General features: G+C 34.8%; 19 protein-coding genes and 2 long non-coding RNA genes across 27 annotated transcripts; 12 read left to right on the top strand and 9 right to left on the bottom strand.

Moving 5' to 3' along the window:
• The first annotated feature begins 13,621 nt into the window (after positions 1 to 13,621).
• LOC18054863 (glutaredoxin-C6) lies at positions 13,622 to 14,226 on the top strand. The gene has a single exon (XM_006450800.2). It carries the CDS (start codon positions 13,754 to 13,756, stop codon positions 14,177 to 14,179), a length of 426 nt encoding a protein of 141 aa, XP_006450863.1. The 5' UTR covers positions 13,622 to 13,753; the 3' UTR covers positions 14,180 to 14,226.
• Positions 14,227 to 17,227: 3,001 nt separating this feature from the next.
• LOC18054862 (probable ADP,ATP carrier protein At5g56450) lies at positions 17,228 to 20,301 on the bottom strand. The gene is made up of 2 exons (XM_006450799.2): positions 19,725 to 20,301; positions 17,228 to 18,035 (listed from the first exon to the last, which is right to left on the bottom strand). The coding sequence occupies exons 1-2, from the start codon at positions 20,052 to 20,054 to the stop codon at positions 17,400 to 17,402; spliced, it is 966 nt and encodes a 321-aa protein (XP_006450862.1). The 5' UTR covers positions 20,055 to 20,301; the 3' UTR covers positions 17,228 to 17,399.
• Positions 20,302 to 21,087: 786 nt separating this feature from the next.
• LOC18054861 (beta-fructofuranosidase, insoluble isoenzyme CWINV1) lies at positions 21,088 to 24,120 on the bottom strand. Its single transcript, XM_006450798.2, has 7 exons — positions 23,542 to 24,120; positions 23,399 to 23,407; positions 22,451 to 23,310; positions 22,162 to 22,320; positions 21,812 to 22,050; positions 21,625 to 21,715; positions 21,088 to 21,542 (listed from the first exon to the last, which is right to left on the bottom strand). The coding sequence occupies exons 1-7, from the start codon at positions 23,744 to 23,746 to the stop codon at positions 21,342 to 21,344; spliced, it is 1,764 nt and encodes a 587-aa protein (XP_006450861.1). The 5' UTR covers positions 23,747 to 24,120; the 3' UTR covers positions 21,088 to 21,341.
• A 7,044-nt stretch (positions 24,121 to 31,164) lies between these two features.
• Positions 31,165 to 33,808, top strand: LOC18054860 (protein indeterminate-domain 7). Of its 2 annotated transcripts, XM_024178410.1 has the most exons (4): positions 31,166 to 31,747; positions 31,823 to 32,219; positions 32,609 to 33,213; positions 33,291 to 33,442. In XM_024178410.1, the coding sequence occupies exons 1-4, from the start codon at positions 31,558 to 31,560 to the stop codon at positions 33,350 to 33,352; spliced, it is 1,254 nt and encodes a 417-aa protein (XP_024034178.1). In that variant the 5' UTR covers positions 31,166 to 31,557; the 3' UTR covers positions 33,353 to 33,442. The 2 variants fall into 2 exon arrangements, with proteins under 2 accessions (XP_006450859.1, XP_024034178.1); XM_006450796.2 differs by having other exon boundaries at positions 31,165 to 31,747; positions 32,609 to 33,808.
• A 4,224-nt stretch (positions 33,809 to 38,032) lies between these two features.
• LOC18054859 (ATP-dependent zinc metalloprotease FTSH 4, mitochondrial) lies at positions 38,033 to 43,817 on the top strand. Its single transcript, XM_006450795.2, has 7 exons — positions 38,033 to 38,345; positions 39,306 to 39,393; positions 39,743 to 40,006; positions 40,226 to 40,462; positions 40,567 to 40,691; positions 41,876 to 42,352; positions 42,686 to 43,817. The coding sequence occupies exons 1-7, from the start codon at positions 38,319 to 38,321 to the stop codon at positions 43,613 to 43,615; spliced, it is 2,148 nt and encodes a 715-aa protein (XP_006450858.1). The 5' UTR covers positions 38,033 to 38,318; the 3' UTR covers positions 43,616 to 43,817.
• Positions 43,818 to 56,683: 12,866 nt separating this feature from the next.
• On the top strand, positions 56,684 to 60,653 carry LOC112095439 (G-type lectin S-receptor-like serine/threonine-protein kinase LECRK2). Its single transcript, XM_024177367.1, has 2 exons — positions 56,684 to 57,087; positions 60,500 to 60,653. Exons 1-2 carry the CDS (start codon positions 56,684 to 56,686, stop codon positions 60,651 to 60,653), a joined length of 558 nt encoding a protein of 185 aa, XP_024033135.1.
• Positions 60,654 to 62,068: 1,415 nt separating this feature from the next.
• On the top strand, positions 62,069 to 66,487 carry LOC112095826. 2 transcript variants are annotated; one of them, XR_002903980.1, is made up of 7 exons: positions 62,069 to 62,727; positions 62,894 to 63,002; positions 63,533 to 63,613; positions 63,709 to 63,785; positions 64,485 to 64,584; positions 64,675 to 65,988; positions 66,073 to 66,487. It is a non-coding gene; the product is annotated as an uncharacterized LOC112095826 (long non-coding RNA). The 2 variants fall into 2 exon arrangements; XR_002903981.1 differs by lacking the exon at positions 62,894 to 63,002.
• Positions 66,488 to 66,625: 138 nt separating this feature from the next.
• Positions 66,626 to 68,071, top strand: LOC18054858 (MDIS1-interacting receptor like kinase 2). The gene is made up of 3 exons (XM_024178259.1): positions 66,626 to 66,767; positions 66,854 to 67,491; positions 67,614 to 68,071. The coding sequence occupies exons 1-3, from the start codon at positions 66,718 to 66,720 to the stop codon at positions 67,988 to 67,990; spliced, it is 1,065 nt and encodes a 354-aa protein (XP_024034027.1). The 5' UTR covers positions 66,626 to 66,717; the 3' UTR covers positions 67,991 to 68,071.
• Positions 68,072 to 76,487: 8,416 nt separating this feature from the next.
• LOC18054857 lies at positions 76,488 to 80,532 on the top strand. 2 transcript variants are annotated; one of them, XM_024192357.1, is made up of 8 exons: positions 76,488 to 76,669; positions 76,852 to 76,970; positions 77,206 to 77,288; positions 77,839 to 77,853; positions 78,093 to 78,214; positions 78,622 to 78,786; positions 79,050 to 79,143; positions 80,121 to 80,532. In XM_024192357.1, the coding sequence occupies exons 1-8, from the start codon at positions 76,615 to 76,617 to the stop codon at positions 80,350 to 80,352; spliced, it is 885 nt and encodes a 294-aa protein (XP_024048125.1). In that variant the 5' UTR covers positions 76,488 to 76,614; the 3' UTR covers positions 80,353 to 80,532. The 2 variants fall into 2 exon arrangements, with proteins under 2 accessions (XP_024048125.1, XP_006450856.1); XM_006450793.2 differs by lacking the exon at positions 77,839 to 77,853.
• Positions 80,533 to 80,618: 86 nt separating this feature from the next.
• On the bottom strand, positions 80,619 to 83,511 carry LOC18054856 (UDP-sulfoquinovose synthase, chloroplastic). Of its 4 annotated transcripts, XM_024192354.1 has the most exons (4): positions 83,264 to 83,511; positions 83,135 to 83,183; positions 81,748 to 82,829; positions 80,619 to 81,518 (listed from the first exon to the last, which is right to left on the bottom strand). In XM_024192354.1, the coding sequence occupies exons 3-4, from the start codon at positions 82,783 to 82,785 to the stop codon at positions 81,117 to 81,119; spliced, it is 1,440 nt and encodes a 479-aa protein (XP_024048122.1). In that variant the 5' UTR covers positions 82,786 to 82,829; positions 83,135 to 83,183; positions 83,264 to 83,511; the 3' UTR covers positions 80,619 to 81,116. The 4 variants fall into 4 exon arrangements, with proteins under 4 accessions (XP_024048122.1, XP_024048121.1, XP_024048124.1 ...); XM_024192353.1 differs by lacking the exon at positions 83,135 to 83,183; XM_024192356.1 differs by lacking the exon at positions 83,264 to 83,511 and having other exon boundaries at positions 81,748 to 82,847; positions 83,135 to 83,246.
• Positions 83,512 to 83,604: 93 nt separating this feature from the next.
• LOC18054855 (translation machinery-associated protein 22) lies at positions 83,605 to 86,731 on the bottom strand. The gene is made up of 7 exons (XM_006450790.2): positions 86,327 to 86,731; positions 86,126 to 86,212; positions 85,960 to 86,024; positions 84,898 to 84,979; positions 84,724 to 84,791; positions 84,552 to 84,635; positions 83,605 to 83,919 (listed from the first exon to the last, which is right to left on the bottom strand). The coding sequence occupies exons 1-7, from the start codon at positions 86,472 to 86,474 to the stop codon at positions 83,863 to 83,865; spliced, it is 591 nt and encodes a 196-aa protein (XP_006450853.1). The 5' UTR covers positions 86,475 to 86,731; the 3' UTR covers positions 83,605 to 83,862.
• A 1,695-nt stretch (positions 86,732 to 88,426) lies between these two features.
• Positions 88,427 to 90,771, top strand: LOC18054854 (acyl-lipid (9-3)-desaturase). Its single transcript, XM_006450789.2, has one exon. It carries the CDS (start codon positions 88,754 to 88,756, stop codon positions 90,095 to 90,097), a length of 1,344 nt encoding a protein of 447 aa, XP_006450852.1. The 5' UTR covers positions 88,427 to 88,753; the 3' UTR covers positions 90,098 to 90,771.
• Positions 90,772 to 91,269: 498 nt separating this feature from the next.
• LOC18054853 (probable leucine-rich repeat receptor-like protein kinase At1g68400) lies at positions 91,270 to 93,496 on the bottom strand. Its single transcript, XM_006450788.2, has 2 exons — positions 92,150 to 93,496; positions 91,270 to 92,069 (listed from the first exon to the last, which is right to left on the bottom strand). Exons 1-2 carry the CDS (start codon positions 93,405 to 93,407, stop codon positions 91,405 to 91,407), a joined length of 1,923 nt encoding a protein of 640 aa, XP_006450851.1. The 5' UTR covers positions 93,408 to 93,496; the 3' UTR covers positions 91,270 to 91,404.
• Positions 93,497 to 99,434: 5,938 nt separating this feature from the next.
• LOC18054852 (NDR1/HIN1-like protein 13) lies at positions 99,435 to 100,738 on the bottom strand. Its single transcript, XM_006450787.2, has one exon. The coding sequence runs from the start codon at positions 100,469 to 100,471 to the stop codon at positions 99,695 to 99,697; it is 777 nt and encodes a 258-aa protein (XP_006450850.1). The 5' UTR covers positions 100,472 to 100,738; the 3' UTR covers positions 99,435 to 99,694.
• Positions 100,739 to 104,724: 3,986 nt separating this feature from the next.
• Positions 104,725 to 107,575, bottom strand: LOC18054851. Its single transcript, XM_006450785.2, has 7 exons — positions 107,282 to 107,575; positions 107,093 to 107,192; positions 106,825 to 106,945; positions 106,351 to 106,472; positions 106,116 to 106,237; positions 105,238 to 105,397; positions 104,725 to 105,030 (listed from the first exon to the last, which is right to left on the bottom strand). The coding sequence occupies exons 1-7, from the start codon at positions 107,433 to 107,435 to the stop codon at positions 104,994 to 104,996; spliced, it is 816 nt and encodes a 271-aa protein (XP_006450848.1). The 5' UTR covers positions 107,436 to 107,575; the 3' UTR covers positions 104,725 to 104,993.
• Positions 107,576 to 112,625: 5,050 nt separating this feature from the next.
• Positions 112,626 to 113,933, bottom strand: LOC18054850 (adenylate cyclase, terminal-differentiation specific). The gene has a single exon (XM_006450784.2). The coding sequence runs from the start codon at positions 113,790 to 113,792 to the stop codon at positions 112,782 to 112,784; it is 1,011 nt and encodes a 336-aa protein (XP_006450847.1). The 5' UTR covers positions 113,793 to 113,933; the 3' UTR covers positions 112,626 to 112,781.
• Positions 113,934 to 116,442: 2,509 nt separating this feature from the next.
• LOC18054848 (zinc transporter 4, chloroplastic) lies at positions 116,443 to 119,252 on the top strand. The gene is made up of 4 exons (XM_006450783.2): positions 116,443 to 116,788; positions 116,903 to 116,960; positions 117,041 to 117,771; positions 118,530 to 119,252. The coding sequence occupies exons 1-4, from the start codon at positions 116,774 to 116,776 to the stop codon at positions 118,983 to 118,985; spliced, it is 1,260 nt and encodes a 419-aa protein (XP_006450846.1). The 5' UTR covers positions 116,443 to 116,773; the 3' UTR covers positions 118,986 to 119,252.
• Positions 119,253 to 119,916: 664 nt separating this feature from the next.
• On the bottom strand, positions 119,917 to 120,853 carry LOC112095504. The gene is made up of 2 exons (XR_002903877.1): positions 120,513 to 120,853; positions 119,917 to 120,011 (listed from the first exon to the last, which is right to left on the bottom strand). It is a non-coding gene; the product is annotated as an uncharacterized LOC112095504 (long non-coding RNA).
• A 7,734-nt stretch (positions 120,854 to 128,587) lies between these two features.
• On the top strand, positions 128,588 to 133,931 carry LOC18054847 (probable beta-1,3-galactosyltransferase 12). Its single transcript, XM_024177366.1, has 8 exons — positions 128,588 to 128,647; positions 128,852 to 128,981; positions 129,251 to 129,350; positions 129,466 to 129,579; positions 129,930 to 130,072; positions 131,632 to 131,676; positions 131,754 to 131,974; positions 133,317 to 133,931. Exons 1-7 carry the CDS (start codon positions 128,588 to 128,590, stop codon positions 131,765 to 131,767), a joined length of 606 nt encoding a protein of 201 aa, XP_024033134.1. The 3' UTR covers positions 131,768 to 131,974; positions 133,317 to 133,931.
• On the top strand, positions 131,821 to 133,773 carry LOC18055488 (zinc transporter 4, chloroplastic). Its single transcript, XM_024177365.1, has 4 exons — positions 131,821 to 132,003; positions 132,533 to 132,640; positions 133,317 to 133,386; positions 133,532 to 133,773. The coding sequence occupies exons 1-4, from the start codon at positions 131,821 to 131,823 to the stop codon at positions 133,771 to 133,773; spliced, it is 603 nt and encodes a 200-aa protein (XP_024033133.1).
• A 648-nt stretch (positions 133,932 to 134,579) lies between the features above and the next one.
• On the top strand, positions 134,580 to 135,743 carry LOC112095437. Its single transcript, XM_024177364.1, has one exon. The coding sequence runs from the start codon at positions 134,580 to 134,582 to the stop codon at positions 135,741 to 135,743; it is 1,164 nt and encodes a 387-aa protein (XP_024033132.1).
• The last annotated feature ends 4,127 nt before the right edge of the window (positions 135,744 to 139,870 follow it).

The following is a 139,870-nucleotide window of genomic DNA, read 5'->3' as shown; positions in this document are numbered from 1 at the left end:
TACGTACTCTAATAATTAAAGATAAAAATATTGTTGTATTTTTTTCTTTTTTAAGAATTCAACATGACTTCCTTCTATTTGCGCACTGTGCTTCTTTCAATGGAGTCGTCAAGTCCAGTGTTGCACTTGCCCTAATTATTCTAAATAGTCGCCTGCCTAAAGCTTCTTCTTATCTGGTTTTTGATTGTTTGGTCGCCTGCTTTGGCGATTATTGATCACTTGCAGGGTAAATTTTATATGATCACCTCATGAATTGACTATCTTTAAATTACCCTCTTACATTTGAAAATATTAAATTACCTCAATATTTTGTCAAAAGATAAGGAAAAAAATAAAGGTGAGTTGATTTTGTTTTCCTAACAAAAATGAGGGTAGATTGAAATTTTAAAAAAAATAAGAGGTGTGAGTTGAAAATAATCAACTCATAAGAGTAGTCGTCTAAAATTAACTCCTTACATTTTTAGTATTGTGTTGAGTTGGTTGCTACTGTCAGCAATGAAAGGATATTGATTGTTCAAATTTACGCTTTTATTCTTTGAATGTTTGTATTTGAATATGATTCAAATAGTTAGGATATCCGGTTTTTGATTGTTTGGTCGCCTGCTTTGGCGATTATTGATCACTTGCAGGGTAAATTTTATATGATTACCTCATGAATTGACTATCTTTGCATCACTCTCTTACATTTGAAAAATATTAAATTACCTCAATATTTTGTCAAAAGATAAGGAAAAAAATGAAGGTGAGTTGATTTTTTTTTTCCTAACAAAAATGAGGGTAAATTGAAGTTTTTAAAAAAAATAAGAGGTGTGAGTTGAAGATAATCAACTCATAAGAGGAGTAGTCTAAAATTAACTCCTTACATTTTTAGTATTATGTTGAGTTGGTTGCTACTGTCAACAACGAAAGGATATTGATTGTTCAAATTTACGCTTTTATTCTTTGAATGTTTGTATCTGAATATGATTCAAATAGTTTGGATATTATGTCATAAGTGGATGAATTTGTTAGGTACTTGATTGAGGAAATTTGCGAGTAAACTTTTGAATTTTATTACATTTAAATGCTTTTTTTTGGGGGGGGGGATAAAAGCTGTTTAAAAGAAAATAATAAATAAGGATTATAAATAATTGAAATTAATTAAAAAGTAGATGCTGATGAGAGAATTTGAAGGAGTGAAACATTACATTTCAAATTTCAACATAAATATTTTATGTTGGACTATTGGCACTGCTTTCTTAGTACACCTTATTTATTTGAGATGGCTTGTAACGTGGGTAATCAAGTATTTTTCAGGTCCATCTCACCCATGACTTTATTGATGATGAAATTATGACTTTCACTTAAATATACGTACTGGTGTTATATGTATATATATATATATATATATTTTACAATTGCAACTTATTTATTTGATTTGTGTTAAATAACCTAGTAGATATTATATCTTGTACTTAGTAATAATAGATTTCGAAACATTTACTTTAAAAAAATTATCACATTACAAACTTAAAGGAGAGTTAAAAAGTGATTTTTAAATGAAATATGCAACTCAAGTGAAATTGTTTCAAACTTTAAGGTTGGTCACAGTTGTTTTATAATTATTTTTCATAATTATTAACAAACTAGTTATAATTATTTTTTCTTTAATATAAATATTGTATATCACTTATTAAATCTAATTTTAAAGAATTAAATTATTGATGTTGTAAAATTACGGTATCATAGAGGAACCCCAACCAAAATATTTGTGGCCGAGGTGAGTACAAGAAAGGAAAAGCTTTGTTCCATAGTGCAGCTATTAGCACCCCTTTTGATCTCTTACAAAACCCTTTTTCTAAATCCACCTCCTCAAATAATTTTTAAAATATTTATTACTTTTTAATACACATATCCTAATTACATAAATATCCTTATTTACTATTTTTTTCCTCTCTCCTCTCAATTTTCCTTTTAGAACTTAATACAATTTCTTGATTCACCCTATCATTAACTTCTAAACAATGGGCAAATATATAATACTTCATTTGTAGTCTTGACTCTTATGTTTCTTGATTCACCCTATCATTAACTTCTAAACAATGGGCAAATATATAATACTTCGTTTGTAGTCTTGACTCTTGCATAAGAAAGTAAATCGGCAGAGAAAATAGTTTTAACCATGTGCGTATATATTATTTGCCGGAAGATAAAATATATTAAATTGTACTTGGATCATTCATCATCCCTAAATATTTTTGGAACAAAGTTGTTCATTGTCAATTTAGTAGAAAATTTGTTGGTCATTTCAAAGAAATAAGAAGTTGCTAAAGTAAAAGGTACTTAAATTGAAAACAGAGTTAGCAACATGGGGTGTCTGTAAAGAGCTTTAAATAAATAAAACTATGCGTCTCATTATGTAATTTTAAAGTACGTTCAAAATTGTAAACGCGAGAGATGGGTTTTATGAGGAACTTGGGGGGGTGCCAATAGCGCCACTTTTGTTTCCAAAGTGCACATCAGATTCAGTGGATATGTTCGGTTAAAATCTTCAACTCAGCCCAAGTTCCAGCTACGAAATGGAAAATCTAATGTGTCTACACGGATGGCCCAACGCTAACGGCCACACTATAGTCGAGGAGTAGTGTTCCCCCGTTCCGGAACTTAAATCAATTTAAGGATAAATTAAATTTTAATTAAACTATATTTTCTTCTTATTCAGACCATCTAAGCGACAACGATTTTATTGCCAATAATAAATTTAAATTAAACATATTTTTTTTATAAACATATTTTAAATATTAGTTTAAAAGAAAATAGATGTAGAAATGAATAAAATTGCTTGTTGATTTTAAAACAAAAAGAAAAAAGCAACGAAAATGCTTTTTGATGATTGAAGAGTTTGCAGAAAAAATAAATTACACGACTTTGTTTGGACTAAAAATAAATGTAAACCGAGAATAAAAGATAGATAGTTTAATTAGACTTAATTTGTCCTTAGATACAACATCTATGAGAGTATGGTTTTATCAGAACATAAAAGGGGTGTTAAAAGAAGCAGTCCAAAATTAAACATCAACTTCTTCTTTTTTCCAAGAGTTGGGTTGTACCATGCGAGGATTTCTTTGGAGTTTTTTTGGTATAACATTAAAGGATTTCAGCTCATATTAACTATGATGACTGTGACTTGTGATTTATTTATTTATTTTTTAATTTAGCGTCCACTAAAAATTGAAAAAAAAAATAAAAAAAAAGAATGAAACAAAAGGTGAGCTGGGTATAATTAATTTGCAAGATCAATTTTCTTTTCTTGCATAAATTTTTAAAGGCGGGTAAAAAGTTATAGTAATATTAGGTTTTTTTTTTTTTTTTTTTTCTTGCATAAATGATTCCAAAGTAGAAATTGGGGAGAGTATCTTGCTTACACTAACCGAGGATCGAAAAAGCACCTGATTCACTCCACTTCGACTCCTTAAACTCAATAGTCGTCAATAGCCAGAAAATGTCAAAAAAGGGCTGTTGCGTAGCATGCATGACGATGAGTTAAAAGAGTGACGGACAGATGGATCCATTAATTTATAGAAATGAGATCAATCCAAACGAATGAAACAAGGCTAATAAGATTAGATCACTAAAGCTTCACACATCACAAATAGCACATGCACATGTACCAAACCCCGAATTATTATTATTATTATTGTTCCACGCATGAATTGAATCAGTCTCTTTCGCTTCAAATCAAAGCTGACATACGAAACTTCCACTCTCAATGAAATCAACAAACGATCGTCATTCTTTAATATTACTATGTTTATACAGGGGCAGAGCTGAGAAATCGATTCACGAAGGGCAACATAATAATAAAATCAAATTATTTTGATAGAGATAAGCATCACATATATGATTATCTGGAGGAATTATGTGATGTGATTTCTGATTTCACAGAGAATTAATAGAACATCTATGCGTATTTAAGGGAAAATTAATTTTAGTAGGGTCGGAATCAATTGCAAATATGTGTGTGTTTATATATATATATATGGGAGCCGATTAGATGTGTGCAATCTTTTATATATGAAAGGAATTTATATCTATCGCATGTTGGCAATTAAAAATAAAAAATTAACAACTCAATTAATTTTCGGAAGTATTGTTCATGATTACTGTTTATCCGCATAAAAAATATTAATTTTCTAAAAACATAATAAATCATAGAAAATAAATGACATAGATTTTTACGTGGTTCGGATTAATCAATCCTACATCCATGAGGCCACGTCCCAATGAAAAGCAATTCACTAAGTTGAAATGTTACAACTTATGGATTTACCAACCTTTGATTGAATCTGCTTCTCTTGAATAATTGCTACCCCTCTTGATCCACAATCCTCAAGTCATTTCGCAAAGTAATCGATAGCAATTCTTCAATTATTCAATGTCTAGTGATCTAAGATCCACATAAACTCTCCACATAGATGAAAAAAGATAAATAAAAAAATCAACATAACATTATGCGCCAAATCTAGATTCCCTAGGGAGGAGGCCGAATTTTGCTTCTCTTCTTTATGCTTTGTGTTGTGTATGCCTTCAATTGTGAAAATACCTCTCTATATATAGGCACTAGGGTTTCACCAAAACAACAAGTCTTAGATTCTTTTCAAATAAGAGTTTATTTCCTCTTATAATTCCCATGAATCTGAATAGGAATAAATATGATCTTTTTGTCTTGCTTGTCTCCCAAGAAACATCTTGAGCATTTAATAAACTTCCTGTTTGAACCAACTTCTTGCTCTAAATAGATCTCATGAGCCAATTAGACATCTAATTAAATTAGGAAACAAATATTCCTAATAAATTGGAATCTCACTAAATTAAGGAATTAATAAATTAATCCTTATTACAAGATATGCAATAAATAAAATTTCAATTTAACTAGACTTGCCATAAAATGCCAACTTTATAAAAAATAGACTTAACAATATGTATATATAGTTATTCTCTATTGAGGGTATTCTCATTTTAATAAAGTAAGAGTGCACACAAAAATTTTAAAAAATACAAATTCTAATACATTAAACACTTTTTTTTTTTGTCTGTTAGTGTTATTTTCATTTTGTTAAAATGAGGATGTCCTTATTAGAGAATTGTTATTGTTCTTCTTCTTCTTATTATTGTATAGCTAATACCTCTTTCAGTGGGGAAGCTTTTATTTTAATAAAATGAGAAACAATTCGAAATTATAAGAAAAAAAACCAACGACTTTCAATCTCCTAAAAAATAAAAAAAAATGTATGAAAATTATATTTTTCTTACCATAAAATTTGGTTCTTGTTATTATAATAAAATGAGTGCGTCCATAGTTTTAAACAGTGGCAAAGGATTTGATGCCGCTGACAGTGTTTGTATCATCATTGTGATTTTATGCTCATCATTTCATGATTTGGAAAAGTCTCTGTTTCTAATTACAATTAGGGTACAGTTATGTTGGAACCGCTCTAACGTGGAGCTTGTCTTCATAATTACACGATTAAAGTTATAATATAATTTTTTTTATTTATCACTCTGCATATATGGCTGTGATTTGTACTCTATCTTGGAGCAGTTCCGAGACAGCCATTGCCTTACAATTAACAAATCAAATCACATCGTTGAAGTTTAATCTCAGCAATATATTTACTTTAGTTATAAATTAAACAATGGCAATGAATTTGATGCCGCTAAGAGTGTTTGTATCATCATTGTAATTTTTTGGAAAGGAAAAGTCTTTTCAAAAAGGAAATTATTGGAGACTCCTTTTGCCCGTTGTCAAGTACATTAGGGAGCTTTATTTAAAGTTCCTAGCTATGCATGCCTAGTCCCATATGAATTTTCTCCGAATGCAGCCCACCAAGATGACGTATATTTGTTGTCCATTATGTATTTGACATTATTTTGGGTCCCTTCCATTGAATGCCAACAATTTTTCCTCTTTCTTTCTCTTTTGTACTAGAGGAATTCATTAATAATGGGATATTAAGTTGTGCGCGTGAGAACTTTTTAAAGGAGATTTTACTTTTTATTTGGAGAGCTACACTAATAATAAATATTTTAAAAAGTACTTTGAAATTATCTTTTTTATGTGTTATACATATTGAAAAGTAATTTCTCTTTTTTCAAATATTATTATGTTATTTTTTATATCATTGTCATTAAAGAGAGAGAAGTATTATGACTATATTATTGAAAAAAAATATTATTTTTTTAGAGTGGTGCTGCACATCCTAAATTTTAAATTATTCCAAATGATATAGCATTCATTAATTAGTTGTTGAAATAATACAATTAATTCACTTCAATCTTGTAATTCAATTAGTTGATGAGACATCCCGAACTTTTTTATTCCAAATAATGTGTTGTTAATTGAGTGGTTAATAATCTTTTACAAGATCCGATTAAATTAATTATATTATCTCTAGGGATGGCAATGGGGAGGGGAGGGGACCAATCTCCCCGTACCCATCCCCGATATTTTGCATATGTCCCCGTCTCCTCCCCGTCCCCGTCAGAATTGCTTGAGAGAATCCTCATCCCCTCCCCGAATAATAACAGGGGATCCCCGAGGGTCCCTGGTCCTCGAATAACTAATAGTCTAATACATTTTTTTATTTTTGATTTTAAATTAATCATATTAAAATAAACTCATACCGCTATTGTAAGCTCGTAACCAATTTTGACAGCACATTAAGGCCTCCAATGTACTTGGATGAAGTTTGTTATGGTATGGGCTCACAACTCTACTACTAGTGTTAAAAGCTGATTCAGAAGCAACTATTGTAATTGGAATTGCCAAAACATCTCTAGCAATTCGAGCTAATGTAGGATACCTATTAGCATTTGTCTTCCACCAACTCAAAATATTAAAATCTTCCATCCGATGTATAACTTTCTCATCCAAATATGAATCTAATTCATCTGCAACAACTGCACAATCTCCATTGTTTACATAATCATCAAAACCTGTCATCCATTTGGTTGCTTTCTTATAAGAATCCCCTGTAGATCTAGTAGAAGAACTACTACAAGTATAATCAAAGCAATAAACAGTTGGTGAAAACTTCAATTAATACTCTTCAACTAATTCCCGGCAAAGGGTGACCATTTTTCCAACATACAACTATTTTGATATTTATTATTTTTAACAATATTTATAATTTTGTTATTTATTTATTAGTAATTTTAAAAATAAAAATTAAAATTAAAATGGAGAAATGGGTAGGGGATGGGGATTCCACCTCATCCCCGTCCCCTCCCCGAATAAAAAGTTGGGTAAAAAATTTTCCCCGTCCCCTCCCCGAAAAAAAAATTGGGTATAAAATTATCCTCGTATCCTCCCCGAATGGGGAAAATCCCCAAAGGTACCCGTCCCCGTGGGGATTTTTGCCATCCCTAATTATCTCACCAACCAAGTGATAAAAGACACATCATTTGATATTAAAAAAAATAGGATGTGCTCTTTTTTTTAATAAAGAGGACATTTAATTATTGTGAAAGAATAATTTGATTAAAATAATATAATTTTTTTTAAAATTTTAAGAGTCTTTTAGGATAGTGTTTATTTTTTTTAGTCTTTCATTTATAAGTAAAGAAATAAAGAAGTATTTGGAAAATAAAATTAGACGGTTTTGGTAATGCTTTAACAACTAGCACAATCTTGAAGATATGACCAAATCCAAAAGATTGTCACCGATGTATATCCTCAACTACATTTATACTTTATAATTATTCGAACTCACTTCACTGCAAGCACGCAACGTATTGATGCACATTGCGCCTTATAAAGCTTTTTTTTTTTTTTTTTGAGAAGGAAATAAACGATTTCATTAAATCAAAGATGATAACACAAATTCGACTTCTACTGGAATTGGTTCCAGCCACATAACAGTTTCATTGTTCCTTAGAGCTAACTTAGCTAAGGAAGGGCATGAATATTACATGATCTAGAAGTGTGATAGCAGCTGATATTCTGAAAATCCTTGTTAAGACTTTGAATTTCTGAAATCACCCACATAATCTCTGTCCTACTGCGCTTTATAAAGCTTTAACATAGTATAATACAAGTCTATAAAAAGGTCATAAATAATTTTGAAATCTAATCAGTTTAATGATCGATAACAAAATTCAATCTTCAAGAAGTATATACAATTTTCTCCAGAACAATTAATTAAAAAAAAAAAAAAAACTTGATTTATTTTTCCATTCTTGGAGAAGAAAACTCGTCTCCACACGCAATCAATGCAGCAGCCAGTAATCACTTCTCAATATCTCTTACAACGACTTGTCTCATTTTTGTGTGGCTTAAATTTCACCCAGACACACTATTTGATTGTCACATCGTATCTCCCGTACCATACAGGGCCATCACTGCTTGCACAAGCAACACATCATCACGCTGCCACGTGTACGGTCGGTAAGCAATTTAATTATAATGACCGTTGGATACTACGTACGTTGATGATGCAGGAAAGAGGATTCCCCTCCACTTCGAAAGGAAGGATACTGCATCACATTTACGAGCCGACAGAGATTCAGATCATGACATCAGTAGGGCCCAATTATGTCATCTGGCTGTCACGCCAGGTTACGTCACCCATGCGTCATTAACTTATTGTCAACGAGGTTGATTAATAAAATAAAAGCCAGCGGCGCCGACAACGGGTTGAGTGGAAACTTGCATAAAAACATGGGGCTGCATCCTAACGTGCGCGCCCATAGAGGATCGAGCCATCAAACCGTGCGGTGCCCACTATTAAAGAGTTAGCAATAAGGATAGGATCCATTTAAGACAGAAGTGAATCCGGATACGGAAACGGGTACGGGTACAACCAGGTAAGGACAACTAATAGAGTAATAGACAACTAATATCTAGTTTCTGGAAGGTACGGACATGTGGTTCCTCACGTGCGGATGATTGTTTCTTAACGAATCGCGTAAGGAGAGCAAGAATCAGTAATCACTCTGAAGCCACGCTCGAATGGAGCGCGTGGACTGAAGCATGATTTTTACTTATCCCCTGAGAGATTTTGCTTTTGTTAAATCAAGAGGAGCAAAATTTTATTAATCATGCGATGCAGCAAGATAATCTATGTCCCACGCGCGTCAGAAGATGTAATTTTATATTTGGGTGATGCACTGCTAGCTGATTTAGTCAACTTTAGTGTTGTTTCGAAGTGTGTTTAAAATTCTTGTTAGTCAAAGTTAGTGGCAGCTGCAATCAGGTACGAAGGGCCCGTGAAGAGTATCATAAGCTCAACTTTCCGGTCCACCATAACCATGGAAACTGAGCCAGCTCCTCAAATGTGATAACTGATCAGTTCAGAAATTATTCCGGACGGACCAGAATGGGAAAAATAACAAAAGATGCAAACTCGACTCTGGATTAGACGATAATTGAAGCTGGAGAAATAATAAATTCATCTGTAACTCTTGACAGAATCGCCGTCCTTTATGGTTCTTGTTTATTAAGTATTCGAAAGCTTTTGTCTGTGACCATGCAATAATTGTATGCAGGCTCTGAGAACACAATAAAAGACTACAAAACAAATATGTACTACAAGTGATGCTCGGTCATCTGCCATTGCTGTTTTTCTGCCGGTCCTTTGTACGGCATCTTCTGATTCAGCCCTTTATTTTGATTTTCCCTTGAACAGACAGCATAAAGTAGGTGTTGCAGAGGTGTAGGGATAGCCGCAGTGGCAATTAACCTTTGCCGTTAAGAACAGCTCGGCTAATGGCTGATGGCTGATGCTTAGCGTGACGACAATTTTCGATTTGATTTGGAGAATTGACCTTTTGCATGGTGACCACGAGTACCACTTCCACAAGCCATACATGAAGATCTCTGGTTCACGCTTCCATTTACTTCGTGATCATCAATCATCAATATATATATATATATATATATATATTTGCACACACACACACGCACATAGATAATATATCACAAACCACTCCCTTTGCTTTTGAATCTGTTCATCCAATCATTTATAAGCTTTCGGTTACGAAGATAAAGTCAAAAGGAGGCCACCTTTGTCATTTCACACTAACGTTTCCGGTAGTTTTTAGTTGACACGGATCTAAGTAAAGGTAATATTGAAGTTCCTTTTTTAAAAAAATATTAAAGTAAACACATAAAAAGACATAAAAAAGACTCTTTCTTTTTTTTAAAGTTTTATAATGTCAGAATGAATAAAGTTCAAATTATTTTTTATCTGAGGAACAATCACCTAAAAAAATTGAATATGAATGATCATCAAAATAAAAGTATTTAAAAATTATTCGACCAATCCCAAAGAACACTTAATTTAAAATATATTGAAGCTCTTATTTCGAGTAAACTTTATCATCAATAAGCTAGAAGATTATACAATCAAGTCATTATAGCCCAATGATGAAATTGTGTCTTAAACAATTAAGGGGAATTAGTTTGAGCCTCCATTTTGTTCCGTAACTCATTTTTCAACCAATTATTACGGGGACTAGGTATATCTCCCTTTGTATAAGTATACAAGTCTCACCTCCTATTGGTGCAAGTTTTTTAGAGATACACTTTATAGATTTTTGGACTATACTTTAAATGTATTCATACTACTAATAGATTATAGATTGTAATATATTTTTGAAATGTAATAGCTTAAAACAAAAGGAACTAAATTAAAATGTTTGAAACGTATAAACACTCATTCATGTATGATTTGCAAATAATAATATATAACTAAGCTAGAATGATTACAATTCTATATTGCAATACAACAATTTATATATATTTGCAGCTTTTTTTGGAAAAACATATACTTTTTCGAAGTTTCCATACGGAATTTCAAATTTTATTTAGATCCCTTAATGCATGACATAAATAATACACTACTCTAAATTTTTAAGGTATCAAGAACGAAAGATTATAAATTTTCATTCAAGAGTTCAGGGCGTTGTATTAAGTAATAATGGCACTTCTATTGATATACCGTTCATGATTAGTGGTGCCAATTTTGCAAAAAATGGAAGTCGGGGGGTCAAGCGGACGGGAGAATGACTAAAAATGGGCAGGAGGAGCAGGACATTGGAATTTAGTGGGACGAGAACAATGGTGATGATGCAATCCCTCCTTATCACACAACGCAAAGCATTACACATGGCAGACACCATATTTACCACCACCAACGGTGCTCCTTTAAGGACTCTCCAAACCCCAAATTTATGATCGTAGGGACCACCTCCGAACAAAGCCCCCCACATATCACCATCACAACACATACTGTTATCACACGTGGTCGACTACGATTGGGCACCCTCATCAGACTCCAAAAGCCTGTAGGGGCCCAGTCATTTATCTCCGCAACCCCACTACCTCCATGCCTGAAGGAAAGTAAAGGAAACGGCCACGTGTCCACTAGGAACGTCACGGTGACGAGGAAAGTGTAATATCATTCGATGATTACGTCATGGACGTGGGGCCCGCGTACCTATGGCCTACTGTTCCACGTCAGATGACTTTCTTTTTTTACTGCACTTTACTTTAGTATTCTGGATACGTCATGGTTCAATATTACGGTTCCACGTCGAATCAATATGACGTCACCGCCATTTACTAATTTCACCCCCCATGTGACAGCCCCACCCCATTTTCTTCGCCAAATATCCAGTATTTCGGAACTACCGTATTATGTGACAACAATATTTGACGCTTACAGCAGCGCTAGCTGCACGTGCACTCCACTCTCCAATCATTCGCTCTCTTGTTTCCATTTTTACCCCTTTTTTTTTGTAAGATCAAGGTAAAGATCAATTTTTTTTCACCTTTAACCTTATCTCTTGACAATTCAAAGAAATTATGCGAAAATTATTCCATCGAGTTTTCTGGAGCCGACCATTTCTATCATTTTCATAAGAAAATTAAAAAAAATAATAGTATTTTTCAATAATATTTTGAGTTTGTAAATTTAAAGAAATTTTGAGTATACGCCAACGATATTATTATACTTTAAATACATTAAAACACAGGTTTGATTGCATCAACTGTGATTTTGCTTAATTTTTAAACTACAATAACAAATCACTTAGCAAATGTTCACTTTATTGATTTATACATTTGAGAGTCACCAATTTTATTTTTATGTATATTTGAAATGCTAATGACAATAATAAGTAAATATTTTCACATTTACATAAAATTTTTAGTGTGATTAAAACATATATTATTATTTTCAATCTATATAGTTAAAATCACTCGTGGAATGTATTGTTATCAATTAGTATTCGCTCAAGAACGATCATAATTATATAAGAATAATAATATATTTTCCTCAATTTTGTTCATTCATCCTTTAATAGTGAAATGGACTAATAAATAATTATTTTAAGTTACAAGAAAGTTATGCAAACTTGTCTATTAAACATGAGAAATTAGTTGATAGTAGAAGTTTATGATCTTGTTTGGGAATGAGGTGTTGTACCTTTTAAGCTAAAGTTATTGTGGAAAAAGAAAAGGTATAACTATGACACAAAATTAAGGGTAAAAACTCATTTAGTCCCTGTATTTTAAGATTAGTGTCCATTTAGTCCCCGTATTTTTAAAAATACCTCGAAACATATCTGCCGTTAAAGTATTGATACTCCTACCGTTACTTTTTATTTCTTTTGGCTTACTTTTACAATATTACCCTTTTATAATAATTTTTTTTTTGTTTGGACATTAATAAAAAGAAAATAATTAAATTACCAATTTAACCCTAAAAATAAAAATAAAAAATTATATTAATTTTTAATTGTCAAAAATTGTATGTAAACTATCAAGTGTGCAGATGGTGCTTGCAAAAAAATAATATAAAATTTTTATTATTTTTTAAGGTTAAATTGGTAATTTAATTATTTTATTTTTATTAATGTCCAAACAAAAAAATTATTATAAAATGATAATATTATAAAAGTATGCCAAAAGAAATAAAAAATAATGATAGGGGTATCAATACTTTAACGGCAGGGATGTTTTGAGGTATTTTTAAAAATACGGGGACTAAATGGACGCTAATCTTAAAATACAGGGACTAAATAGGCTTTTACTCCAAAATTAATTATATGTAGTCCAAAATTATTTACTCCAAAAAATAATGATAGGGGTATCAATACTTTAACGGCAGGGATGTTTTGAGGTATTTTTAAAAATACGAGGACTAAATGGACGCTAATCTTAAAATACAGGGACTAAATAGGCTTTTACTCCAAAATTAATTATATGTAGTCGAAATTATTAAAGATATAATAGATTTTTTATCTTATAAGTAAAAAATTATATCAACATATCTTATAAGATATAACAGGTAGTATTTACTAAATACTTTAATACTGTAGCTTCTAAGATAGAGCGATCTAACCTCTAGTCCAGACACACTGTATATGATGGATATCTAAGAAGAAAAAAATATATATTATATATAGTGAGAGTGAGTTAAAAGAAAAAGAAAAAGGGGCTGCAAAGAATATTCTGTCATGTCAAAAGCACGTAAGAAACAGTCGAGTGAAAGGCGAGTGTGCTTCCAGAATTCCCCCAGAGAGCGATGATGTGAAAAAATGTAACACTGTACTTTGTGATGTAAGCAACCCCACCACCACTCCTCAACCTTGCTCTCTTTGTATAAAACTCCCACAAAAATAAAACACCCAAAACTCAACTTTGCTTCCGTTGACATCACACACACACAGCTTCCCCCAAGAATCTGTTTCTACTTTCTATAGAGAGGAGATGCAAGGCCTAAGGCGTTACCCAAACGACGTCGTCCACCTCGACCTCACCCCTCCCTCGTCAACCACTAACTTGTCCATCGACGGTGAAGAATCCTCGGAGGCAAGAATCCAACGCCTGATATCCGAGCACCCGGTGATAATATTCAGCCGGTCGTCTTGCTGCATGTGCCACGTCATGAAAACGCTCTTCGCCACCATCGGGGTGCACCCTACCGTCATCGAGCTCGATGATCACGAGATCTCAGCCCTCCCTCTTGTTGACCATGATGAGAGCGCTCACGCCGACTCCCCTCGTAATCCGGCGCCGGCGCCCGCAGTCTTCATCGGCGGCACGTGCGTCGGTGGCCTCGAGTCCCTCGTCGCCCTCCACATCGGCGGCCACCTCGTGCCCAAGCTTGTAGAAATTGGCGCTCTCTGGGTATGATAATTATTAGTTACTTTATTATTATTATTACTATAATATATCAAAATAATAATAATAATAAATCTATTATTACTACTATTATTATTAGTAGAATTAGAAAGGCACCCAATTCTGATTCTTATATATGTTATGTTAATTACTTAGTTTGGGTTCTTAATTACTCAAGTGTTCATTTAGGTCTCTCTTTTCTTATTGTAAGTGAACATAAACTTAGGAGATCAAAGGGAAAACAAAAAAAAAAAAAAAGTAATCTTCTTTCTCTTTGTATGATTGAGTATTGTGCGTATATAAAGTGATGAGTTTGGATTTTTAAAATAGCTAATACCAGCAGTAGTTTTGATGTTAAAATTCTCCCCTTCTCTGGGTTTGATCTATGTTGTTAGTTCAATCAATAATGGGGTGGGACCTACGGGTGGGGGACAATGATTGAGCAATCAGAGCCGTTGAAATTATTCTAGATAAAGAATGGTTAAGAATGTGATCTAAGTACCGGGGTTTAAGGAGGAGATCACTTTGCTGCTGACAATGACGAGGCAAAGTGGCAGTATCAGATGTATTGTTCTGGCAAAATTCTTCCAATTATTATTGAATCAAAATCTTCTTTTAGTACACCCCCTTCACCTTTTTTTTTTTCATTTTTATTTTCTGCATATTGTGAAAAGCAAGTAATTCAATTTACCATCTGAATTTTTTTTTTCAAGAATTTTCAGACAATTTATCAGTATTTTGTGGTATTTCATGGTTTGACTAGGCTAGCAATACCATATAGTTGATTTGGTGTTGCGTGGCCATGGGTTGCCTTCAATTTTTCGTTGTGAAAACCACATATTTTTTTTGCTTTTTTATAGGGTCACTGAGAATGAGATGCCATGATTTTTTAAAATTTAATGTTAAAATCATTTAACGTACCAACAAAGTATTGGCTTCACTGGCAATAGAGTCCCCTTAAGTGGCTTGACTGGGTTTGCTCCCCAGTTCGAGTCGTAGGAAAGTCGCCTTTGTTGGGAGAACCTGTGCCTTCCGGTTCGAGCGGGGAATTCTAGTCTGGGTTGTGGTACGGGCTTAAAAGTGCTTCCTATAGTTGGGGCCCTCCCCATTATACCTCGTGTTTAAAATAAAAAAAAAATCATTTAAATTTTGTTCGGAAAAATAATAAAAGAATAATAAATTTATTTATTTTTATAAGATTCATTTAAAAAAACTACTTTAGATCCCAGTTCAAAGGCTGCAACAAGAACAAGGATGATTGAATTTAGCTTTAAAATACTTTAAAGACAATTATTAATAATTAAATTAAATTTATTTTGTATACTTTCGCACAAATTGATGTGGAGATCTACTTGGAAATCTCTCAGCCAAAATTTTGAAAAAAAAAGAAAGGGTGCTCACCAAAATGATATATAATTAATTAAACTAAGCATTAAAATCACAAAATTCTTATTATAAGTGAAGCCGACGAAGAAAATGGGCTAAAAACAAAACCTTGGAAGGCAAAGAGAAGCTGAAATTGCCATTTGTCATCATGCAATCAGACAATATTTAGAGCTGCGTCACGCCTCGCCTCATCCTTGTAATATATTAATTTGTTCCTCTCAAGTAATGTGCAGCTGCATCACAATTATCATGTGAATCCTATAAACAATTGAATAATATCACCGTCATATATATATATGACGGTGCCGTTAAACGATCCCAACTGAGGAAAACAAGGTGGGGAGGAGGTAAGGGATGATCAAGTTTAGGGAGATCAAAAGAAGATTATTAGGATTTACGAGGCCGCTTCAAATTTGGGTGGGACCCCAGTTCCTTTGGGTTTGGAGATATTGGTGGTGTGATGGCGGTAACATCAACAAGCCACAGCCACGGCCACAGCGAGTGCGTCCTCACTTTCAACTCTTTCTTTTAATATTGAATCACGCGTGGCAAGCATGCAATGGTCTTGATTTATGATATTTAATCAACACCACTGATGGACCCCCCCCATTTGGAATCTTTTACTGCCATAGCGTAAGCAGAATCTGCCTGTTGATTCTCTCCATTAACACACTTAAGTTGGAAGAAAATTATAAGGGGGAATTGAATAATTTTTTTAGGGTATTTAATTATGAAAAAGGAAGAAATAGGGAGGGAGTTGGGAAACCCCCACTGATGGCAGGGATTTGAGATGCACTTTTTTTTGTATTAATAAAACTGATGAAGCAGACTCTAAAGTTCCAAAACCATCCTCAACTTACTTTATCGGTGAGTGAATCTGTCTTATTTTATTTTTCTTTCTCTTCTTGTTTTCACTTTTCATTGTTTGCTTTAGCTTTTTTATGCCACCGGGGGATCCCACCCCAACTTTGCTTGTGTGTATGCATGTGTTTGTATTTTTGTTGCCCCAACATATACCTAATTTATCATAATAATTTTATTAACTTTGGGTTGAATTGAAAGTTGAAAACCCACTGATTTTGGCTTTCCCCAGAATCCAGAACAGGGTCATCATTTTGCTGACTAGATTATATGTTTTGCCATTTCAGTCCATTACATCATGGCGTTAAGCTTACATCACTTTCTAAAAGAAAAAGAGAAGAATTGAATTATTATTAAAGTGTACAGCTGCTTCAAAATTCTTTTCTTTTTTTTTTAAAGGAAAAAAAAAAACAAAATAAAATATGATATGTTGCTTTGCCCGCACTGGGCTGCAGCACGGACAATGGGAGTGGGAACTTCACGAGTTCAAGAGCCCACTACCCTCCTGACCTGACTCCACCACTTCCTTTCTATTAATTCAACCCATGTTTTCCCACTAATAATTTGTTTTTGTTATTATATTATATAAGATTTTGTCATCAATAATGTTTAGCACACCGCACTGAAATCCAATCTTGCTACTCAACCAACAAGAATAAAGGCAAATTTTTACAGACATAATCATTGTATTAAAGTAACTACCCGAATTAATCCACAATAATTAAAAAAAAAAAAAAACAGGTATGGTTTTGACAAAAAGGGTTTTTTTTTTCATAAGATGGCAAGTAAATTTTTTTCAAATAACATTCCCACTCTTTTTATTTGTTGGCCAAAAAAATCATCTAGTTTGCATGTTACGTGTTAAGTGTATCAGTCTCATTTGCACTTTACAAAATTTTCCACCTGTAATTCTCGAACTCTAAACCTATATAATCCTTCTGTTGAAGTGTTACGGTGATAAAACTGCCAAAAAAATTAGTTCCTTCTACAATCTACCCCAATTCATGAACTTCTTGACCTCATCATACAAAACCAAAATTGCAGCCGCGCCAGTACTCCGAAACATGTTTGAAACTGCTCCACGGTAAAACGAAGTCACCCCCTCTTTCCTATAGATGGTCCGCCAGCATTCCAGTGTGTTATGGTACATTGGTTGTTCCAAGCCAGATTGCATCATCATCCTCCTACGAACTGTATCCAATGGATACGACAACAACCCAGCAGATGTCGTGACTGCCTGAGCCACTACCCAACGTTTCCACAATGCCAATTCAGGTTTAGACTCTTCCGACAGTACCTCCTTCATTGTATCAAAGCCCCCAAAATATAGGCCACGGTGAACAACCATCCCCTGTAGAGAGGCAGGAAGTCCTCTATAAACTCCTCGAATACCATCTTTCTTGAATATGGTTGTCAGAAAATGGCAGAAGCCTCGGAATTGACGAGCATCAGTTCTTCCAACATCCGCAGCAAGACGGGTGTGGGCGATATCAAGTGGGTAGATTAAGATCAACGTTGTACAACCAGCTGCAGCCCCAGCAACAAAGTTGGCAGATGTACCAGACATGAAACTAGTACCATCTTGATAGTTGCCATTCCTTAAGATGTTTCGATAAAGATCCTGCAAATGGAACATTGACCATGAATATACATTATCCAGACTTAAAAGAAAACGATAACAGATGACATTCCTTGATTACTTGGTACCTTCCTTCAATTTGAAATACGGTCAGCATGACAAAATCAGTTTCCTAAGTCATGTCTTGCAGTTGAATACCATATGGGTACCAGGTTACCTACTAGGTAGAATAACATTAACTCATCTTTCCATTATAGGATACATATAATCTCAGATAATAACTTAAATGTTACAAAATTAAAGGTCATACTCTGATTACTGGAAGTTGATAACGATTCTTCCAATTAATATAATGTCACCAATTTACTACAACTCCACTACTATTTACCTGGAAACTGAAATCCACGATTTAATTCGTTAAAAATACAATAATTTTCTTGACTGTAGGATTAGAAAAGAACTAAGAACCTGCTACTCATGAAAATATTAAATAAGCATGTAGACAAAGTCGAGCAAGAGCCCAAAACATAAAAATTCAGTACTACATTTGTATGCATCCTCTGTTACTGATTTTACAATGAGAGTAACTCTCTAATCCTGTCATCATCCTCTGGTACTGATTTTACAATAAGAGTAACTCTCAAATCCTGCCATCATCCTCATGACAAAAATCAGTTTCCTATCATCCTCCGTTGAAGTTGTAATTGCAAGTAATAGTATTGCTTCATCTAAGCCTTTCTTGTTAATATTTTACAATAAGAGTAACACTCTAATCCTGCCATCATCCCCAATATCTTCAAGAATATCATACCTTACTTCCAGCAGAAATATCAGAGTATCCTAATTCCTGCCACAAACTTTCATTTGCTAAGTAATTATTCATCAACTCCGCACAACTATCTTTCTCTGTCTCTCGGACAATACCATTCAGCACAACCCAAAAAAAGTGAAAAAAAAAAAAAAAACTCCAATGTATCCCAAATATATTTATGATGGATGATTAATGTCGTTACTTTTAAGATAGCTAACAACAAACTAATAAAAAAAATTATAAGCCAGTATGTTTGGGACTGAGGGTGAAGAAGTATGGAATAATTTAGAAAACCAATTGAGGCCAAAGAAACTCCTGTCCACATCCAAAGATTGCTAAGAAATATTTCTAAAAAATGTAGGTTTTAAACTATATTTCTGTTGAAATAAGCAGAAACTATCATAATCCGTGTCAAAGCAAAACTTATCTATTTCTCAATAGCCAAAGCAGCAAATAAGCCTGGCCATGGAAGCAAGACCTCCATTTTAACTCAAGAAGTAGATATATGTATGTATCATATCATTCAATGATCCTATGTAATAAGGCACCTTTAGATAAGCGAGAGTTCAGCAAAGATAACAGATTCAATATGAATGAATACACATTGAGTAAGAATAAATCTTTGTCACATGAAAACTAATAACAACTGCATATTTATGTTACTAAGAATCTTTCCAAAACTCAAGAATAAGTGACTCATCATCTATAAATCGTTATGACATGAAATGCTCAAAACTTGCCAACCAACTTCCACATTCGAACATTTCATCAATCAGTTCATATGCAAAACATAAATTTCCCAAGAATCCAATTTCTTAACAAACCCATCTCCAAGGATCTACCCAAATGAAAAGAACCGCTGAAGCAAATCAATTTAACTTAAAAAAAAAAAAGAACGTAAAAATGTGAAATCTTGATACCTTAAGAGAGAAGTTAAGCGCAACAGAAGGGTAATAACGAAGAACACTACTGCCATTGCCTCGCCAAAGAGATAAAATCCCTTCTTCTCTAACAGTACGGGCAATACAATCAAGCATGCCCTTGAATCTTCTCCGTCCACTCCCAACAATAGCCAAATTGCTCTCTTGGGTCTGCAACAGAAGCTTCGCCCTCTCGATTGGCGCCACAATCGTGTGCACAAAACCCCCCATCACAGCTCCCGCCATCAGATCACGCTGAAAGTTGGTGACCCATTTGTACGACCTCGACCCGCTTGTTAATCTTGCTGGCCCATCGTCATCTTTGCTCATTCTCTGAATAAAAAATATTTTCTCTCGTTGTGCCAGTTAAGAACAAAAACAGCAATTGGGTTCTGCTTTATAGTTATTAATTAGACTACCGCACTAATTAATATTTGGGAACATACTGTTGGTTATTGGTGCACCAAAAATGTAAAAAATCTGAATTTAATAATAATATAAAAAAAAATATGTGTGCTTGATTTTGGGATTGACTCTTCTCTTGCGATTGGTAATTTCATTCAGTTTCTTTTTCTTGTATCTCAATGGCCTGTTTGAAGAAAAATAACGGAGTTCGATGAACGCCGTTCCCTTCCAGAATTGTTCATGATCCAATCCGATACTTAGCTGACGTGTATTTTTGCATTTACTTTTAATATTCATCTTTCTTCTATCCTTTGGTTTTATGCCACGTGTGATCTTCGGGAATTAGAATTTATTTATTTATTTTACTGTTATAATTTGTAAAGAGGAGCTTCGACTGGTTCCCTGGGCTTTTAAATGGCCCAAGCAAAAGGCTGTCAATTAAGTTTTGAATGGCCCAATCCGCGACGGAACAAAGGACAAAATCTGAGAAATAGAGTATATGTGCTTGCTTTTGTTGCAATAATCCAATTACTTGCAATTACGACTTCACGTACACCATTCATTTACATTGTGAGCTATTGGTATGAACACATAAATGGATTCAACCCAATTTTAGATATCTTTATAACAGAACCTTTATCGCTTTCAAGCACTTTTTAAGTAATATTCTTTGCAGAAACAAATACAAGTGCTTTGACGGAATTTACAAGTTCCGAGATTGCCTTACAAGCTTCATCAAAGTAGAGGCTAATAAAATAAGTGCTTCCCAGTTTGGTGCGCATTCAAAATACAACTTTAGTCCTAATAAACCAAGGAATCATAGCAAAAATAGAGCTTTGTTAGTTGGATTAGTACCCTGGCAGCACAAAGCATGTATCCTTATGCCAGATGTCTCCATTAGATGTTTAATTTCTGGTTAATAGCTCTATGTTAATTAAATACTCATAACGAGCGCCCTTCCAAAAGTAATCAAGTGTCTAAGGTAATTGAAATTGAAACCACCTCTTGATCATCTTGCTTCCTCAGGGTGTATGAAGTGCATTAGCATACAATTATCAAATGATTTATTTATCTGTTTACTCTGAGAAAGCAACACCAATGACATCCAACAAAGAATCTCTGAAGACTCTGCCAATTTCTCTGGCTACAAGTGTGAATTTTATTTGCAACAATGCCGAAAGTTGTCCACTTACTAATGGACATATATATCTGCTATAATTTAAAACTTTCTTCTTCACTGAGGCGGGCTTGATTCATGTTCCAGGCATTCAAACTTGATATAACAACACTCTGAGTGCCATTATTAAATGCAAAAAGGTGGGCTTCATTTTCAACAGCTACCTTTGGATAAACTCTTGTTGTGATACAAGTTTTTCCTCTTGCTGCGAAACTCTCAACAATGGAGTGGTCTACCTGCAATAGTTAAAAAGCCAATTACATTAGAGCCAGAGAGAAGACGAACCAGGAGAACATGTGATCAGTTTAGTAAACATACCAAACTCCTTAATGAAACTTTTCCATGGTGAGGATCAATATCTACAAAAGCTCCATATGTGGTTTTATCAAGATCTTCCTTTAGAGAAGACCTGTCAGCAGTATGTGTAAAGTTTTGAACATCAAGCTCAAATTACATAAAAATGATATAAAACAATGGCTTGTCGCATTTAAGATAAGAAATGGACCTGCTATGATCACTGCACATGAGTACTACATATTTGTTTTGGCCCTTGAAAATTCGGAAGAAAATTGCCGTTTTTTCAGTCAAGTCCTCTGTGGCCAAAATTAGCAAACCGAAAGGTCCGAATCTGCCTTGGATTGATGCATTTTTATCATTGCATAGTTGTTGTGGATCAACCCAAGCAGGGTCAAAGAGCTCAGCCTCTTCCAATTCAGGCAATTCAAAATCAATTTCAACATCAACCTTTACAGAGTAAAAATATCATGAAAATGCTAAAACACTTTTGGTTGGTTAAGCAATCACAGAAGCGTAAATAGGAGATATGTATAACAAAATGCAGTGAAAGCTGTTTACCTGTGAAGCAGTGATGCCTGAAACTTCAACTATGGACCCACTTCCAAGTTCCTTATCATGGATACTGACTTGCTTGCCTCGTAGTGTTTCAATTTCTTCAACGGGCCACTGGACTAATTGTTTTCCACTTTTATCAAGCCAAATAGCTCTGGGAACCGTCTGCACAGCAGAGTACAGATACCATTAATGTTCATCAAGCTTTGAACTAGTAGCTTAATAGCTCTTATAAATTTTCGAGTCACCTCGCTATAAAAACTGTAAATTATATTTCAAGTTTAACTTAAATTACCTGGACGCCAGACCATCCTTTGTCTATATCATCTTGTGTACTATCAGACTCATTTGCCCAAGCCCACAATACCCTTCTGTTCTTGGCACTGTCAAAGAATGTTTTGGAAGCATAAAACTTCCCATAATCGTACCTCAAATCGTTACTGTTTCCATGGAAGTCAGTGTCGGGAGAAAATATATCCATTTGAGGATCATAAGTTCCTAGGACATAGTAATCATGTTTATCGGAAAATAAACTTGTCTTTAACACATGCTTCACACCCGGATTCAGAACCGAAGTGTCAACCCCAATTGTGCCATTAATAGACACAGGAAAAAAATCCGGACACTCCCACATCCCAGTCTCTTGCACTGAATAAAGAGGGTGGTCCAATTTGGTCCAGTGAATGAAATCCCAACTCCAATAGACAAATGCCATTCCTTCATTATCAATCTGACCTCCAACAACCACTCTCCATCTTCCATCAGGGGCTTGCCATGCAGTTGTAGGGTCTCTAAACATGTCATCCTTAACACCATTTGGTGGAGTCATCACGGGATTCCCAGAAAATTTGACCCAATCTTTGAGTAATGGATCAGATAGATTCTCGGGCATTGCTAAGTTCTGAACTTGTTGACCACTAGCATCAATTCCAGTGTAGAGGATGAAAGGCTTATCCCCTGGAAGGATTGTAACAGAACCAGACCAGCAACTGTTGATGTCGTATGGGCCCGATGGACAAAGAGCATGACTGAGATGAATCCAATTGATGAGATCATATGATACAGAATGTGCCCATATCATTTTATCACCAAACAGGGGTCCCAGTGGATTGTACTGATAGAACAAATGATAAACTCCCTTGTAATGCATTGGCCCTGAATTTGATCCAAAAAAAGCATGAGCTTATTGGATGTATGGAATAAAAGGGTCACGTGTAGGAGTAAATGTAATGCATAAACTTACCATTAGGATCTGCACGGTCAAGCCACCAATTTGCACATTCCACCACGACCATCATAAATAAAAATTGGATTAGTAACGAAGACAGAATAAGAAAATGAGGATGATTAAGAGGGAAATAAAATAAATCACTAAAGATTCATTACCATTGATCCAATTTTGGGGTGGCCGGAAGTGATAAGAAGTTAAGTAAGGCTGGTTTGCTGGAGCCGAAACCTGGAGAGACTGCAACTTCTGATTTGTCCCGTAACAAGCTTCGGATTGATGTGCTCCGTTGGCAATTAGCAGAAAACAACATAACAAAACCATTAAAGCTGGAGATGTCATCGTGTTGCTTACAAGGAATGCCATGAGAAACCGAAGTGGGCCTCTGTGGAGCGATCATTGACCAGTATACAACTCTTGGTCAGTAGCTTATACAAGAAAAACTGCAAGTAAAAAAGAATCTTGTCATTTTGGAGGATCTGTATAGGTGCCAACTAGCGCAAAAGTGTACTGATTAGCCAACTGATCGATGCTCCAACTCAAGTCAACTGAAGAAGCAGCTGAGTTATCAAATTTTATATTAATTTGTTTGGTTAAAAATGAATCGTATTGGCAGTAGATTTGCACTAAAATGCTGTCAAGCGGCAGGTGGCAAGCGGCAGGTGGGTGCCTCGTGATATGCCAAGCGTCGTTTCTAAGTCCCCATTTGTCGTTGTTTAACATGGGCTTAACCCTCTCTTGCCAAGTAAAGAAACCTCCCAATTGCCAACCAAACGTGGTGAAGAATTCATTATTTTTTTTATGGGTCCTGCTATGGTGGAGTTCCTCCACCGTGCTTAATATCCACACAATCGGTTTTTATTATTTATCATTTTGATCCTCTAATAATATAGTTATTAAGCAGTGCTCTATGGTGAAGTAACTTTATCATAACCACTACCTTTATATATATATATATTTCCTGGCACACCATGTCCTAGAAATCAAACTTGTAAACATACATTCTTACCATTAATAGCTTTTTTTTATTTACATAATTCCCAAAAGGAAATTGAATTTCCGGTTCACCGTCGCAAATTTTGTATCTTGTGAAGTAAAAAACAACGTTAGGTACACAGTTTTAGTTGCAAGGCTAGTTTTACTGAAACATAAAATTTTCTCAATTTTAGTTACTGATTTTACAAAGATTTAACAGAAAACATATGAGCCCATACAGTTTCTATTCGATGGATTCAGTAACCGAGTTGCTTCTTGATATGTAGAGACTTAAAAATTTGATGAGTCTTCTGTGAAAGGAAAAAAAAATGAGAACAAAATTATCTCATTATTATTCATTGTAAATAAAGTAATCAGTATTTCAACTATATATGGCCCAACGGGAATGGGCCATGAGGAATTTCTCTCATTTTAAGAGGGTACAAAGACATTTTTATACTTGATTTCTTATTTGGAAGGGACAAATATAATTTAATATCCAGTATCTCAAATGGGAAGGAGATTTGGTAAAACCCCCATTTTTATTTTTAACTTGTAATTTTTATTTTATTTCTTCTAAAATTTTTAATAAACATATTTACCATTTAAATTGTAACAATGTAGATGTAAATAACAAGTACCATAATATTTATAAAAGAAAAATTATAAATAAAAGCCAATACAAACACTTAAAGATTGACAATGATAATTTTGTTGATGATTCATATACCATATGACTTTTATAGATGTGTTCAACCTTGAAACTCTACTTTTGCTTAATTTCATACACTATCTTGTAATTTTGATAACATTGATTTAGTTAGATGGAAATGATTTTAATTACTTTAATTTATTTTGATGTTTTTTGTGTTGGGAATATGATTTTATATTTTTACTTAATATGATAATGTTAAGTTTCAACAATAAAAGTATCAATTATGTGGAAATTGGGTATCCTGAGGAACCTTTAATTATTCAAAGATTCTCATTCTCTCTCCTTAAGCAATTTTGAACTGGATGGAGAGGGTATGAAAATATAAATAAGGTATTCCCCTCCCCTTCTCCATTGTAATCCAAAATTTCAACCGTTAAACTCTTCCCATGAAAGCAAGCCCTTGTTGACTAGCTTAATTACAACTAAAAAAAAAAAAAGTTGCGTATGCATATAAAGTGTTTATCATTTTCATTAAAAAAAAAGTTTTTTTTTTACCATAAGATATGATATAACCGTAAGATATGAAAAAAAAAAATTGTAATCTCAACATTGCGATTAATGATTATTGGGTCCACAAACTAATAAAATATAGGAGTGGTGATATTTAACTGTTTGGATTACCTTATTATCCTTTATTTCCCAATTCACATTAAACCCTTAGTTAACCCCACTTGAGGAACCTTAACCCATAAGGGAATACCTTGTGAAACGAGTTAGTGGATAACCAATTATTATAAAATAATAATAATAAGAAACTTAGTTTAGAACACTAAATCCTAAATCGCATACTTACTGTTTGATGCACATGTATCGGGTTTTTTTTTTTGTTTTAGATTAAAAACGAAGGAGCTAGTAGTTAATTATTGGCTAAAGAGACTCACTTTGGTGAGTATATATCACGATTGAATGCACATGGTTGACAATGTACACTGCATACGGATTAGATGTATGGACAAACATGCATTGATATTTAATGTAAATGCATTATAATTGATGTTAAGCATGCATTGATATTTAATGTAAGAGCATGCATTATAATTAATATTAAGAATGCATTGATATTCAATGTAAAAACATCCAATAGAATTAATGTAAAGCATGCATTAAAATTAATAGAAATGAGGAAATGAAGCCTATAAATAGTAAGCTTCGTCATTTTTGAAAATATTCCCAAAGAACAAATTCCAAGAAAACATTTTTATTATTCTGCCAAAAACAATTTATGAGAAAACATTTTCAATGTTCTACCAAAAACATTTTTGAGAAAATATTTTCAATGTTCTTCCAAAAATATTTATGAGAAAATATTTTCAAAATTCTTTCAAAAAACATTTCCAAATTCATTTCAAGAAACATTTCCTAAAATTGTTTCCAAACATATTTTCATATTCATTTTTCAAAAATATTCAATTTTCTCACATTTTTCCTAATTTTACCTTTATGGCTATAACAATCCTTGAAAATTAATATTAAACTACTGATTCTCCATTATTCAACTACTGATTCTCTATTATTCATTAGTATATTCCACTCCCACATCACAATTCACAACAAGTATCATTATTGTTTAGTCTAAATCTGTTACTTAACAAAATAATAGCCATAATCAAAGTTGTAGCATGAGTTTATTTAGGCTATATTTAGGGCCATATTAATGTCTGAATATGCTTTTGGACTTTACTCTCCAAATCTCATAATAGAATCAGACAGATCGAAGACTGCTAAGTCCAAAATTTCAATCAACCCCAACTTTATTTCAATCGAGAAAAAGCATATTCTTGCGATAGTGGCCTAGTGAAATTTCTGTTCCAACCACAAGAAAGTTTTCAACATTTAAGAGAATTTTGAGATATTGTTCGTTATAGTGAGTACAACACAACCTGGGAAGCGTAGTGAAATTTCTATTATAAAATGAAGACAAAGCAAGTACTTTTCTTCGTTTTTGCTATAATACAAAACTCAAATCAAAGCCTTATTTATGACTAAAGTTTGAGTGTTATAGTGTTGGCTAAGGATAAAACTGATAATCAAGGTAAATTAGGGATTATATGAGAAGTCGGAGCTAGTGAAATAAATTGAAAAGATCAATCATCATCATCATTCTTAAATAGCTTGATCCCAAACATCTCACCGAAAATGAATGTGTGGGGTGGGGGAAGCAATAGCTATCAAATCTCAATAAGATGAAAATTTAAACGAATAGATTGATTGATGTCAATATGATTTTTATGATGACTATTTAAAAAATTATGGTAAGTAGCTATAGGATATAATTGTACAGATAATTAAAAGTTTAAAAAATGCATGCATGACAAAAGATTATTAAAAGAATGGGAGTATTCACGTGAATACTCATACTTTTATAAAATTTTATAGTACAAAAACACTCGCAATGGCAATTACCATTAACTACTTTTTAATATAAATAAATAAGTATAATTACCCTTGACACTCATTCAATTAAACGTAACTATAATACTTATAGCAAATTGAAAAACTGTAGTTGCAGGGGCTGAGTGTATTTAGTAAAGAATAAAGATAAATTTTACTCTAAACAAGAATGTATAAGCATTATAAAAGGACAAAATAATTCAAAGATCAACAAATATCTATTTTAATATTTTCGATAAAAGTAAATGTGTAAAAATCTAAAGGTACAATATTGTAAGTGACTAGACTATTTACCATAATAATTAGTATATATTATTACAATATAGTAAATACTAATTAGTTTAGGGACATTTTTCAACTTCTATGGTAAAATATACTGGTTGAATTGAATTAAAAATTTTCAACCCAACCCAATCCGCAAACAACCCATATATTTTATGGAATTTTCAATTAGTTTAGGGACGTTCCGGATTGAGACTTTAACAACCAAACCTATCATTAGGATCTGGATTGTGGCACAAATTTGCACAATCCGTGTAATGGATTGCTAACTTATAATTGGCTAATCTGGGCATTAGCAGCTATGTCACAAAATCTAGGAAACGTATCTAACGTTGAATTGTGACGTTGTCATGTAGCCGTGAAAATAAATTTGGTTACTGTGTTATCTATTGCATGTTTGGGAATTGGGATTGCGGTAGGTTCTTAAATAAATGATTATTTTTATCAAACATAGTTGGTTAATTGTTCTTTTAGATCCAAATTCACTGTTAAAAATAAGTGGTTATCAATCATAATCTGGGGACCCCATAATCCTGAATAAGCATTTAATCATCATCACCCATTTGGAATCTATCTGATTCAACGATTAAAATGAAGCAATATTCTAAAATCTCGAATATAATTAACTTGTGCATCAGATCTTATGGCTTCAGCTTGAGAAAATTAATTCGACATCCATGAGTGGCTTCACCATTGGAGCTGTGATTACAATACCCAGACCTGCCAATTTCCTAGATTTTGTGACAAAGGAAATTTAAGCCCCCTAGATAAGAGAATTTGACAAAATTAGATGAACAACATACTAATTACTCTCGTCGAAAGTTAGGAAACAAGTTATTACTTGCCCAAATGTCCAACACACGATGACTTAATTAATTTCTTAAGTGATAAAATATAACTATATAAACTTACGTTAACTCTCAAATCATCAATTAATTTTTAATATTAATTTGGCACACATATTCATCCCCCCATAAAATAGTCATCTGGGTTGGTTTTAAACAATGTCTACGGCCACAGCCCACGGGCCCATGGACATGTATCTTTAAAGTAGTGTTCGTTGTTCCTAGCTCCTACCAAAGCTCAAGCAAACAATAATGAAAATGTGACACATGATGATCTCAATTATTTTGTTAATCAAATCCACAGGAAAATCATGGAGCAAATCTTTGGCAACAGCAACCATAATAATTCAGCCCTTTTTCATTGATTATTTAATTTGTTCTAAGCTGATAAAAAAACACATGGACTCTTGTCCTTCATAATAATAAAATAATTAAAAGTAAGGGAATGATGAGCTGTGAGCATATAATGGGTGCAAACAAAACTCTGTTAGTTAAGATATAAAAATGTAATGTATAATATCAAGGGACAGAGTAATTGAATTTTGAACATGACATTTATCATTACATCCCTTTTGGTAGAATGAAGACAAAACCTACTGAAAACATTGAACAAGCATAAAGACAGTGTATCTCCAAGTCTCATTATTTGTAGCATTAGCTTAGTATTACTTAGCCCCTATTTAGTATTGAGCTGTCATAATTTAAAACTACAATTGTTATTGAAAAAATTTGTAATGATAAAATAAAATTTATTAATATGTAGTAAATATAATTTTTAAATAATAATTTTAATAAAATTAGTAAAGATATAATATATTTTATCAAATCAACTTGGCTTTTAAAATACAATACTTTAGTACTGTCTTTTTTAAATTATAATTACCCAACCTCAATTTTAAACAGAGCTTTATGTGTGCGGTGGGGGGTCCAACTTGTTTTCCAAATTTGGTCTGACCATATTCAGATGAAGATTAGTTTTCTAACTTGTTGGAAAACTAGTTGAAAAATAATTTGCCATATCACTATATATTAAGATGCTTTATCAAAGATAAACAAATAGTCCTAACTCTTGAAATACTTTAAATGACATGCTTCTTAATCTCCTGCAAACAATCGGAAAAACTGGATTACTAATTTATCGCAGTTTTTTCTGTTTTCTTTTTAATAAATTTATAAGCTAATTAACTAGCTGATTTTATTAATAATAAAAAAAGAAGTGATTTAAATGTCCAGAATTACGAAAAGATCCCAACAACTGTTAAGGAAAAAAGAAAAAAGAAAAAAAAAACCCCATATTTCACTTCCAATTCTCAGAGTTAGTTAAATAACTTTCAACATTCTTTCTTCTTTCGGGCTCAAAAATAGCGCCCTGACAAATTATTGACTGGTGACGAGTTTATTAAAAGTGACGATAAGAACCAACAAAGTGTTGGCTCCACTGGTAATAGAGTTCCCTTAAGTAGCTTGACTGAGTTTGCTCCCCAGTTCGAGTCGCAGGGAAGTCGCCACCTGTGCCTCTCGGTTCGAATGGGGACTTATAATCTGAGTTGTGGTACGAGCTTAAAGGTGCCTCCCACAGTTGGGGCCCTCCCTAAGATACCTCGTGGTCAAAACCAAAAAAAAAAAAAGTGACGATAAGAAGCCGGCTAGATTTCTCAACCCCAAATTTAATTTCGTGCTTCCTGAAAGAATTACCTAAAATCTAAAAAATTCAAGCAGCCAATGATTGTACGTTCATTTCTCTTCTTCAATAGTAAAAATTAACATAAAATTAATATCATTTACTTTGAACTGATCGTCAAGAAATTATTCAACTACTCGTGGATCGAATGATATAGCTTTGACGAATTTCTCTCTCTCTCTCTTTCTTTCTCTCTCAGTATGCATATAAAACAAGTGATGATGGGTTGGGCAGCACCGGGGACCGACCTACCACCTATATATACCTTTTCTATATGCTTCACTTTTTTAATTAATTTTGAAAATCATAAAAAGAAAGAAAGGTGATGATTTAGATTTCTCTAATGAAGTAAGTTGATTGTTCTGTGTGTGTGTGTGTGTATATAATGATACTTTAATGGATTAAACAACTGTAAAAAGAACAGAATAATAGAGAACTGTTTTCGATGAGCATGTCTGCTGTAATTCAATCACTGAACCAATCATGCTCGTGTGGTGTAAGTGCACAGAGAGCAAAGAGATTTTGCTTTTTCAACTCTGTTAAAAAGTCTGTAATTACTCGGCCTCTTTACATCCATAAATTTTTTTATTATTTTTTTATTTTTTAATGAGGTTGGTGTGTAATGTTCTAAAACATGAATTTATTTACCAGCAGAGAGCGTTAAAAACTGTAGAAAAATAATTTGAAAAAGCAAATTAAGTACAGAATAATTATTTTTTTTAATAAAAGACGTACTGGGAAGAGAACAAAGGAAAAGACAGAAAGTGCAACGTCAGAACAAGAAGCCCTGTTACCCTTTTGGTTTTGTTTTGTTTTTAGATGAGTGGATGACTTCGAAGGAATCTCTCTTCTCATATCCTCATCCCTCTCTCTCTCTCTCTCTCTCTCTCTCTTTCTCTTTCTGTTTCTCTCTCATTTTCTTTCTTTTTTTTTTGATTTTTTGATTCATTTTCTGATTAATTAATATGGGAATTGGGTTTGTTTAATCTTCTTGGTGTCATGTCAGCAAAGAATTTTGTTGAAATAAAGAGGAGATGAGATGATGACTAGTGAGTTTAAGTTTTGCTTTGAATGTTATTAATTTGTTCCTTTTGTAACATTTATTTCTTATGGTTTTTGTCTGCTTGAAATCATCTTTCTTATCTACTTTCCAAATTAGGGTTTTCTTTTAGATCTTAGGACGACCTGTCAGAGATTTAAAAAAGTTGATCCATTTTACCATCTCATCATCAGTGAATCTTGTGATTCTGTGTCACCTCAAACACCAAATCCTCATTTAAATTAGTTGATGAAGATGATGAAAGGTCTTCTAGTAGAAGAGAATATGTCAAATTTGACTTCAGCTTCTGGTGAAGTAATTGCTTCTTCGGGTTCAAGAGTTGAAACTGGCACCAACTTTTACGCACAACATTCTTTTTCTTCAACAAACGAAGCAACACCACCATCAAAGAAAAAAAGAAGCCTTCCAGGCAACCCAGGTATAAATTTCTCATTGTTTAATTTCATTTTTTTTCAAGTCTGGGGGTTAATTGATTTTGTACTGTTCGAATCAGACCCAGATGCAGAAGTCATAGCCTTGTCTCCCAAAAGTTTGATGGCCACAAACAGATTCTTATGTGAGATCTGTAACAAGGGGTTTCAAAGAGACCAGAATCTTCAGCTTCATAGAAGAGGACATAACCTGCCGTGGAAGTTAAAGCAAAGAACAAACAAAGTGGAGAGGAAGAAGGTTTATGTCTGTCCTGAGCCCACATGTGTTCATCATGATCCATCAAGGGCTCTTGGGGACCTCACTGGGATTAAGAAGCACTTTAGCAGAAAGCATGGTGAAAAAAAGTGGAAATGTGAAAAGTGCTCTAAGAAATATGCAGTTCAATCAGATTGGAAAGCTCACTCCAAGATTTGTGGCACAAGAGAGTATAAATGTGACTGCGGAAAACTTTTCTCTAGGTAAGGCACAACATGATAATAAAGAATAAATTATATATGTTGACATTTTAAGAACACATTTAAGATTTTTTTCCCCTAATATTTACGTGATCCTTGAGTGAGAAGAAGAAGAGAGACAGATGAAACTTTTTGATGAATTTTAATATATGTCTAATGGATCGATCATACCGCAAGGGGCTTTGATTATTAGGAAAACGTTTAATGGCTGCATCTACTATCTGTCTTTTGTGCTTGGAGAAGAAAATTAAAAGAATGAAAATACAAAAAGTTGACATGTGAGAGAGAGAAAGAGAGAGTATACTTTCGGTTTGGGACACTGTTAATTTATTCTGTATTTTGATGTGGTTCTCTTTTTGTTCTTTTGTGGTATGGTTTTTTTTGGGTTACAGAAGGGACAGTTTCATCACCCACAGAGCCTTCTGTGACGTTTTAGCTGAAGAGAGTGCAAGGACAATAACAGTAAACCCACTTTTCTCTCCATCGCAACAACAACCAAATTCCTCGGCAACCCACATGTTGAATTTCCCTTCCCATCATCATCATCAGCTCCAAAGCCAAGGCCTCCAAGCCCTACAACTACAAGCCGTGAAAATAGAAGACAACAATCAGCAGCACCATATTCCACCTTGGTTAGCTTGCCCTTCTTCAATTGACCTCTCTTCACAGTTATTTTCAGGAAACATTTTTTCACGGTCTTTACTTCACAACGAAAACCAAAGCGCTAGCCCTAGCCCTAACCCTAATTCTACTTCGTTCGCACCATTTGAGCCACCCGGCACCACAGGTTCACAACACACGTCTGCAACAGCACTTCTGCAAAAAGCAGCACAAATGGGGGCGACTATGAGCACACAGCCATCTGCATTACCTGCACCCGTGCTTAGAGTACCAGTACCCCACCAAACTCATCACATGCCTGCTGGTTCCGCATCTACAGCTGGAGCTGCTGGTTCTTCTTCTGGTCTGGGTTTGTCATCACGTGAAGACTTGGCAAGTGGGTTTGTTCATAATAACTTGTCATCTTTTGGGAATAAAGCTGCTGCTGCTGCTAACCCTGCTTACATGGAACAGTTTGCTGCAAGTACTACAACTACTACAACAGGCCCTGGGACAGCTCCATCTCTTCTGCATGATATGATGATGAGTTCTTTTTCTTGTACAAATGGGTTTGATGGGTCATCGTCATCTTTTGATGATGCATTGAATGGGATACTGAATCCAAAAGGATACGGCGATTTTCACCATGCCCAACTTAGCAGAAATAATCATGAAACTAGAGACAATAATGGTGGCGGTGCTGGCGGTAGCAACGCTGGAGGGAGTGATGGTTTGACAAGAGATTTTTTGGGACTAAAAACATTTCCTCATAGTCATAGAGATTTTGTCAATATAGCAGGCCTTGATCAAATTAATCCTTCTTCTTCTTCAACGTTTGGACCGCAGAATCAGAACCCAAGAACTTGGCAAGGTTAGCTTATGGGTTAGCTGATTAATTAAATTTCCCTATAAAGAGAGCTACAGAGAGAGAAAAGAAAAATCCTGCTGTGGCATTTTAAATATGTTCGGATACTTAATGGTGCTTTCCAGTTTCCACCGTGTTTCCTTGGGTTAAATTCGTATAATTGTTCAGTTTCTGTCATTTTGCTTTACATATAGTTAATTTGGTTGTAATTCATCATCAACTGTTCATCTTCGATTAAAAAAATTAATCAGCAAGTATAATGGAACCAAAATATGCTATTATGTTTATTTTGATTAATGCATTTTGAGTTGGACTTGATGATAATAGATAGTAATTGAACATCATATGGGGATGGCAAATGGGCACCACTTAGTGCGGATTTGCCATTACCAAACCCCCATATGTAAAAAGTTTAAATTACTAAGACTGCTCGCAACCCACAGGAGGTTTTTATTTTTTAAAAAAATCCACCCGCTATAGGTTTTAACAATTATCAAACCCATCCGCCACCTGTAGTAAATTTTTTTGCGGGCCTTGTCATTTAAAATCACGAATATTAAAAAATACTTTAATAATATATAAAAATAAAATTATATAATTCAAACTATAAATTTATAATAATAACCTAAAAAATCTACATATAATACTCAATTTTAGATTTTATCAATGGGAATAAGAAATTAAAATTTCAACATTAAAACAAATACACAAAATACATTAATTTAACACAAAATATTTCTGTTATAAGCAAATCATCATATCTAATATCAATGCCTTGCTACATATTTTCATCAATATACAAGTATTATTAACAATACTAACAAGTAAATTTTGTACAACTATTGTTAACAATTAATTAAACAAATAAATAACCCAACTTTAGTAACCAATCATTTGGTTCCAGTCATTAAAGTAAAACAAAAAAATTAATCAATTAAAATAAAATATCTATAATATTATACTTGAAAATTATAAAATTTCTAGTTATTAAAGCTTGTGTGTGTGTGTGTGTGTGTGTGGGCTTAAAAACTTTAACTTACACATATTTATGATTAATTTTTTAAAATATATTTTTTATGATTAAAATTAAAAATGTATATAATTAAAATAAAGAATGCGGGTTGACTGATACATGCTTGATCAGTATCCGATAAAATTTTTTCTCAATACCAAACTCAACCACAACCTGCAAAATTACCCGCAACGGGCAGATTTGGGGGTTGGCAGGTAATTTTGCCATCCCTAAACATTGGAGAGTTTATTAATTGAAAGGATCATGCATTGTGATCTTAAAACTATAATTTATCTATACTTATTTGATGAAAAAAAATTGATGGTGGATGCATAGCATGATATACCATTTGCATTAGACCCTATTTTAAGGGACACTGTCAGTCTTCCCTTTATAGAAATCAATATATACCACTTGTTTCCTTAATGTTTTTATAATACCCAATAACTGCCTTGATACTACAATTTTATAGTATCACCCTTGATTTTAAATGCAATTTTATTCATATTTTTTTTATGAATTGAATAAATCATATAAATTAAATTAAAAATTAAAATATTGGTCCTCAGTTGAATAAAAAATTGATAAGAATATATTTTTCTTTTATTTTTTTGTTATTTCTAAACATTTTTTTATAATCAACATGTATTTTATATTCGCAAGATGATATATCAAGCAAATGACCCATTTATTTGTCTTTTCCTTGAACTTTTTTTTTTTTTTGTAAGGATGTTATGAAAATAATAGGAGAATAATTGGTATATTTTAATTTAAGCAGAGGAAAACTTACAAACTACCCGATTTTAACTCTCATTAGACAACAAACCGAAACACCTATACATTATCTTATATTTCACAGGAATTATGACTTCAAAACTGTGAAACCAAAATAGCAAATGAGGCTATTAAGAGACAAAATTAGGTCGGTCTAAATGAACAATTCTTGATTGAGTAACATCCACTTGTACTTTCCAAAAATCTTAATTCAATGGTAACCTTCATGGGATGACTACTTAAATGGTCGTCGAGTCCTAGCTCGAAGTTGATAATTACAGAACTGAAGATCTCAATGAAATTAATAACCCGGAGAGCACACTTCGACGCCCGTACGTGTACTCATACATAATTACATCTCTAATCATTGTGCAATAGGTGTCGCACTGAAATTTCTATTCCAAAGTCCAGCAAGCACTAGACTGTAACACTAACACAATATCTCGAACATTTTTTTTTTTTTTCACATTTAAAGTTTGATGTGATGCATGATTATTGATGGACTGGGGGGTTTGGTCCTTTGGACATACGCTGCCGACTAATTGAGACAGATTCGGGGACTGGTGCTGCAGTGCACAGACGTCACTGTTTCGTGGTTTTGGATGCTGTTTTGTAGTCGTAATAAAAAGTAGATGCTTTTTGACACCTTAATTGCTGCTAATGTTCTTAATCCCGAGGAGGAGGATCAAGCCTATTCATTTATTATTCTTTCAAGTTGAAACTCGGTCAATCTTCTTTCTTAATTAGCTAATTTGCCTTAGACTTTTCCTTCTAAAATATATAGATAAATCCATTTCAATTCGGTGAGGTCAAAGGTAACGGGTACATGATTCCAAAAAAAAAAAAAAAAATCAGTTTCTATTGACGTGGTCTGTGATTTTGTGATAAGATATCAATCAAAGAGGCCAATATAAAAATACGATTATGTGAGTTAACTTTGTTGACCTTTTCTGAAATTCCGATTTTTTTTTTTTTGTTTGTTTGGAAAATTAGAACATAGCTTGGGATCTATTGAGCACGTCTGAGGGGTATATTATTATAAAGGTGAGATCTACCCTACGTTCACATAATATAGTCGTAGAATTTGCATGAAGTTGAGCATAAACCTACATCGAATGAATACAAAATTTGTTTCGTTAATTATAAACACTTATAAGTGATACTATAAATTGTTTTAATTTAATTACCTCCCGTTTGTATTGCGAAGTTGGTTTACAGTTCGTAATAGTGAAATGCTTGCCTTTGAATTGAGAAAGGAAAGCACTGAGGAAACAAAATATAGACAAAAATAACCATAAAAATGGGTTATTTTATTGCGAATTGTTATGTGACTAAAATGAGCTTGTTTAAAGTTTTGAATGGTGCTATTGGCACCCTCAATAATTCTCTCATAAGTCATAACCCCTTCTATAAATATACCCAATATAATAATTTCAAAACTGACTTTGCTTCTTAAAACATCACCTTCGATCCCCTCAATACCCTTGATCACTATTAAAAGAAGAAGAAGAAGAAGAAGAAGAAGAAAAAGTCTATATAAATCTGATAATCTATTTTAAAGCCTGAATTTGCCTAAAAAAGAGGTGGGGTTTGATAAATTAGAAGACAATATAAAGAATTTTAGCAAAGTAATCCATTTGTATATGTAGGAAATCGTATTTTCCAGTACAAAGAGGAGTGGAGAAACTTTAGCAAAATAAGGAACCTCGCCCTAGAAGCAAAAATGATGATATCTTTGTCATGAGGAGATTTCTTTTTCGTACAAATTTCTTATTTTTAGAATACCTGAAACAGAAAAGTTCCATGGATGCTCCAAATTGCATGCGTCAATGAAGCATCAAATATATATATATATATATATATATATATATATATATATATATATAAAAGAAATAATATACGACATGGTGAGTTTCGAAAGAGAAAGATGTATTTATAAACATTAAAAAAATTAACTCATCAAAATTTTTTTTTGGGTTCATTAACTCATCAAATTTGACCGAACAATTTACAATCTTGAGGTAGACTAAAATAATAGTAAGAATTTTTGAACATATATAATCAATTGTTTATTAATTCAAGCTTTTTCTCTATTATTTTCAATGGTTGCTGAGAAGAGAAGGTTTTTTTTATCTAAATTCCAACGCGAAATTGTGCAGGATCCATGCAAGAGTTTCATTAGACTTTTATTTGTAACTTCCGGTATGGTTAAAATTGTAAAAGCCGAAAAGGGGTTTCTACGAGATTATTGAGGAGTGCCAATAGTGCTAATCAAAAAGATTTCCCCCGGCCCCGTTTGTGGACTGAGCCTCATTTGTAAGTCCGTGTAAGCTTACAACAGTTGTTGGGCTCATAAAATTTGGGCCTAACGTATGTATCAAAAGTCAAACATTCTTCCCAAAGAAAGATCAGCAGTATCTGTCAAAGATATAAAGACTCAGATTATTTTTTTTTTTTTTAAGTGAAGTCTCCGTAAACTGGTGTCGCCGCGTCGGTTTTTAATTTTTTTTATCATTTTTTTGGTTTCCTTAAAAATAAGTTGATTCTTCAAACAGATTGGACCATACGAGCCCATACATATTAGTACCGAGGGCAGTTTCGACATTTAAATACCACGTGTTCCCGTATTTTTAACACGCTCTCCCCATCCGAACCCCTGTGTACACCTCTCTCTCTCGCACATATTTTCCTGCGTTTTCTCGCTAACCAAACGCGCCTCAAAAGAGACCATACATCACAATATATTATTGTATTTTGTAGAAGATAAACAGAGATTTAGAGAGAGTGTTTTTGGATTAAAAAAAAATCAGATTTTTTTTTTTTTTTAATTTTGTGAGTCTCTGAAGAGGCTATGGCTTGGAGGCGCCTAATCACAGAGGTCAGTTGCATTTCTTCACACGATTTATTGATTAATAATTGTTTTTTCATATGCTGCGTTCCTTCATATTCTTGACATATATAGAAAGTTAGCTTGTTTTGGGTCTGCAATAACCCTAGTTTTAATTTTAGCGAGGCTTTAGTTTAGGTTGGTCAGAAAACCCAATTTACAATTTCAGCTTTGGTTAATGTTGATTCTGATAATTTTCATTATTTAGTCAAAACTATAGCTGTACTCAAAATTATAGTTGTGTTAAGGTAGGGAATGAAGCTAAAGCTGTGTTTTGAACCATTGATTCATTGCATTTTAGACACCAGGAGAGAGGGAATGAGAGACACATCACTGGATCTTGTTTACAAGAATTTTTTATGTGTATCTTTTGAATTAGTCTGTTCATGGGCAAATATTGTCCTGTACTGAATCTTCATTGAATAACCACATTGTGAAGCTGGTATCTTGAAAGTTGTCCCTGTTCCTAGTTTTGTTGCAAAGCCAGTTTTTGCAGTATTGTTTTTTCTCCTTATGTTCGTTGATCATTTTGGGGGTGTAGAAGATTTGAAAGGAGTAAAAGAGGACAGGGCTAATTTTTTCCCCTCAATTTGCAGATCATGAAGAAAATTTAGAAACTATTGCTTAATTCTTATTATTTGTTTTCTTTGTATTATGTGTTCATCACATTTGAAATGTCCCTGCCTTTAGTTGCTGTACTGGTAGTATCACTATAGGTTCTTTAGCTCTTGTTTCTAAATAATGCATGCTTATATTAGTACATGTTCTCACATGAGTATAAAGGAAGAATCTTTTGGCATCAAAGTCTTCGTGGTTGGTTTTGGGTGTACCAACTTCTTTTATTATCAGTTTAAATCGTCGAATCTCATTCTTTTGTATGGCATAGGATTTATCCTTTCTCAATTCTCCTTTTACTCTTTATTACTAAAACTCTGTGTTTTTCTTCAATAGGTTTCAAGGCACCGAACAGAGTTGGTGCCGGTCAAAAATTTGTTTGTTAGGACTTATTTTCAAGTGAACAAACTTGGAGGTACCGGAGGTATGCATTCTGTGCACTCTGAAGTTGCGCATTTATATCTACGTCCTTTTGTTTTAGAACTACTAATGATATTTATCTTGAAGGAGCTGCTGATAGTCTCTTAAGAGTTAAAGAGTATGTAACTTTATTTCAGGTCAAATGAAATGATTTAGGAATTTTCAAACAACAACTTTGCATTACTATGCTTTCACTGCATAATAAAAAAGTACTTGCTTAGCCTTAATGAGTTGAGCTAGTTTTCCATCTGAATAACTTTTTGCCCTTTTGGGAGGATGTATAACAAAAGAGAGAGCTTTCTTCTCTGTTTATCACTGTCATGTGCTAATGTTTTCCTTTTTCTTTTCTTTAGGGAATGGGTTTTCCAACACACAAAGGAGGTTTCAGTCAAACTACGTTGGTAGTTTGGCTCGCAGAGTACGCGATGCTGATGAAGCCAGCGAGGTTGCCCATCTCCGAGAACTTTACCGCCGAAATGATCCTGAGGCAGTGATTAGACTTTTTGAAAGCCAACCATCATTACATTCTAACCAGTCAGCACTCTCTGAATACGTTAAAGCATTAGTGAAAGTTGACCGGCTAGATGATAGTGAGCTGCTCAAGACATTACAAAAAGGTGGGTGTATATAATTCTAAAAGTGTTGCAAATTGTGGTCATGGAATTCAAAGATGGTCATACTGAAACTGGAAAATCAGCAAATAAGGCAGAGATTTATAATCTGAATCCATTGCAGAATTTATTTGTTTGGATTTTGGAGCACATATACTTTGTCAGAAATGTCTGTCAAACATAATTTTTGATATACTAAGCAAGAGTCTTCTATGAAACTCACAGGTATCGCCAACTCGGCTAGGGACGAAGAAAGTATAGGAGGCATTTCAGCTTTTAAGAATGTCGGCAAACCAACAAAAGATGGCGTGCTTGGAACTGCCAGTGCACCTATCCACATGGTGGCAGCTGAAGGAGGGCACTTTAAAGAGCAACTGTGGCGTACAATTCGCACTATTGCACTGGGCTTTCTGTTGATTTCTGGTGTAGGAGCACTTATTGAGGATAGGGGAATCAGCAAAGGTATAATTATATCCTAATACTTTTTAAGTGTGTCCGTAATTTCCTCCTGATACAAATTTTATTGTTGTGAAACCTTCTACATATATTTTATTTTTATTTTTCAGGACTTGGTTTGCATGAAGAGGTGCAACCTAGCTTGGAATCGAACACAAAATTCAGTGATGTGAAAGGTGTTGATGAGGCAAAACAAGAGCTTGAAGAGATTGTCCACTACCTTCGAGATCCAAAAGTAAATGCTTGATAATGACCTGTGCATGTGCACTTCTATCTCTCTTTATCTTCTTGTTAGCTTTCTGTGTGCATTTTTGTCACATGGATACTGGGTGTAAATGTGTGTGCCACCTGTGGAATCTCCTGTTCTGGGTTATACACCCAAAAGATGCATCAAATATAGGAGAGATATGTAATCTTTCCTTTCTATGAAGTATATAATTTTCTCTATTCATTGCCTGGATATCTCCTCCACAAATATTTACATTTCATTCCGAATTGGGGAATAAAGAACCAATTTTGAAAGCTTCATTGCTTTGGCTTTCACCTAATAGCTTCTGTCATGAGATACTCTTAGACTAATATGACCCGTAGTTATGTTCCTGCTCTCTGCTTTTCAGTACCAAACTATGTGTAACTAAGCTCTTGTGTGCATGTAGTTACTAGATATCTATATCTTGAGACATCAATGATGAGTTTATTTGGTTTGCTTGATGGTTTTCCATCTGACCAGGTGATTATGTAATTATTGCTCTGCTATTTTATCTTTTCATTTCAATTTGTAAGCAATGAGCGAACTGATGTCTGAAACATTGTGAATCAATTTATTTTTTTAATTTGCATTTATTGTTAGTTTCAATTGAACATTGACGCTGTTTCTATGTGCTAAGTTGGGCATGTTCCTCATTTTTGGTGGTTTTAGTAATTCTAAAATTAACATCCTTACATTGGAAGGTGGAAATTTTGTTTAGGGAAGTAAAGTCATTCCTTTTTTACATACCAGCTGTCTTTTTAAAAAAAAGAGAATTTCTGTTTGTTGAGAACACATTAGTTCTCTTTGTAAGAGGCTGGATAAGGACAATATCTTCTTGATGACATTGTCCAACCTGGATTGTTCCTTCTTGGCAGATGATGGCATAAAATCCTGTTCACAAACACCTGTGTATAATAGCAGTTTCAATGCACAGAGTGGTTTAAGATCATGCACTAAGATTCAAGTCTGTAAAAGGTTGTGATTTGAGAGTGGAATGTTCTTTGATATCAGGGATCAAGAATTGTTGGCAGCCATAGATCTTCATTAATGCTGATACTAGTTGAATGGCCCGTTACTTATGGCTTTTTCTTTCCTTTGAATTTATGTTCCTTAACCACCTAATGGAATATTAATTTTGATTCCTGGGTATTTGGCTTTTCTTGTTACAGCGCTTCACTCGTTTAGGTGGGAAGCTTCCAAAAGGTGTTTTGCTTGTTGGCCCACCTGGCACTGGCAAAACTATGTTGGCAAGAGCTATTGCTGGAGAAGCTGGTGTTCCTTTCTTCTCTTGCAGCGGCAGTGAGTTTGAAGAGATGTTTGTTGGAGTTGGAGCCCGGAGAGTAAGAGATCTTTTTTCTGCTGCAAAGAAGCGATCTCCGTGTATAATATTTATTGATGAGATAGATGCCATTGGAGGAAGCCGAAACCCTAAAGACCAACAATACATGAAGATGACTTTGAATCAGCTGTTAGTCGAGCTGGATGGTTTCAAGCAAAATGAAGGAATAATTGTGATTGCTGCTACTAATTTCCCAGAGTCATTAGACAAGGCACTGGTGCGACCTGGACGATTTGACCGCCACATTGTTGTTCCAAATCCAGATGTAGAAGGGCGGCGGCAGATCATGGAATCCCACATGTCGAAGGTATTGCTTACTCCTTGTTTAGAATCGAAGTCTGAGGTTGAATTGGCAAAGGCTAAACAATCGCTGTTGTGGTCTTTTGTTATTCTTCAGTGGGAAATGTCTACTTGATGAGCCTGACTTAAGCCTGTCTAATTCATATGTCTTTGTTCTTATATTTCTTGTCGGTATACAATTAAACCATTACCATCATCATCATAACCTAGTCCTTTAGTTGATGCACTATGTATGTCAACATTGGCTTTTGTAAGATTTTTATATTAGATTTATGTGACACAATAGGAATAATCATATACCAATACCCATGCATTACCATTGATTGTGGTGCAATTACAGGTGTTGAAGGCGGATGATGTTGATCTGATGATCATTGCTAGAGGGACTCCCGGGTTCTCTGGTGCGGATCTTGCAAACCTAGTCAACATCGCTGCACTCAAGGCAGCAATGGACGGTGCCAAAGCTGTGACAATGGCTGATCTGGAGTATGCAAAGGACAAGATTATGATGGGAAGTGAACGCAAGTCAGCTGTGATTTCTGATGAGTCAAGAAAGCTGACGGCTTTCCATGAGGGTGGGCATGCCCTTGTGGCTGTCCATACTGATGGGGCTCTTCCAGTTCACAAAGCAACAATTGTTCCCCGTGGGATGTCTTTAGGCATGGTTGCTCAATTGCCAGACAAGGATGAAACGAGCATCTCACGGAAGCAGATGCTTGCCAGGCTTGATGTTTGCATGGGTGGAAGGGTCGCAGAAGAGCTTATCTTTGGAGAAAATGAAGTTACTTCTGGTGCATCCTCTGATCTTCAACAAGCCACTAAGCTAGCTAGAGCAATGGTTACAAAGTATGGCATGAGCAAAGAGGTTGGGGTTGTCACTCACAATTATGATGACAATGGGAAGAGCATGAGCACTGAGACTAGGCTGCTTATTGAGAAAGAAGTTAGGAACTTTCTGGATAGGGCTTACAACAATGCAAAAACTATTCTCACTATGCATAGCAAGGAGCTCCATGCACTTGCTAATGCTTTGCTTGAGCATGAGACTCTTTCAGGAAGTCAGATCAAGGCTCTACTCGCCCAAGTCAACTCTCAGCAGCAGCAGCAACATCAGCAGATAGTTCAATCACAAAACAATTCACAATCAAACCCGGTGCCTCCACCATCAACACCCAATCCAGCTGCATCTGCTGCCGCTGCAGCGGCTGCTGCTGCCGCAGCTGCAAAGGCTGCAGCTCAAGCCAAAGGAATTGCTCCTGTGGGATCATAACCTTAGAGAGGTTGGTAAGACCTCCTGCATGGTTATAAATTGAATTGATTGTGCATAATTTAGTTAATCACAGGCCTGTTTTCCGAGAACTGTAGTATGATTGCTGCTAGACTGTTTATGTATCACAAATTTGAACAGAAGTTATAGAAGAATTTACCGGCAGTAGAATCGCGCTGTCAATTGTAGCTGCAATTTTAAGCTCTCTGGGATGTGTATGCTCTCCCTCCCTCTTTCTCTCTCTCTTTCCTTTTTAAAATCATTCCGTCACCTTCAACTGTTTTATACAGTGGAGAATAATGTTCAACTTAAATTTTGCTGCTCCTGGATAATGTTGAGATCAAATTTTGCTTCTCTGAAAGTAAGATGGAAGGTTCTTGTTTTCATTTGATTAATCTGTGAGCCTTGCTTTTCAACTTAAGCTTTTGTAATTTTGTACTAGAAGCAAATTCAAATACCCATCAATTGGAAGATTTTAGGCAAATTTGAACATGGAGATGTCACCAAGTTACAGTACATTCTTGGATAATTTTCATCCTCAGTGTGTGCTAATACCGAGGGTTTCTAGCTTTCTATGGTTAATTTGAAATAACTAGAAGGGAATCTTAGGCTTCTTTTGGCATTAAAGTGTTGTGTTTTAAAAATAAAAATTAAGAGTTATGGTTATGGTATTGTAAATATTATTTTTAAATAAAATTATGACATAAATAGTTAAGATATTATAAGTTTTTCATTATATAAGTATTACGAACCGGAGCATTTGGACATCAATACATATTAATGCACTTTGAGAAGAATCTGCAGTTGGGCAAGTTATGGCTTTCTTTTCAAAAGAAGCATCTCCGTTCTCGAGCCTTGCAACATGTTGAGATGTATGAGAAATACCATTTAAAGTGGCAAGAAGACAAGGTCGAAATCATGAAAAGCAAAAAGAAACCCAAGAAGACGGAAGCCCCAGCACCAAGGGAACCTCAAGTACAAAGCCCGCCACATGTTATCCCGCACAAATGAGGGTACAACACTCTTGGTGTTTCTACGGTACCCTATCTTCCTAGATCATTGTCGCCGGAACAACGAGAGCCACTACCGAAACTTTGGTACGAATCCCACCATCAGTTGAATCGCTCCCCCGATCTTTTACCAGATTCAAGATAGTGGCCTACTCCGACTACCAAAGCCAATGAAGAAGTACCCCAACATGAAGCGCAATCTAATGCTTGTGTATGTAGTAAGCCACGTAGATTACCCCAGATACCTTGTGGTGGTCAGTTGCAATTTTAGAATTCCTTGAGTCCCCCAAATGAAAGAGTAGGAGGTCTTACGATCATTTATTCTCCTTAGGATAACATAGCTGAGTCATGTATTGATCAATGCTTTCGTAATCTATAAATGCATTTTCTTCTCAACATTATGATGTGCATTCGTCTTTTTATTATTCGACTTTTCAATCGCAAAATGTGGGTAATATTCATTTCTTGCCATTAATTTGACTTCATATTTGATGATGTGTAACTTTTGCCATACGCTTGTCAATTATGATTAACTTATTATAGGACCAGCTGAGGTACCTGACCTACCCAGATTGTGACAATCTACTTAAGACCAAAATAAGCAAAAGGGGAATAAACATGCCATTGGTAGCCTTTCAGCAGGAGCATGATAAGGCTGCCTAAATAGTATACTGTAGTGTCATGATGTTCCATTTAGGTATGTGTACACCCACACCTCAATTCTCTTAATTGAGCATAGTAACCAATAAACTCTATGAAATGACAGTTATCATTACACTTTTAGACTTAACTTAGTAGTACTTAGATAGTAAATGATGTGTTTTTATTGTATTATAGTTATATTTTGCATGAACATCCATCTTAGTTTATTTTTAAGAAATTTAGTTTGTTTTAGAATAATTTGTGTACTTAGATCATATGCATAATTATAGGTGACCGAAAGCTTAAATTTTAAGGAAGGAATGCTGCCGCAACAAACTTGCAGAGACAAACAAAGAACTTGGCTATAGAAGAATTAAAACAAATAAGAAACAATGAAGATGCTGGAGCCGTTGCTGTAGCAATCCTGGAGCATTGACATAGGAGATTTCGTGCGAGACAACTAGAAGATTGCGATTTGAAGTTTCTAAAAATGGAATATATGCGCCCTAGACCTTCGGTTGCCCTAATTCTAAGTTAAAAAATGAGCACACATGCAAAGAAAAAAGAGAGAGTCGTCACTTAAGGAAAAAAACCACAGAGAAAAACAAAACAAAAATATAAATCGAGAGATAAATTGAAGGCTGACATAGGAGAAATCACAGAGATCAAACGAAAATAAGTTTTTCTTATTATCTTCTTGTTTTCTATATATCTATGGGGATATATTTTATGGTTGAAACTATTTTCTTTACTATTTTATCACAAATCATGAACTCAATTTGATTTTAGTTGAGTAATAAACGAACTTAATGACGGGTATTCGCACATTGCTCTGTGTTTGCTATAACAATTTGTCTTAATTGTGCTTAATTTAATTCTCTATTTCGGTTGGCCACTCATTTAGAGATACTAGTTAAGAGAGAGCCTAAAAAATGTCTGACTTAGTGGATCTCACTAAGATAATACTTAGTTTTACATTGGGTTTCCCAAGTTGAGTAATTTCAATTTGAGTAAGGTCATGCTTGATTCAAAATTAGTGATGAATTAGATATAGAGATTCACCTTGTAGGGTAAATGGAACCTAGATCTTTTAATGCTATATTTAATGTTGGCGTAATAATTGGTCACTATTAGGTTGCATTAGATATAAAATATCCAACAAGCAACAACTGAGGATGCATGAGAGATTCTGCCTAATGTTGTAGTAGATGTTCTAGCAACGATACTGTAATTGAAAAATAGTCAATGCCATTAAGTGAGTTTATTCACTCAACTATTTTATTCTCATTGGATTAATTGTAACACCCTAAAAATTACCCATGAAAACACAAGGGTAAAATTTGAAATGAGATCTCGCATCATTTATTCTTATTAATAAATCTCAAGATAAACAATCATTATTCATGCTCCAATTGAATCCTTACATAAAACATCTAAAATAAAGTCTCCAAAGAAAAGTCTCTAATCTAAAATAAAAAGTCTAGCCAAATTTAATCTTTAAAACAACTCCAAAGATCCACTAAGAAAATTCTCCATCTAAGAACCCAAGCCACATCTTTAATCAATCTGCAAAATATTGGAGACGAGGGCAATTCTTGAACAAAACATAATGCAAATCTTAAACGAATTTAAAGCAATAATAAGTAAATCAACCAAAATATAAAACGTTAAGCAAAGAGAGATTCAAACACAAAGATTTTTACGTCGTTCGGCCAACCTTGCCTATGTCCATGCCTCGAAGCACACCGAGCTTGAGGATTCAACTTGTCAAGCCTTTAAGACTTCAAAAACACTTACAATTGACTTCTTAGGTGTCAATCAACCTTTACATCCAGCGATTATCCCCAATCTCTTAACCCAAGTGTATTCCAACACTTACAATTACTCAAAACAAAGATTACAAATCAATACTTAATGTGTTAATAAATGAGCAAGAGCCGTCAACTCGATAAGCAAATCCATGCACAATATTTGAAAACCTTGTCATTTAACGTTTAAACATTTTATAACATCTTCATTTAGCATAAGGGGTGGATTCATGTAAACGCATTAAAAACAATAAAACATTCATAAAAACATTAAAATATAAACATTGGTAGCTCATGCCTCGTAGTCATCATCATTCATCATTCATCATTTAGGGTGTTATACCCCGCATTGTTCCTCATTCTGAGTAGTATACCCCACATTATTCATAACATCTTTGTGCACAAGATCATCATCATACCAGCAAGCTGGCCATAGCATTTCATAACATCATAACATTAACATCATATACATTACTACGGACTATGAACCAAAATATTTTTGAATCCACCTTACATCTTTTTATAAACAGCATTTAAAGTCTTTTAAAACATTTAAGAATTTTTCTTTGAACATTTAATTCTTTTAGAAAATTCTTTAAGAAAATATTTGTTTTGAGAAAACTAATTTCTTAAGAAAAATTTGTTTTAAAATACATTTATATAAATTCATTTAAAAGCATTTTTATTTTCAAAAATTCATTTAAATATTTTAGAAATCAGTTTTGTAAAAACTTCCATTTAAACATAATTCTTATAACATAAATTGCATTTATTATAAAACACATCATGCATGAATCTACTTACCTCAATCCACAGAAATCAACTCAATACCTTAAGAACAAACCAACGAGCTCACCCACGTCCTATAATCATCATAAAAATATTTTTATCAATATCATCTCTAACCTTAAATATAATCCTAATCATCCTTAATTCATAGGCACTTATACTAGCTCAATACTTATTCATATTCTAGACATAAGTATGAATATCTTACACATGCTGATTTTTAATAACCTATACACATGTTGGAAAACCATGAAAATTTACAGAGGTACTATGAAAATCAAGCCAAAATACTGACCTTTCACCAGAGTAACAAAATTGTCCAGCATTGACCAAGTTAGACCTTTATCACTTAGTAAATTCATGAAATATTCTTTAGTACTTGAAATAATATTTTTCTTTTTTCCAATTACAGAATATATATTCAGAAAGCATATAATTAAAATTCATAATTTTTGGACGCCTGAAACTATTTTAAAAGCGTTTTATTTCCGAGATCATCTAACCTGTCCAGAAAATTCCAGATTTGAAAACAGAATTTCAAAATTTCACATCTTTTATTTTACATGCCCAAAAGCTGCGATTCCAGTTTTTTAAAGACGGAGGAAAGATTGAAAATTCATTATAAAATCCTAACATGGCATGTAATATTCATAAATTAGCCCAAACTGTTACACGTATCAGCTTCTGCAATTTATGGAAAACAGTTTCTAGATCTGCAATAGTCGCATGTTTCAATTTTTAATAATTTAACCACAATGAATAAAATTACGAAATTAAACATGCAATTATATTAGACATAGATATGTGGATAAAAAAATCACCATAATTTATAAGGATGTGTAACCTTACGGAAAAAGTTCCAGAAGTGAGAACCGCTGCTGAAAGTCGGAATTTTCAAGCACCAGTAACCTAACTTCGAAAACCCATAACAATTTGCATACTCTGACGATTTCAACACAAGACCTATCAATGGAAATCTTAGGATGTCTAGTTCCATGATATGTAAGCATATTCACATGATTCTAAATAAAGAAAACGATTTCAAGCAAGGAATAGAGACTGTTTATATCATCACAACATTACAAACACACATATATTACGCAAATCATACTACAAGTAATTAAAGACAAACAATTCATAAAAATAAATCATATAAGTCAAAGAAATACTTAATACCTTAAGGCAAACACTGAGAAAAGAAGTTATAAAACTTTCTTTTCCTTCTCTAAAAACTTATTTTTCTTTCCTTTTTTTCTACGGTTTGTAACGGTGTAAAAAAAAAAAAAGACAGCTTCTTAAAAAGATGGCTTCCTCTTAAATACTTGGTAATTAATAAATATTTTTTATAAAAACTAACAACTTATGTAACTTATTTAAAGTAATTTGATAAATTTTACTCACACACAAACACTTAATAATAACTATCCTACTCAAGTTAATAAGGGTAAAAGAGAAAAAATAAAAATAAAAGTGGGCGTTACATTAATACTTGTGTTTGATGAGATCATTTTCTTTATTGCATTTTTATTTTAATTAGTTTATTAGTTTCATAGATTGTCTTATTTTAATTTAGAATAAGACTACACTGTTAAGGTTGCTGTAGCAAATCTAATAACATCAATCCTTGTATAGACGATTTGAGTACTCATCAGTATATTACTTGTTGTGTACACTTACACATTGACACTCATAGCATTAGAAATTGCACACACCAGTGGAGAATAGGCAATTCAAAATTTTGGGGAAAGCTTCAGAAGAGCAAGAAATAAATTTGGTGCACCAACTACATACTCTTAATTATAATCAAAATGTTATGACGATGCTTTGATTATCCATTTGTTGAGATTCAACATAATTTTCAAAAAAGACATGCAGCAAATGTGTCTATGTGAGCCATTAGGCGCCTAATATGATCTCTTTGTTGGGTACCTTAGGTACCCCTTTCAGAGAAGAATTTGTCAAATATAATGCGAGGTACCCCGAAAATTTACAAAATGACAACTTAGCCAAGTACTTAGATGCAGAGTAACAAGGATGTAAAATACTACTACATGTAAATACAAAACAAGGGGCTTAATAGCACAGTATCACAAGAGTAGAGACATCCAAGCAATGCAAAATATCCCAAAAAAATCAAAAGAAAGAAATAAGTTCCAAGTGCAGAATGTGGGGAGCCCAAGAAAAATAACAGCACAAAGTGATAACTAAACTAAAAGGGGTACATCATCCCCAACATCTTTCTTCAAATGGTGGTCAACAGAAGACTCCGAGGTACCTAAATATGAGCAGCCCATGCAGGAGCATCTAAGGCAGGCATTTGCTGGGGTATGTTGGGTACCCATGTACCCAGATGGACTACCCGATTGGGTAGTGGACGGTTTCTTTCTGTCTCATGAAACGACCCGCCCTGAATCCCCTCCGGGCAAGTCAATCTAGTCTTATCAAAACGAACTTGATAATAATTCTATTAATAAAGATTCTGCTAAAAATTCAGCAGTTTCCTTTATAAATATAACACTCCCAATATAATTCAACATACAACAACTCCAATTATCAACATCCTCAACCAAAATACTGACTTTTACTCAAGATATCTCCAAAGTCTAAAAAGATAATATTATAACTAATATTAATATCTCAGTTTATTCTTAATCCCAAAAGAATAATATAACAAATTTATACAATCCCAAAAGGACAAGATAACTGAAATATCCTAACAAAATCATCTATATCTTCTAACACCATCACGTTTCAAAATATATTTACAGTCGCTGGGTCGGTCTGGTGTACCTGCAACCTCCTGGTGGGGGAAAAAATATAATAAAAACGGGATGAGTTTAAAACTCAGTGAGATCAGTGAGTGGATAGTAGTTTTTGAAAATTAATTCTTATTTTAAAAGAAATAATCATATAATTTCCAAACACAATTTCATCAAACCATATGCGAGAAACCAGTAATAAATCATTTAACATTTAAATCAGATTACTAACCATGGAAATCATATCACAATATCATATATAATACACAAATTTGAAAATCATCACCACACAAGTACCCAGGGAAATAATCTCGTCGTATCCGGATCTCAACGGACGGGCAATGACGTACTATATAGATACCGTCACGCCCCGGAGCTACACGAATAGACATAAAAATACCATCTCATATCTCATCATATCTGTGCATGTATAATCTAGTCCCTAAAGGACAAAAGCGCCCAAGCACACGGCCCAAAACCTCTGTGTACTCAGACGGGCCCCAAAGGTCTGTATCTCATCTGTATCTCAATATCTGTATCTATGTAATCATCATACCGCATGCATATGCTCCTAAAAGGAAAAAAGCGCCCAAACACACGGCCCAAAGCCTCTATGTGTGTTCAGACGGGCCCCAAAGACCTCTATCTCATCACATCTGTATCACTGTATCTGGAGGGGAAGGGTATTGTCTAATGATTTAAAAAATACTCATTATACTCATATTCACATACCTTTTAACCATACTTTAAATCATACCACATTTGAATCCACTTTTCTTATCTTTAAAATACTAACATGCTTATTCAAAGTCGATACGCAAAACCATTAACCAAACATTTTAATAAAATATCAATGCGTTAATAAAATTCATTTTGAGGGAATCATTAAATCAGAACATTTAAAATACTTATTTCGCAAACATGCTTTACTATCCTAATTAACTATGAAAATAGGTTTTGTATATTCCACTCACAGTGACGGTGTTCACGCTCGGTTATCGTCCACGTCTGCGGATCGGTTCTCGCTCGCGGATCCTCCTAAATCAAGGAAACGACATAATTATTTTCCATAAATCAGAATTACAACTAAATTTATGCAATAAACTCGAAACGAACATCTATCCATAATTTACAACTCCCGTGTCGATAAAATTGCTAAAATGCCCTCAGTCCGTAAATCATTAAAATACTCTGAAATCGTAAATCACCGAATTACCTTCGGAATCGTAATTACACCCAATCCTCAATTCTATGAATTATTAAAATATCCACAGGCTTAAAAATTACAAAATTGCCTTCATACTGTGAAATTACCTAAATGCCCTTGGCGGTCAACGGTCACCAGAATTTGGTCAACGCTGGCTGGGAAGCTCAAGTCTGAAAGTTCTGGCCACACTAAGTCCAACGGTGGCGGTGATGACCTCCCACGCGCGGCGATGGCTCTGGATCGAGCTCCCAAATCTGTAAGTCCTTCAACAGCCGATCAATGGCAAAACGATGTCCCCAACGGCAGTGGATGGTCGGAAATGGAAGAGGGAGTCGTGGGGAACAAAACTGAGGTGGTGGCGTGGTCAAATTCCGGTAAGATCAACGGCGGTAGTGATGGGTTTTGGCCGCGGTTTTTCAAGCCTTAAACGGCGGCGTTCCGGTCAATTTCCGACGAAGATGACAGTTAAAGTATGACCAGCGTCTCACAAGCTTTCGATTGATACCTTGCTTAGCCAGAGTGGTGGCCGAAATCGCGAGATATAGCCGGGTTATGTTCGCGGGTCAGGTCAGGTCGGGTTTTCAGGTTTGTAGTTGGGTCGGTTTGGCAGCTTCTCTCGCACGTGCATGTGTCTGTTTTTGCTTTGTTTTTCCAGCTTCTTTTATTTTAAAAGTCCTCAACCACCAAAATCCTTAATCACCGCCTCATTCTTATTTTAAATTTATACATATGTTACACTTCAATTGTCTTGTTAACGTATCTCTTGACCCAGGGTACCAGCACTTCTGGATTCATGCTCTATACCTCCATCATGATAAGGGAATATGCCTCATCTGCCATCTTTTTTTACTCAGACAATTGATCCTGTATTTGGCCCTTAGCTCGTCACAATCTCTTTCTACCCGAGCTTTCTCTCCAGACAAATCATCAAGGCATTTATTCAATGCCTTGACTTCCTAAACAAGCTTTTCCTTAAGAGATTGTTGACTTTAGAGATCACCCATCAATTTTTCAACCTTTGACTGGGCAGCGACAAATGAATCAAAGTCTGGAAGATAATGACTCAGAAGAAAGGCCCCCTACAGTTGTTGAAGAGTGTTATATATATATGTGTGTGTGTGTGTATAACTATATAAATAAATAAATAATGAATGAGAAAAAGTATACTCGAGGTACCCTGGAAGAACTTACTTCTTGAGTAGCCTTAAGTGTTCGGCCATAGCGTTCACTCAAACTAAACATATCTGTCTCCGCGGCAATCTTAAGGGTAACGTTCTCTGCAGAATAATAAAAACAATGGGCTAGATATGAGAACTTCTCGTTGGACACCGGATCTAGTTCACTTTCATGAAGATCATCAGGAAATAAGGAAACTAACCCAAATTTTCTCTTTCAGGAACGATCTAGTCTGAGAGGTACCTTGCGATTTCACCTTTACTCCAGGGCCATGAAGAGGCGAGTATTCTTTTGTGGTAATGTAAAATCCTAAGTACCGAAAGATACACCCACCAGCATCAAAAGCGTCATCCGTTGATTCTATATCTGCACCTAACACACGAGAAAACGAAGTCAGCTGGACAAGTACTAAACATCATGAACACAAAGCAAAGGGAAATAAAAAATAGCAAAGCTAAATGTAAAACACGGTGATCGCGGGCACCTTCGTCACATGGATAATAATAGGGTACCCTCTTAACACCTAAAAGTCATACATGACTCGCCACTAGAAAGAGATGAAAAACCTCTGTCAATTAGCCCCGCTTTCTCCAACCTGCTCTCCTTCAACACATCATTACCCTTCTGTACAACTCGGAACCTCTCCATAAAGTTACTCACCTCTCTCCCTACCTCCTGAATAGGGCATGACCTTTTCACCCACGTGACATCTACAAAGCCATGGGGAACCCGAGGTTAGCAAAACATTTATGCAAGTGGACTAGGATAAAAATAAATAATGATAAGCTACGAGGGGAACACTTACTGTCTTCATCATCTGGGGTATCCTCCCAACACTTACCATCAGCAACAAACTTACCTTATTTATAACCCTTCTTCAAGACATGGTCCCCTCTAATAAGATTGCCATGGACACCCGAGGTAGAAAAATAAGCAACAACATGACCTTTGGGCTTCTTAAATTGGTAAAGTCCCCTCAAATATCGAATATAAATATCATGCCCCAATACTTCCGACTATAATACTTGCAAATCTGTGAGTGTCCTCCACCCTAGAAGAGATAGCTGCTTAAGAGCTATCTTCAAGTAACGGGACATCCTTATAAAAGAAGGTTGGAGAGGTAGGCGGAGTCTTGATCAAAGAGGTCAATGTGAAGGGCATTTTGGTTACTCATCTACACAGGGTACCCTAAGCTGGGCATATGAAGGAATGTTATGCCTACCCTTAATTCGTTCTAAGTAACCCAAAGTAGCCCTCTTAGCTTCTAGTGAATTGAGATAACTAGATTTTGAAATAGGAGCAGAGGGAGATCTAGGAACTCGATATGAGGAATGAACTCGGGTCACATGGGTAGATGGCTTAGCCTTTTTCTGAGATTGGTGGGTTGATGGTGTACCAGAAAAGCATGGGCTACTGCGGTAGACACCCCTAGTGGGAGGAGACCTAGGATATAGATTACCACTGTTAGAGACATTGGGAGAAGATTTTTCGTCTTCACTAATGGAAATATGGGAAGGAGATTCAGTACGAAGGCTATTTACACTACTACTTCTGACTACATGAGTCACCTTCAATCCACATCTTTCTATCAAATACCACTAGATCAAGGTTCATAAAAACACATCCACACCATTTATCAACCATTAACCACAACCAAAAACATGAAAAATAAAGAATGAAGATTTTTTTTTTCAGAATATGCAACATAGTGTAACAATGTATATACCAAGAAAAAAGGAAAGATGGAAAAAAGGGCACATCAAACTCACCAATTTCACAAATCAGAATTTGTAAACACGGAGTGATAAAGCTACATTCACCAAGATCAATAAGTAAGAGTACACACATAGATAAATAAATACCCACATGTATACACATGCATGTAAACATATATAAATACCTATATATATATATAACAAAAACAGTACAAGAAACTCACCCACACTGCTGAAAATCACCCTAGATAATCAAGAACCACCGAAAAACACCAAAGGTTTGTGGCTCACCGAAAAATCACCAAGAGCAGCTGCGGTTTGCTGGAAAATCGCCAAAAGAAGTTGTAGATCCCACAACAATTGCCAAGCGGAGTCGCAGTTCGCCGAAAAATCGCTAACGGGAGCCGCAGAGTCACCGAAAATGGCTAGAGGGATGAAGCTGGATGGCGACTGTCAATGAAAAAAGAAACCCATTAGGGATTTCGTCTAAAAAAAAATGAAAATGACGTGAGAAAGGAGAAACGCTATTCGTCGAACCGTCGGACAAAATACCGCTGCATGCCATCTAAATTTGGCGCCGAGAATCACCGTAACGACGATCGGAAGTCTTTGCCGGGAACCACGAGATGAGAAGGCTGGCCGAGAGAAAGGAAAAAGAGAAAAGAAAAAAAAACGAAAGGAAAAAGAGAAAAGAAAAAAAAACGAAAGGAAAAAAAGAAAGGAAAAAGAGAAATGACGAAAAAAAAAGGATTTTTAACTAAAAATAGAAGGTTGACGAAGCCAGGGAAAAAGACGAGACAAAAAAGAAGAAAAGTAGGAAATATGAGCAAGATGAGAGCATTACTGGAAGTGATTGGCTTTCATAAACATTTTTTGGGGATTTTAAAAAAAATAAATAATAGAGAAAAAGAGAAGAAAATGTTTTAATTGAGGGGATAAAAGGTACTGTACAAAAGAGGAGATAAAAGATATTAGAAAATTATTGGTTTTTAAATTGGAAAATGCTACTTTCCCCGGGTCAAACCCCGAATTATTTCAAAACGGCATCATTTTGGTTTTTTTTTTTCTTTTTACTTGCATGAAACGTAGTCGTTTGAGTTAGTAAAAACAAAACAAACTAAAGCAGAAAAAACTCAAGTGCTTATCTGCCCCTTTCTTACTTTCCTTTTGACAAACCACGAAATCACACCCACAAACAACAATCACCCACGGTCACGCGAACAGTCGGTACAGACGAAAGACGAGCCCATAGATGACGGACCACCGCCATCACGTGATCGAGGTCTTCATTGCCATCACCAATAGTCACGCGACAGCCGGCACTCATAAAGCTAACACGAGCGACAGCCAACACTCCCCTCCTCATCCACTCACAAAGCACCACACTTCGGCTCCCCTAGGCCAGGTTGTTGCTGCTGGAATTTTTTTTGCTGGAAATGTACTGGTGCTGGAATTGGTGCTGGAGTTGTTGCTGTTGGAATTTTTTTTGCTGGAAGTGTTAATGTTGCTGGAAGTGTTAATGTTACTGGAATTGTTTTTGTTGGAAGTGTTACTGGTGTTGGAATTAGTGCTGGAATTGTTACTGAAATATTTTTTTTTGTGTGTGTGAACTCCTGATTGTTTTTGTTTGTTTCTGTTTCTATTCCTGTCTCAACTACAAGCTTCTGTAATTAGTGTTTGGCCTGGGGACAAAATTTTTTATGTTCTGATTTATTTTCAAAATGAATTGAAGCAGAGCAGAGCTCACAACGTGCTGCCCAGCTGAAATGAATTGAAGCAAAGCAGAGCGACGTCGTTTGATGAAAAGGGAATGCTCACAACGTGCTGCTCGGTTGAATTTGTAACGTTATAGAACCAAGTTACTGATTTTCTTCCTCTTCATTTCTTCGTTTCACCTGGGAAAGCGACAGAGAGAAGAATTAACAAACTAGAATCGTTACTGGGGTCAAAGGGACTAGAGGCTATATGTCCCCTGAATGGCAAAACAGTGGCCTAATAACTGTGAAATCTGATGTTTATAGTTTTGGAGTTGTGTTGTTGGAGATTGCATGCTGCAGAAGCAATTTTGAAGTGAATGTTTCAACTGCAGACGTAGTACTTCTCTCAACTTGGGTGTACAATTGTTTTATCGCCAAAGAGTTAAACAAGCTTGTTGGAGAAGACGAAGAAGTAGACTTGAGAACACTGGAAACAATGGTGAGAGTTGGGCTTTTGTGCATCCAAGATGAGCCAAATCTTTGTTCTTCCATGAAAAATGTGATCTTGATGCTGGAAGGAACCATGGAGATACCAGTTGTTCCATTTCCAATTCTTTCCAACTTCAATAGTAATTCTCAAACACTGGACGGAACAAAAGGAAGAGACTTACGGTTTCTTTTGGAGGAGCAAAAACAAAGATATCAAAAACGGCAGCGTTTTGGAGAAGCAAAAAAGAAAAAGAAATTAAAACAAAACGACGTCGTTTTGTTTTTTTCGGGGTTTGACCCGGGGCAAACATCAGCACTCTTTTAAATTTGAACTTTGTGTCAGACGGCTAACACTTTTCATGAGAAGTAGAAAAGACATGAAAACAGCCATGCCCACTCACCTTGTCAGTTAAGTTAAAAAAAAAAAGAGAAAAAAAAAAGACAAAGAGAAGATTTCTGGCTTGGATATATACAAGGCTTAATTAAAAAAGAAGCAAAACAGGGCGCCCCTTATTCAAACACCCATCAAGTTAAACTCTACATCGCCATGTGTCACTCTTACTTCTTATGCGAGTTTTTTTTGCCTTTAATACTTTTCGTAAAAAAAGAAGCTAGGGGGATGTTGTTTGGGGAGAAATATAAAAATTATAGTAAAACACCACATGTCGATGAGGGGCGCCATGGCTGTAAGCGATCATCGTACGCACTCAATGTACCTGACCTACTCCTTAAGTTAGGATACCTGAGGTGCCTGACATATAACACAAACTTGGGTGCCCGAAGTACCTGACCTAAACCACAATCTCGGGTGCCCAGGGTATCTTACCTATACCAAGGTACCCAACATACACCAAATAAGCCCAGAGATTAAGAAAGTACGATGGGCACCCATATCATATGCCAAACGGTCAAGGAAAAGTCTCTAAAACGTCAAGCACGAGAAACATCTCCATTGTACCAAGGATAGTGGTCCTCAACAGCCCTGCCAGACAACCTCTGCTGAGGTACCTTGGACCACTCTTCATCGTACATCACGTGTTCAAAAGGATAAATTACACCATAAGGTTAAGGTCTTCTTCAACCTCAAGCCATTATTTCAGAGGCCTGACAAAGCTCTCGCCATTACAAAAAAACTTGAGTAGCTGACTTGAGCATCGAAGTGTAGACGCCGAGCTACCCCGGCTCCATCTTTAATCTCTTTTTCATTGTTTTGTAGGTTAAAATCTTATCTCCAAGGACCTCCTTTTTAGATTTTGAGCTCTTGTTGTCATAACCATCCTCCTACTCTCCCTACGTCCTTTGAATCTTAAAAATATCGCACACAACGATCTAGTATGGTACTCTGGTTACCCAAAAAATAAATCTATTATTCTTTTAAATAGGTTTCTCTCTTTTCCTTTGCATTCAAAATTTGTCTAAAACAATCACAATTATTTTTCTAACGACTATATCATTTGATTAGAACAACCTAAAATTTAATTACCCTAAACAAAGTTCAATAATAAATATGAATATAATATTATAAATAAAATATATCATAATTATTCTTAATATTCAAAATAATTTAAAAAATTAATATTATCTATCAGTCATTTATGTATTGTATAAATTTTTTTTAAAGAAGCTCATATCAATAAAGAATGCCCCCTTTTATAATTAGATTAAAAATATATTAATTGCATAGCCACTACTTTTTCAAATGAACCACGGCCGATGAAGTCGCTTTCGCCTACGTAATTTTGCACAATCTGATATATAAAATGGTACATATAGAACATTTTGTAATTGTGATTTTCTGGTGATTCTCCCTCCCTTTGTATTATATTCTTCTTTCTGACTGGCAAGGCCCCGACCACTACATATTAATTTGAAATTATTACAGTTAACAATTATGTACTACAAAAGTTAGTGGCAACATAGCAAATTCTCTCCTCTTGTTTTGTCATCCAATATTTATCATCATGATTGATGCGATCGTTTCCCCTCTCTTGGAGTAGCTGATTTCATTTGTTGTCGAAGAGGCCAAAGAACGGGTGAGGCTTGTGACGGGTATTGGAGAAGTGAAAAAGCTTAATGGCAATCTTCTAGCTTTTCAAGCTGTGCTGAAAGATGCAGAGCAAAGGCAAATGAAGGACAACAAAGCTGTTGATGAGCATAATTTATATACATATTTTACCCTTAATAATATAATTGCTAGTTATGTTTATTTATTATTTTTAATTAATTGAATTACTTTATTGCATAGGGAATTAATTGAAGATTAAGGATAAAAAGGGCATGAGAAAGTTCAAATTTGGAAGTCAATAATACTAAAATTGGAAGTCAATCCCATCAAAAGATGAATGGTGGTCATGCATTTGGAAAGCAAAGATTTGGCAATTTGGACTGCATGTGCTGGGCATTAAAAGAAGAAGTCATTAATTGGTCTTTTGCTTTTGTGGTCTAACGTGTGCTTTGCTTTCAAAGTTTAGTAAGGAAATAATTTTAAAAGGGCTTGGTGAGTGGGCTTTATAAGTCGGTGGAGAAGAATTAATGCAATTAGAATCCAATAAGGATTAAGCAAGTCAGTAACATTATATAACGGCAAGGGACGGAAACGAAAGGAAGGGAACTGCAGACGCAAGGATTCAAGACAAAGAAGAAAATCTGCAGCAATTCGGCTTCCCCATGGCTGAATTTATTTATTTTGTTGCTCCCAATTCAAGTATGTCTAGCTAATTTTCTTACACTGAGGTTAAGGATGAAACCCTATTCAATAAAATAATTATCTTTTTATTTAATTAATTCCCTATATATGTTCTTTGATGATTATGGTTTTTATTTCACATGATTAATTGGATGTTAATAAAATCTTTTCATCAATTCTGTCATGCATTATTGATTGTTAGGATTAATATTCGATTAATTCTATGCTTGGATCTATAAAGTTTATACATGATTATCTTTGATTTTATGTCTTTCATTAAATTGTTTACATTGAGTGCTTAGGAAACTTTGACTCTTTGTTATTCAATATGTTTACATGAGATTCTCAGATGTCATATTATTAAGCAGAAAAAGAACCTACATTAGATTTAATTACTTGGGCTTAATTGTTATATCCATGAGATGACATAGATTGATTTCGAGTTGTCACTCTAAAATTGGGGATTAATTAATAATTAGATAATTACTAGTTGAATAGTGGTGGATTCCGAAACCTTGGTAATTTTTATCTCATTGAATTCTCATTTGCTTTAATTGTTTTCTTAGTTTAATTAGTTTAATTTCTCTTAAAACTCAATTTGGTCAACTAGGTTAGAATTAATATTAATTTTAGATTTAAATTAGACTTTTCAATTTATAACAATCCCTGTGGGATCGAACTCGTTACCACTACTCTATTTCTAGATTCGTGCGCTTGCGAGTACATTAAAATTTTCACAACAGCTGTTAGACAGTGGTTGGATCAGCTCAAGGACACATCCTTGCTGGATAACTAGACTGCAAGGCTCAAATTGCAAATTAAGGGCTTTGATGATGACAATGCTCTTGCTCTTGCTCCTTAGAAGAAGAAGGTATGTTCCTTCTTTCCTACTGCCTTTTGCTTGGGTAGCTTCAAGCAACTCCGTCTTCGTCATGACATTGCTATGAAGATTAAAGAAATCAATGAAAGGTTTGATGATATTGCCACACAAAAAGATAGGTTTAAAATTGTTGAGAATGTAACTGTGCTAAGAAATCAGAGCGAGTGCGAACCACCTCCTTGATTGATGAGGGAGAGGTTTGTGGTAGAGTTGATTAGAAAAATGAGCTCTTAAGTAAGTTGTTGTGTGAAAGTAGTGAACAGCAAAGAGGCCTTCCTGTCATCCACTTGTTGGGTTAGGGGGCATAGGTAAAACAACTCTTGCACTGGTACCTTGTAACAATAGTGAGGTGAAAAGAAATTTTGAAAAAACTATATGGGTGCGTGTATCATACTTTTGAGGAAATTAGGATTGCCAAAGTAATTGTTGGGGCTTTAGACAAATATGCTTCTTGTTTAAGTGAATTCTAATCTCTTACAAGCCATATCCATACATTTATTGAAGGAAAGAAATTTTTTCTTATCTTAGATGATCTACGGGATGAAAATTTAAAGAATGGTCGCAATAGAAGTAAAATTTTGATTGCCAAACGTAATGAGTCAATTGCACACATGATTGGGTCAACTAATATTTTCTATGTCATGAATTGGCTGAAGGAGAACGCTGGCACTGTTTAAGCGGGTAGCATTTTTTGGTCGGTCCTTTGAGGATTGTGAAGATTTAGAACTAATTGGGCGAAAATTGCATGCAAGTGTAAACACTTGCCTCTTGCTGTAAAGACAATAGAGAGTCTTTGCACTATAGAAGAATTATAGGAGAGTGGCAAAGAATTTTAGATAGTAAGATGTGGAATGTCGAAGAGATTGGAAAAAGTCTTTTCGCTCCTCTGTTGTTGAATTATAATGATTTGCCGTCCATGGTAAAACAATGTGGATGGCTTAAGGTTACCTTAATACAAAGGAAGATGAAGAGATGGAGATAATTGGTGACGAGTTTTTCAACAGCCTAGCAAAACGCTCTAACTTTCAGGAGTTTGAGAAAGATAATTATGATAATATTACGAGTTGCAAGATGCATGACATAGTACATGATTTTGCTCAATTTCTAAGTGGAAAAGATATATTTCTTTTGAAAGTAAACATGGTAGTAAAAAATCAATAACAAACACTTTGGTAAGATGACGAGTTTACTTAAAGGTGACGCTGACTCGTTGAAGTACATGCCAATAGGGATCACAAGATTGACGAGTCTTCGAACATTAAAAAAGTTTGTTGTTGGTCCAGGTGTTGATTACAGCAGAATATATGACCTGGAATCTCTAAAACACCTTCAACTTCTTCGAGAATGTAGTATAGAAGCGCTGGGTAATGTATCAGATTTAAGTGAGGCTAGGAGATCAGAACTCTACAAAAAGAAAAACCTCATTTGTTTGAGACTACGGTTTGGTGGGCAAGGAACGTCAAATAAAGGAGCAGGAAGAATGAGGATGAGGAACAACTTCTTGAAGGCTTACCACCGCCTTCGAGTTTGAAGGAATTATTGATTAAATTGTACAATGGCAACATTTTTCCCAACTGGTTGATTTCACTATCCAATCTAGAGGATTTAGTACTCGGCTAGTGCAAAAACTGTGAGCATTTGCCTCCTCTGGGAAAGTTGGCATCTTTGGAAAAGCTCTTTATATGCGATTTGAGTAGTGTAAGAATGAAGAGTGGGTAACGAATTTTTGGGAATAGAAGAAAGTACTGATCATGATGGCCAATCTTCTTCTTCATCAGCTGTTGCCTTTCCGAAATTGAAATCACGCACGATTTGGTAATTGGATGAGTTGGAAGAGCGGGATATTTGGTATATGGATGAAATGGAAGAGTGGGAATACGGGATTACAAGAAAGGGAAACAACTTCATTACGCCATGTCTTTCCTCCTTGGAAATTGGAGGTTTCCCCAAATTAAAGACACTGCCGGACTACCTCCTTCGGACGTCAACACTGAAGAAATTGGAGTTTTGGAAGTGTCCTGTCCTTGAAGAAGTGCCCCTTCTAGAGGACGACGAGATAACAGACATACCACTTCTTTCTTCTTTGGAAATTCATGAGTGCCCCAAATTAAAAGTGCATCTTCTTCAAACGACCACACTGCACACATTAAAAACTTTTGACTTTGTCATTGTTCTACAAGAACGTCACAGAGAGGGGGAAGGAGTAGACTGGGCTATGGCATTGCACATTCCCCACATCATTGGCCTATAGTAGAAGGTGCATAACTAAATTCTCAAACGACTGCACATTTCACTTAGTTGTTACTCGTGAATTAAAATTCTATGTAGTACGTATAGTGAATTAACATTCTATATTTTGTCAATGATATACTGGAATATGCAATATTTTCATTGTTGTATTTAAATATTACTACGGTAATTAGGATTTGGGATTGTCCTATTCTGAAAGAACGTTACAATAAGTGGTGGATAGGAGGAGAAGGCTGGTCTAACTCTCTAAGATAACATAAATGCAAATTAATGTTTTCAAAGGTAATTTCTTCTCTTGCTCTGTTTCACTCTGTTTTACTCCATTATTAATATTTTTGATTGCATGTACTATTATTTGGTTGTGTGGCACTCCATGAGAGTACTTTTACTATACCTATAATGTTAAAAACTACTAAATGATCAAGGAAGAAGATTAGTATCAATTTTAATTTTTGGTAATGATCAAGATCAACCATTTTTGATAAATAATTTCCATGACGCTCTTTCAATTTTTGATATGGGTAAAGTATTGGTAATATGCACATTTTGTTTTATTTAATATGACTGTAATGTGTTGTCCAGTGTTTGAGAAACTGTCAGAACTACATTAGCAATTTGGATCGAGAGTCTCTTTTGCTTGGAGTAACCGTTTGAGAAGATTGGTACTAGATTAGTGAGACATGGCATGTTCTTCAATATTGAAGGATTGGACCAATGCGCTAAGAAACCTAATTAAGATGGCTTTAATTGTGGATGCTTTTAGTTTTCTTTGAACCTCGTTCAGATAAAATAATTGGGTTTAATTGATGCAGGCAGCAGAGCTAGACTATGGAAAGGACAGAAGTTCAATGAAATGATTGCTAAAACCTTCATGTCGTGTAGCTGTGATTCATGTAATTCTCATTTGTTTTCTTTTACAAGGGACATGTTTTGGCTGATTTATCTAATTCATAGATTTTCATTTCCATCGTTTTGATGTAATATGTAGGTTTGAGCACAAACAGAATACAGAGCTCAAGTTTCGTATTTGTTTAGCCCTTCATTTCCAAGCAGCACCGGCAGAAGGTATTATAGTTAGTGGGCAGACGCACAAGGTGATAAATGCCCAAAAGCCAAGTCTTCAACGTTCTTCTCTCATACTAACATGACTCTCAATTTGATTTTTCAATGAATAAGTGTTAGCTACCCTATAAATCGAGCTTGGTTTAGTATTAAAGTTGGGCAATTATAAATTAAAAAATACGGTACTAAAGTATTTTGTAAATATAGTTGTTGAGTCTTGAAGCTAAATTAATTTAAATCCTACCAATCATGGCCTTGCCAATAATGCAATGAAATTGAAAAGGTCAATGATTGAACAGTACTGTTTTTTAGCTTATTTATTTTTCATGTGGTACCTTAAATCTAACTGGGAAATGAGGCTGATGCATTATATGTGGTGCTGTACTATAAAAAATTTATGCATTAATTTCTTGGCGTGGTATGCTTTGGTGGTGACCTAAAGCTAGTATTATATTGCATATATGTAATTGTAGTTAGAATGTTTAATCCCTCATACTCAAATGTTTTCTGATTGCTCTTCTTTTTAAGTATTTTTCTAATTCTGGACTGGAGCTCGTAGCTCCAGAAGATTTGATGGTGATAGTTCTCTTTAGGCATACAATGTAAATTTGCAATATTAATTTTCAGTTTTATGTTATACGGGGTCTGAAATTTTAATTATTATATGAATTTTCAGTTTTTGCACTCTCTTAAATGATGCAGACTCTTCGTCAAATTTTTATCATCAATGTTGGTCCTGATTTACATTGCTGTGGAACTCCAGGAAAAGCTTTCTTGATCCTAAAACAACTTCCAAGATCATGTATGTTATGAGTCTTCTACTATTATATTATCAAAAATTGTTCATAGTTTTGTAGAAAAGTTTGGTAATTTCATTTACTTGCCCCTACAGAGTTCCTGTTTTGGCTGATTTGTCTGGTTCATAAAATTTCATCACCATATGTTTCCATTGGTTCAAGCACAAACAAAAACAGAGCTCTGGGAAGAGTATTCTACTTGTTTGGTAACAAAGTACTGTACTTCTTGTAGTTATTGTGCCTTAAAGTGTGTCCTCTTTCATCACATTTGCTCGAATCCTTGATGCTCTCATTCAGAATATCACACAATTTTCAGCATAATTCTGTCTCTGTTTTGCTGGTGCAAGGTTTGATTGCTGAAGCTGGAAGGTGTTGAGGTTTTGTCTCCAATGGCTGCTGGAATGTAACTCCCAGGGTCGGGATGACGTTGAATCAATCAATTGCTAGTGCCCTTATGGGTTTTAAGTTCAATTGGATTGGTGGCAAATCCACTGCTTCTGAGTTCAAAATTTCTTAAAAAACTAGAGTTTGTTTTCAAAGGCTCTGCACACATCAAAATTCAATTTGATTCTGATAAAGGTTAGCTTGGGTTGCTGGATAAGGGATCCTGAACCGCACGAGTGAATAGAAAGCTGGATCTACATTGAAACTCATCTTAATTGCCCCATCTCCCCTTTGGGAGGAGTTTATTTTCAAGAGGAAGCGAAATCCAAAACAAGCCCAAAAGAAGTGGGGATTTTTATCCACATTGAGTCTCACTTGGTTGGCTTCAGTTGTCAACTTTTGCGGCGAGTAATGTTCCCATTATTCTACAATAGATTCATATGCCACGTAAATACAAATTTAGCCAATATCCCCCTAAAGGATAGAGAAGACCTTGACTAATTCATGTTGTGTTTGACAACATGATAACGTGGATTGGAAATTTCTCATGTTAAAGAGCAGTTGGTAGACTTTATAAGCCGTTGCTGAATGTAATAACTCAATCACTGAAAATTCATAAAAAATGGCAGCGATATCCTCCATTTCCAGATTGGTGGTCTTTATAATTCTCGTGTGCAATGATGTAACACCATCTACTGCATTCGCATCCACAGAGTTGGAAAGGGAAGCTTTGCTTAATTCAGGCTGGTGGAACAGCAGTCAATCGATGGCCAACTACCCTTCAGATCATTGCAAGTGGACTGGCATCACTTGCAATTCAATAGGAAGCATAATCGAAATAAACTCATCAGAGATGGACAATTATTTCATCGAAGGAGAGCTTCGCAAATTCAACTTCACTTGCTTTCCGAACCTCAAAAGTTTGGAAATTCGGTCCAGTTATTTTTTTTATGAGAGCATACCATCAGAAATTGGTGCTCTTTCAAAACTCCAAATGCTTAACTTGTCCTCCAATTATCTAATAGGTAACCTACAAAATTTCACTGCATATATATTATTTTCCTATCACTTCGGGATAAATTAATCACATGCTTATATATAATATATAGGTGCTATCCCTTCAGAGATCGGGAGATTGAATCATCTCATCTACCTGGATCTATCTCGCAATAACCTCAACGGTTCCATCCCACTAGAAATCGGGAATTTGAAGGTTCTTCATGTTGTTGACCTATCATACAATAATCTTGCTGGTCCAATTCCGTGGACCATAGGTAATTTAACCAACTTGAAATCTCTTAACCTTTCTGCAAACCAACTCAGTGATTTGCTGCCTCAACAAGTTGGCGATCTGGGGAATCTTGATTCTCTACTTCTGTCTTCCAACAATCTAATTGGACCTATTCCTTCAACACTTGGTCATTTAACCAACCTCACCTATTTGAATCTTGCTTATAACCAACTCAACCGTTCAATTCCTCCAGAACTCATGAATTGTTCAAAGCTGCACAAGTTAATATTGAGAAACAACCGTTTTAGCTGAAGTATTCCCTCTACGATTGTCAACCTCCAGGAACTAGGTTATCTTGATTTAAGCCATAACTTCATTAGTGGCAAGATACCTTCCCAACTTGGAGAAATCCCACGCTTATATAAAGTGGACCTCTCCATGAATAACCTCACCGGAACAATCTCCGGACCCATCAGAAAAGTGCCTGACTTAATCGTGTCACAAAATAAGCTGGATTCGGAAAATGCGCCACCGCCACAAGAGTTTAAAGGCAACAAAGGCAAACCTCAAAAGGTGCCTAGTCGGTTAGTTGTAATTATTCTTCCTATTGTCTTACTCCTCATCCTCGTATGTATTTTTACATTCTTGTGTCTCCGTAGACCTAAGGTTAGAAAAGCTAAACCAACCGAGACAAAAAAAACTAGGTGCGGGGATGAGTTCTCAGTATGGAATTATGATGGTAGAATTACATTTGAAGAGATTATTGTAGCCACTGAGGATTTCGACATCAAGTATTGCATAGGAACTGGAGGTTATGGCAGCGTTTACAGAGCACAATTGCCAAGTGGAAAAATAGTTGCTTTGAAGAAACTTCACCATTCAGAAACTGAGTTAGCTTTCCTTGAGAGTTTCCAAACTGAAGCTCGTCTACTATCCCAAATAAGGCACCGTAATATTGTGAAGCTGTATGGTTTTTGTTTGCACAAGAAATGCATGTTCTTAATTTACAAGTACATGAGGAGGGGAAGCTTGTTCTGCGTTCTACGGAATGATGATGAAGCTATTCAGTTGGACTGGACGAAGAGAGTGAACATTGTGAAGAGTATGGCTCATGCTCTATCTTACCTGCATTATGACTGCATACCATCAATTGTTCACCGTGACATATCAAGCAACAACATTCTACTTAACTCAAAACTAGAGGCATTCGTTGCTGATTTTGGTGTGGCTAGGCTTCTACATTCAGATTCATCCAATAGAACTGTAGTGGCCGGGACACATGGATATATTGCTCCAGGTGACTTTTAGCTGTTCTTCTCATCATTCTTTATCATCTTTAATTACTCTGTATAATCAATTTTTCTTATTGTTATTTACTCTGTACGGACGAATTATAAATGAGCTTTCATTTTCTTGCAGAACTTGCCTATACCATGGTTGTGACAGAGAAATGTGATGTGTTTGGCTTTGGAGTAGTGGCACTTGAAGTGTTAATGGGAAGGCATCCAGGGGATCTTCTTTCATCATTTAATCCAAAAATCATGTTGATCGATCTTTTAGACCAACGCGCCCCATCTCCAATTGATGATCAAACAGTTATTCAAGATATTATTCTTGTTTCAAAAATCGCGTTTGCATGCTTGCGGTCAAAACCAAAGTCTCGGCCTACAATGCGACGGGTATCTAAAGAATTTCTTGTTCGAAAGACAGCATTGGAAAAACCTGCTCTTCAAGAAATTTCCATATCAGAACTTAGAAACCAAGGGATGTATTTGATTGATCAATATGACTGTTAATCTTGACTGTGTTTCATTCGTGGTATTCATGTACTTATGGTGAGCTCAATCAATAATGTTGCAGTACGCCCAATTGCTTAGTATTTTAGTCATTTCCTTAAGTCAAGAACATTTTAGTCTTTTCCCAACCCTGAGATAAACCCTAGCTTACTATAAAAAGAAATTTTTGTCTTGTTTTTAGCAAGGAGAATGATCAGGCGAAGAGTGAAGGGGAAGAAAAGCTTGAGGGCAAGATTCATTGAAGCCCTTTGGGTTTTGAATTTGCTTGATCTTGGATGATATCTTGAGTAATCTTGCTCAACATCATCAAAGTTATATCAATTGAAGTGAGTATTATGTTGAAAGAGATAAGAGAGAGAAGATTGAAGGTAAGTTTTTGTTCTTGGTCTTTGATAATTTTTAAGCATGATTAGATAAGGGTAGTAGTAGTAATATAAGATTTTACAGAAAAATATAATGACAATTGGTTGTTTAAAAACCATTGTAATTAGTACAAATTGATTTTGATTCTAGAACTTTTATGTGCTAAATTAGCTATCCCTAAGAGTGTTTTGAAATTTGTTTTAATATAATCAGATAAGAGTTTAATTTATTATAATTTTTCAAACTCAAGTATGAAAACTTAAAAATTTCTTATTTTAGTGAAAAACATGAATTACAAAATTATTTTACCATAACTACATTTCTTAAAAAACTATGAAATTTGGAACAATTATTTGTATGTATGTCTAGTATATTTTTGCAAAGTTTCTTGATTTTATGATGGATAAATTGTTTTGTATTTTTAAAGTAAGGTCAAATTTAAAAACAGTTTGACAAATTTGTGAAAGTTAGAAACAATAATTGCTTTCAATATCTATTTAAGAATTAAGCTAAGAAACTTTTACTATCGAATTTTTAGTATGTCAATGTGTGCTCTGTAAAATTAGAGATTTTTCTGATATGGGAATAGTTTATTAAAAATTAGAGAACAAGGTCTTTTTTATTTTGAAATTGATATTGAGATTATTTAAGGTTGAATTATAAATGTTTTTATAATGAGAAATTTGATGACATTCGAGTTTATGACCATGATTTGACTTGTTTATCTTAGAATAGTTTTTGTTACTTGACTGTAGGCCAAAGATAGTGAGATACTTTTATTATTTTGTGGAGGCAAGAGGTAAGTAAATGAGACTTCTCAAAAAATTACAATAAATAAATGTATATGATTGACATGATTGAAAAACATTTTCTAATATGTATGGATATGGATCTATGTGATTTACCTTTGTATTTATGTGATGTGCTATTATTTGTCAAGCATGACTGCATGCATAGCATATGTATGTGTGAAGATTCATTAGTATAAGCATGAATATGCACTATGTTTTCTACGAAATGAGAAAGTGAATTTTAACAAATTGAATTTGAAGCAATTTCATTTAAATTTTTTTTGGGTATTTTAATTTGTTACTTGCTTAATAGGTATTCTATATATTTTTTGTTAAGTAATAAGTGGGTGAAGGATGTTTACGTGAAGCTAAGGGTGGCAAAACGAATAAACGAACCAAATTCAAATTGAATAGTAAATGAATTTTATAAAAATTCAATGGATTTGAATTCAATTGATTTATTAAACGAATCCTAATCTCATGATTCAAATTTGATTCTTTTATTAAACAAATGTTGTTTAAATTTATTTATTGCACAAAATTAAATGAATCGAATTGATTTTGGATTCGTTTACCATTCATTTATGTAGAATTAATAACAAATTGATTGAACCTAGATTCATTTATACTTCATTTATAAAAATAGTAACTAATAAACAAAAAATAAGCAAAAATATAATTAAAAAACGATAGAATTAACATCCTACAAAATACAAACAATTCCTAAATGAATCAATGACCTCAAATCCAAATTATTTAATGAATCAAATCGAATTCACTCTTTTATTAAATGAATCAATTTTTTCAAACATAGACCCATTTAATTTGAATCAAATAATCAATTCCTGACCCATATTGCCACACCTACGTGAAGCCCAAAATGAATTGTTATGTCAAAGTATGACTTTTATGCTAGTCCTAGTAAGGGTGATTGAATGAAGTTTTCTAATTAAGTGATCTGAAAGAAAATGTGAAAGTCTTGAAAGTGACAAATGAAGTTTTGGTGAATTTGTTTTAAATGTTCTTAGGTACTATGGCATGTCGTGGTTTAGCATTATATATAAATATGTATATATTTTTCGTATGGGAAAAGCGAGCTTAATGTAGAGTTTTTTACTCATTATAGTTTATTGTGATTCCTAGTATCAAGATTGATTCATGTAAGATTATGGGTAGAAATTCAATGGCTATAAGTTTTCTGACATGGAGGATAGCTAAGCTAAACTAGCAGGATAGATCCTGTGTTTCAGGGAAGCTAATTTAAGACTGAAGATTTAAATTACATGGCATAAGATGATTGGATAACTATTATAAAATTTATTTAGGAGTTTTTGATGTAATTAGGTCATTTTTTGTGTTACTTGCATCACAAGGCAAATCTTCACTTACCTTATCTTACTAGGATTCTTTACAATCTATGTAATAAACACTTTGAGAGAACACAATAAGGAAGTTCTAAGGGCATGTTCGGTATTATTTTTGAATTAATATTTTTTGAAAATAAAAATGAGAATGAAAATGATGTTTTGTAGTTGCCGTATTTTGAATTTAAGTATGCATCTAGTATTATTTTTTGTATCATTTATTTTAAAACGAAAACAGTAAAATGTGTTTGGTACGCACAATTGAGAAGGATAAAAACAATAAATATGTGTTTGGTAGTACTGTTTTCAAAAACAATTTTGACTAAATATTTAATTCATACTTATAATCAAACATAATTTTTTAACTAATACATACACAACCATCCCATAAATAATTTAAACAAAATAATTATAAAAATATTATATGATAATAAAATTTGAGTATTAGCATTAATTAAAAAAAATTATATTGTTATTATTTTTACACTATAATTAAGATATTACTACACATGATTTAAACAAAATAATTATAAAACATTACATGATGAACATCATGCATTACATGTGTAATCATGCTATATAGAAGTTGCAATTCTATCTCTTATACCATTCATTCATCTCTGCAGTTAAGATTTCATATCAGATTTCATTCATAGAAAAGAATTAAAATACAAAAATAGTTTAATTTACAATATTCACATTTAATCAATGATGAATACAACAACAATAAGTTGTTTGCAAATACAGAGTTTGGGACCATGCCCTTCGTATCGCTTGCTGCAATGGAAAGCCCTGGCTCAGTCTCATATGCCATTGCGACTTCACGAAATTCATTCTTATGTTTAGATTCCAGGTGCTTTGTCGAATGCAATAACTACCTATAAAGTGAGGGTGGTTGGTAGACATAAGCCATCAAGTAAAAAGTGCTTGTTTGGCAAACAAGATGCAAAAGCACAACCGTTACAAACATAACATGAAGCCAATATAAAAACCGAATTGTCCAAAACACAGAGCTGAAAATAATATATGGTGTATATATACATAGGTTCCTTGTGCATTTCATATCCAATCACAATCATTTTGTTGTAATTTCAATGCATTCAGCAAAAATTAAACTAAAAAATGCAAATCATTAGATAATAACAAACTACATTTTCCTAGTGTATTATTTATATAGTAAAACCCGTAAAGCTTAAGCAAGTACTTGTAAAAGGCAAACCTGTAATTGTGAAGACATAATGAGAATCAATATTATCATCATCGCTGCTATCACTTTCTTAAAAAACTCAAGATATGCAAGCCCTCTAATTGTAAAGAAGACTATTTGCCATTTGAATTAATCAAGCCTATTTGACCGAAGTCATTCTTTCTATCCCCAGCCAACTCTATTTCAACCTTTAGCTATTCATCTACTACTGCACTATTTTCAGAATTATAATCCTTCATTCACCCAAATTCTCTATAACCCAAGTGAATTAATTTGCTTGTCTTTTATTCTCGATAACAAGATTTTCAAAATTATCATTACCAACTTGTTAATTGCTTCTTAGTATGGTATAATAAAACAAACGAATCATATGAGCTGGCAAACAAATACCAGTTTCTTTGATGATGGCTTCATTAATATTGTAGGTAAAAAATTTCCAGCTATTCCAATTGCAAGACCCAAACTGGAAAGCAAGAACCAAATCCCATAACTAAAAGTATAAAAAATCTTGCCAAAAGATTTGTTGAACCTGCGATAACAAAGACACCACCACCAAATCCCACATCTATAATAAGACACAGAACCAAAGCAAAAATGAAACATTTCTTCTTCATTGACAACATTGCCATTTCCACTCTCATTATTTCTCTTAAACTACTTTTCTTTTCTTGTTCCTCAAAACAAAGAGACAAGTAAAGGTTGGAAATATAAGAATAATGAAATTACACACACAAACTAAATAATAACTACTCAAAATTTAGCCAAATAGAAGAATAATACCAGTAAGCCAATGTCAATCCTCAACATATATGTCCGGATCTCTTTATAGGAGCAACCTGAGGGAGAACAACAGTAGCAACACCAATCGAGACAGAGTAGAGATGCAGCAACAGCACCACCACCACCAACAGTCGAGACAGAGCACAGACCTAGCAGCAGCAACATCACCAATTATTCCTCAACAGAGATGCAGCAGTAGAGCGGCACTAGTCGATCCTCAACCGAGATGCCGCAGCAGTCAATTTTGGTTGAAGAATCATGATGGAGAGAGAGAGAGAGAGAGAGCTGTGACGAATTGTGGTTGAAGAATTGTGACGGAGAGAAAGAGGGAGACGTGAATTTCGATTCAGATAAGGAGATTAGGCTTGGGTTTAGTTTTGCAAAAATTTTTATGATATAATTTGTGATTTGTTTGACAACGTGTTAAACACGTTCTTAGTTTTATAACAATAAAAAGGAATATGAATTATTTGTTTTATAATTTTTTTTTTTGGATCCAGCCTACTGAACAAGAATTACACTTGTACTCTCAGAACGAAAATGAAAACAAGCCCTTAAAAATAATATCGAGCAGGCCCTAAGGTAGAGGAGAGTTTTTTGAGCTCTTGAAACCTCTATAATTAAAGTTTTTCCATTATAAAATCCTTGGTGATTCATAAAATCAAAAAGAGCGTGTCTGTCCACATAAATGTAAGCCTAACGAATCAGAGCCACGTAAATCTCCAATGTTCTTCTCTTCACTATGATTGTTCTTCTTTGTTTGATATTATATGCAACTTTTCTGATTATTCTTTAAGGGTAATTTTCATCCCACCCCCTTATTAGATTGATATATTTTAATTCACCCCTCAAAAGTATACTTCAATTTACCCTAAAAACTGTTATTTTTAATAGCTAACTAACGTTGACTAATTAAAATAAAAAAATACCCCAACTTGTAATGGAATAAGTTCTTAATAATAGTGTGCGAATTCAAAAGAAGCAGTTAATTTGACATGTCTACCAGAAGATATGGGGAGACTTATAAAATAAACAATAAAATATGAAAAAGTAAGTTGTTTATATGATTTAAATATTTAAAAAGTGAAATGTCTTAATAGGCCAAAAAATGTAATAATTATTCTTAATATTGCCTTTGAAGTTAAATAAATAACAAAGATTGCCATTAATGTTAATTTTCAATTAGGCTTTAAAGTTGAAAAAATTACAAAGATTGCCATTAGTGTTAATAGAATTTGGACTTTAAAGTCCGACATATTACATTGCATGCTATTAGCTTGGTAAGTTAAAACAGCTGGCTGTTGCAAAAATAGAAAAATTCAAAATTGTATTTGGTAGGTTCGTGTATTTAAATTCAGCTTCCAACACACTTTAGCGGCCACAAAATCATAAACGCCATCAGAATATCAACAAAGCAAGGCAAAACAACAAGACTAGTGTCATCATCTAATTAAAGGTAGCTGGAGTTGTCATGCAGATAAAGATGCGGAGTTGCAAAACAATGGTAAAGTTATCAAGTTCATAAACAAATTTTGCACTGACTGTGGTGATCGAGTATTGGTGAAAATCTCGTAGCCTATTCCAAATCCTCAAAGGTTGTACTGCGAATACGAGAAAATTGAGCCTGAGAAGGGGAAGCTGCCACAACTGAGAAAGAGAAGTCTAGTTCGTCGCTACATAATCGCCAATGAGAGCTGATCTTTTACTGCAAAATGGTTAAAATGTAACTAGTTGAGGTAAGTAATTCCTTGTAATTAGTTTTTTTGTTGATATTCAGGGAAAAAAATAAAAAGTTAGGGTTTTATATTGAAAAAATAGATTAATTAGTTGCGGGTCTCTAATAACATGTTCGAAAACAATTTTTTAGTTGTTTTGTTGCATGCAAATTGTGAAAAATTGATGGATTGTGCCGATTATAATTTTGTCATGTAACACACGATTTGGTCGTGTAAGGTTATGTAAGATTCAAGGTTGTGTATTACACGATCTTCATGTATTGCACGATTACACGACCTTCATGTATTGCGCAATTACACAAACTTCATGTATTGCACAATTACAGGACCTCAAAATTACACGACTTTTTTCATTGTTGTTAATTCATTAGAATAACTTAGTTGTTTAAAGACTTAATTTTTGCTAAGAATTTATATTTGTTGCTATGCAGAAAATTACTGCTACTAGCAAGTAAATTTATTCTGGGCACATGTGCATTATTTGAGGTTCTTGAACTTAGAGTAGCTGGAGTATTATCTCCTAATACTAAATCAACAACTAATGGTGGCTCATCCAAACAATCAACTCCAATCACAAATTACTGCTTCTTGTTCGTCAGTCGGTTGCGTAGTAGGCAAACACTCAATTGGTGATTCATCTGCAACAGTAAAATTGTTTGAACTGAGAATAGTAAATGATGGAGGCACGTGGCTGGAGAAAGCATGACTCTCTTCCCATGAAGGAAGAGGTGAAGATTGTCTATCCACCGGAACTGCCGAAATTGATCTACATTTAAAAGTAACGTAGAGCGAGTTTCTAAACTCCATTCCACTAGCTACTTCCTCTAAGAGAAAAAGGGTGTTTCTCCAAGTGGAGAGGGGTTCTCTCTCTCTTGCCATTCTTTTTTGTTTTTTGTTTTTGTTTTATTTTCAGACTCCTATTTACTTTTATGTTTTAATTTTTCTAGTTTTCCTATTTTATTTTCTTTTCTTTATGGTGGTTGGTGTTCTTTGTCGTTTGTTGGATGTTGTTTATCTGCTCATCTTGAGATCTGGCATGGTCTTAGATGGTGTCAACTCTGAGTTCGGATTGAAATTATGTCAATGTTCGGAATTGGAGTTGATGAATGGCTCTAATAGTGATGCATCGATACTATGATATGACCTGGTGCAGGTTTAATGGCATGGAATGGATTGAGAGCTCATCGAGATTTGCTGCGGATTCTGCTGATGGGGTGGTTATGTTGTTGAGATTTGTGGTTTTTTTTTTTTTGGTTGTGTTTTTAATTAGTATCGTGTTATGGCGTATTGTGTTACTATTTTCCTTCTCCGAATTGGAAAGAGATTTCATTTGTATTAGTTGAGATTGACAGCAATCTATAAATTCCGGCTAATTTTAATTAGTTTTAATTATAGTGAAATTCTTATTCTCTTTTCAGTTTGTAATTATAGTTGTTGTTAGGAATTGTCCTAGCTTGGGTTTGAGTCTTTTATCTTACATATTGTACTTAAGTTTAGTTATCGTGTATTTATAACTCATGTGGTATAATATTGTGTATTTGTGCCCCTGTGGCATTATATTGTTGGTCATTAATTGGTCTTTAATAAAAGACATACTTTGTTTTTTTTTAAAAAATAAAATAGTAGATGGTAGGTGTTTATTAAATATTTTTAATATTATAGCTTTTAAATTATAATTATTCAACAACACAACTAAGTAAAGCTTTAATTTATCTTATTAAAAAAAAGGAAAAAAAATAACTCATGTATCATCGTATGATCGTAATGTCACATTGGACTACAATATTTATTTTTTCATTGTAATAATAATAGGATCCATTAAATAAATAAATAAAAAAAGCCCAATAACGTTCTCAAAAGTCAAAAACATGTGTTAGCTAATTAACTAATTGAGTTTTGGTCCATATCTCATCAATAAATCTCACTTGAGGCTCGTGGGTGCATATGTGTGTTTGTGTGTGTATATATATTCAAGTGAATTTATGTGAGATTCATTAGTGAAATGTGTACCATTTTTTCAACTGAATTAAGGATAAAATTTAATACCACATGAAGGCAAAGCGATAATGTAAACTTTAAAAAAAAAAAAAAGGTTTAAAGTTAAAAAGAATGCAGATAAATTTAGGAGGTGTGGTGAAATCAACCCAAAATATTTTGCAAAAGAAAGATTTTATTTTGAAAAAAAATTGTATTTGAAAGGTTAAAAAAAAAAATTGCTGACAAATAATAATAATATGACGGGAACTTTTAACCGAACATAACTGAATGACGGACGTGCCTGTGTTTCACTCTTTGTCGTATGATCGCATGTATTGGGCCATCAATCTTCAACGTTTCTCCTTAATCAGGCGAAGGCATCACAGGCAATTCGTCATTTCACACCATGTCCGTGACCCGGCCGACTCAGAGTTATCGGCAAGGTGTCCAGCAGGACCCGGGTGAGTGACGCGGCCTCTTCGTTCATATCAAATATCAAAAACAAACAATCTGGTTAAAGAAAAGATTATGTTGCCGAAAATTTAAAATTGTTTCTAAATTTTAAGGTTTTTGCATAGACGCAGTGCAGGTGTCTGTGTGTCAATTATAATAAAATCTCTAAAATATTCAATCTTTCCTATAGTGGTTCAGCGGCGCAGAGTTGTAATTCCCAACAGCCACGGTGAGAAGCTTGTGGGGATATTACATGAAACTGGTTCAAAGCAGCTTGTTATCGTGTGCCATGGATTTCAATCCACAAAGGTTGGTCGTTCTGAAAAGTCATACGCTTCATATTATTCTACGATTATTCGAATATATTTATTACTAGTCCAATTTGGTGAATTCTGAGTTTGTATTCCAAATTGTGAGTTTGCTTCTGAAGTGTTCACGCATCTTAGGACAAATTGTGGGTTTCAATTTATTAACATAGTTAGAAGTGTTAGCTATCAGTTCTGAAATTGAGGTTGGTTTTCTAAACGTGATGTTTTGTCTGTAGGATCGAATCCCCATGGTGAACCTTGCTGCTGCTTTGGAAAGAGAAGGAATCAGTGCCTTCCGCTTCGACTTTTCTGGGAATGGGTAGGATGATTACAGTAAAAGCAATTAAACATCAACTGAGTGAACTTCGTCTTGGCAGAAAACAATTTTCAGTTGCAACCCACTGGGCCTTTAATTTCTAAGGGTTCGCTTGTGGATATATTAAACCTTGCTTAGTGATGTGAACTCTCCCTAGTAATTTCATCAGCCTTTTCTTTTCAAATTCCATTTATATTTTTACAGTCTATTGAATTTCCATTGAGAAATTTTCAACGTTGGGCATCATCAGCATACAATGCCAAAATTGCTCGAGAGCATGTGAAGCTGCGAGACCTTTGTTACTTTATCATTAGTTTCTTGAAGTAATTAGTTCATACTGCTCTTATTGCTGTTGAATCCAATGCTGCATTTTCTGCTAACTTTGGAGGCTCAACAAGTTTGTATTGCCTCTAGCAGTGTACCAAGTCCGGTGTTTTATGGCCAGTGTTCTGTTTTTCTTAATTAGATTTGTAGCGCTGATGCCTAGTAAGGGTGTGTTTTAACTGGCCATTTAAGGGGCTTTAATGGCCTCTTCTTATTGTCTTCATTTCAGGGATTTAAAGTTGAGGTGAACAAACACAGTAACTTCAAATGAATTACTTTACACCAACCTCAAATCACACACGTCCAGTATCTCCTCCTGCTACCAGCAAATTCAGATTCACATAAAAGCATGTAACTCATGCGAGATTTCTTAGCAAATATAATTTGGACTTATGAAGTAACAAATGTTAGACTTTGATGTAATTTCTTTCTAAACACATTCTTCTAATGATGATAAGCAGTTGCTTGTAATTTGTTTTGTAGAGAAAGTGAAGGGTCATTTTTGTATGGTAACTACCGCAGAGAAGCTGAGGATTTGCGTGCCATAGTCCAAGACTTCTGTGCGAAGGGGCGTGTAATAACTGCAATTATTGGACACAGCAAAGGTCTTTAAATTAGCTTGTTAGGCTCAATTCAGAAATCACACCTATAAATATTGTGATTTCATCTTGATACACCTGACAACATATATAGGTCCAGGTGTGAGTAATCATAGATTGAATAAACTGGTAAATGGAACATTGTTATCATGCTAATGATCCACAAATTTCAAATTCTATTTGCTGATGCCACTAGAAATTTCTGCTTAAAGTTTGTTGGTACTATATAGTTGCAAAAACGGTTTTCTCAGTCCATATATGCTTGACAGTGACGCACTCATAAAATCTGCTTAGAGCGATGACTTTGGAACTTATGTTTCCTCAATCAGACCTACTTGGCTTAGAAGAGTTTAAATATTTGTTTCATTTTTCCTTTTTTGAAAGTGCCATATTGCTGAAAAGGGTTCCTACAGGAGGAAATGCGGTGCTTTTGTATGCTTCAAAGTATAACGACATAAGTATAGTCATCAATATTTCTGGCCGGTTCAATCTCAAGAGAGGCATTGAAGGTCGCTTGGGGCTAGGATATTTACAGAGAATCAAGCAGAATGGATTCATTGATGTTAGGAATAAAAAGGGTAAGCTATCAATTGTTATTATAGCACTAACTTGTCATTAGTTATATGATGCTTGTTTCATATGACTACAGGTGTGCTTCTCCTTTGAAATATTTTATTTTCTATACTTTCTGGAGTATGGTCAAGCAACATTAGAGTTTACAACTTAAATAGCCTTGTTTATGGAATACCGGGGATCATATAATGATTGTGTATTTAACAAGCAATTCTTACGATTACTTTTATTGTACATTGACCTGATATTTTTTTCTTCTTCTTGTTAGGAAAGCTTGAGTATCGTGTGACTCAAGAAAGTTTGATGGACCGCTTATCCACTGATATTCATGCAGCATGCCATATGATTTGCCAAGACTGCAGGTACTAGGGCACAATTCATTTAACAGATTGCATCTTTCATGATTGTAAATCCTTGCTCATGTTTCTTGTGAAAAATGCCTGCCAAAATTTCTGTCTGATATGGTGAAGTTTCTTAATCTGCTTTTACATACACCTGGTTTATTTACATTCTTCATCTCACAATTTATGTGAAGGCAGAGGGACTGTTGTTAAACTTACTTTGCTTCTCTCTTTTTAATTAAAATAGAGTGAGGAAAGTAACTTAGATATGGAAGACAATAATCAAGCATGCCAATTTGGAATTTGCTGGCGAACATTCCTTTTTTTGGGGGAAGTTTGTTATCCAAAATGATGAAAATTAACATTTAAGAGGAAGTTCAGGATAGTATTCTGAATCTTATTTGACATACAGTTTCTATGAAGCCGCACGAGAGGAGCCTGAGTCAATTTTTTCTTACTGATGTTTAGAATGAATAAGATTTCTTGGATCTGCCCCTTTGGAATATAGTGGATTCATAATGTATGCTTTTGTTTATGCCATCTTGTGGAATCGCTTAAAGTAGTCTTAATCTGCTAGTTTGATCCAACCAGCCTAGACAGTTTGAAATTAAAATAGTTAATCTCTCATCAAGTTATATAACTGTTGAGTTAATTGTCTAGAATCAAGAACAGATGTTAATATCAACTGCCAGTGGCATTTGTTTCCTTATTATTCTACCATCAAAGTTAAATATTCTTCAAGTACCTAAAATGAAGGCGAAATGTCATGTTATAGGAAATCTAAAACTGTTTGATCCACAGATGCATATTTTCCTCTGAGATAAAGCATTAATTTGGACCTCCATGTAATTTAATGTCAATGAACATTTGGGAAGAGCATTTAAAGTATAAAATACGACTAAGGGTCTTTTGAAGTATTCATTTTTCTATTTATTGGAGATTGTAATTTTGACTCTTATTACACCAATGTGTCCTAATGTCCTTGCTATCATTTACAGGGTGTTGACAATTCATGGAACCAAGGATAAAATGGTACCGGCAGAAGATGCTTTGGAGTTCGATAAGTTCATACCTAACCATAAGCTGCACATCATAGAAGGAGCCGACCATGAGTTCACTTCACATCAGGATGAATTAGCTTCACTTGTGATTCAGTTTATAAAGGCAAACTATCAGAAAGACGGACCAACAAGTAAAAGAGCTGATGGTACAATTGATTCGCGAATGTGACAACACTCGGTTGCAGCAATAACAGATTCCAAGTCTTAACTTTCAAGTCTTTTTGCCTTGGGACTACTTGTTATGAAATGATATAAGATATCAAATTCAGCTGTTCGGTGGGAGTTGGAGTCAATTTTTTAGACTTGCCTAGACTAAAATCAATAAATACGATTAATCTATTCACAGTTATTTCCCTTATCATTTCTACTAGAATACGGCTGATGCATCTCTTTTATTTCCCTTATTATTTTTTTAACCCCTCTTTGGCAGCGTATCTCGGTAGAACAACTTGTTTCAAACCTTTTAGAAGTTACTAGCAAAATTGAATTACAACAATAAGATCAAAGCTGGAAACTGACAACTTGACCAATGTTCTTCAATTTCATATTTTCATTTGCGGTTCGATAGGGATCAATCACAAAATCCGTTGTAATGCAATCCATTTTGAAATCCGTCTCCATGCTTGCATCCATTATACAAAGTTAATCACTCCATATGATAAAAATAAACAAACAGACGGCACCTCCATAAATCTCAAAATCTTACAAGTTCGGAGACTGGGATTTGATACAGCTATTCGACCTTGACCATAAGACAGATGCTATAGGGGCAGGGAATTGCATATGCCCATAAACCCCTAGATTACAACTCCTCTCTATGGGTGTAGTTCTGAAAAGTGCTCTGGTGCCTAGCAAGAGAAGAACTCAATAGAGACGACGATGAGATTAAAACACTCATTATCATTCCAAAATCTCTCAACCATGTTTATTTGATTAGGCCGCAACAGTCTTTGGCTTGGTTCCAATTTTTCTCCAAGAAACACTGGGCATAATCTGTTTTGAGTCAACACGATCCTTGAACTGAATGGCAAAGTTGAGCAACGAGTCAAGAAGTGAGTCCGAAAGAATGTGTGGTTGGAGTCCCAGCTCAATGAGTTTTGTGTGCTTTGCATTGTAATAATGCTCCTCTGCTTCTACTCGTGGGTTGGGAACAGATATGGTTTTTACGTCAAGCCCAAGCTTCTCTCCTGCTTTTGTAACTAGGGCAGCAAGTTGATTGACAGAAAACTGCTCCGTGAATTGATTAAAGACCCGAAATTCACCGGGCTGTGCTGGGTTTGCAATTGCAAGTTCAACACACTGAACTGTATCTCTTATGTCAAGGTAACCTCTAGTCTGAAACGTAAAAAATATATACAGTTAGTCAAAGCACTTACTTATGTAGTAGCAGAACAAAAGAAAAACCATGTGCAACAGGGGGGGGGGGGGTAAGAAACAAATGAATATGATGATCAATCTCTCTCAAGGAAAATCATGTTCTTTCATGGAAAACATGATTTAAGTATCATATCTACTTATGGAAATGATGTATATGCAAGGCAGTGAACTATAAGATAAGGCATACCTGGCCTCCTTTTCCATACACTGTAAGCGGATGACCGACAGCAGCTTGAACACAAAACCGATTCAATGCAGTCCCAAACACCCCATCATAATCTAACCTGTTACAGAGTTCTTCATGCATGGCAGTCTCATCTGTTCTCACTCCATAAACCACTCCTTGATTCAGATCAGTTGCTCTGATTCCCCAGGCCTTGCAAGTAAAGGCTATATTATGCGAGTCATGAACCTTACTCAGATGGTAGAAAGAGCTGGCTTGCTTGGGATAAGGTAAAGTATCTGTTCTTCCGTTGTGATTAATCGTTATATAACCCTCCTCAATATCAATATTTGGGGTTCCATATTCTCCCATTGTCCCAAGTTTCACCAAATGACACTCCTGTCTGAATTCCTTCATAGCGAAGAGGACATTTAGTGTTCCAATTACATTATTATGCTGAGTGAACACAGCTCTTGACCGATCAATCATTGAATAAGGGGCAGAGCGCTGCTCGCCAAAATGGACAACAGCATCAGGTTCAAATGACTTGAAGCTTTCTGATAAGAATTCAAAGTCACAAATATCACCAATGTAGAGTTCAATATTTTTTCCAGTAAGAGATTTCCAACAGCGGAGTCTATCATGGATGGAGGCAATAGGGGTCAAGGAATCAAGACCGAGTTGGTGGTCAAAGAGACGACGGATAAGACTGTCAACAATAGCTACCTCATAGCCTTTGTTGGATAGGTGGAGTGCAGTAGCCCAACCACAATAGCCATCTCCACCAATGATCATGACCCGCTTTGCCTTGGACGGATCATTGGAGGACTGATGCAAACCAGAGCGTGACTGAGTCGGGGTAAAGGGGGTGGCGGTTGCATAAACAGTGTGACATCTCTGAGACCTTTGTGCTGGCAAGATAACCGTCCGAACTGGAGATTTGGATGTTTTCACAGTAAAAGAGGTAGGCAAGCCAATTAAGCCTTGGTTCAATTGCTGGAAAGAAGGTTTGCGGCAAGAAGGAATGTTCAAAGAGCATGAAGTCGAAAGCAAATGTGCCATGTTAATCTGAATCTCTGGTTCAACTCAACAATATGCACATACACCTGCAGATATCAACACATCTAAGTAAATTCAGTTTCCAGCTATTGACTAAGAGCATATAACAACAGGATTCCACCAAGTACAAGAAGGCAGATACGGAGACAGGGAGAAAGAGTGTAAATGAGAAATCTTTGAGCAGAAGAATGCGATAAAGACAATTACTGCTGCCATAGCTTAAATTGATCAATGTGCAGTGCAATAATAGTACACAACATGAATATTTCCAGAATAAAATTAAAATTTAAAAGAATTAAATTGGTCAAACGGAAAATTCTCGGATACTCCGACAACTCACACCGAGAATTACCGGAGAGTTCAAGGTGAAAGTCGGCGGCTTCGTCAACACAATCTCAGTCCTAACTCGTAAGAGATAATAAAATCAGAAGAAAAGTTGCCAAAAAGAAAATAAAAGTAAGACAAGAGCATTCCCTATTACCTGTAGAGAAGCAAACTTGAAACTTGAGAATATTGGAGACGGGAAACTATGTATTTGTTGTATCTGGGCAAAGAGTGAGAGTGAAGGTGTTTCGGTTTTTCTGAACTACGTTGAAATTTGAGGAATCACAAGAGACAAGAGCCAAAGTATATTCGCTTTATCTATATAGCGGCCGTTAGCTCGGGACATTTGTCCGCAAATTTGCGGCCATGTTGAGACACGTGTGATTTCTTTTTCCTTTATTTTTTGTAATCAATTTTTTATGTCATGGAAATTGAAAATTGAAATGAAGTTTTGACACAAGCGGTGGAAAACTTTTTCAGGTAAAAAAATAAAAAAAAATAAAAAATGCTCTCAATACTATCTGTATCATAAACAAAATGATGTTACTAAAAGAAGAAATTCATAAAAAAAACAACAACATAATTAGAGGTCCACTGATAGTTTTAAGCTTCACTGATACACAATTTCTCATCTCAGCTGCAAGGGACTTCTTTCCTCGTACATTTGTACAAAATCCAGCCAAGAAAAAAATGAGCAGTTTATAGGCTCCTTTTTGTCAAATTGAAACTACCACGCTTTTGAAAAAGCTCCTAACATTATGCGGCTGCAACCTTTTTCCCGTCTTCAATGAAATATATAGCAGTTTCGGGCACCTGAAACGGCACAGAAGATGCACAAAATTCAGTGCAGGGAATGAACAAATGGATTGGGAACTGCCTAGCTTACATGATATGGAGCATAATTGTCGATGGTAATGAGATGACTTATTGCATGCAAACAAAATCAGTAATTAAAGCACTTGATAAAGAAACACTGGTCAAATTTAAGCAACTTCTGTTTCAGAAACTTTAAAACTTCATCAACTTCTGCAACACCAATGTGAAATTTTCTAAAATATGTCCCAAATATGATTATTACATATTCAGAGAAGAAATTAACTACAAACCTAGAGTTAATTACACAGTAACATCTTCTATCATGTCAGTATTATCACCGAAAACATGATATATTCATAACACTCATAACAATCCCCAATGGCCTTTTCCTTAAGAACTCAAGTCTGTAGAGTAAAACTTCACACCATCCAAGAAATTGGGCTAAAATTGTTTCAGTTTCATAGCCCTTGAGCTAAAGTATCTAGGATTTGTAGTGTTTTCATCTTTCTGATGTCTAGCAGAAGAAAGATACATTAAAAGAGTGGGAGAAAATCTTCTTTTAGTGTTTTCCAAATGCACCATTTATGTAAGACACAAGAGAAGGAAAAAAAAATGCTTAAAGAAATTACAGCAGGCCAGGTGTCTGTAATGAATTCCACAATGTCATAGGATATGTCCCCTTGAACATCAATTTGCTCTTTCTCAGTTGGGCCCTAAAAGTATCAAGTCATTAGAAGATTGTAAGAAAAATATGAATATGAGGATGAAAAAAGCTGGTAGGTACTTGTAATATTTACACACCTTAACAACAGATGCTCCAGTGGCAAACTTTTTCCCAAGCTTTTTAGAAGCATCACTAAGTTTAACACCTGACACAAGTGCCAATCCCCAGAAACTAAATTGTAACTTCAACAATAACAAAAATCGGAGCTATTAAACATTAGTATACAAAGAGATGAATTAAATATGGCTTACCAAACAGGTCCAGGCCCTTCACAATGGTTATACATTTGCGCTTGTTGCGTACAACTTTTTCAATAACAACTTCTTGTCTTTCCTATTAGTGAATAAAAAATTTTGAATTGTCATCACATCAGAAGATTTGAGCTATGCAACAGAACATTGAAAACCAATTACAAAGATAAAAGGTCTACAGGAAATAATCTGTATCAAGAATGGCAACAAGACTACTCCAATGTGACCAAACATGTGGCCTCTTATTAACTTCTTCACGCTCACGTCCATATTGTCATTAAAAATAAAATAAAAATCCTAACTCTGGTTCAACTCACTTCACAACCTCAATGAGATCTAGCAATCATATGTGGGCCTTTGTATAAGTTTGATCACAAATTCACACTTTCAACAAAGCGATTCCCACTGATGAGTCTAGAAGCTTTCAATTAAGTTGAAGGTGTGAGTGATTGGTTGCGCATCTAAGCTGCAGGCAAACGTCATTTACATTGCAAGTAGCAAACATACTAAAAGCAAAGCTATACTCGATTCAACATTAGTGATTCGCACCTGCGTGCAGGATTAACATCTTTTTCGCTTAATAGTTTCCTTTGCGTAGCATGAGGGCAGGATAGGAAAAAAGCTCGTAGTGTGAAAAAAGAAAACAGATTCCACCTCTTAAATCATTCAATAAGTGAAGTTCCCGTCAGAAACTTCAAAAATGAATCCAACTTTCACGGGTAGTAACATTAAGGCTAGATCTTTGTAAGCTTGAATAGTTGGCTTAAGATGAGACATGGTATTCCAATCCCATAAAATAGAGACTAACCAGCAGTACCAAACAATGACATTTGATGATTCATACAACGCTGATCCCCTACCAGTGAGATTGTAGAAATAAGAAAACAAGAATGATATTTCAAGTCTTAAACAGCATTTTACATCTATAAATCCATCAAAACTTTAAACAATCATGTTTAGAGTTAGACATTCATTTGAAACTTTAAATACTGGTAATGAGCAAGCTCTTCAAGGATATCCGCTGAAAACAAGAGATTTACTAATAAAAAAAACTAGTCTTACTTTCTTCTTTATTTTTCCACCAGGAAGACGTTTAACTTCTTCTTGCTTAGACGATGATGTTTGCCCTGAAATTGTTAATCAATCAATTACCGTGACAAACAATAAAACACTCATCACACAACATTCAGTTGTCCGAAAATTAAAAGTATAACAAAAGAAGTCTTACCAGAAGTAGCTCCATCAGCACCGCCTGAAGAGAGACCAAATAATTGAAGCTGCCCAGAGACCTTCTCAGCCTCCTTTTCATTTGCTTCTGAAAACATTAATCACACAATCAAAAAAAAAAAAAGCATATGGGATTTAAAAAAAAAAAAAAAAGCATATGGGATTTAAAAAAAAAAAAAAAAGGCGTACGTAATTTAAGTACCTTTAAGGAGATCTGGGTATAATTCAGGAGCGTTTTTGATCAACCAAGGTTTGCATTTCTCAAAGTCAGGACCGAATTCACAGTACTCCGCAGGAAGAGAACATATTGAACAATACAGAACACGCACTGGTTGAGGTTTCTCTGCCATCCAGTAAAATTATATTATTGTACTCCTGTTCTGTCCGATCAATTTGCTCTTCTCTTTTGTTTCCGGGGCTTATGATAAAAAGGGTCTTAGATTGAATTCTCGAAAGTGTTTTGTGTTTTTGCAGTTTCGCTTTGAGAGACGGAATCCGATTCCGCTGCTGGGAAAGGAATGATCTTTCCGTTTGGTAACTTTCTGCAAGGCCCAGTGACTTGACTGGATCAATGCACCCCACGCCGAAGCTAGTTTGGGCGCCCAAGATTAGTTCTAATTTGAAAAGCCCAAAACTAATTCACGCTGGATTAGTATTTTAAAAAAGAAAATATATTATTTCTGAATTGGATAATATATTAATAACTTAAATTAAAAAACAAAAATTGCATGGAGGTAAATATTTTGGGTTGTGGGGATCAAACAATAGCATCTGCAGGTGGCATATTCGTAAAATGAACCAACTTCTTTGTATCGTTGCCTACCGCTAGACGCCAATACACTCGAGGAAAGACTCAAAACCAACGTCTCTTTATCAATAATGCCAAAAGCTTCTCCTCAAAAAAAAATAATAATAATGCCAAAAGCTTTTGTATCTTTTATTGCTTCCTGCAGTTTCCTATGCCTTTTTTTTTTTTTTTTTAATTTAAATTCCCCTTTTCTTCGTTTTTTTTTATGGAAGTAGTTTAGTTTTATTTAGCTAACAGTCTCCTCCTACTAGTCGAAAAGATGTCGTTGTTGTTGGTTTCCACTTTCCACTCTCCAGTCTGCCCCTCCTTTTCGAAAGCAAAAGATTCCTTCGACAAGAAATGTAAAAAAAAAAAAAAAAAAAAAGTTACTCATCGCCAGGTGGTGAACACTGAAACCTTTTATTACCAGTTACCCCGAACTAATTTGTAAATTTATTATAAATATCTGTGTAAATATTAGTTTATATAAAGAAGTAAAAATAACATACAAATATAAGTAGAAATGTTTCAATCAGAGATTCCTAGTCATATTAAAAGTAAATTAAAAAATACAGAATATGTAGTGTATTTTGTTATGTAATTAATTGAAATCTATATTTTTTTTTAATCTTTTTTCCTTATTGAAAACTAATACAATTTTTAATGTATTAAAATTCGTGCTTTTTGTATTTTACCAACATACTAGAGAATGACTCTCTCTCTCTCTCTCTCTCTCTCTCTATATATATATCATGTATCTCAAGCAATGCGACATAAAAAAATTTAATACATATATTTAATGAAAGGATGACAAAAATGCAACAAAAAACTTATAATATAAATAACTAAAATTGTACATTAAAAAATTATTTATGAAATTCATTTTTATTTTAGTGATAGAAAATGTGAAAAAAAACAATGAAATTATGAAAATGTTATTAATTCTTACGATGTCATTTTGTCACTTCATAACATTAAGGGCATTATAATATATTGACATTGAAGTAATAATAATAATTTAGCCCCCTAATGATTTTATTTTATTCAATAAATTTATAATTTAATTATTTTATAAAATAAGTCTCTAATTCTAATTGAAAAAAAAAATAGAGTTTTATTAGGGACATACATAAAAATAAAATAAAAACTTTATGATTTTATGAAGAATTATAAAATTAAAGGGATAAAAAAAAGAAAATTTTCCTCGATTGGGTCGTAGTTGCTCGGGCTATATACTGAACAGGTGGTAAAAATTATTTTCATTGGAGTTTGAGTCCCAAAATTTAGGACTCATCTTTATCTTAATCTTTATGTATAGGAACAAGAAAGACAAATACGTTATAAGAGAATGTAGGTTGTTTCTGATATAGTTATTGTAAATTCAATTTACTCCCTCAATTTTATTATTTTTACAGTGAGATCCCAATCCATTTTCGTTTTTGTCATTGAAACCAGCCACTCCTTGTCGTCGTTTCTCTCTCTTCCTCTCATTATCATCTTTGTTTCTTACCAAGTTGGGCTGGACGCAGTGTTCTGAGTAATACAATAGTGTTCTGTGGTGTCTCTTCAAAATGCATCGCTGTCTGACCCCACCCACCGTTTCTCTTGTGTCACATTTGTATATTCCTAAATCCAACAAATAACATCGGAAGGCGAACCAATCAGCAAAGAGCCAGGCCAAAAGCAGCAAACACTCGTACAACGTCACCCAATAGCCAATACACAGCAAGCGCAAAAGATAACAGTACGATACACCAACATACCAGCAGAAAGAGAGCAAGAGATATAGAGGGAGAAGCCTTCTGCTCTGTTCTCAGATCTCTCTTTCTTTTTCTTGATCCAATGGTTGATTCTAAGAAGCACATTTCACAGCAAGACCTCAAGGGTCACAACAAGCCTGGAGATCTATGGATCTCTGTACAAGGCAAGGTCTACAATGTCACTGATTGGACCAAACACCACCCAGGTGGTGACCTTCCGTTGCTCAGTCTTGCTGGTCAAGATGTCACTGACGCTTTTGTTGCTTATCATCCCGGCGCTGCCTGGCAGTATCTTGATAAGTTCTTTACTGGGTACTATCTCGAAGACTACACTGTCTCTGAAGCATCAAAAGATTACAGAAAGCTTGTGGCTGAGTTTTCAAAGATGGGTTTGTTTGAAAAGAAAGGACACTGTGCGTTGTATACTTTTGTCTTCATGGCAATGCTGTTTGCTGTTAGTATTTATGGTGTTTTTTGCTCTGACAGCACATGGGTTCATCTCTGTTCTGGTGGATTAATGGGGTTATTGTGGATCCAAAGTGGTTGGATAGGGCATGACTCTGGTCACTATCAGGTCATGTCTAGTCGAGGAATTAATCGTATAGTGCAGGTTTTGACTGGGAATTGTCTTGCAGGGATCAGTATTGCGTGGTGGAAACGGAACCACAATGCCCATCACATTGCTTGTAATAGTCTTGACTTCGATCCGGATCTTCAGCACATGCCTTTCTTTGTGGTATCTTCCAAATTTTTCAATTCAATAACTTCGTGTTATTATGAGAGGAAACTGCATTTTGATTCTGTTGCTAGATTCTTAGTTAGTTACCAGCATTGGACTTTTTACCCTGTCATGTGTTTAGCTAGAATTAATCTGTTTGCACAATCATTTCTATTGTTGCTCTCAAAGAAGAATGTGCCCAATAGAGTTCAGGAAATTTTTGGAATTCTTGTGTTTTGGATTTGGTACCCATTGCTTATTTCCTGCTTACCCAATTGGGGGGAAAGAGTGATGTTTATTGTGGCTAGTTTTTCGGTTACTGGAATCCAACATGTTCAGTTCTGTTTGAACCATTTCTCGTCAAATGTATATGTTGGTCCACCTTGTTCAAATGATTGGTTTCGGAAGCAAACTCAGGGGACACTTAATATAAAGTGCTCTTCTTGGATGGATTGGTTTCATGGTGGGTTGCAGTTTCAAGTTGAGCACCATTTGTTTCCTCGATTGCCTCGATGCAATCTCAGGAAAGTTTCACCCTTTGTTGTGGAGCTCTGTAAGAAGCATAATTTGCCGTACAACATTGTCTCATTTTGGAAGTCCAATGCAATGACAATGGAGACTCTTCAGGCTGCTGCCTTACAGGCTCGAGATCTCTCCCGTCCAGTTCCAAGGAATCTGGTGTGGGAGGCTGTTAACACTCATGGATGATGCACCTCTTCTGAAGCTTTCTAAGTTTTTGCCGCTGCAGTTATTTGCACCTGTTTGACGTTTTGATGCAGAATGGCTCTAATAACTTCATTTTGATTGATATCCAAGGGTGGCCATTCTTGTTGCTGATGGAAGAATAAGTTTGTTATTGCTTGGAGGCTTCAAATGATCATTTATCTGAGCTGCATTCTACGGTATCAGCTCTTGCTTTTCATGGATTAGGCTACAGCTTGTTTGTACCGACTACCTGCTAGTTTTCCTCTTGTTTGTGCTCAAGAATGTGGCTGCTCAGGTATTAGCGTCATGGGTAGTATTGTGTTTGCTTTTGATAGCTTAATGTGTCATTATAAGACATTGATTCCTTTTCTGTAGATTCAATTGTCAATGTTTATTATTTTATTGCTGTCGGAAGACTCAAAACCTATGGAAGTAGCATTTTATGGTTATTTAATGTCAAAAATCAACTTTAGCTTATTAGTTGACGCCATCTTCCACAAGTGTCGTTATTAATCACTTAATGGCAACGAAGTCTAGACAAAGTATTCAAATTTAAGTGATTCTTTTCTCACAAACACATACTGCAAGGCAATTTAGTTCAAAGAAGACAACGAGGCTTCTTGTTCATTGTTGGTAGGAGGTTTCTATCAAGTGCAAACCGTTTGTTTGTCTTATAATCTAGCTTGTAATGTTAAATTGAAAGACAAAATCCTCTTCAACGAAAACACCAAAATGTCATCAGAAATAAAACTGCAATGATTTGTTTCTATAATTCTGTCATTCTGTTTGTTATTTTGAGTCAATTCTTTACGTCAACTGTGACCAATTTTAATTACAGGAAAATTTGGAGAGTTATTTCGCTGGAATGTTGCTATCCAGGCCGATGATAGTACAGCATAAAGTAGTAATTAAGTAATTTAATTATACATGAAATAGAGCATGATGAATCGCACTTTGCTTTGTTCGTGGCAGCTAATATAACAAGCCTGCTATTTGGAGTTCTCGTGTTCGCCAAGTGTTTTGGGACTCTGAAAGGCTTATTTGAAAGCTCTGACCCATAAAACAATAATTAATATGAGGCATCCGATTATTATATATAAGTACACTAAAAATGATATTCAATTGATATTAAAGAAATGAATTTAATTATACAAGAGATAGAGCTTTAATATCTGTAACACATCCATACTTGTTCATTCAGATGATTACAAAGAATTACCCTAACTATAACAGTAAACTTGTTGCCATTTTTTTTTTTTTCTGGTTATAGAACAATCCATCATCCAGGAACGCTTCATTTCATTTATCGATCAACTGTTAGTGAAGTTATAAGTGTTTTCGGACTGAGAAGGCGAAGAATCAGAAGAAATATTATTCATGATTGAGTTTGCGCAGCCATCGATTGAACCCTTGGTCCTGATATCTTCAATCATCCTATGCACGATGCTCATATTTGGACGATCTTTTGGCAATGGAGCCAAACAAAGCAAAGCCACTTGCAAAAGGGCCCTCATCTCTTCCTCCATCTCTTTGTCCATTATCAACTCAAAATCAAACACCTCCCAAGCGCTCTCGTCTTGCCCCATCATTTGAACCCACTTCACAATGCCCAACTCTCCGTCCCCCTTTGCCATCTTCCCAGTCAAAATCTCCAGCAAAACCACGCCGAAACTGTAAACATCGCACCTTTGCCAAAATTTTCTTTGACTATAATTGTTGTTGTTGTTAAATTTTAGTTCTGGTGCATTGTAGGCATCATTTATGAAAAAGGGTGTATGGAAAAGTTGGTGGACACCAATGTCAGAAATGCAAGCATTGCCCAATTGATCAACTACAATGTTAGACGATGACAGATGCCCATGAAAGAGATGAGCTTTGTTGTACCCATGAAGAAATGCTAGGCCTTTTGCGGAATCAGAAGCCAGCTTTAACCTTTTATTCCAGTCCACCGGCATCCTCCCTGGTCCTCTAGACCCTACAGTCAATGTAAATATGTACATCAAAACAATGTTGAAAGAAGAGGAATTTCATTAAGAACATTAATCAAGCACATACCATGCAATAGTGAATGCAGGCTTCCATGCGGCAAATAATCATAGACCAAAAATAACTCATCCTTGCCGTTACAGTATGCTCTGATGCTCACTATATTACTGTGTCTTAACCCACCAATCACTCTAAGCCACTCATCAACTTCTCTCTTCTTCTTCCTTTCTCTGATCCTCTTCACAACGACCACGTCGCCGCCGTCCAACACGACCTTGTAAGTGGGCCCCACACACCCTTTTCCCAACAATTCAGCTGATGATTTTAGCAAATCGCCAACGTTCCTAAAACCCTTGTTACACCCCTCAAACATTACCATCTCCTCCACATCGCCCCCATCTCTGGCCCCGCCGTAATCGCCCTTGCGGTTCCCACGTTTCATTACAACTTCTTTGTGGACCCCACCACCACCATTCCTCAGGCTCCTCCTTTTTCTCCTATAACAGCACCACGTGACTGTCACGACCGCCACTAATATCGCCACCGCGTCGAATATAACGATCACTACCACCGTTACTACTCTCGAGCTCCTAGGTCTTGAACGCGGTGGTTGCTCAGGCTCGACCGTCCGATTGGAGCAATCCGACGGCAACGGTCGGCCGCAGAGATTTTTGTTTCCTGCGAACGAACTCCCTCCAAAACGTGACATCCACGCGGGAATCTGGCCAGAGAGTTGGTTATTCGAAACGTTAAAATCCAAGATAGACCGAGAAGACGAGTTAACTGAGTATAGGGTTCCAGTAAAGCGGTTGTCCTCGAGTCGAAGAGTCAACAAATTCGGCAGACGAGTCAACTCAGTCATCGGAATCTCACCTTCGAAAGCATTGTAGGACAAGTCGACTCGCCGGAGGTGGCGGAGACTGGATACCCCAGAAGGGAATGTTCCGGTGAACCTGTTGTGAGAGAGGTAGAGGTGCTTTAAATGAGGCCATGAAGAGAGGTTCAAGTTTGAGGACGAAAGTAGGTTGTTCTTGAGACTGAGGAGTCTGAGTTGGGTAAGTCGACTCAGAACTTCAGCTGGACCAGTAAGGTCCAAATCCTCCAGAACGAGTTTAATGACTCGGTGAGTAGAAGGATTGCAGGTAACACCCCGCCATGAGTCAAAACATGGGTCGGTGGAGTTGACCCAGCTAGAAAGAGAGTCACTAGAGCCCGTTACAGAAGCTTTGAAGGACAGTAAGGTGCTGATATCAGAGTATGGGGAGTTCGACAAACAAAGAGAGAATAAGCAAAAGAAGGAGAAAAAGAAAATTCGACTTGCCAACATTTTTGCTTTGGAAAATTTCTCACACGACACAGACTCACGAGAAGCAAGCAAGTGAAAGTGAAAAGGAGGCGGTTCTAACCGGCTAAGTAGCCGTTGTGCTTGTGCCACTGAACTGAGGGTAAAGGGGACGTGTGTTACACGTGGCAACTTATCATAGCGCGTTAGGGGATCGTGTGTGTACACGCTGGTTTCACCGCGTATTCATTAATTAGTAATTAAAATGATTTAGAATGAAAATGAATTAAAACGAAAACGATTTTTGTAATTTTTTTATTATATTTTCGTGAACTAACGAGGACAAAGTAGAATTTAAAAATTTAAATGGGAGTATTTTTGTCAATCTATAAGAGTAGGATCTTGAGAATAAGCACCCCAATAATAATTTTTAAATTTATAAAACCCGTATAAATTTCATTCTGATTCAAAACTTTAAATTTATATAAACGCATTATTAATTTCGATTCTAGAATTCTTATTCCAATTACTTGTAAGTGGACACCATAATTGTTGGACTGGGGGCTATAAAGTAAGACAAGCTTTTTTAACGCAGCAGTCGGTTTCAAATGTCAACCGTGTTTGGGTGAATGACAGACATGAGGGGTTTTGAGGGTTGAGCTTTCAAAGAACAACTAAGAAGAAGAGATTTCCAGTTAGAACTGAAGGAGACAACATTGTCTTTACCTGTCAAATTGAATGTTACGCTATCTGACGTTCCAAAAAAGAAATGGACTCCAGGCAGGCAGAGATACTTGGACTGCGTTGTTCATTTTTTTTTTAAAATTTTCTTTCTTCATTTCATTGTTATCCTCAAAGTAGGACTTTCGGAAAAAGGACAAATTTATTACTACAGAAAATCTTACATTCTATTTGTCCACCCCTTAAATTTTCTAAAAACAAAATAGAATTAAAAAAAATATATTGTTAGCAGTTTAATGTACGAGTGCAAACTTGCAACATGTCATGGAAATATATGAGCATAGAAGTTAGAACTAATATTTTTCAGCCAGTGGCTGATATAGAGGGTAAAACTATGTTAAAATAGTGGTACTGTATCACTGTTGCAACCAGTCATTGGATCTATAATTATACAGTTGTATTAACTAGATTTAATGATTGAAAACAACAGCAGTACCGTACCACTGTTGCAACATAGTTGGACCCTGATATAGAACTATCTTTTCCCTATTTTCAGAGTTCTTTTGCAAGATTCACCTTAGAATTTATACTGTTTCACCGAATGAAAGATAAGAAAATGAAGCATTGCAGATCCGGATAGCTTAATATACATTTTTATTTATTTTCAGTTATATTAATTTGCAAAAAAGATGTTTAATCAAACCTTGTGTAAAATAATGTATCTGTTTAATGATGTATTAATGAAAATGTACAAACATACAACAAAAGGTTTTTTTTTAATAAGTTTTGAGCAGAAAATAGTAATTTAATTAGTTGAATATTAACAAATATTTTTCTTTGTTTTTTATCCTACAATAAATGTGATTTTAAATTCACAATACCAAATAGAGTCTTCGGTGATGTCAAGAACATCATGCCCCAATCTTTGTTATGTTTAGTTCTTTTCTACTGTTGACGTTGAATAAGTGGATTTTATTTTATAGATATAACTCGTAGGATAAAATTGAAAGAAAAAAAAAAAAATCACTTCTACAAGACATAATATGTTGTTAGTTACCACTGCTGTTGTAATGCAGAAAATAATATTACCACTTGGGTGATGTCTCTTTCAAACAAGTGTAAAAAGTATACGTCGGCGTACATATTGGATGACTCGTTGTCGCTTATAATTTATATATAAACGACACGACATTTGTTTCTTTAATATGATTCCGACACGTCATCTAGATCAACTTCGAAACTTTGGCAGATCCGCTAGATGATGCGTCATTTATAGTTTTAGTCTTAACGACATGCCACACATTTTGTTAAAACTGTAGACGACGTGCCCTCCAGTTGCTTTGCTTGATAAACGACAAGTAGAATTATGGAGCCCATAATTCATTATTGATTGTTTCAATCAACTTCCAACAACCTTAAAAGTGACACTAGTATATTATTGAGAACAAAGTCTCTAACCATTCTTCGCCTTGTATTTGTGATTTTCACTAAACAGATTCTTAACTAAAGTGTTTTATACTTAAGTGCCCACTTAGTGATAAATTATATGTTGACAGCTTCTAAACTCTGGTAACTGATGTTGGTTTGTCAATCCAATTGAATAGCCTACGCGAACCCCAATCTTTTTCATCTTCCTTTAAACTACGATAATTATTTAAAGTTATAAAGATTGAAAGCATAATTTTGTGTGTCTGTGTGTGTGTGTTAGAACATTTTCTTTTTTTCAAGGATCACTTGATTTTTTAGGAGATTTCTTAAACTTAATTTTACTTTTAATTAAGTTTTTTTTATCTTTACGGATGTTATGTCCATTTTATCATTTTAATTAATTGTACTTATTTATCATCAAAATTTAAGCTTTCTTTTTCAACTCTTATAAAATTTTTACTCCTATATTTTCTTTTCAAAATAATGTCCATAATCTCGTCACTCCAACAAAAAATTTATGTTGTTGTTGTTGTTATTATTATTATTACTGTTATTTATTTGTACTATTACTATAAAATGGTATTAAGAAAAATAATTTACAGGATTAAATAAAAAATTACCACACAAATCTTTTTTTGGACGATTGCGTCCACATGAATACACTTGGGTCAGTAGTCAAAAGGCATAATTGTCGAAAAAGAGATACACATGATCACTAATGAAAAAAAAAATGGATTTTTGTTATGGTTTCGCCAAATTACAGGCGTACTATTATCTTTTCTTATAATATTTACAATACAGAGGGAATAAGAGTTATAATGATAACTAAAAAAGTTACTCACATGCTGTTACCATGATGCAACTATCGCATCCTGTTAAAAACTTGAACCTGATATTTCCCTCACTGTTACTATTATGCCGCAGGCATTTTGATATCAAGTTTTAACATATCTGTTAATCACATTAAATTAAAATTTAATTGCATGTTTGTTAGGGTGATGTTATGTTACACGTTTTTAGTATTGCATCAAAGAAAATGTGGTATGTGATCACGTTGCATTTGATATGGTCGACATAACATTACTATAAATGAAGAAAAAGACTAGGAGAAGATCATTAAAGACTTTTATATGGAAGAGAATAGAGGCACTGATTACAGATCGAACATTGAACCTCAAGAAATTAAGAAATAGATATTTGAAGTGCCTATATATCGAGATTGAAGCCGAAGCTCGCACCAGAGATCGTGTGGGAGGGATTATAAGCAGTGGCGGACCCAGAAACTAAAATGAGGGGGGGCTTAGTTCAAAACTTTTTATTTAATTTAGATTTTTTTTATGTTCACTTGAATACATTTTAAGTCTTATAAACTCAAATTTTATTACTTTCTTTTAAATTATAAATAATAATAGTAATAAATTATTTATTTTAAATGCATGAAAATATTATTTTTCGTAATATTTAAATGCGTGAAAATATCATTTTTCGAAGTAGTTCCTACAAAATATTTAAAAACATAAAATAATGTGGCTAATGGGATTTGAACCAGATTTTGAAACCATTAAATAACACTCTTTCAATTGAACTACAAGTCTTTTAATGTATGAAAAATGTGTCCAAATTTTTTTATATAACGTTTTCATAAGGAACTTGGGGTACATTTAAAAGAAAACTTAATGGCCCAGGGGGGGCTGAAGCCCCTCCTAGGCCTTAATTGGGTCCGCCCATGATTATAAGTGTTTTTAGTTTGATAACTTACGGTCTGTTTGGGAGTGTGGTGAGATAGTTGAATTGTCAAAGTCTAGCTACTAAGGTGTTTAGTAATTCTTGTAACTGGACTTTTGCAGCTTAACAAAAAAATTTTTTTCAACTTTTATTCTACGACAGTATCTTTTATTTTACAGTATCTGCAGCTTAAAAACTACCACACCTCACTCCGAACACACCCTTAATTGCCGAAATACAGCTTTTAACACATCAACAGCAGCAGCCTGAGCTCGTGCACATGCGGTAAGCGATTATGCGTAAGCGTACAAGATTGCCTTAATTAATTATTTCGGAAGGCAAATGCAACGAACGGCAATGGATCATCTTCCAGCAGCCGCCGGTTCTACGGATGCAGACATTAGACATCTGGTGTGAAAGCGTTATAATTTTTTGCTGCAGGAATTGTTTGTACCTGTTTGACGGTTTGATGTGAAGCGGGTGTAATAACTACATTTTGATTGGTGTCCAAGTTTGGTCATGGTACGCGCTGGTGTTGATGAAAGAATAAGATGTAGCCTAACATTGCTTGGATTGGAGGCTTCAGGTTATCATTTGTCGTGAACAATTGGAGAAATGTGTCGGTGCCTCGGTGGTGATGCAGAAAAAGAGAATTGCGTATGAAGTACTTAGAGAGTATGGGTTGGAGAGTTGTGCAGGCGGTGATACTAATAACTGGTGCAGAATTACAAGCCAAGTCCCACTACAAACGAATTTACATTCCATCACTTCACAATTTTAAACTAAACTTAGTGAAAAAGTAAAATCTCAATCAATTAACGTGTCTGTAGAATTCAATTCACCTCTGTGTCCATTTTTCACATTTTATTAATATTTTGTTTCATCGTTTTAATCAAAGAGAAATCAAAAAAAGAAGAAGAAGAGGCTCCTCTTGTCCGTCTTCTTTGATTCTTTATCTATCTCCTCAATAAAAATAAAAATAAAAGTCGGTGCAAAGAAAAGGAACCAGATGGGGAGTGGGGAGTGGGCACTGACAAAATTCTAACTGCCCCTGTCCGAGCAGACCACGTACGCACACAAAGCACGTGCATCCGAATTTCACTGTCACTTTCATCCGAATTTAACTCTCACTTTCACCTTTCGGCTTTTCTCCACATCGTCACACCACGAGAGACGACAAACAATGTTCATGTTCGTGTTCGTGTTCGTGTACTTGGCTCCCTATTTATCATGATCTCGGGAGGTTCACTTTTGAATGCAATGCTCTCCTTTATAGCTTTATCCATTGCTTGGCAATTTGTTTATTTTCTATTTTTTTTGGCATTTCTTCTTTCTCAATCAATCTTATCTTCCAAAGCGTAGTAGTATAGTAAATTAAGCGGAGTAAAAGATGATTAATTTGTAGCACGGTTGGTGGAACGGAAGTGAGATCAGATTCAGATGCACGCGAGGGAAGAAGAAGACCACTTTAATGGATGTGGACGACCCCCCCCAATTAATCAACTTACAGGAAAAACCAAAGCTTTCATATCATTTATAAAGTCAAGATTTCATTCTTATTACTATTATTTTCTACCGTCCCCCGGTCACCACTAAACTCAAATGTGATAGGCACAGAAATAAATTAAGATTCAACTCACACCTCATTTTTCAATAAATTCAATGCGCCTTCTCCCCATCAGTGTGATATAGCTGAACAGGCCTACAAATTTCATATCTTAAATGCAATCGTGCGTACCATGAGCTGGAAGGTAGGCAGCCACCCACGGGGTCTTGCTCTAATTGGTTCCCATGACCAACAATGAGACTCAACCAAATTAAATTGTTGGTCCATCTCTTCTTCAAAACTTTTAACTCCATATCCAAATTATTTACTAAAATTCTCAATTTTTTATTTTTTATTACTAACAAGACTTGAAAAATGCAACTCAAAACTTGCAAAACGGACCCTTCAGGTTTACCCACTCTCTAAATTCATCAACAATCCTGAGAAGTCATCATATCATATCTTTCCTGAATGATTAACAACCCCATAAAAGTATAAATGCCCGCCGCTTTCACAAGCACAGCACTTCATTGAATTATGCTTTTGCATAATTATGCTACAGACCATGTAAATTAACAAAAAGTAATACTCTCATAATTCAATTCTCAATGAACCAATTTTATATATATATATATATCAACCAAATTCACTTACAACACTTCAAAAAAAAAAAAAAAAAGGCAGATTTTTGGGATAAAATTCTAATTTAACATCTTTCTCCTCTCTCACTCTCTCTACTCACATTATCAATTTCCAATTTCTCAACTCCATAATTCACCTTTCACGTTCATCTTCATCAGAATAAACAGTTAACAAACTCTCAAAAATATAACCCAAAAAAAAAAAGGGAAAGAAGAAGGGGGGGAGAGTGGGGGTTTGTGTGTGGGGAACAAACAGCTGAATTAAATTTTAAAAAAAAAAGAAAAAGAAAGAAAGAACGAAAGAAGAAAAACTAAAAAGTAAATTTCCAGATCTTGATCCGAAGATCGACCTTACACTTAGACTTATCAACGGTAGCCACCGACGGTGTCTTACCTTTTGGTAATGCCGCTCTAAAACCTTCACACGTAACCCTAATGCCCACCTTCTTGCTGCTGAGCTTCCCCACTTTCACTTTCACCTTCGTGTCCAGCTTTATTTTTAAGGAAACCCCATTCTTTTTCTTCAGATCCGACTTCAATGACTTCACCGAATCGGTGTCAAGATCAATCGATCCCGAGACGACCACGTTTTTGAGAAAGGTCTGGTTCTTTTTGTCCGAAAAGAAACCAGGCACAGTCCCATTTCCGAGGAATACGTCACTCGAGGACAAGGCAGAAATAACGAACGGGTCGTAGTAGAAAGTGATGTGGGAGTTTGGGTTCTTCGAAGTGACGGTGAAGTTCAAGAGAGTGGCGACGTGGTTGGTCGATGAGTCGGCGGAGGAAGTGAGGTTGAGGCGGTGGAGCCGGAGGGAAGGGACGGAGAATTCGGGGCGATGGGGCCGGTAGAGGACGTAAAGAGCGGTGGCGGCGATGGCGGCGAGTAGAGCGAGGATGAGAATTACGAGAATGGTCCAGAAGCAGCAGCAGCAGCAGTAGCTGCGGCGGGGCCGGTGGTGGCGGCGTGCGTGGGGCTGGGGACGGTACGGCGGGCGGAGTGGGGGCTTTACGGGGGGCGGCGCGGCGGCAGAGACGGTGCCGTTGCCGTTCGCGGCGGGTTTTGAAGACGGGAAGACTCTGTCGGACATTCTTTTTTATTTATTTATTATTTTTTACTTGGTGATTTAGATTTGGAGAGGAATGAAGAATGTGTTTGTGATATGTAAAGTGAGAAAGGGAGTGGGAAGGGGCAATAGTCGCCACCCAAAAGGGATGCGTGCACCTCACCAACTTTGGAATCTGGCTTTGCTTTCTCTGTCTCAGTCTTGACTCAAAGCTTACTCTTCTTATATTGTTGCTGTAATTTCCTTTTCGTTGATAACTTTTATGCCAAGTTTTCAATGCGATTTGTGATCTCACTCCCTACTTCTCACACAACCACACGTAGACGTAGTTTTGTTCATGTTTTTTTTTTCTTCATTATGAGATTTGGGTCCCCCTGTTTTCTGTGATTGTTCGTCCAAGCACGTTAGTTTGTTCTCTTCTGTCAATTAGGTCCCTTAAAATAACTTAAATACACTTCAGTATGTCATCAGTTATACATCAATAATTTAAATATTCAACCACCTTGTGTCGTAAAAAGATTAATTTTCTTCCATATATTTAGAAGTATATCAACTTATTTTTTTATCTACGAGTGGGGTTATTGGCACCCCTTTAATATCCTTTTAAAACCCCTATTATAAGTACACCCCATCGAATAATGATAGAAAATTTATCCTTATTATTAGCATCCACTTTAATTCTTAAATTGTCCTTCTTCTAAATTTGATTTTCTCTACAATACACAACAATAAATATCAGAAATGTTTCTGCCACCTATCTCATGTCATGCTTTTGGTCTCGTCATTCATACAATTTTCCGTCCATCTCTTGAAATCTTTTTCTTTTGCAATTTTGCCGTTTTATAAATTCTCTTAGTCCCACTCCTTAATCTATGCTAAACCATTGGATAGTCTTGAGATTTTTCAAACAAAAGATTGTTGGGTCTATAACACTCTTTTTTAGTTTTTTGGATGCCTGAGATTCAAACAATTCATTGATATTTGGAATGGAATTGATGATGAATGCCAATAAATTGTAAATAGTGAAAAATTGTACTTATGCGAGGCATAGGCGTACGGGCTTGTTTGTATTTTAGAGAGCGAAAATATGGTAGATTTACATTTGTCCTTAAATGTAATTGCAGAAAATAGGGGTTTTAAAAGTTTAATAAGGGAGTGCCAATAGCTCCACTCTTTATCTATATTTTAGGATTGTATTATAATATAATTTGAATAAGAGTAGTACAAGATATCCCAAATAGTATATTAAAATTTAAAAAAAATAATGGAGTTTTAATTATAAATATTAGTAGATTGTTTGTTGTACTTAGATTTTTACCTAATGACAAAAGTGGACATGTCCTAAACTAAATAAGATAAAATATCATAGATCTTAATCCTTGTCAAACTCAAAATTTACAAGATAGGAAATTATTGTTTCTAACTTAATTATACTTTTGATTATTCCTCTTATATAAAGTAGCCAGTACCAAAGATAGGACAAAAGAAAAAAAAAGGATAATGGAGGATAGAGCACAATATCATCCAAGTCTTTTATTCTTTTATCTACTTTATTATTTGTTATCATGCTACTCCCAACACCCGACTTAAGCATCAGAGGGTCTCTGCGGATAACACCCCTAATGATCCTTGCAGTATTTCACCTACCAATCTCTCTAATGATAGCAATCCTAAAGATACCAAGCTCTCTCAAAAGTCATTCCTGCCATAAACTAACTATTATTGTATATCCAAATTTTTTGTATCATATTATTTTATAATTAAAATTTTTTAAAATATATCTAGAACCACTTTTTTATTAACATATCTTTCTTTTTGTGCATATGATGATATGAACATATTTAAATTTAATATTTTTTTTGAAAAGGTTTAAATTTATTTATTATGTATATTAATAGAAGAAAATTTTCTTCAAATATTTAAAATTAAATTCACTCATTCCAAAGCCTCATATTTAGGATATGCTATCATAAAGCTGATCCGGGCATGTCTCTATTGATTTTTAAGTGTTTATTTATAAAGACTAGGGGTCTATTTGATTAAATGCACCAACTAAAGTCATTCGTTGTGAATGAGAATAGGTAGGGGTTCCAATGTTATCCCCTACGTTTTTGCTGCCGTTTTAAAACCGTCCCAACAAAAAAATAATAATAATAAGGGTCTTGGCTTGATTCTGGGCATGTGAAAGAGTGTAGTGTCAGAGAACGTGGGGTCCATGTCTTATGGCGATTGGCGAGGCCCTTGTAGTTGTAGATCAGATGGTTGGAAGGTGTTTTGATTAATGATCTTCTTGTGAATTTGACAGAGAATCTTGATTAAATATATAATTATGTACAGGCTGATACTTATTTCTAAATAATTCTAATAAAATAATGCAATTTTCCTTTTTTTTTTAAAGTTATTAATTTAAATATTTTAACAAAACCCGAAAATAGTAATCATCAGCAACTAATGGGAAAAAAACACTTTAGTGAGTATATTTAGTAGAAATTTGATAGCAACTTAAAAATAGTGGTAGAATTATTAATCTTGAAATTCTACTATTAATTAATACAACTTGTCACTTATTTGGCCCTTTTTGGGGATTTTGGAAGCAAACATAGTACGGTAGATAGAGATTCACCAAATCAGAGCCCACGAAGAAGAGCAATGTGAGGAGGAAACCCCACCGACGATTCTTGATGGCTCTTGCTGTTCTGTAGACTTTAGGTTTGGTGATGGTCAACATAATTAGTTAAGCAATCCAAGTCGCCAGGTAGCTAACTTAAGCTTAAATCACAAGTCAAAATGTGGAGTTTTCTGGTTAATAATTAGTGCTGCGTTCGAGGTTTGATTTGAGGATCTTTACGTTAATTAAAGTGCCGTCACAACTGCAACGACTTGAGTCGTATCAATTTAGGGTCAGACACCCCACGAGAGAAAAGACAAGGGGTGGTTTGGTTTAATAATTTTTCTAATTAGATCACTCAATTAATGGTAATTTATAAATAAAAATATAAAGTCGAAACAATAATGTATCCTTGCTTCCCGAAGGTGAAACTTGCAATAATTTGAAAGCGTCCAATTCCTTTGATAAACATATGATAATTAGCAATAATGACATTATGCTGAGCGGCACAAGGAATGAAGCTCGCACCGACACTTGCCAAGGAAAAAAGGTGCAACCGAAGTCATTTTATATTTTCCTTCTCTCAATTTTAACGGGAAACTGTATCAATCTTGAGCATTTTGAAAATTTCGGGGGCAAAAAAAAAAAAAAAAAAAATTGCAATTGACTGTATCACCAAGCGTAAAAATGGAGCCCCACTTTTAGCCAAGACACCAAAAAAAAAAAAAAAAGCAGAAAATGAAAACAAAGACAGGGCAGGCCTCTGCTGACAGAGGATTCATTCCAATTTCCATTACTGGGTACTAGGATTGAAGGTATAAACGACATAGCAAGTGCATAGCAGGGCACAAAAGTCACATGCATATAAACACTAATCAGAGAAGCAGTGCCAGCTACTTGAGATAATTTGGGGGACGTTTATTCAAAGCAAATGATGGGAACAGGTAACCAATCCTTAATCTCACCAAATACTTTAATCCAGCAGCTGTTGGTATAAAAGAAAATTCATTTGTCTTTATCAGTTAGTTTTAAAGTCAAATTCTTGCATTCACACTGTTCAAAACTTAATTTTTTTTTTTTGGGCAACATATCATATGTATTAGTCATGACATTTTGCCGTCGTTCGTTCAATTGGTACATGTTCCTGCATGTGAGTATGGCATGCCCTTTATATTGGAGAGGATTATGAGGCCAAATAATACAATTGTCCAGAGAACATTAAGCATGTGAAGCCATATTGTGATTGTGTGCCATACATGTGGCATTGGAATTGTTAATTTGTGATCTCATTGTCATCTCACAGTCGCAGATGCTCAATTACCAAAAGGAAATCTAGGGTCTGGAATGTCGTAGTCACTGTAACTTTACAATTCAAGCAATCTACTTTGCAAGGAATGTTGGAACATTGCAGGCTATGAACAAGGATCACAGACAACACATGTGCAATGGTTCCATCTTTTATGCATCAATGTCATTGTCCATTATTTCACATATAGTTCAATCACAATCCTTAAAAGGTCAATGGCGAACAAGATTTAAGGTAGTAGAATTTTATGGCCCATGCTTTGCTCAAAAAGCAAGCTATACCGGACGAGTGCATTTCCCAGCAGAAACTCATTGAAATCACAATATGAAAAAAGGCTACCATTCCCAGAATAACTGCGGAAACAATAGCAACAAATAATACAATTACCGGCCAAACTGAATATACTCATATAGGATACAAGAGCAAATAACCAACAAATTTTTATCTCCATGTTCAGCTAAAAGTCTTGAGAATTCGATAAAAGGAGGTAAATACAGGAGAATCATCAAGTTCTTCTTGGGCTACAAATGGGTTGTGTAATACAAATCACCAAAATGCTATCATGGTTTCACTACAAATTCTCAAGCACCTACCTGATAACTACTGCACTACGAAAACATTGCATTTCATCTTCATTTGTCACGGACGCCCTCTTTACAGTCACCTAATCTGTTGTTAGTCCGGCAAACATGTAAGAGTAAACAAGACCAGTCAGCTTTTCTCTAAGGTCGAAGCAAGTGAGCAAAGGCCAACAGGTATACACACTAGATAAAATAAATAAATAATAAAACCATGAATTGTGTACTAGAAACCATAAACACAAACATCATTTTGCCCCACCTAACTTCTCAGACATGACAGAGAAACATAACGTACCTTTGAAATTTTGTATCTCTATACATGAGCATGACTGAAAGCAGAACAGGGACGATTGCTGAGCACAAGTGCTCCAAGGAGTGCCCACTGATTATGTAATGAGTTTTACTATAAATTTTCCTGTCCGCAGCAGCTTCAAATTTTGCTAGAAGGTAAAACCCTGTAGCAAAGAGTTTTCAGACCTCTTGAGGATTAAACATGGCTAGTACATTAATGAAAGGAAAGTAAAATCTTCACAATGTTGACTACTGTGCTAATAACTTCAAACTGTGCATGTGCCAGAACCAATGGACTGATTTAAACACAGTTTTGAAAGTAAAACAACGAAATAAACTATTATGCCGTAACTAATAAAACCATTTTCAGCACTTTGTGAAGTAAGGATACTTGCATATTGTTTTCATGGTTTAGTTTTATCAACATATAGACATCAGGTTTTACGAACATATAGACATCAGTGAACTTGGTGAAGTAAGGATACTGATAAATCATTGGAACAGATAAAAGATACTCGAACAAAAATGATACATTTCTAGTAACTTTCAAGAACCTAATCATGTCTAACACTCCAAAGACCCGTTTGAGTCTGATTTCCAGCAGCTGGACTGCCAAAGCCCAGCTGCTGAGGTGTTTGGTAAAACCCGCTGGCTGTGGCACTGCATCCCATCCACACCTGCAGAGGTCTCTCTGCTCTGTCTTTATTACCAGGCAAGTAACACAAACCCTAGAATCAAAATCAAATTTTTATCACATGGATTTTTTTCTCCCTATTTCAACAAATATTCCGCAATGTTTACAATAGAATGCTTACAACACCCATCATATGAGCTTATATATAAAGTCAGAATAAATCTGAGGGGAAAAAGGACAGTGAGTACCAGTAGCATAAAGCCAACATCTTGAGTGAGTATACTTGGGTGGGAACAAAAATGTGACGACTGGAATGGCTATTGTTGGAATCAACTGGAACGTCATGCACAACCGAAAATCGTTAAATGTTCTGCAACAAACTAGCAGGCTACATTCAGTCGAACACTTGTAAATGTTTCAAGTCGGAGTTTGAAGCAGTAGTTGAAAAACTGATTAGTGACATACAGGTGTCTATAAGCTAACCTGGCATAAATCATACTGAGAAATGAGACTGATACGAGTGCAATCAAACAACTTAATCCAATCTTTGCATCCACTCTCTCAGCAAGCAAACTAGAGAAAAGTGAGGCATATGCGATCATCATCTGCAATCAGAAATGCACATTAAGACAGTATAAGGTAGTAGCACCTACATCATCAAGGTAGAGAAATTTAAAAGGAAGCAAAATTCCTCCATTGCTTAAACATGAATCTGGAGAAGAAAAAAAAAACATAATAAACATTTTGAGTTCCATAATCAAAATCATTTGGCTTTTAGAAAATTCAAAACATAAGTCAAGCTAAGTATGTAGTCATAGCATGCATAATTGTGACTAGTTAGCTCAGCATGGCAATTCAACTTTCAGAAACAGCAGACGCTATCAATGCAGGAAAAACAGTATTTCAGCTTATGCTGCAATTCATAACCAATATATTGAATGGAATGGAAATTCTAACCGGTAAGGTGTCCCACATAACTCTATCGTCATCAGGCTTAAGATGATAGTAAGCAGAACCAAACGCCACACCCGTTATTCCAGCATAGAATAGCGCCCAACCCCACACCTCGCCGCGAAAACTGCAGCCACTCCATGTCCAAGTCCAAATACCACCCAACAAACCAAAATAATACCCATCCACCAAATTTTACTCATAAAAAAAGAAAAAAAAAAAAAACACTAACACAATAATTATAAAAAAAAAATAAAAATAAAAATCAACCGACCTTATGTTAAAAAAAATTCCTTGAAGAGTGAGCACAAACCCCATAACGCCCGCAATCAAAAATGGGAAATTTGAGAGTACGTTCAAAGTGTTAGGCACTCCTGTCCCACACCCAGATACCAAAATCACATCAACAGCGAAAAAATATCACATAGAAGATAAATAAAAACACATTTAGAGTTAGAGATACCGAAAAAATTGCGCAAGTCAGCAAAAAGGTGGCTTTCACGAGACGAAGGGAATTTGGGAGTGGCCAGCATGAAGAAGAGCAAACAGAGGAATGCTCCAGCCCATATACGAGTTCTCTTCACTCTTCCAATCTGTTGATTTGGTAGCCACACCATTCTTTGCTCTCAGCTTTCTCTGTGCAACTAAAAGTGTAATGCTCTACTTAAAGTCTTGCTTTATTGCTTTCCCCTCGGCCTCAGTGGCTGTATCGCATGTGTGAATGAGAGGAGTATCTTTTGTTCTTAATGTGTTTTTGCGCTTCTGAGATTCCAATGATGTGTATATCTTGCGACAACTTTACTAAAGTATATTTTGTTGTACGATCTACGTAGAATTTGTCAAGCGACCGGTCGTTTTTGTTACGGCTTCGAAACGACGTTGCTTTGATCTTGGGGCGGGGGGTTTGGCAAACGTCGTTTCGGACCAAATATGTGCTTATTTGTACAAATTCTTATACGGGTTGGCTTGCCATGTCATCACTACAGTCACTACATATCCATTCAACAAAATCTTACGCCAACACATTTACTTTACTCATTTCGTAATTAAAAGAAAGAATTGAGATGAAAACTATTTATCTAGGTCACATTTGCAAGTATTAATTATCTAACCCATCTATCATGAGGAGAAAATTTTGTGTGCGATTATGCCATCAGATGGGACAATCCATTAGATTTTTGTCATGTAGCATGATAGTAGATCTTACATTTTGTTTCTTTCAATTTTATTTTTTTAAAGATTAGTGAATTTTATGTTCAAACGCAGTGCTCTATCACATGACAAGAGTCTTAGTGGATTGTCTCATTATCTCAACATGCAGGGCGGTGGGACAATCTCACACAAATTTTTCTCCTATCATTAGATGACGAAGAAGAAAGATAATGTTAAATAAAATTGTCCAATCAATTTACATCATAAGTCGTTAAAAAAAAAAATCGAGTTTATGTTACCATAATTTTATTGTACAGATGCATAAAAGATGTAGTATATTAGTCTCATATAATTATACATTGTATACCCCTTCTCTCTTGCTCACTTTTGCGAGAAAAATATTATTATTTTTTGTAAGTTAAAATATTATTATTTTTAAGGAAGTTATCAACCATACACTTTAAAGGGTCCAGCTACAATATATTTGTGGTTTCATACCTATTTTTTTTGTCTTTTTGTGATCCAACCATTGGATCCAACCCAAGAGTTGCAAAGGCAATTCCAACGGCTTAGATGTTATTATTTGGTTATTAACAATATGATCCCTTGTGTTTACTAAAAGAATAAGAAAAGGCTAAGTTTCAAAATTTTGACACATTGGTCCGTTAAAATATTTTATTATCAAAGATAATTTAGTAAATGAATATATTTATTAATATGGATGGATTATTTTAACTTGTTAAAATACTCTCAACTTCCATTTACTTGAAATAAAAATTAGATTTTCATAATACTATTTTGTCTTTAGTGTAACACAAAATTAGGCAATGTTTTATATAAATTTTGACAATATTAAAATGAAAAATAAATAAATATTAAATAAATACTTGGATAGTCATTTAAATTCATTAGAGTTTATAAATAATATTTTCAAAATAATTTCCAAAATAATAAATTTCTATATGTAAATTTGAGATTATGTAAAATTACTTATACTTTATCACACGTATGAAGTTGATCAATTATTTATTTGATATGAAAATAAATAAATTGTATAATATTTATTCTATTACTTAACTTTAAAATTTGTTGAGAAGGAGATAGAGAGAATAAATTTTTAGAATTTTAAAATTATTCTATTTTATTTGGGTTTATTACATAAAATTATTAAAACTTATAGTTTTTATTATTTACATAAAACAATAGAAATTGTTGAAGAAAATGCCAAATAAATTTTTAGAATTTTGAAATTATTATATTTTAATTGGGGCTTATTGTATAAAATTTTTAAAACTTATAATTTTTATTATTTACAGAAAACTACAGGGATTGCCAAAGAAAATACCAAAGTGGTGTTTGGTACAAGGGGGGTAATATAGTTTTGCCCCACTTTAAATTTACTTTATTATAAAAAAATACTACAAAAATTTAAATTTGTTCAAATTTTTACCTAATTTTGTAATTTGTATCAACAGTCCAACCAAACCAAACGTTATCTGCCATCCATAATTGATGAAATCACATAGTGGCAGATGCAGCACGCTGGCCCAAAAAAAAAAAAAGAATAAAAGAAAAAATTATTGTGATTTTCTAAGTAGGTTCTGATAAATTTATTAAAAAATAGCACCTATAAACCCATAAACTTTAAACATTAACTTTTTAAAAAAATATGAAATTCTACACTTTAATTAAAAATAATAATAATCCATCATCCTAAAAGTATGATTAATTATTTCAATTTCCGTAACAATAGTAGAGAGAACGATTTTAGCAACAAAATTCATGAAGCATCATCTCTGGAATTAGATGAGATGAATGATAATTTAGTTGTTTGTGTAGAAAATAATAAATTTAATAATATTGATAATGAGTCTGTTGCATAACTCATATGGGAACGGATCGGATATTGTGGGGAGATGCCAATACTCGTACCCGTACCTATTTGATAGAGAACATCCCATCAAGGACCAAACCAAACTCAAAATGTCCACGTTTAAGTGGATGAAATATAATGTATACAATATCAGTTTATTTCCCAAAGAAGTTTGTATTAGTGCGTAGATACTCCATGTGTAGGTTGGATGGTCGATATTAAAACTAAAATAATTTATCTGTCAATTATAGACTGGACCACAAAAATGAGACATCCAGGGCATCAGCCCAGCAAACAAGTTAAGCATATCTCCTTATTTTAGAAAGGCTTAAGACTCAAGCTTCCACCACAATTAGAGCATCCCCTTTTGTTGTCAAAGCCACCAATATCTGAATCAACGACAGCATATTCGGTGTTTTTATTACCCAATGTTGCTTATTCAATAAAACAGAAAAAATAATGACTCCTGGGGTCATGTAATACTAATTTGACAACTTCACACGACTAGCGGAAATAATTAACAAAACCCGGCTCCCAGCGACTTAAAAAATAGGAACAAAATGTGGTCCTGGTTCGGACAACTAAATTTAAAAGTTTGGTTGAGATGACAAATCGGGATTGCCTCACAAATTTGAACTCCTCTTTTGGTACCCACGATGTTACTGGTTAGAGGGCTATGTTTGTTTAAAGTGACTAGCATCAATTACAACGAGATCTTAAGCAGTCACCACCACTTGAAAGTCTTGAATAATGAATTCAGCTGTCCTTCTAATTTAAAAGACCATTCCCTATCTATTACCGCCTAATATTATTATCTGGGTCCGCCTAAGTTACATTTAACCGTAACTTACGGCTGACCCGCAAAATATCAATTTACCATTTATACTCTATATTATTTATAATTTATTCATAAGTATTATAAAATTTTTTGTATTGTAAAATTTGGTTGAGCCCTTTGTACTATATTTTATTTTATTGAAATCTTTAGAGTACCAATTCACCCCCTATAATTTTAAAATTTCAAAATACCCTTCATTTAATTAAAAAAATATAATAATTATTTTATTATAATTATAATTTTTAAATGGATTATTATTATTATTAACAACAACAAGAATAAAAAGTATTATAATTAATTAATCTATTAACAACAATTAATAATAATTTTTAGTTAAAATGTCAATAATAATTACTATTAATAATTAATATTTGAATAATAATATCAATAACAATAATTAAAATACAAAATAATAATTATAATAAAATTAATTAAAGATTTTATAGTAATTTATTACAATTTAACTCATTCCGATATTTATTCTAAGACAAAATAAACATATAAATGGTAATACAGTTCATTCTCATTACGATTCATGCAATTCAAGTAAATAAATTATTCTGATCCAATTCTTCATTTTAATTCTAGCTATTCCAATTCATTTTTACCGAATGTACTATAAAATTGTAAATCACTTTATATTCAATTAGACCACTTTATATTATTTACAATTTTTTATAAGTATTATGAATTTTATAGTGCATTAACTAAACATAAATCAAAATTAACTGAAAACAAAATGAGTTAGAATCGAAATATCTAGAATCTAAATGAGGAATTAGAATCAAAATAATTTATTTACTCGAACGGCAAGAATTATAATTAGAATGAGCTGTATTACCATTTATATGTTTATTTTGTCTTAGAATCAAAATTAGAATAAAATAAATTATAACAAATTAGTATAAAATCTTTCATTAATTTTTATCATAATTATTATTTTGTATTTTAATTATTGTTATTGTTATTGTTATTCTAATTATTATTCAAAAATTAATTATTAATAGTAATTATTGTTAATTATTATTATTATTAACATTTTAACTAAAAAATTAATAAATAAATTAATTATAATACTTTTTATTCTTGTTAATAATAATAATAATTTATTTAATAATTATTATATTTTTTAATTAAAAGTAAGATATTTTAGGAATTTAAAATTATAGGAAATAAATTAGTATTCTAAAAGTTTCATTAAAATAAAACAGAGTATAAAAAGCTCAATAAAATTTTACAATATAAATTTTTTTATATATTTATAAATAAATTATAAATAATATAGAATATAAAAAACTGAATGATATTTTGTGGGTCAGCCATAAGTTATGTTAAATGTAACTTTTTAAATGTAACTTAGGCGGACCCTTATCGTATTAGATCAGTTGGAATTTTTGACCCATTTCACTCCAGACATATAATAAATAGTGCCCACCAAAAAAATAATAATATCAAAAGTAAAAGCGTAATGAGCATTTATAAATGGACCCCGTTACACAAAGGCAGCTAATTCGAACTCCAATTTATGACCAAAATTAAAAGCTAAACAACTGGTGAACAGTAATGAATCTGCAACTCAAACTGTTGCTGCTGCTGCTTTACTGGTAATTTTGTATGCACGTTACAATTGGTATTAATGCGTAGTACCTAAACGAAATCACCCACGTGCTTCACAACCAAGCGCCTGCATTATACAGATAAAGCAGGGAGAGGAGCAAAGCAACCCAAGTGCCCACGTATCTAGGGTAATATCCATGGGCATTTCTGTAACTACACAAACTCCATACAGCCAATCGTCCAGTTCACCACTGCGACAAAGAGCGGCACACCCAGCCAGCCGGCTTCCCTATTTCCATGGAGGCACATAGCATGGATATATAATTTGTGAAATGACTGACCAAAATCACAGCCCCCCAAGACAAAAGAGAAGAAGCACATACAGAATGAGACTGAAAATAGTAGTGGCATACTTTGAACAAAAAATGTTCTTAAATCTTCAAGCATAATTAAAGATCCTAAGCAGTAGATCTGCAGTTACATTCTAACAAATAGACAGCCCCTTAGAATTTAACCACAAGTTATTAAAAGTCTTGAATTAATTTATCTTCCAGATCCTCTATTGACCATCTCATTGTACCTGATAATGGAATCCATCCTCTGCAACTTCAGCTGCTGCTTGAACTTGTGGATAAAGTCATCAGCTTTGGCATCAACACCCTCATCATCAACCTGGGCCACCTTAGCATTTCCAAATTCTTTCACAGTAGCTGGCCTGCGAGCCTCAACTTCCACAATATCTTCCTCTCTGAAATGGTTAAAAGCAGATTTAGAGCTAGCAGATTTCTTCATTTTCTTTGGAAGCTTCTTGAGAATCTCTCCTGATGCTGGCTTGGTGTCAGATTTGGTCCTGGCCACGCTGTTGCTTCCCTTAAGCTGGCTGTAAATCTCATCAAATGTCTGTTCTTGATCTTGGAAATGATCTTCTTCTTCTCCTTTTGGCCCTCCTTCTTCTTCTTCTTCTTCTTCTTCTCCTCCTCCTTTTGGTCCTTCTTCTTCATATTCTTGTTCAGGTTCCAGGTGGTTATGCCCTTGGTCTTGTTCTTGTTGACGGGCTTGATTTGGTGGGTAATGAGTATGTGCTGCTTCTTGGCTTTTGTCCAAAGTAGTGGATTCTTGTGAGAAATAGTTGTAAAGATTGATGGACTTGAATTTTTGCAACATTGAAGGGGATCTACCCCATAGAGGCGGTTGGTGCTGATACTGAGGCTCTTCTTGTTGTTGTTCCTGTTCCTGTTCCTGGTTGAAATGATGAGAAGTGAAATGTGTGTTTTGAGCAAAGTTGGTGTTGGGTTCAGGGGATCTGTAGTTGTAAAAGTTGATAGATTTGAGCCTCTGCAACACAGATGGAGTTCTAACAAGCTGTGGGTGACGGTAAGGCTCTTGATGCTGCTGCTGCTGTTGTTGGTCGTTGCCCTTTTGTGTGGCTAAGCTTGAAGTGATGGCAATGGTTCCAATCATGATATTAAGGAAAACAAAAAGAACAGTGGGAGTGAACCAGCTGTTCATTGAAGCCCAGATTGAAGGTATAAATGATACAGATTCTTCAAACATTATGTGATTTTCCTTTTTTTCCTTTTTTTTTCCTTCCTTCTTTTTCTTTTTTTGGTTGATGAGAGAAAGAGTGGAGAGATTGGGGGATGTGAAATTGCTCTATGAGGAGGGCTCAGAAGAAGGAGGGTTTGGGTGGATATTTTGGCTGGTCAATTATGTGAAAATTTTCATTTTCCAGAATCTCGAGAGACACGTGTACTCACATGACGGGCCAGTGGGAAATTGACAAAACCCAAGTGGTGAGTGTGCGTTAATGTGAGGTTGTAGTTGCAAGCTGCAGCGGCGAAATTTTAAAATATATTGAAGGTAATACATTAGTGATATAATAAAGTAAATAATATTACATTATATTATTCATTTATTTTTAAAAAATTAACATATAAATAATAATTATTTAATTGCATTATCTCCAGCTTTTATAAATAAATAAATAATTTTGAGCCTATAAAGAATATGATTGGGAGTTTCGGACACATTACGAACCACCCTGCTCACTCTCAACGACACCGTTTCCATGCTTTCTTTAATTTCCCTTTTTTTTTTAAATTATTTATTAATTTCCTTCAGATTCTGAGTACCGTTGTCGGTTTCCAAGGGCATCCTTGCTTTAGGCGTTTTGCTGATGACTCGATGATGTATATAATATATACAACGTATTAAATTATTAATAATAGCTGCCATACCAGTCAGGTTTTTTGGTTTCGTTTTTTTTTTTTAAAAAAAAAAATATTTAAATAGATACTAATAAATTTATATCTCTTTATCTTAATAAACATCTTGCACGATGGATACGTTCCGCATCTCATGAGATAATAAATACATTGAGAAATGAATTGTAACTTTCACAACCAGTGGCAGAAAAATGTGCTGAATCTATTGCGAGACGAGGCCCTCCATTCTCCAGACAGACTTATCATTAAGGTCTGAGCTATAAAGATTGCTAGGGCCCAAGCCATATGGCAACGTTTATAATGATTATTGAGCGATTATTTGTCAAAGTGTTTTCACAAATTATTTGATTTTTCTAGCGTCGTCATTACTCAATACTAATTTCTATCACGAACCAACATTGAAGATATTTTGAGTAGAGTTTGACGAATTAGACTTAAGGTTTGTTTGGGATTGATGTTGGACAGTTGTAATTTAAAAATTATAGTACTAAAGTGTTCGGAAATCACTAGCTGCTGTAACTTGAAAATTAAATTGATTTGATTTTACACTTATATAATGAAAAAATTATTATATCTTTATGAATTTTGTCAAAATTATTATTTAAAAATTATTTTTACTAAATAATATTAACTTTATCTCATAGTTATAGTCTTTTTTTTTTTTAAGAACAGTTATAATTTAAAAGTTACAATATCTTAATCCCAAATTGCTCCTTAGATGGTCATTATTATATCACATCATCTGACAAAAAAAATTAAATAAATAAACAATATCCTTTTTGTGATTATGAAAATATTGAAAATGACATTGCCCTCGCAATTGGTGATCTCAAAATCAAAAGTCAAAAGGTGTAATAGATATCAGAATACATCTCTTTTGAAAAAAATTCAGGTAAAGTAATTTTCTACGCGACTTGTAAGACTGGCGCCCAGCATTCCTGTTTTTTGACTATGATTCTTTGACAATAACTTATCACCAGTAATTCAAGCGTCGGCGGCACCTGGCTGTAACACAAATTAGGGCAATTACGTAATGGCGCAGAAAAAATTATAGATGTAATTCTTCAAGTCCCGATTATTGCAAGATAATTTTGTAAATCAACTGTTCAAAACCGATATTTACTCTCTTTTTTTTTTTCTAACAAATTTCACGTATTCTGACATAATATATCAATTTGAAGCAAAAAGAAAATGATTAAATAAAATTTATAAAACAAATAATATACAAATTCCTCAAAGAAGTAATAAGCATAGTGGATAATTTTAATTCTAGCTATATGAGATACACAACTATGGGTAATGTAATTCTAAATTAAGGAGGTCTGACCCATATTATTTATTTATTTTAGAAATTTGACACATATGACATTAATAATGATGCAACATTATCATGCATGTATGTGTGTGTCTATATATAACGATGATATAGATATCATGGCTCTTTCACAGTATCATTCTTTCGAAAAATTTGGTCCTCCCAATTGATGAATATCGTGATGGATTTTCTATATAAATCCATCCACATAATATACTATGAATTTGTCCATATCTCATAGTACCCAAAAACAAACCAAAACAAGCATAATCACCACGTGTTTTAAGGATTTGAGAGAAATAACACACACTCCAGATCAGAGGATATGAATGGAGAAAATAAACAAACAAAAGGGCAAAAAAAAAAAAAAATGAAAAAGAAAGAAAAGAAACAAAGTAACAAGTTTGATAAAATTTACAGTAAGAGCTTTTGCATACGTAATGATTTTCTAAATGCGCGTGCGGACGTAATTAACTTTACTTACACACGAAACTTAATACGATCATCCATTGGCTCGTGCATTATCCTTAAAATCAAAACTCTTCTTAATTAATAAAATATACGATGATATTTGTCTATCATGTGCCCATCGACGCCAGCATGAACAAAAATAATAATAATAATAATAATAATAAAGAAATACAGAGTTAAAATGAGTTTTGCCCAAAAAAGTGTCGACACTCTCGCGTTCATTCTGTAGCAAAAAGCCGCAGCGAAATTTCTCAAACTGCGTCCCCCGCGCCTTCTTTCGTCAAACTATGTCGACACTCTTTGCTTATGTCTTTGCCTTTTTATGTTTCTTCGCCCGGCTTCGGAATCCGCATCAGCCATTTTCATTTTCATTTTCATTTCATTTTCGGACGCCAATACCATTGCGTTTGTCTACGACGGGGCCCGATTCCTTCTCGTGCTTGCTGATTAAACCCCATCACCATCTTCCATACTAATTATTAAAAAAAAAAAAAAAAGCTTTTCAGAATCTCGTTTCTCTTGCCATGTCATTCATCGAGGTGAGTTCGATTCGCTCTTCGGGATCCTAACCGCTGGTTCTGTTTTTTTTTTTTTTTCTAAATTTAAATATCATTTGTTCGTAATACGCCGTCGTTTTTTCTTTGGTTTCTCAGGATCTCTGGGGATTGCGTTTTTTCGATCATTTTAGATCAAAGACGAAAGCTTTTTCCGGTAATTTTGTCAACTCTTCGACTGCAATTGCTTTGTAATGTTACAACCCCTAAGAATCTTTTTTTTTTTTTCTTTGAAAGGTTCCTTTTTGCATGCGGTTTCTGATTCGATGATGAAGTCGAGCTGCGAGTCCTCGGACCGCGAAGACTGCCGTGACGACGCGGCGGCCTTTAATCTCAAATTCGTCGCCATAGCCTCCATCCTCATTTCCGGAATCGTCGGCGTCGCCATTCCGTTAATTGGGAAGCACCGCCGGTTCTTAAAAACCGACGGCAGTCTGTTCGTCGCTACTAAAGCGTTTGCGGCCGGTGTCATTTTGGCTACGGGTTTTGTTCACATGTTATCTGGAGGATCCGAGGCGTTGGATAACCCGTGTTTGCCCGAATTCCCGTGGTCCAAGTTCCCGTTCCCTGGGTTTTTCGCCATGGTGGCTTCGCTTCTGACGCTGCTTCTGGACTTCGTGGGGACACAATATTACGAGAGGAAACAGGGCCTGACCCGGGCTACCGAGGAGCAGGGTCGGGTCCGGTCAGTGGATGAGGACTCGGATTCGGGTATTGTCCCGGTTCTGGAAATTAAGGACCGGAACGTGAAGGTCTTCGGTGAGGAGGAAGGTGGAGGCATGCACATTGTGGGGATGCATGCACACGCGGCTCACCATAGACATAATCATCCTCATGGGCAACACGCATGTGAGGGGCACGTGAAGGAGGCTGGCCATGAACACGGGCAGGGGCTCGGGCATGGGCATTCTCACGGGTTTAGTGATGGGGATGAGGAAAGCGGGGTTCGGCACGTCGTCGTTTCCCAGGTACTTCCGACGTACTTTATTTTCCACTGATTTAACTTTTGTTTGTCTTGATGCGTTTTAACTCTTTGCTTATAGCGTCTAATTGGTGTTGCTTTGGAGTCGGTAACTATATTTAAAGAGTCTGATTATGGCACATAGGTACGAAGGGAGACCTATTATCTTTTTATTTATCTATATTTTCTTTTCTTGTTGGGTATTGAAGTGATATGGGTGGGGCCGGTCAGTCCATGTCTCCATGACTTTGCTTTGGTAGTTTGGCTGTGATTTGTGGAAACAATAATACTAGACTTGGCAAGTAAATTTTTAACAATTTTATTCAAGTGAAATTTCATTCATAAAATGATGGTAAAGTTTTGTTCAATTATTTATTTAAATCATTGTTTAACGAATGTCACATCACCAAAAATTGATTGAAAAGAATTGGACTATTCTTGCCAAAACGGGAATTGATGGATATTGTGATCATCAAATTTGTGCAAGGTAGAGTGATATTGGCAGTGCAATATTTGTATTAGAGACATTACATTTTTATGCCTTATTGCAAATTTATAACATGGTGGAAGATTACAAGCAATGTTGTTGCACTGGTATATAAAACTAATTGATATTTGTTTCCCATTAGGATTAAGTGTTTGCTTTTGTTTGAAATTCTATTGCTAAGAAAGCGAGTAGCGAAAATGTGGGATGCCCGTGACTTAAATGTGGTTAAAGATGAGATGGAGTTTGTCCTAATTGGAAATCTGTTGTTATGTTTGCAGGTTTTGGAACTTGGAATTGTTTCACACTCGATTATCATTGGGATATCGCTTGGAGTTTCACACAGTCCATGTACAATAAGACCCTTGATAGCAGCGTTATCCTTCCATCAATTCTTTGAAGGATTTGCACTTGGAGGTTGCATCTCGCAAGCTCAATTCAAGACCCAATCAGCCACGTTAATGGCATGTTTTTTCGCCTTAACAACTCCAGTAGGGATCAGCATCGGTACTGCAGCTGCTTCAGTTTACAACCCAAACAGCCCAGGTGCTCTGATTGTTGAAGGAATCTTAGATTCAATGTCAGCCGGCATTCTGGTGTACATGGCTTTAGTGGATCTAATTGCAGCAGATTTTCTCAGTAAAAGGATGAGCTGCAATTTTAGGCTTCAAGTAGTGTCTTATTTGATGCTGTTTCTTGGAGCTGGATTGATGTCTTTGCTTGCAATCTGGGCTTGACAAACTATTAGACTATGTCTTTTGGTTATTTATCTCCTCCCCCACCTTTAATTTTTTCTATTGTTTTCAGAGCAACATGAAGAGAAATTTGTTCAATTCTTTCATAAAATTGCTTTAGTAGGGGAAGCATAGGTGCAAGGAGAGAAGCAAGAAATTGTATCCTTAGATTGTGATAATGTATCATTAGGTATGAAAATTTACTCTCTTAATACAGATTGTAGCTGATGAGCAAATTAATAAAGTCAAAAAGTTCTTTAGTGAATCAAATATCTATATATAAAGTCATGTTAATGAAAGCAGCTTTACTTCTCTTACCAAGTGGAGGTGGACTAGCAAGAAGCAAAACAGAAAATTCGTTGCTTGGCATGTGATTTGCACGTGGTTCACCAAATCCCAAAGCGCAAGAACCAAGCGATATTATCTGTGTCCAGGGTTGGGGGGTTGTCTTGTAACATTTTGTGTTAGTGTGGAATAGGAATGGCAATCCATCGGGTCGGGGTCGGGGTCGGGCTTGGCAGCCCGATCTTAAGAAAAGCTCTATCATTTGTGTTTCGGCCCAACCCGATCATAAATTTATTTTTGTACTATTTTATCAATATCTTTTAATTTTATAACTACATCTTAATTTTATTTATGTTACTTTACAATTTTTGTTCTCTTTTTAATTACAATACCATGAATATAAAATAAAAGAAACAATTTTTTTGACTTAAAATAATTCACAACACAACATGCAAAATATACAATATAATTAATTACAAAATAATTTACAAAACAACCAAATTAATAGGAATGATTTTTTACAATTTAATTCCACAATCCAATATTAAAAATACACAATGTAATTTAATTTAAAACACATGATTCAATTCTACAATTATTTATTCCACACACAATTCAATTTCACAAGGATCACAACCATTTTATTTTATTTTTTTAATATAGGGTTGAGTCGGGTTGGGTCGACTTAAGTCCGATCCTGACCGAAAATTTAATTAGGCCTAAAAAGTTTGGCCCGAGCCCGACCTGAAATTCAAAAAATTAGTATCAAATTAATCAAGATTAAAAATTAGGGTCAGATCAAATTGTCACCCCTAGTGTGGAAGAAATATTGCAAAAAAATTGTGAACATCAAAAAAATCCGTAAGATGGTTGGTGGCATTTATACGAAAAAAAAAAAAAAAAGACAACCAGATGAGAACCCATTTTTTAATTTTAATTTTTCATTTATTCGCATCATTTTCAATGCCCTGCTTTTGCGCCGAAATTGATCAATTCGAAGTAAAGTTGTTCATATACAGTAGGGCCGGTTCGGTATTGATGCATGGTTCCTATTTTTATTTTTACTTCTATAATTTAAGTGCATGTTCGGTGGAATAAATTTTAAAAATAAATTGTAAAAACACGCAAAACAAACTCCAGTTGATAGTAATACTAATAACAAGCAAAACACTTTGGTATACAGATTTTCGCCGTTCTTCCAAACCAATTATGAAATAAATTAAGAAACAAAATATATATATATACCTAAAGACTGGTGTCAGAATTCCTGCAAGAGCTTTCAGGAAAGGAGGTTGAAGCTCCATCGAAGAAAGCTCCGAGCCCTCCGGCCGTCAAGGCCTTTCTTAATGATAGGGTCTAGAAGGTGGAGTACGTGTTGTCGAACCAGAGATGATAGCAGTTGGTGGAGGATGGACCCTCTCCTCTGTTGGTGGATGTAATGGACCCTCTGGAATCTCACGCGTGCGGAATAGCACTTTTTTCTGTACACGAAATTTTTTTTTTTTTTCTGGTCATCTACTCTTTCTTCTCTCTCCCTCACCTGAAAATCTTATCTCAAGCTCGCAACTCATCTCTCTCCCTTTCCAGGTTATACATACACGATATTGATTCCTCTTATTATTATTATTCTTATTCTTATTTTTTTTAATAAATTGAACTTGTTCTTTTCTTCAAGGTCATTATCGGAGCGGATAAATTATTAGTGGCAATAGAATTGAAAATTGAAGGTGTTTGATTTTTTTACCTTCACACGTATTTGTGGTTTATGGAGAACTTGTCACTATCATTGATCTCGAATTCAGAGGGGTGAATACTTGGAAAAGACATTTCGAAACTCAAGTTAGTGTTTAATCAATATTAAAAAAAGAAAAAAAAATGGAGAAGTGATTTTCTCTCTCTAAGTATAAACAATACTTTTGGAGGACCAATACATATTTTCTCTTAGAGATGAGTCTCTATTTATAGATGATGAGTGATGTTGATTTATAGTTTTGCTTTGAACCCTCAATCTAACGACATGGGTCAACCATAATTTCTATACAAGTGGAGGTGAATTTGATCTAAGGAATTATTCCACCCATGTGTATTTCCTTACTCATATGACTTTTAGGCGTGATTTCCTTAAACTAATGGATTGCAGAACTAATTCCTCATTCTTGCCATTTTTATAAGCTCCAGGATAAATTTTTCCTTAAGTGTCGTTAGACCAAATTATGAAAGGCTCAAAACTCACGAAAAATATAAATGCAATAAAAAGCAATCAAAGCTCATTCTTTATAAAGAATGAATTGACCTAGGTCCATTCTAAGTAAATGCCCAAGGGGTGGTTCTCTGACAAAACGTAAATGAGTGTATTTACGAAGAGAGACCTAGATTCATTCTTTATGAAGAATGACCTAAGTCCATTTTCTATAAAAAAAATGATCTAGATCCATTCTAAGTAAATGTCCAAAGGGTCGTTCTTCGACAAAATGTAAATGAGTGTTTCTACAAAGAGAGACTTAGGTCCACTATTTATGAAGAAGGACTTAGGTCTATTATAAGTAAAACGCCCAAAGGGCGAGTTTTCGACAAAACGGCTAAGACATTTTTCTACAGAGAGCGACTTAGGTCTACTCTTTATAAAGAATGACCTAGGTTTATTTTAAGTAAAATACCCAAAGAGTGAGTTTTCGACAAAGCGCCAAAGACATGTTTCTACAAAAAGTGACCTAAGTCCATTCTTTATAAGGAATGACCTATGTCCATATTTTTACAAATAATGGCTTTAGATATTCAGCCACTACTTGAAATACCACAAAACCAATCCTCTTTATGGGGAACCAACATAAGAGTCGAAATGCTCGACGCTTATGAAGGCCAAGAGCTCGAAATCAAGACAATTGTTCAAAGAAGACTTGTCATGAACAAGCTTGACACATAATGTCACGTGTCTTTATGCATGAGTTTTGCATACACTTGTCACTAAGACAATGCCATGTGTCATGATGGTACCTCCACCTCATGGATCAAATTGCCTATATAAAGATTAAGACTTCCCATTTGACGGTAAGAGAAAAAAGGGTAAGGAAATGTTGTCCTTCTCTCTCTACAATCAAATTTAAAAAGCTAACTTGAGTATCGGAAGATTATTGTCGGCAACCCTGGCATCCTTTGATAATTGTTGCTTTTTGTAGAACAATTAACAACAAGGAGATATGTAATTTGAGACACTCGGCTCAAGGAAAAAAAATAAGCCACAGAACTCGATTTAAAAGAAAGTTCGAAACACAAATCAATCGATGTATATTGAGCAAAAATTTACATCAATAAGTGTTATTCTCTTAAAATAACTTGGGTGTTATTTCCCTATAATAGTTTTTATTATTTAATATGAACACGTGATATGATTAGATATCTTTTAGAACATGACACCTACAAAAATTAACGATGATTATACGTAGTGGAATTGGAAATGATTGTGCTTGAATGAAATATATACTTGTCATTGTGAAAATGATTGTGGAAGAAATACGTTGCGTTTTAGTTTTTGGTGCTTGTTTTAGCCATCAATTGGAGAGAAATGATTGAGTAGAAGGGTTAGGAAAACGAGCGAGAAAGAAGTTTCATTTCTCTGGTGACAGTTGGGAGTCAGGTTCTATTGATACTGCTGTTGCCCGAATTGGTTGGTTTGCTATTGGACTGAAGGAGAAGCAGAATTAGGCGTTTGGACCTTCATAATGCTTTTTACTTCCTTGATCTCCAAGTGTCTCAAAATATCATTTTTGTTTTATTTTAAGAAAATGAGAATTGAAATACAACATCAAACACGCCTTTAATTTGTTGAATACAGCTGGTTTCTATTGTGGCTTCGAGTTGCAAGCATGCTAGAAAGGCATGGAAGTTATCTCAAGCCCCCTTCAGTTTCGGCTATATGAATTTTCTTATACTTTTCCAGTCTCCCCAATTTTAGAGCATCAGTTGTGATATAAGAATCCAGACACTGTATGTAATTTTTTTTTAATAAATGAATATTAATTATTCAAAATATATATATGGTCTGATAAGTGGTGCATAAAATTGTAACTAATGAAGTTGGCCTGGGTGGACTCTAATTTCTCATTGGATTTGGATTATAAAATTGTAACTGATGAAATTGGCCTGGGTGGACTCTAATTTCTCTTGGGATTTGGATTATAGAATAACTTCAATAAATTAATAATGGTGGACCATATAAAATCTATTAACTAAAGGTGACACTAATTAATCAATAAATTAATAATCTATTCATTTATACAGTGTATAACAATTCAATGAACATGAATAGAATTTAAAATTTATTTTATTTTGTTTATCTAAACAATTGAATATAAATTAATATACAAGATATAATTTTAATTGACAAAAAAATAATTTGATTGTACTTATTTTTGTTGCAATTCGAGAATTCAACCTCTGAGCTCCTATATACAATAAGAAAAATTATAAATGAGATATTAGATTGAAATTTCAAGAAAAAAAGTAACAATTGAGTCATATTTTATTTAATAAAATATCATAATCACGAAATTTTTACAAGGATTTTACAAAAATGTTATCTTATTAATTTATCAAAATTATTAATTTAGCGTCTTAGCCTAAGTTGTGATTGTAAAAAATTATTATATAATTGAAATGATTAATTTATATGTGCACTTGATTTTTTTTCCTCTTTCAAATAGAAGGAAATGACTTGAAGTGTGAAGTTTAGGTTTGAATGAAAAAAAATATTTTGACTTTTATCTTAATGGCAAAATATTTAAATGAATTTCTAATATTCTCTCTCATTAATACTCCTATTAAATATATTTATTTCATATTATATAAATTATCATTTTCTTTTTTATTTATTTATCAGCTTCCATTTTCTTTGTTCAATTCATATTCAACTATCAATTTTATTTTTTATTTTTTAACATGAATGAGAATGTTAAACATGATAAGACTTTAGGTGAATGTTTTTTATAATAGGTCAATATCTTTGCATTTATAATTATTATTTTTATAATAAATTTTGAATACTATTTATTCAGATAATTAAACAATTCTTGGCCGACTTACATAATTAACAAGTGAAAAATCACATTTTATACTAAAAATAACGTTATGTATTATATATTAATGTTAAAAAATACATGTGTTGAATATATTTTTTTATTTTTTTGTATTTTGTTAATGTACACATTATCAGTTTTTTAAAAATAAATATAAGTATTCACAATATCTATAAAGGTATATATGTCAAAATATTAGGGGTGGCAACCTAAGTCAGAATTTATTTATTTGATTCAATTCGATGTGAATTAACTTGGTTTGGTTTGAAAAGTTTGAACCATTTAATAAATGGGTGAATTTGATTAGATTCGTTAATTAAATGAATTGAATCTAGGTTTGAGGGTATTGATTCGTTTATTTGTTTAATAAATGAGTCATAAATTAATCAAACACAATCGATTCATTTAATTAAATTACTTATGTATCATTAATATGTATGATTTTTTTTTTAAATTTGAAGGTTAATATAGTGATTATGAATGATAATAAATTTGTTTTTTGTAGGATACCAAATTGATGGTTTTTTACATTTTATTTTATTTTTCTTTATTAATTATATTTTTGTAAATGAGTTCATATTCAGTTCGATTTGTTATGAATTCATTATATAAGATAAACAAATAGTAAACTAATCCAAATCCAAATTCAATTCATTTTTTAATTTCACTAAATTAATTCGAATCCAGATATTTCAATTAATTTAATAAATGAATCGAATCGAATCCACAAAATTTTGACCAATTCGTCCACTATTCGATTCAAATTCGATTTGTTTATTCGTTTTGATTTCCCTACAAAATCATCTTTTATTTTTTTTAAAAAAATAACTTAACACTTATATTAAAAAATTTTAAAAATTTCATTCATATATATATTTGAATATATTCAAAATTTAGAAAAAAAAAACACTATTTTAATAATTAAGAAAAAGGGACAAACATCCAATGCTCAAAATCGACCAAGAGTACTGATGTTTGGCCTGGGTCAAACCCCGAAAATAAACTAAATGGCGTCGTTTTGTTTTGTTTTGTTTGGTTTTTTGCTTCTCCAAAATGTTGCCATTTCACTTACCATTTCCAAAACGACGTCATCTTTAACTATCGCGAATGGCTGGATTCGCGATTCCTTTCTTTGTTTCTTCCTTACCGAAAAAACTATCGAGAATGAAGAACAAGACCAACAGCAGCTAAGTTTCGGCTGCGAAATTTGTCCTTGAAAGCTGAGTTTAAAGGCACTACACGCTTATTGATTTGTGTTTCTTCTAGTTAGGGTCCTTCTCATTCATACTTCTTTGTCTAATGTTTATTAGTACGAGAAAGCTGTTTGTGAAAAGAGGAGTCACCACTCTTCTTTTCTCTCATTTTTTCGTTAGTTTTAGCAGACATATTCGATTGCCTCAATCTATATTAGAGAGAACATCAAAAGTTAGCTGTGGTGGCTTATGCTTTGGACTGGTATTATCTGAATTAGGGCCGGCTTTACAGTATTAGGGGCCTTAGGCGAACTTTTTTTTTTTTTATGAGGCCTCTTTTTATTTAGTAATTTCAATACTCAATAAAACAATAAATAACTGAAAATCCATTTAAGTTTTTATTCTTGAATTTCAACAAATAATCAAGAAGATTATAAAAATTTTCAAAAACAAAATCTAAAATTTACCATTAGAAATTATACAAAAAGAAGAAAATGAATAAATGAGAATAATACTATTTTCAAATAGAATATTTAGAATAGTAACACATAAAAAGTTGAAATCATGAATTGATGGTTAGATAATGGTTATGGACTTTGTATTTCAAGTAACTATTTTTTTCTTTTTCTTTTTCTTTTTTGAATGAACTAATGCATGTAATAATCTTCATTGTAGAGAAGAGAACAAGAAATTTTTCATCTATAATTTTCTAGATTATAAGATTGTTAGTAGAAATTAAAAGAAATACTCAAAGTCAAAGATTTTAATGTTGAATAATTGAGCTTTTTTAAGAAGTTGAAAAGATAAAAAATTTACTTATTTTTATTAGAAAAACTAATAATAAATAAATTAATGGTTAGACAATATTATTAATTATATCCCTTTAACAATAAGATAACCAATTATAGGTTTTTATATAAAATAATAATTATTATTAATTATATGATAATTATTAATTAGAGATATGTCTAATAGACTTTTCTACCACACATATAATTTTTTTAAAAGATTTTATTAACTAAAAAATTATTACTAATACTAAAAAATTAAGGCCTTTTTAAAATTTAGGGCCTTAGGCGACTGCCTTGTTCACCTATATTTAAAGTCACTCATGATCTGAATGCAAGTCGAATCCAGTATTACATCCTGCAAAGAAACTTTCTACAATTTAAAGGACTGGATCTATTTGTGTCGGAGGAATCGTATATGCTGTACAGAGGTGTATAAAAATCACAGTCTGTGAGTTGGTGTAAACACATCGTATAATCGTATATGCTCAGGCTGTGAACTTTGACGCTTCGTGAGTTCAATTTCGCAAACAAGTTTCGGCTACCAGCGTTGACGGTGACCGTGGTTGTGAGTCCGTCGTGGTGGATCCCGAATGACTGGACCTCGGTCAGGGAAGGAAAGTAACGACAATGACCGTGGCTGTGAGTCGGTCGTGGTGGATCCCAAATGACTGGACCTCAGTCAAGGAAGGAAAGTAACGATTTTTTTTGGTAAGGAATCCCAGGTGAAACGAATTCTTCAGCCAGGAAAGTAATGAATTCTTCTATCTATCTCAGGTGAAACGAAAATACAAAGAGGAAGACATTTACGGTGAGTGAAATATTAAAAAAAATAAACAAAACAACGTCATTTATGCTGCGTTTACTTTTTGGATTAGAGTGGGAATTATGAGGAGTGGGAATCCTTGGATTAGGAGTGTGGAGTGGGAGTGGGAGTAGGGTGTTTACTTAGACTAAATGAAAGTATAGATTGTCAATCAGAATCCTAATTATTTGTTTACTTTATCTTGGATTGAGAGTAAATTATTTTAAATTACAATTTTATCCTTATGTATAGAATTATAATTTGTAATTAAAAAATTAATAAAAAATATTTGGAAAATAAAATAAATATTTTATTATATTTCTAAATTAATAATAATTACTAATATTCTTAATTATGTAAATCATAATTTTTTTATTAATTTTAATTTAAATTATGTGAATAAAAATTATTAATAATAGCAACACAAATGAAATATTATTATTGATAATATAGTACAAAATTAATATTTTTTTAGAATAAAATATTTATGATTATTAATTAAATAAATAATTAATATTTATTAAAATTAATGTTTAATATTATTAATTTAAATATAATATTTATTTATTTTTATTTTATTAAATTTAATAAAATAAATATGATATAATTATTATTTTTAATAAATATGATATTATTTATTTTATTAAATATTATTTATTTATTTTATTATAAAGATAAAATGGAAAGAGAGGGGAGTGGATTCTCACTCCTACCTCCCCATGGGAGTGGGAATCCCACTCCCCACTCTAAAATTAAGTAGGACCCATAAATTTTCACTCCCACTCTCTCCTTTTTTAAGATAAGTAAACACCAAAATGAGAAGAATCCACACTCCACACTCCCACTCCAAAAAATAAACACTACCTTACTTTATTTTTAGTTTATTTTCAGAGTTTGAGCGGGGCAAACATCATTTTCCATCGACCAGAGGTTGTCTTAATATGATATGTATTTTTTTAATTTAAAACAACATGAATTGTCTTTAAGAACTGAAAATGGTATTAAAAGAGGGAGCTTCAGCCTCGCGGTGTCAATATTCACCCAGGAGCGTCCCTTCCGAGAAACTCTACTTCCCATTTCCGAACCAGTGGTATAGAGCTAGAAGAAGCAACGACAGATCCTTTCGCCAATCCAATTTCCCCAACATTTTCCCTGTCTCAACTCACAATCACCGAAATGCCACTCTTCTCCCACCGCCACAACTCCTCAGCTCTTCCCACCTCCACCACCACAAACTCATCCTACTCAGCCAAAGATCAAAAGCTTCATAAGCTTAATTCTAAAATATCCCTGCCCATTCTCCTCTTTTCACTCCTCTCCATCTTCTTCGGCCTCGCTGGCATAATCTTTGCCGTCAACGCCGTCCGCCGCCCCAGTCCCCTACCTGTCTACCGTTGCGGTAGATCCGAAGACACTTTCCGTGCATTCTACTCTTTATCCGACTCTGGAAAACTCCGCGATAATGGAGCTCTCCTTGATCGCCCCAAGCTTCTCGGGTTTGTCGGAATTCAAAGCGGCTTCGGTTCAGCTGATCGCCGGGCCGCTCTTCGCAGCACGTGGTTCCCTTCTGACCCGGATAGACTCTTAAGGTATAAATGCTTCATTTATTTTATCAAAGATTTTTGGGGGGGGGGGGGGGGGGGGGGTTTTAAAACTGAAAAAACATGCTGGGTTAATTTGTCGGAAATTTTATAAAATAAAGCAAGCGCAAGGTTACCGGGATTAGCATTTCGGGTTTGTAATTGGGAAATCCAAAGATGCAAAGAAGACGGCACAGCTTGAGAAAGAGATTGATAAGTACAGAGATTTTATGCTCATAGATGTTCAGGAAGAATATTTAAAGCTTCCTTATAAACGTAAGAGGTGAAGTTCTCTTTGTTATTTTGATCCAAAAAAAAAAAAAGGTGGCTTGTTTGGTAATTTGGTTTCTTCATTTTTGCTATTGTTAGGTTGGCTTATTTTAAAGCAGCTTTCCTGCATTTTGAAGCAGATTATTACGTCAAAGCTGATGATGACATTTATTTGCGCCCTGGTATCTGAAATAATTAAGATAGGCATCATGCATTCTGTGACTCTTATAAATGCGTTGTGACATTATAAATTTATTTTCTTTCAACTTCTTCAGATCGTCTTGCAACTCTTCTTGCCAAGGAACGTAGCAATCCGCTGACTTACATTGGTTGTATGAAGAAAGGACATGTGATCACTGACCCTAAAATGAAGTGGTATATGGGTTTTGCTTATTAAAACTGTTATCTTTCAGATATCTTATATTTTTTCATATGTTTCTTCATTTTTTTAATTATTTTATTAGTTGATTTATAATTTTGAAAATTTCAGGTATGAAAAATCAGGGCACCTTATTGGAAATGAATACTTCTTGCATGCTTATGGTCCTATATATGTTCTGTCTGCAAATGTGGTGGCTTCACTAGCTGCTGCAAGAAATAACAGGTGCATTTGGATAAAGTTTTCATTGGTCTTCATACATTCACATTTGCTTATCTTCTTTTACCTATTAGTTTAAGATTGTACTGAAAAATGACTGAAAATATCCATTAGAACCAACGAAAAGTTAAAATTTCATGTGTCCAGATGAAATTTATTTTATATTTTTTCCCTGTTTATGATGCTGGGATCAAAAGTTCTCATTGCATACATTTTGAGATTTTTTTCCCCTTGAAAATGTTAATTTGACTTGCTCTGCTATTTATGTAACAATGCCTTGTCTGTTCTCTTTCAGTTTTATTTTGTAATCTTTCTTCCTTCTATGCTTTTGTTAATAGATATGTTCTGCTTTTCAGTTTGAGAATGTTCAGCACTGAGGATGTAACTATCGGGTCATGGATGCTTGCTATGAACGTCCACCACGAAGATAACAGAGCAATATGTGATCCTAGATGTACTTCCACATCTATAGCAGTGTGGGATATTCCAAAGTGCTCAGGTAACACAATTTTTGTAACTTGCCCTGCGGTAACTATGTTTCTTATTATCACATGCCCTGCTGTAATTGTATTTCTTACTTTCTCAAAGAACTATCTTGATATGTGATTTTGATACATAAAAAATTAAGATTTGAAAATCCCGCTTTCTGTTTAAGTTCTGATGATCATGTATTCGTTACACATGAAATATGAAGGTTCCTCTTAAAAGTAGTGAGATTGATGGACCGCCAATTGTTAGGGTTCTGTAGGTTTGTTATGATTTTGTATTACATTGAGTTGATGAGATGGTGCGAAGTAAGCTATTGAATACAGGATTTTTGCACATAACAAGTCATGGTAATGTTATAAATTTTACACGTACCTTAGGAATATGACGAGGTAGGATGGCTGTCCCAAGGATATCAAGGTCGATAACCACACTACCTATAACACTCTCTGTACAAGACCCTCTATCCTATTTAGATCTTTCTCCTTATTTGACTGCCATTATATTAAGGATGATGATTATGAGGAAGGAGCCCATTCGGTAGAGCGATGGATCCTCTAGATGCTAGAAAGGTTGCTGGCATCCATGGGGAGCGCTTCTCCATGATTGATTGTTGTTCAATTCCACCAAAATCTTGACCCCGCTGTATGGAGCCACAGCCCTGGCTCTTGAAATCTAGCATCCAATAATCCAAGTGCCTTAGAATGCTGGGGACATGGGGACATGTGGACCCATCAATATGCTGCATGTGTTGTCTAAACTTTTTAGTGGTCAGTTGCTGGGTCCACTACTGGACATCGAATCTTCAGATGCTGATGACAACTTCGCTGCAAGATTCCCAAACATTTGTTGTGGGCTTTAATACAATGAAACACATCTTCAGCAATAAGAGATTTCGTTTACTTTTTACCAACTTTTGTCTGGCATTTTTATCTCGTATAGCCGGGATAGCTTTTTCGGTAAGCTGTTCCTTCTTCATTATTTTTATCTTTCTTTTTAAGTTGATGGATTAGAGGAGCTTGAGATTCATGGGGCCTAAAAACAGATTTGATGCCTGGTGATTATGCATATTTTCACATTTTCTATTATATTACGTTTTTAGCTGATGGTTTAGAAGGAGTTTGAAGCACACTGGACAATGCATTATGCTACAGTGATGACCCCTGAAATCTTGCATATTCATCTTAATTGCAAGTCCTCTGCCACTTTATTTTTTCTCTCTCTCATCTCCAAAACATTCATTGATGCTCATAGTGCTTCTGCTGATTAACCTTGCTTCCATTGAAAGTTCTTTCTGAGTAAGCAATGCTACGGGGAATAGTAAAAGAGTTACTTTCTTGCTTTAATCAAAACTTCTCAAGCCCAATTTCTGGTGGCACAGCCTCCACACATCCACCGACGAAGGCCACAAGCCTAGAACCTTCTTTGATCCTTCTGAATCCTCTATGATGACTGAATTGGATTTAAAATTCTTTAATTAAGAGTTTAAGAAGAGAGTGTACAGGAATTTAATTATTCTGCAAAGTTAACTTTTGAATCCTCCCTAATGACTGAAGTATCATTATATTTCAGGTTTATGCAATCCAGCCTTCAGAATGAAGGAGCTTCACAACATCAGTATGTGTTCCAAGAGTCCTACATTGCCACCAGATGATAGATAATTTTTAACTGAAACCTTGCATGCCACTTGCTAGGCCAGATGAGATGAATTTCTTAAGGCTACATCCAGAATGGTCCCTGTTGATGCTTGTTGTAGAAGCAATGTCCTCCACTAAAAGCATTCCATTCCAATACTTTACTGCTGCACCTGTTGCTATCTTAAAGAATGACTCTTGCTTGAATAGTGTCAGATTACATTTTTATGGTACAGAAGCTATCAACGCATTTGCAGAAGGTACTGCTGACGCTGGCCAATGTAAGTGTACAGAAAATGCATTTGGAGAGGTTTATAGGGGTTACTGCTCATTTGTAGTATTCTGATATATAATAAATTTAATAGTATTGATAATGAGTCTATTGCATAATATTTTCAAAATGTAAAAACGCATTGAGAACAATTATAAATGTATTAGCAAGTTTTTTAGATATTCAAGGTTTTAGTTTTTACATTGTACTATTATCTAATATAGCTCCCTGTAAATTATTTCTCTGGATGCACCACTGATGCTAGATGTTGGAAAACTGTCAGTCACTCACATTAAGTTTACCATGTTAGCAAAAATAACATCAAATTTTGAATGTATTCAATTTTCTACTCTAAGCTTGCAATTTGTATCAATCGTCTACCAAAATCATTGGTCGATTTTGTTTTGAAACAAAAAAGTTTGTTGGGTTTTGATAGTTTTACTTTTTACTATTCTTTTTATTTGATTTTATTATTTATGATGCAAAATAAAAATCCCTTGAATTCAAGAGTGAAATAGTAATTGTACTCAGATTTTATTAAATATTCTAATGGTATTAATATTTTGAGGGGCACGTGAAGGAGGCTGGCCATGGACACGGACAGAGGCTTGGGCATTCTCACGGGTTTAGTGATGGGGATGAGGAAAGTGGGGTTTGGCACGTCGTTGTTTCCCAAGTACTTTAGACGTACTTTATTTTCCACAATTTTAACTTGGGAGTCCCTATGTTATAATTAATGTAACATACACACTCAATAACAACCACATAAATAATAAGCCCACATAATTTATGTAGTTATTGTTGAGTTTGTATGTTACATTAATTGTAACATAACATTTACCTTTTAACTTTTGTTTGTCTTGATGCATTTTAACTCTTTGCTTATAGCCTCGAATTGTGTTGCTTTGGACTCTGTAACTATACAAAGAGTCTGAATATGACACGTAGGTACGAAGGGAGACCTATTATCTTTTTTATTTGTCTATCTTTTCTTTTCTCGTTAGATATTGAAGTGCTATGGGTGGGGCCGGTCAGTCCATGTCTCCATGACTTTGCTTTGGTAGTTTGGCTGTGATTTGTGGAAACAATAATACTAGACTTGGCAAGTAAATTTTTAACAATTTTATTCAAGTGAAATTTCATTCATAAAATGATGGTAAAGTTTTGTTCAATTATAACAGGTATATACGACTAATTGATATTTGTTTCCCATTAGCATTAAGTGTTTGCTTTTGTTTGAAATTCTATTTCTAAGAAAGTGAGCAGCGAAAATGTGAGATGCTCGTGACTTAAATGTGGTTAAAGATGAGATGGAATTTGTCCTAATTGGAAATCTGTTGTTATGTTTGCAGGTTTTGGAACTTGGAATTGTTTCACACTCGATTATCATTGGGATATCGCTTGGAGTTTCACATAGTCCATGTACAATAAGACCCTTGATAGCAGCGTTATCCTTCCATCAATTCTTTGAAGGATTTGCGCTTGGAGGTTGCATCTGGCAAGCTCAATTCAATACCCAATCAGCCACGTTAATGGCATGTTTTTTTCGCCTTAACAACTCCAGTAGGGATCAGCATCGGTACTGCAGTTGCTTCAGTTTACAACCCAAACAGCCCAGGTGCTCTGATTGTTGAAGGAATCTTAGATTCAATATCAGCCGGCATTCTGGTGTACATGGCTTTAGTGGATCTAATTGCGGCAGATTTTCTCAGTAAAAGGATGAGCTGCAATTTTAGGCTTCAAGTAGTGTCTTATTTGATGCTGTTTCTTGGAGCTGGATTGATGTCTTTGCTTGCAATCTGGGCTTGACAAACTATTAGACTATTGTCTTTTGGTTATTCATCTCCTTCCCCCACCTCTAATTTTTTTTTGTAGTTTTCAGAGCAACATGAAGAGAAATTTGTTCAATTCTTTCACAAAATTGCTTTAGTAGGGGAAGCATAGGTGCAAGGAGAGAAGCAAGAAATTGTATCCTTAGATTATGATAATGTATAATTAGATATGAAAATTTACTCTCTTAATACAGATTGTTGCTGATGAGCAAAGTATTAAAGTTAAAAAGTTCTTTAGTGAATCAAATATCTATATATAAAGTCATGTTAATGAAAGCAGCTTTACTTCTCTTACCAAGTGGAGGTGGACTAGCAAGAAGCAAAACATCCACATTCTCACAGCTTTTTGTTCATCAGCGAAAGCAGTAGGAAGATACACATTTTGTTGGTGAAAAATAAGTTAAGCTCTGCTATTCTGGATTAGAACTAAGAAGAGGTTACTTTCATATGCGTAGTATGTGCAATTTGAGTTCCTGCTTGTTTAGATCTGCAACAAATCAAATGGGTAATGGAACATCTCCTTCTTCCTTTTTCTCTGAAGTGAGGAAAGGTAGAATGGTAGCTACATGAGGCCTTCATGGCCTTGAGTATCACTCATAAGGAGTGCTAGGTGATTCTTTTGTCTTCTTCTTCCTTTTGTCCTATCTCAAAGGGGTGGGTGAAGCTTTCAATTGCTCTTTTGCTTTTTGAAAATCCTCCTCGAAAGGTCAGGAGGGGTTGGTGGGGGTTTTCAAAGCAAAATCCAAAATACTACAATAAATATCGTGGGCTAGTGGCTTGGAGATGGAAACGGAAGAGTTAATACGGAAGTGTCAAGCCATAACACTTGAAGGAGAGGAAGCAGACAAATTTATTTTTGCAGGCCAGATGAAAGAAAAGGGTTCCAAAGCTGTTGCTGGTTGTCTTGTGGGAAAAATTCTTTTAGCGAGAGGGGTAAATCGTGAAGGACTCAAAACAGCTTTGGACCAAGCTTGGCGTACTGTTCATGATTTTAAGGTAGAAAGCTTGGGTAGCAACATATTTGTTTTTAAGTTTCTCTCAGAAGCTGATAAAAAGAGAGTCTTTAATGGAGGACCGTGGCACTTCGATAGAGCCTTGATGGTTCTCCAAGAACCAAAGGGTATTGGTAGTATAAAAAAACAATCCTTTTCTCATGTATCCTTCTGGATTCGAATCCATAATGTGCCATTGATGTGTATGGATACTAGCATAATCCGAGAGCTGGGGTCGAGGGTTGGAAAGGTGGAAGACATAGGCATGGATGCTCAGGGTGAATGCTTTGGGGAATTTGTGCGTATCCAAGTCTCGGTGAATATTACAAAACCTCTGAAGAAACTTATAGTCCTAAAGCAAGAAGATGACGAGGACATCCCTTTGCCTGTGGTGTATGAACGATTACCAGACTTTTGCTTTTGTTGTGGATGCATTGGACACCAGTTCAGAGAATGTATGGAGTATAAAGGCCAGCAGAAAGAAAACTTGCCGTTTGGACCATGGTTAAAAGCAGTTTCATTAGCAGACAGAACCAAGCTAAACAGAGCAAAGGAGAAATGGAGTAGAAAGCACGAGAAATCTAGAGAAGAAGTTCCAAAATCGGATAGTGCAGAAATCCCAAACCCGGGTTCACCCAACTTAACCATGGGTCAGAATTTCGGATCCACATTGAATAAAGAAAGCACGGAAAGGGAAGGAGGGCTAATAAAGGTGGGACACGTGGAGAAGGGTGCTGTGACTGTTGACAATTTGGAAGGAAGCAAAAAGAAACTGATGCAACCCAATGACAAAAAGCTGAACGGTGCAGCTGAAATTTCAGATGTAACAGGAATGCAGGACACAAAGGCGAGACTTTTGCTAGAAAAGGAAAATTTAGAGGGAAATGGAAAGGGAAAGAAATCTTGGTGGGCAAAGAAGAAAAACGGGCAAATGAAACGCACACAACCCAAATGAGCTCAGAGGAAGAAGTTGTAGACGAGGGGCTGGAGAAAAAAAAATCGAGGCCCAAATGGAAAAGATGGAAAAGTCAAGCCCGTGACACAAACAAAAAACCTAGTAAAGCTGGGACTGTGGTATCAAAACGATTATGCAGCGAGGTGATGTGGGCTAGTCCGAAAAAGAAAAAAGCCAAACCTGCAAGCCCTGCGAAGGAAGTCTTAGTTGGTAGCCCAACTGAACCCCTCTCAGAAACTCTCAAACTCAGCTGGGAAGTAACAACCATGGAACTCATGGAGGTGCCCGAACCAGTTATGGAGGAATTATCGGCGGAGGCTGGTGGTCAGCCCCGCCGAAAGCAATGAGTATCTTAAGTTGGAATGTTCGAGGTTTAGGGAATACCCGAACATTCCACAAGTTAAAAGACAATCTCCAAAAACATCAGCCTCGAATTATTTTTCTTTGCGAAACGAAATTGGAGTATGGCCACATGATGAATACGGGGAAGAGGCTGGGGTTAGATAATTGTTTTGCTGTAGGTAGAAGTGGCATAGGGGGTGTTTTGGCAATGCTTTGGAATGAGGATTTGGACTTGGAGATTGCCTCTTACAGTAGCCATCATATTGATGCCATTGTCAGAGGGGTAGATGGAAAGCAATGGAGACGGGTATCTACGGGCATCCTGAGGCCGGGCAAAAAAGACATACGTGGACACTCTTTAAAAGACTTGCAGGTCTGTTCACTTACCCGTGGATTTGTTTTGGAGATTTTAATGAAATATTAAACCCCAATGAAAAAATGGGTGGGAATGATAGAAGCTTAAGTATGGTGGCTGAGTTTAGAGATGCAGTGAGGGAGTGCAAGTTGGTCGACATTAAGTGTCGAGGGTACCCTTTTACGTGGTCAAATAGACGTTTTGGACCTCATTTTGTTGAAGAAAAATTAGATAGATTTTTAGGGTCGAAGGAGTGGGAAGCTGGTTTGTCTGAACTGGTTGCTTATAATCTAGATACATGGAGCTCGGACCACATTCCAATTATGCTGAAAGTGCAAACCAGAATCAGGGGAGTGAAGTTTCATCGAAGAAGGAGATGTAGGCTGCATTATGAGGACATGTGGAGCCCCTATGACGATTGCAAGCGTATTGTTAAAGAAGAGTGGGAGATGAAGATTGATTGGGATAAAAAGGATCCAGTTCAATGTTTCAACAAAGCAACAAAAGACTCAATGGCCCGCCTATTGTCATGGCATAGGCAGCATTTAGGTGATAGAAAGAAAAAAGTGGAGCAGCTGAAGAAAATGTTGGTGGAGATGAAGCTTAATCAAGTGCAGTATGAAGAAGACAATGAGATGGTGAATTTAGATAAGCGAATTGAGAATTTGCGGATGGATGAGGAGATTTATTGGAGACAAAGGTCAAGAGTTGAATGGTTGAAGGAAAGAGATAGAAACACCAAATTCTTTCATGCAAAAGCCTCGTCAAGGAAGAAAAAAAACAGAATTTGGGGAATTATGAACAAGCAGAACAGTTGGGTGGAAGATGAGGAAGAGGTGGACAAGCAATTTTGTGATTATTTTGCCGAGCTGTTCACCACATCCAATCCTAATTCAGACCACATCTTAGCTGCCCTTAGAGAGTTAACCCCAATAGTCATGGATGAACTGAATCAACAGTTGGACAGCCCGTTCTCAGCGGAGGAAATTTACACAACCCTATCTCAAATGAGTCCTACAAAGGCGCCGGGATCGGATGGGCTGCCTGCGGCCTTTTATCAGAAGCATTGGCAATTGGTCAGGTATGGAGTTATAAATACATGTCTTCATATCCTAAACAATGGAGGTGACATTGCCCCTTTAAATCATACACATATTGCATTAATCCCTAAGGTGTCAAAACCTTCGAGAGTAACCGATTTCCGACCCATAAGCCTTTGTAATGTTATTTACCGAATAGTTGCCAAAACAATTACAAACAGACTCAAACACATCCTTCACTACGTCATAGCTCCAACCCAAAGTGCATTCATCCCGAATAGATTAATCTCGGATAACATTATTATAAGCTATGAATGCTTGCATAAGATAAGGCATAGCAAGGGGAAAAAACATGGGCTGGTGGCTCTTAAACTAGATGTCAGCAAAGCTTATGATAGGGTAGAATGGCCTTTTCTGAAGCAAATTATGCTGAGAATGGGGTTTTCACAGAGATGGGTTGATCTGATCATGAATTGCATTTCTACAGTCTCTTTCTCTGTTATTTTAAATGGGGTGGCAAAAGGATTTTTTTCATCCACAAAGGGGACTTAGACAAGGCTGCCCGCTGTCTCCATACCTGTTTATTATGTGTGCTGAAGCTTTTTCCAATCTGATTAGACAGACCGAGCATCAAAAGTTTATCCATGGTTTAAATTTCGGCAAAGATTTGACTATCTCCCACCTCCTGTTCGCTAATGACAGCCTGATTTTTGCTAGAGCAACGGCTGACGAGTGTAGAAATCTAAAGAGGGTGTTTGAATGCTATGAGAGGGCTTCGGGACAGATTTTTAACATGGAAAAATCATCCATGTTTTTCAGTAGCAACACAAAGCCGGAACATGTAGCAGCAATAAAACAGATTTTTCAGCTTAATGTCGTCTCTAAGCACGAAAAATATCTTGGCCTTCCATCAATGATAGGGAAAAGGACTAAGGGTTTCTTCAACGAGATAAAGCTCAGGGTGCTCAGTAAGATTTCAGGCTGGCAGCAAAATTTCTTCTCATGCGGAGGTAAAGAGATCCTTATTAAAGCAGTGGCACAAGCAATTCCCATTTATGCTATGAGTGTTTTCAAGCTTCCTCAGGGATTGTGTGACGATATGCAAAAGGAAATAGCCAAGTTCTGGTGGGGCTCATCGAAGGAGAAAAAAAAACATCCACTGGTCTAGGTGGGAGAACTAGTGCCAAGTTAAAATCAGAGGAGGTTTGGGGTTCAAAGATCTCTCCTGTTTCAACCAGGCCCTCGTGGCTAAGCAAGGCTGGAGGATCATCCAAAATCCAGGCTCTCTAGTGGCCAGACTCCTAAAGGCAAGATATTTTAAGCATTCATCTTTCCTAAAAGCAAATTTGGGTTCCAAACCATCTTACATTTGGAGAAGCATTCTTTGGGGAAGAGAAGTGTTGGAGAATGGCTGCAGGTGGAGGGTCGGCAATGGGCAGCAGATAAATATCCATAATAGCAGCTGGATTCCTAGACCATCAACCTTCAAACCCATCTCATCTCCAAATTTACCAAAGGAAGCCTATGTGGCAGAGCTTATAGATGACAACAACTGCTGGAAGGAAGAGCTAATCTATCAACATTTTGGTAAAGATGATGCTGAAATAATTGTTCATATCCCTCTCCCTAGACAACAAAATGGAGATACTATAATTTGGCATTATGATAAGCGAGGGAACTATTTAGTTAGAAGTGGCTATCAGCTAGCTTTAAAGAAAAAGCACCAGGACATTCCTAGTTGCTCAAATCAAAACCCCAGCCAATGGAATATCATTTGGAAGTTGCTGCTCCCCGAAAAAGTTAAGATCTTCCTTTGGAGAGCGGCAAATAATCTTCTTCCCACAGCAGAAAATTTAAGGAAGAAAAAAGTGATGCAAGAGGCAACTTGTCCAATCTGCAAGAAAGAGATAGAGAGCACAGCTCATGCCTTATTGTTCTGTAAATTTGCGAGGAAAGTGTGGAGATACTCTTCCCTGGGAATTGATCTGAAAACTGAAAATTTCCCTGATGTTATTACTTTGCTTCATCACTCATATCATCATCACACCAATCTAAATGGTGAGCTAGTTGCATCATTTTTGTGGGTCGTTTGGAATGCTCGGAACAACTGGCTGTTTCAGGGGAAGTGTGATGATCCATCACGACTGATAGCCAAATCAATGTCTACAGCAGATTGTGTCAAACGAATAAAGCAACCAGAGCACAATTTCTCACTGGAATTGACAAGCATGCAGCAAAGCCAGTGGAGTCCTCCTAGTGAAGATTGGGTCAAAGTTAACGTGGATGCCGCAATGGATGAGCAAAATAATCTTGCTGGTTTGGGGGCTGTGATCAGGAACTACAGAGGTGAAGTGGTGGCTGCAGCAGTAAACACTATCAAAAGTTTTGGA

This window comes from Citrus clementina, unplaced genomic scaffold (assembly GCF_000493195.1).
Source record: "Citrus clementina cultivar Clemenules unplaced genomic scaffold, Citrus_clementina_v1.0 scaffold_1, whole genome shotgun sequence".
Taxonomy (NCBI): Eukaryota; Viridiplantae; Streptophyta; class Magnoliopsida; order Sapindales; family Rutaceae; genus Citrus; species Citrus x clementina.
Note: the sequence above shows the minus strand (reverse complement) of the source record. Positions and strands in the feature narration are given on the sequence as shown.

Excerpts from the sequence above, each read along its gene's own strand:
- LOC112095437 (XM_024177364.1), top strand. The coding sequence starts at position 134,580 with ATGGAAACGGAAGAGTTAATACGGAAGTGTCAAGCCATAACACTTGAA.
- LOC112095439 (XM_024177367.1), top strand. The coding sequence starts at position 56,684 with ATGTCCCCTGAATGGCAAAACAGTGGCCTAATAACTGTGAAATCTGAT. Across the intron at positions 57,088-60,499 it reads ACAAAAGGAAGAGACTTACG|CTTCAAGCAACTCCGTCTTC; the intron begins GTTTCTTTTGGA and ends TTGCTTGGGTAG.
- LOC18054852 (XM_006450787.2), bottom strand. The coding sequence starts at position 100,471 with ATGTCCGACAGAGTCTTCCCGTCTTCAAAACCCGCCGCGAACGGCAAC.
- LOC18054848 (XM_006450783.2), top strand. Across the intron at positions 116,961-117,040 it reads AAAGACGAAAGCTTTTTCCG|GTTCCTTTTTGCATGCGGTT; the intron begins GTAATTTTGTCA and ends TTTCTTTGAAAG. Across the intron at positions 117,772-118,529 it reads GGCACGTCGTCGTTTCCCAG|GTTTTGGAACTTGGAATTGT; the intron begins GTACTTCCGACG and ends TTATGTTTGCAG.
- LOC18054861 (XM_006450798.2), bottom strand. The coding sequence starts at position 23,746 with ATGGCATTCCTTGTAAGCAACACGATGACATCTCCAGCTTTAATGGTT. Across the intron at positions 22,321-22,450 it reads AAGGATGGTCTGGCGTCCAG|ACGGTTCCCAGAGCTATTTG; the intron begins GTAATTTAAGTT and ends TCTGCTGTGCAG. Across the intron at positions 22,051-22,161 it reads CAGGCATCACTGCTTCACAG|GTTGATGTTGAAATTGATTT; the intron begins GTAAACAGCTTT and ends TACTCTGTAAAG.
- LOC18054857 (XM_024192357.1), top strand. The coding sequence starts at position 76,615 with ATGTCCGTGACCCGGCCGACTCAGAGTTATCGGCAAGGTGTCCAGCAG. Across the intron at positions 76,670-76,851 it reads AGGTGTCCAGCAGGACCCGG|TGGTTCAGCGGCGCAGAGTT; the intron begins GTGAGTGACGCG and ends TCTTTCCTATAG. Across the intron at positions 78,215-78,621 it reads AATTATTGGACACAGCAAAG|GAGGAAATGCGGTGCTTTTG; the intron begins GTCTTTAAATTA and ends GGGTTCCTACAG.
- LOC18054862 (XM_006450799.2), bottom strand. The coding sequence starts at position 20,054 with ATGAGCAAAGATGACGATGGGCCAGCAAGATTAACAAGCGGGTCGAGG. Across the intron at positions 18,036-19,724 it reads CGCTTAACTTCTCTCTTAAG|GATCTTTATCGAAACATCTT; the intron begins GTATCAAGATTT and ends TTCCATTTGCAG.
- LOC18054858 (XM_024178259.1), top strand. The coding sequence starts at position 66,718 with ATGCGCCACCGCCACAAGAGTTTAAAGGCAACAAAGGCAAACCTCAAA. Across the intron at positions 66,768-66,853 it reads ACAAAGGCAAACCTCAAAAG|ACCTAAGGTTAGAAAAGCTA; the intron begins GTGCCTAGTCGG and ends GTGTCTCCGTAG. Across the intron at positions 67,492-67,613 it reads ACATGGATATATTGCTCCAG|AACTTGCCTATACCATGGTT; the intron begins GTGACTTTTAGC and ends ATTTTCTTGCAG.
- LOC18054853 (XM_006450788.2), bottom strand. The coding sequence starts at position 93,407 with ATGTTGGCAAGTCGAATTTTCTTTTTCTCCTTCTTTTGCTTATTCTCT. Across the intron at positions 92,070-92,149 it reads CCTGCATTCACTATTGCATG|GGTCTAGAGGACCAGGGAGG; the intron begins GTATGTGCTTGA and ends CATTGACTGTAG.
- LOC18054847 (XM_024177366.1), top strand. The coding sequence starts at position 128,588 with ATGGAGCTCTCCTTGATCGCCCCAAGCTTCTCGGGTTTGTCGGAATTC. Across the intron at positions 128,648-128,851 it reads CGGAATTCAAAGCGGCTTCG|CATTTCGGGTTTGTAATTGG; the intron begins GTTCAGCTGATC and ends TACCGGGATTAG. Across the intron at positions 130,073-131,631 it reads GGATATTCCAAAGTGCTCAG|GTTTATGCAATCCAGCCTTC; the intron begins GTAACACAATTT and ends ATTATATTTCAG.
- LOC18054850 (XM_006450784.2), bottom strand. The coding sequence starts at position 113,792 with ATGTTTGAAGAATCTGTATCATTTATACCTTCAATCTGGGCTTCAATG.
- LOC18054859 (XM_006450795.2), top strand. The coding sequence starts at position 38,319 with ATGGCTTGGAGGCGCCTAATCACAGAG. Across the intron at positions 38,346-39,305 it reads GGAGGCGCCTAATCACAGAG|GTTTCAAGGCACCGAACAGA; the intron begins GTCAGTTGCATT and ends TTTCTTCAATAG. Across the intron at positions 40,692-41,875 it reads ACTACCTTCGAGATCCAAAA|CGCTTCACTCGTTTAGGTGG; the intron begins GTAAATGCTTGA and ends TTCTTGTTACAG.
- LOC18054854 (XM_006450789.2), top strand. The coding sequence starts at position 88,754 with ATGGTTGATTCTAAGAAGCACATTTCACAGCAAGACCTCAAGGGTCAC.
- LOC18054863 (XM_006450800.2), top strand. The coding sequence starts at position 13,754 with ATGCAAGGCCTAAGGCGTTACCCAAACGACGTCGTCCACCTCGACCTC.
- LOC18054860 (XM_006450796.2), top strand. The coding sequence starts at position 31,558 with ATGAAGATGATGAAAGGTCTTCTAGTAGAAGAGAATATGTCAAATTTG. Across the intron at positions 31,748-31,822 it reads AAGCCTTCCAGGCAACCCAG|ACCCAGATGCAGAAGTCATA; the intron begins GTATAAATTTCT and ends TGTTCGAATCAG. Across the intron at positions 32,220-32,608 it reads TGCGGAAAACTTTTCTCTAG|AAGGGACAGTTTCATCACCC; the intron begins GTAAGGCACAAC and ends TTTGGGTTACAG.
- LOC18054855 (XM_006450790.2), bottom strand. The coding sequence starts at position 86,474 with ATGGCAGAGAAACCTCAACCAGTGCGTGTTCTGTATTGTTCAATATGT. Across the intron at positions 84,636-84,723 it reads CTGGAGCATCTGTTGTTAAG|GGCCCAACTGAGAAAGAGCA; the intron begins GTGTGTAAATAT and ends TGATACTTTTAG. Across the intron at positions 83,920-84,551 it reads TTACAGACACCTGGCCTGCT|GTGCCCGAAACTGCTATATA; the intron begins GTAATTTCTTTA and ends GTGCCGTTTCAG.
- LOC18054856 (XM_024192354.1), bottom strand. The coding sequence starts at position 82,785 with ATGGCACATTTGCTTTCGACTTCATGCTCTTTGAACATTCCTTCTTGC. Across the intron at positions 81,519-81,747 it reads TGTATGGAAAAGGAGGCCAG|ACTAGAGGTTACCTTGACAT; the intron begins GTATGCCTTATC and ends TTTACGTTTCAG.
- LOC18055488 (XM_024177365.1), top strand. The coding sequence starts at position 131,821 with ATGTCCTCCACTAAAAGCATTCCATTCCAATACTTTACTGCTGCACCT. Across the intron at positions 132,004-132,532 it reads CAGAAAATGCATTTGGAGAG|GGGCACGTGAAGGAGGCTGG; the intron begins GTTTATAGGGGT and ends TAATATTTTGAG. Across the intron at positions 132,641-133,316 it reads GGCACGTCGTTGTTTCCCAA|GTTTTGGAACTTGGAATTGT; the intron begins GTACTTTAGACG and ends TTATGTTTGCAG.
- LOC18054851 (XM_006450785.2), bottom strand. The coding sequence starts at position 107,435 with ATGGTGTGGCTACCAAATCAACAGATTGGAAGAGTGAAGAGAACTCGT. Across the intron at positions 105,398-106,115 it reads ATGTTGGCTTTATGCTACTG|GGTTTTACCTTCTAGCAAAA; the intron begins GTACTCACTGTC and ends TCTTTGCTACAG. Across the intron at positions 105,031-105,237 it reads AGAGATACAAAATTTCAAAG|ATTAGGTGACTGTAAAGAGG; the intron begins GTACGTTATGTT and ends GACTAACAACAG.